The sequence below is a fragment of the Odocoileus virginianus genome, chromosome 15 (genome assembly GCF_023699985.2).
Source record: "Odocoileus virginianus isolate 20LAN1187 ecotype Illinois chromosome 15, Ovbor_1.2, whole genome shotgun sequence".
NCBI lineage: Eukaryota > Metazoa > Chordata > Mammalia > Artiodactyla > Cervidae > Odocoileus > Odocoileus virginianus.
In genome coordinates this window covers 13,052,098-13,196,276 of record NC_069688.1, presented here as the reverse complement: position 1 = coordinate 13,196,276, position 144,179 = coordinate 13,052,098, and the positions used below count along the sequence as shown (strand labels likewise).

Genomic DNA, 144,179 nt, shown 5'->3' with positions numbered 1-144,179 from the left:
AGCTTAAGTTTTCAGTGAGAATGAAGAACTGATCCTTGAATTTGGCAATCTTAGGTTGTTGGTACTTTGATAAGAGCAGGGTTTTTTTGGAGGGGTTGGGGTGGGAGTGGGAACGATGTCTCAAGCTAAAGGAGGCCTGTCGAGAACTTGTTGAAGAGAGACTTGAAGTAAGGAGCAAGTGGCTTACCTCTTGGTGGTGGTTTAGTCACTAAGTCATGTCCAATTCTTGTGATCCTATGGACTGTAGCCTGCCAGGCTTCTCCGCCCATGGGATTCTCCAGGCAAGAATACTGGAGTGGGTTGCCATTTCCTTCTCCAGGGGATCTTGCCAACCCAGGAATTGAACCTGGGTCTCCTGCATTGCAGGCAGATTCTTTATTGACTGAGCTATGAGGGGAATACCTGTGTGTATATTATAATGTAAATCACCTTGTGGTGGCCATGCCTATCTCCCCTTCCAACCAGGCAGCTCACTATGCCTTATTCATCTCTGCCTTTGCAGTGCTTCATGCAACACTCCTGACACACAGTAGTAGCCCGCATGCGTGCCACGTCCCTTCAGTTGTGCCTGACTCTTGGCCACCCTATGGACTGTAGTCCACCAGGCTCCTCTGTCCATGGGATTGTGCAGGGAAGAATACTGGAGTCAGTTGCCATGCTCTCCTCCGGGAGAACTTACTAACCCGAGGATCAAACCCGCGTCTCCTGTGGCTTCTGCATTGCAGGCAGATTCTTTACCGCTGAGCCACTGGGGAAGCCCTGACACATAGTAGATGCTCACTGAATTGCTGAAATAGTGTTTTTAAATAAGATTCTGGGTCCAACTCCCAGACCAGCCAGGTACCACGTATATAGCCTGGGCACGTCATTTGAGCTCTTACGTTTCATCTATTAAATGGGAAAACTGAGAAAACAATATTAGTCCCACAGGGTTATTGTGAAAATGGAATAAAATTGCCACGTGAAAATTTAGAGCTTTGGTAGCTGTGGCTCATCAAACAAACGTGAGTTAGGGTTATTATGAGCAGATGACAGAGAATCCACCAGACTCCAGCTCTCCGAGACACCTGGCACATTGTCCCCTGAAATTTTACTTGCAAAATCAATTCAAATTGGCTTCAATACAGACACTTTCTCATGAACTGAAAGTCAGCCAAAAGACACAGAACAAAGAGCTGCAGTAATTGTTAGCATCTCACACAACAGGGCCGTGTTTACCGGAGATGCTGGTTTTAGGATCAACCTTCTCGGAGGAGGTCTTTCATGCATCGATTAGGGAGTTTCATCCCGCAGAACTTAAATAGCATTTCCCTAGGAAACAAAATTGAAGGGATTTGCCAACATCCATTAGAACCAGGAATTTACAAATGGATTTGAAGGGCTGGACGTCTGTTCATCGAATTTCCCCTCCCAGGACCAGCTATGGGGAGCTTCCCAAGCATTGCGAGGAAGCCCGCTGTCTCCTATATTTACCCTCTGTGTGGGCTTTAGCCTCATGTTCACCATCGCCATTATCAGAGCAGCATTAATTTACTGAATCCAGGTGTTTCCTCTGGGCTTGACGCTTTGCAGACATAATCTTGTTTGCTCTTTACCACTTTACATTGACAGAGGGTCAGTGATGATTCCCACTGTATAAGGAGAGGCTCAGAAAAGTTGTCTCGCTCATGTTTCACAGCCAGGAAGTGGCAGAGAAGGGATTTAAATTCAAGTCTTCCTTACAAATTCAATTTCACTGCTAGTGATCAGTCTCTTCAAATTGCCTGTTTCTTTTTGATTCACTCTTGGCAGGTTATATGTTTCTAGAAATTTGTCCATTTCTTCTAGGTTATCAATTTGTTGCATATAAATGTTGGTAGTATTTGCTTACGATTTTTTGTATCCCTGTAGTATGGTTGTCTTTTCTCCTTTTTCATTTCTTATTTTGTTTATTTTGGTCCTCTCTCTTTTATTCTTGGTGAACCTGGCTAAAGGGTTATCAAGTTTGTTGATTGTATGAGTCTACAATCAACAAAAAGCTCCTCCAACACTATGCTAGTACTTTTAGTGGCTGCATCGGATGGGCAGTGGGTGGGACCCATTGTTTTTGGTCCAGATGAGACCATAACTGATGGCCTCCCAGGAAAAACCAGGAAAGGAATAGTTAGATTGAGTCTATTCCTAACTGAATAGTTAGATTGCGTCACAAAAAGATTGAGACTTGGCCTGAGGTAGAAGGATAAGAGTGGTCTTGCTTAAGGAAGGTCTGTGGGTATGTCTGGAAGATTCCAAATAGGTTAAATGCTGGACCCCCAACAAGAGATTTTAGGCATGCAGTGTGACAGTGTGACATTAGAAGGTGGGCTTGCCAAGAAAATGGTAGGTAATGTACTAGGATCTCATATTACCTCATTTAGTCTTCAAAACAAGAAATTAAAAGATAAGTCATATTCTCCTTATGTTTGTATGTATGTACATATTGAACATGAATTATGTGAGGGGCTTCATGTTTGTGACTTCCAGCATTCACATTTACATGTACAAATGCAAAAAAGACTGGAAAGGAGTACACAAAATTTTAATCATTTAACTTTTATTTTCCTTCCATCTTTTTATTTTCTAAATTCTCTCCATATATTTCTTTTTATGATCAGAAAACTGATATGACTTTTATCTATCTGGTCATTTAGAACCCATTTCACAACCCATTTAGAGGCTGTGAGAACTGAGGTTCAGAGCATGACTTGCTGGGGTTGCAGTGTTAGTAGATGGCAGAGCTAGGAATTCAGACTCAGGTCGGGCCAATTCGCAGCCCCAGGCAGAGTCAGGGCTGGGTGTGAAGCTTCGGTTGGGGCTCGGGGCTTTGTCTGTTTTGGGCACTGGACTCCCTTCCTCTCACCCCCCATGCACACGTGTCTGCAGGCCTCCCCGCCTCTGGTCTCGGACAGAGCGGGCGTCTCACCTTCCTCCCCTCCTCGGTGTGAGGACAGTCAGCTATTTGTCCTGCAGCCAAGGGCAGCCTGTCAAGGGCTCAGACTCGCTTTACTTCCTGAGCAGGGAAGTGGCCTAGCTCTGTGGAAACCATCAGTCCGAGGGGGATGAATTTAGCTGTCCTCCCTAGTTGGCAGCGGGGAGGTGGGCAGGGTCCTGTCAGCCAGAGGAGGCAGGCCCAGCTCCAAAAGGGCTTTTGTCTGAGGCTGGGCCCCGGGCCAGAGTGCCATTCTTCGGTGGAGGCTGCCAGGCCACTGCTGAGAGGGGCACCTGCGGGCCAGGGAGGGAAGGAGAGAGAGGCCCGTCTTTCTTCCAGAGAGAGGAGAGCTTGGGGTGAGGATCGGAGGGCAGAATCTGCTGCTTGAGGGCCTCTGGGGTGCCGAGGTCATGCCAGCAGGTCTTCATGCTTGAAAAGAGAAGCCAAGACCCGGACTCCCACTGCCCAGAGACGTGGACAATTCACATTTCAGCCTCTGTTATGGCTGATTAAAGTCCCAACAAGAGGAAAGAAATCCATTCCCTCCATAACAGGTTTCATTAAAAAAAAAACAAGTGAGTTGAGTTCACCGACCGCTCTAGCAGGAAGAGAGGCCCTGTTTTAGAAGTCTCCTCTGCTACGTCTCCCGTCAGCACACAGTCACCGTTCCCGGTGGATGCCGGCCCTGATCTCCTCCTGAGGAGGGCGCAGCCCTCCCTGTTGCTGTGAGTGCTGGTGGCTCATGCTCACACCTGCCCCCTTCTCTGCAGAATTGCCCTCAGCCGTCAGGGACCGTCTTTCCCTGGAGGTTACCCTCCCCCAGCCCTCCACCCTCCCAGCCGCTTGTAGTCGGTGACTGACACAGGGTCTCAAGGGCCCTGGTCTGCGGATCAGTTTGTGCTCCAGAGCCCCCCGTGGGATCAGGCTGAGGCTGGGCTGACTGAGACCACATCCTTACCCCGCCCTTTCTCTGGCCTCTCCTGCTTCTTTCACCTCTGTTCTTCTAAGGGTTCTTCCTTTACAAATCTCACACACAAGAATCCCTGTATTAAGTTCTAATTCTAGAAAACCTGAGCTCAGACACCCTTTTTTCATTAGTTTATTTCTGTAAACAAGGTACTGAAGATCTACCATGTTATAGATACGTTTGTAGGTGCAGGGAATACAGGTGTGAACCAAAAAAACGTGGCTTTGCCTTTGATGATCTTATATGGTCTAGCGATAGGAGACACATACTAAACAATCACACACAAAAAACACAATTATGACTGTAATTAGTATTATGTATCAACAGTATGAAAGTGAAAGAGGAGAGTGAAAAATCTGGCTTGAAACTCAAAATTAAAAAGACTAAGATTATGACATCTGGTCCCATCACTTCACGGCAAATAGATGGGAAAAAACGTGCAAGATTTTATTTCCTTGGATTCCAAAATCCCTGCAGATGGTGACTATAGCCATGAAATTAAAAGATGCTTGCTCTTTGGAAGCTGTGAAAAATCTAGACAGTGTATTAAAAAGTAGAGACATCACTTTGTTGACAAAGTTCCGTATAGTCAAAGCTATGGTTTTTCCAGTAGTCGTGTGCAGATGTGAGAGTTGGACCATAAAGAAGGCTGAGCACTGAAGAACTGATGCTTTTGAACTGTGGTACTGGGGAAGACTCTTGAGAGTCCCTTGGGCAGCAAGGAGATCAAACAAGTCAATCCTAAAGGAAATCAGCCCTGAATACTCAATGAAAGGACTGATGCTGAAGCTGAACCTCCAACACTATGGCCACCTGATGAGAACAGATGACATATTGGAAAAGACCTTGAAGCTGGGAAAGATTGAAGGCAAAAGGAGAAGAGGGCAGCAGAAGATAAGACAGTTGGATAGCATCGCCGGCTCCGTGGACATGAATTTGAGCAAATTCGGGGAGATAGTGGAGGACAGAGGAAACTGGCATGCTGTAGTCCACGGGATCGCTAGGAGTTGGACACAACTTAGCGGCTGTACAACAGCAAGAGTATACAGTTATGAGTAAATATGACTGGGAAGTTCTAGTAATTTACCTACTGTCTCTCAGCTCCTATGCTTTGCTCTACGATGTTGGGCCTAGTCCTCTGTGAAATACTGATACATTTCCCATGTGCCTTGCTTGCTTTATTTTTGCTAGGTTCAGCTAATAAAAGGCACCAGGAAGAAACTGGAAGGCAGAAGGAATGGAGAAGGGATTCACTTCCTGAGTGCTCTTGTTCTTGCCAATCTTTGCATCTGGGGGGAGTCTCCCTTTCAGAGGACTGAGTTCTGCAGAGCCCGCTCTCCACCGTAGCAGTAGATGCTCCCCAGGACCAGTCTGCAGTGTCTATTCAGATACACTAGCAGTAGCTCCACGCATCTAGGTTCTGGGAAATTCATCTCTTTCCTGTGATCCCTAGTTCTAAGGTTGGCAATTGCTTCCTGCCATTTTTATCCCTGGGCTGCCTCAGTATCCCTTTTTGCTCTTTCAGTCCTGTAACATCTGTATAACCACACCCCCTGTATTAAATTCCTTCTGGTTGAAATACTGGGATGGTTTCTATCTTCCTACCCAGAGTCTGACCTATATATGGAGTACTCAGAAGGAAGCTCAATATGGTTGTCAGGCTGGGAAGAGCAAATATTTCCAAGAGTTGGCTTGAACAGGGACACAAGAAGCAGATTCCCATGTTGTATCATTCATTATCTGTCCTCCTGTGATCACTCCCTAGGGCCACTTCCCTTTTCCACCTCCTCTGGATCCACGTGACACACGAGAAGAAAAACGGATGGCGACTAGGACAGTAAACAGCACTCACTAGCCGCCACCTGGGCTGAGGAACAGGATTTAGCTGTCTACCGTCTTTGAACCTGGATATTCTGTGCCATACAGCCAATTATCCCGTGACTTTCTGTTTGTTCATACATTGATTCGTTCAGCACTTATCTTGTGCCAATCTAGCGCTAAGCACGACACTTGCGTGACGTCAGCTCTCCCAACAACCACACGCCGTGGTAGGTGCTGTTATGATCTCCATGGTTACAGCCCTGTGAACAGGGGTACAGATCACACAAGTACCTTGTCTGTTGCTGCCCAAGCAGAGCCTGGATTCAAAACCACGCGTCTGGCCCCAAAGCTAGTGTTTTTCACTGTGATGCTGTAATGCCCTTGTTACAAAGATTGTCTATTGGATAGTGGGTCTCAACTGTTTGTATCTTCTTTCCCACCAACAATTTTTTTGTGTGTTTGAGGGTGGTGAAGATTAAAAGTGAGGTGGAGGCAGGTATGTGGTAAATAACTTGCTCACTGTCACATAGGTAGAAGAGTCAGGTCTCAGCCCAAACTCTAGCTGTTTGCAAAACCTAAAGTCTGTCCTTTTTCTTCACTGTACCACCCTGTGCTGTGCAACCTCAGATATGCCGATGACACCACCCTTATGGCAGAAAGTGAAGAAGAACTAAAGAGCCTTTTGATGAAAGTGAAAGAGGAGAGTGAAAAAGTTGGCTTAAAGCTCAACATTCAGAAAACTAAGATCATGGCATCCGGTCCCATCACTTCATGGCAAATAGATGAGAAAACAGTGGAAACAGTGACTGACTTTATTTTTCTGGGCTCCAAAATCACTGCAGATTGTGATTGCAGCCATGAAATTAAAAGACGCTTACTCCTTGGAAGGAGAGTTATGACCAACCTAGACAGCATATTAAAAAGCAGAGACATTACTTTGTCAACAAAGGTCCGTCTAGTCAAGGCTATGGTTTTTCCAGTGGTCATGTATGGATGTGAGAGTTGGACTATAAAGAAAGCTGAGCGCCAAAGAATTGATGCCTTTGAACTGTGGGGCTGAAGAAGACTCTTGAGAGTCCCTTGGACTGCAAAGAGATCCAGCCAGTCCATCCTGAAGGAGATCACTCCTGGGTGTTCATTGGAAGGACTGATGTTGAAGCTGAAACTCCAATACTTTGGCCACCTGATGCAAAGAACTGACTCATTTGAGGAGACCCTGATGCTGGGAAAGATTGAGGGCAGGAGGAGAAGGGGATGACAGAGGATAAGATGGTTGGATGGCATCACCAACTCCATGGACATGGGTTTGGGTGGACTCCAGGAGCTTGTGATGGACAGGGAGGCCTGGCATGCTGCGGTTCATGGGGTCGCAAAGAGCGGGACACGACTGACGATTGAACTGAACTGAACTGAACTGTCCTTTTCCTTCAGTGTACCGCCCTGTGCTGTGCAGCCTGTATACTCATTTGATCAACAGATCTTTCACCAAAGTCCATCTCCTTTGCCTGAAGACAGGGCAGATGTTGAAGTGAAATTTTAGGGGTCAGAATTCCCTGGAGGATCAGGTGGGGCTGTTGAGAAAGAGGAAGTTCTGGGTTCTTGAGGAGACAGAGCCTCTGCCCAGGGCTCCATGCAGAGTTGAGCGTGTCATCCACTGCAGGCTCCGGTGTAGACCATCCACTTTGTAGGATGTGTGAACAACACTCGTGTGACTGTGAATGGCAGCCCGGTATTCGCCTCACAGAAAGGAAGAGGCCGGAAGAAGGTTGCAGGTCAGTTATCCATCCACCAGAATGGATGTCCTGGGAGGTTGCCCTAGGCCCTGTGGGCACCTCTTGTCTCTGCTTTCAAAGAGGCTTGAGTTCATTTATTAGGGGAAACCGAGCAAAGGAAAGGTAACACTACAGAAGAAAAGGCTGGAGGGGGCATAAGAGAAAGAGCACTGAACTGTACTGGTCTTACAGGCTGGCTCTGACCCCAACCAGCCTTCTCAGTTTGGGTTCAAGTTTGGTGGTTTCCCTTGCTGCCTGGTCAAGCTTGTCTTCTGCCCTCAGCATGAGCTTCAGCCTGAACTCCACGTGATCTGGTTTTTCAGTCTGAGCCCAGCATCCTTCCCTGGGTAGCGCTTTAGGGTCTGTTTCAAGCCCCTTCTCTGACTCTGGCTTTGTACTGTGAGCACCTAAGAAAAGGGGGGATATTTTGAAATCCTAAGGTCTTACTGATGCCCTGCAATCAAAGCACATTTTCCGGGTTTGGTTGTATGGCCCAGACCCAGCTGGGCGGGCCCACACAGGTCACCTTTCCCTCACGATCTTGTGGGTAAAAGGAAACTATCTTAGGTCAGTTTTTTCCAGAAGCAGACCCTGAGCCAAGGACTCGAGTGTAACCGGTTCATCGGGAGGAGCTCCCAGGAGAAAGGAGAAAGGGAGTGGTGGAAACAGGACCGGAAAGAGGAAGAAGGTAGGAAAGGGTGTGATTTCAGCTGAAGTCCCAGCCTCGCCCACATCCCCCGGGGGGACTTGAGCACAAATTACACCTCAGAGTTTGTCCCAGCTACAGAAAAAGGAGCGTGCCTTTGTGCCCTGATGATGCCTGCCCATTACCTGAGGGCAGTGCTGTGAACAATGTCACAGGTGTGATCAGTTTGCCTACAGGGTGGGGGATGGGTACAGAGAGTCTGTTGGTCCAGGGACCTGGGGCTGCTCTGCGGGGCACCAACAACGTCCATCACAGTTTCCATCTGTTAACTTTCTCTTGAAAGGGCTTTCCTGGTGACTCAGCAGTAAAGAATCCACCTGTCAATGCAGGAGACCTGGGTTCGATCCCTGGGTTGGGAAGATCCCTTGGAGAAGAAAAAATTGGCAACCCACTCCAGTATTCTTGCCTGGGAAATTCCATGGACAGAGGAGGCTGGCGAGCTAGAGTTGATGGGGTCACAAAAAGAGTCAGAGGTAATTTAGAAACAAAACAACAACAATCTCTCATTCCAAAAAGTGATCACCAAGACGTTTCAAAAAGTAGGAGAGCAGGGAATTTAGTTCACTAATGTTTCCTTTGCTGTTGTTATTCAGTTGCTCAGTTATGTCCGGCTCTTTGCCACCCCATGGACTGCAACACACCAGGCTGCCCTATCCTTCACCATCTCCCGGAGCTTGGTCAAATTCATGTCCATCGAGTCAGTGATGCCATCCAACCATCTCATTTTCTGCCATCCCCTTGTCCTCCTGCCTCCAATCTTTCCCCAGGATCAGGGTCTTTTCTAATGAGTCAGCTCTTCACATCAGGAGGCCAAAGTTTGACCAATGTTTCTTTGGCAAAATCCAAATTGCTGACCTTCTGTCTTGCTTCTGAATTTCAGATTCTGACCAGCCCAGATGGTTTCCTCTTTCATTTCAGTGTCGGACTGAACAAAACCCAGCTAGATTGATCTTACAGCAAAAACAAACTAACACAAAAGCACAGCATGCTTCGCTAAGCCAAATAGAAATGATTTTTGCATAATCTGTTTTTTTTTTTTTTCTGGATATTGCCACATCTGCTTCCCTCCAAACCTTGGTAATCAAGCGCTGATTATACAGCAGTCCCATCAGTGGGTCTTTGTTGAATATTTTGAAGGTACACTTCCTCCTCAAAAAGACAGCCTCTCTCTACTTACTGTCAATAGCTGATGCAGGATTCTAAACAAGGCACGGTTCAGGCACAGACAACTTTTAGGTTAAAATTTTTTAAATGCCATGTAAATAGCCCATCAGAATTAAACTTTTCAGTGTGGGAGTGCAATTTACAATTTACTCTTCAAACATAAATTAACCCCCAAAGGGCCAATTTTTTAGACCAGTGGTTTTCCACTCGGGGCAGTTTTGCCCCCAGGGGACACACGGCAACATCTGGAGACAGCTGTGCTTGTCATAACGGTGGGGGAGGGGTGTGCTGCAGGCATGAATGGGCAACGCACAGAACAGCCCCCACGGCAGAGAAGAACCCAGTCCCAAATGTCACCAGTGCTGAGGCCGAGAAACCCTGATTTTTTTTTTAAAGAGACTGAATGTCCCGTTTCATTTATTTGTTTGTTTTTGGCTGCTCTGGGTCTTTGTTGCTGCCTGGGCTTTCTTCAGTTATGGTGCGAAGGCTTCTCGTTGCGATGACTTCTCCTTGTTGAGCAGCATGGGCCAGGAGAGCGGGCTTTAAGAGTTGAGGCCCATGTGGTTAGCTGGCGCAGGCATGTGGAATCTTCCCGGACCAGAGATCAGGCAAGTGTCTCCTGCACTAGCTGGTGGATTCTTATCCACTGGACCACCAGGAAGTCCTGGACTGTTTCATTTCGTGTGAATTTTGCAATGATTCTCTCCATCTAGGCCTGGTGGTTCAGACAGTAAAGAATCTGCCTGCAATGCGGGAGACTTGGGTTCGATCCTTGGTTTGGGAAGATCCCCTGGAGGAGGGCATGGCAACCCACTCCAGTATTCTTGCCTGGAAAATCCACGTGGACAGAGGAGCCTGGCGGGCTAGAGTCCAGGGGGTCGCAAAGAGTCAGACATGCCTGAATGACTAAGCACAGCACAGCGCAGGCCTATTTTCAGTCATTTTGAAGTTCTCCAATCGCAGTGTCTGAATATTTTTGAGCATCAGTTGTGAGTGAAGTGCTCTCCCAAGGGCTCTTGTATTGACTTTTGTATGACTGAGTTAGTAAAACTGATTCACTTAGGGATGTTGAATTCTCTGCATCTGAGTTTTCTGAATCCCAGCATCGGGGCAGGTGACCAGCGCAATCATACAGGGCCCTGCACTCAGTAGGGCGTCCTGTGCTCGGGGCTTAATACTCTGCAGCGGTTGTCTTCAAATTCTTAAGACTTTTGTCTTGGAATCTGTGTTTTGGTAGTGAAGTTTGATGGGACAATGATATGTGCCCCAGGGTGGAGACTCAGCCCACACCGGGTCCTGGTACCTCGCACCTGCCTGGATGCCAGATCTTCTGACTCCACCTAGTGACCACTGCTGCCCTTTGCCCCTGGTAAGGAAAGAGAGCACATGGAGTTGGGTGGGGTGTGTGCCCTGCACGCTCCAAGTCAGGGGCAGGACCCCAGGGGCCTGTGAGGATCTGCGATGCCCCAGAATGTGACACGCCCAAGAGAAAGTGATATTAAAGAGCAAATGAGAACCACCATGTGTTATGGACTGAATATTGGTGTCTTCCCAGAATTCGCATGCTGAAGCTCTAATTCCCCAAGGTGGGGCCTTTGGGAGGTAATGAAGTTTCGATGAGGTCATAAGGGTGGGGTCCCCATGACAGGATTCGTGTCCTTATAAGAAAAGGAAGGGGGACCAGAGCTCACTTTCTCTGCCATGTCAGGAAACAGCAAGAACGTGTGAGAATCAGGAAGGGGGGTTCTCACCAGGATTCAAATCTGCTGGCACCTTGATCTTGGATTTCCCACTTTCCAAATCTTGGAGAAAATACATTTCTGTTATTGAAGGCACCCAGTCTATGATATTTTGCTGTTAATAGGCCTGAGCAGACTAAGACACCATGACAGGTTGAGAGAGAAAGAGACAGCGGGAGAAAGTTAAAAGGTTTTTCTCTTGTTTTTTCAACAAGATGGCCTAGCAATTTCATTTTGCATGGGGTTTCATGAATTACGTAGCTCTTCAGTTTCTTTCTAAGCAAAACCTTCCTAGTGAGTCTGAGATACAGGCAGTCTTCCCTAGTGGTGTGCAACCAAACCTGTTTTTGGAGGAAACTTCATACCAGATTACCGATACATCTATCACTGAATTTCTTAATATGATAGTTATTAAAGACAAATGAGAAAGTTTTAGCATTAGCAATAGTTTGAGTTTTCTTTCACATCATTGGGGATGCAGTAGTAGGCAACTCATTTTGAATCTACTGGACTTCTGGCTTCTCTCCTTTTTTTTTTACCTTTGGCATCTTTGGAGCAAGCCTTGTGTGCCTTGAAGAGAACTTTCTTGCCGAGGCTTGGTGGAATGCCTAAGGATAGGTAGCTTGATCTTCACTGCACTTTCAGAAACAGCAGTATTTTGTGCCTGTCTGCTAATTAAATTTATTTAGAGCAGAATGTCATCTCTTATTGGCTTTCATTGTAACCTGCCTCCTCATGGTGAGTTTGTGTTGGAACCATGTAGAGTACCTACCCTCCCTACCCTAGCAGATTTCTTCCGTGCTTCCTGCTAACTGCTCTAGCTCAGAGTGATGGCTGCCTAATTCTAAACTATCGCTGGGCTCTCCTGTCCTCCATGCTTGGTGGGTATTCCGTCTGGCCTGCATCAGAAGCCTGGTTTTAGCTCCGGGACTCTCCCTGCCATGGGCACCTTGCAACTTGCTGCTTCAGGTGGCACCTGGCTCTGGGGAGATGCAGGCCCTGGCCCAACACAGGCCTTGGCTCTTGCCTGTCTAAGCCCCTGGATCCTGCTAACTCTTCTAGAATTTCATTTCCAAGTCTCCTCTGGCCTGGTCAACCTCCTGGCCACACACTCCATCTCACTGTCCTGTCTCTGTGACTCACTCTCAGAGTGCACTGTGGCCCCGAGTGTGGACGCCCAGGGTACAAGAGCTATGGCAGAGAATGCCACACTGTCTGGGGAGGTCTCTTTCATCTCCCCACCCCCTGACACCCCACTGTCCCAGTACCTTTTCTTTGGTGTCTCTGAGCCAGGCCTGCTGCCCACAGCCTGTGGTTGGGAAAATATGTAATGCTTTGGGTTCTGGTTTATAGATTTTAGGAACTAGTGGGAAAACCTCAGTTCTCATATGTGAATAACTTAGAGTAAATGTTAAGGCTGAAAACGCTTTTTTTTTTTTTTTAAAGCAAGTAAAAGAAGTCAACAGTAAAACGCTGAATGTTAGTCTTTTAAATATGTCATCTGGTGGTACCCACCAATGCCTCAGGGTATTATAACTATAATGATCCTAAGTTATCACAGTAATAACCCACATGGTATTTTACAGGTTACCTATATTATATTTCATTTGAGCCTCATAGAATACCATTGGCTAATAATTACTTTGTGCCAGGTACTATTCTATGAATTTTATGTATGTTAATTCCATACTAACACAGGGAGGTTAATAAACTTGCCCACAGTCAGACAGCTCATGAGTGGCTTAGCTAGGACTGGCATGCAGACTTCCTAGTTTCAAACTCTGTGTTTAATGATAAAGCTATAACTGACTCATATCAACCCAGGAAGGTACATTTTAATTATTTCATATGAGGGATCTGAAGATAAAAGAGGTGAAGTGACTTGTGTGGGAGAATCACTGCTGCCCTTTTTTAAGGTGGTGGCTTGGGATGTATAGGGCACATCATCTGAGTTTTAGCGGTCGTGTTCTTAAGGCCAATGGGGAAATGCCTGAAAGGTTGAAGGGCATCATGAGAGTGGGTCTGGAAATCCTGGTGGTAATTTCCTGAGTCAAGGAAATCCCATTTCTTGTTCATTTGGCTGGCATTCTGATGCTTTTCTGAGCATCTATTGAGAAGCAATTAAGTTTATACTAATTAATACTTTTGAAAGCCAGATATTGAACTAGGCATGGAGGATACTGAAATGAACAAGTTCTGGCCCCTGCCTTCAAGATGCTCATGGTTTAGTGGGGAAGATCAAGATAGAGAAAATCAGGTCATTATTAATGATGGTTTAATGTGTTGAGTGGAAATTATAAGAAGATGCTGTAAGATAACAGATGAGGAGGTGTGAAGAATCAAGAGAGAATGGTGCAGTTGGGGGAACACACTAAGAGGAGATTTTCTAGCAAAGTGGCACTAAGGCTTAAAGTGTGAGTTTGCTGGTTGAAAAGAAGGTGGAAGTATATCTGCTTCCATGCATTTTTTTTATAATGTATCAATTCTCCTTCCAAGAATAACTGGAAATGCTAGATTACAAATCAAGCAATCAAGCAAAAATAGCTATTCAAAAGGACCAGAGAGCAACCAAGATAACCAGGACTTGAGAGAACGAGATTATAGACAGAAGGGAACTGTAGGGAAATGATTGACATTCTATACCACTTTTACCCTTAAGGCGTTTGCAGTTCATCAGGAAAGTCAATTAGAAGATGAGAGCTAGAGATCTAAAAATCTAAGCAAAATTTTTGTCCATCTTAATACTAAGGAAATTCTGCCAAAGGAGTTCTGCCAAAAAGGAAAGGCACTGGTAAACAGACCAGATTTTTAATGAGACCACTGAAGGTCCAAGTCCTAAGACTAAGGGCAATTGGAAATAGATCAAGCCTTACAAAGAAAACTCACACTCAAACCAACTCAATTTCTTATTGGATTGAGGTGATCTATTCTTACCGCATCCAAGAAGGGCAATAAAGCCTCTCTGGAGAAATATAACATCCAGATTATCTACAAATTTCCAAGAGAATGCCCAACTTTTAATAAAAAAGTTACCAGATATTCCAATAAAAGAGAATCAAAAGGTCAAAGCCCAGAGGAAAAAAAATAAGACAATAGACATGGACCCACAGATGATCCAGATATTGAGATTAACAAGCACAGTCTTTAAAATAACTGAAATTATTTCAAGAGAATGATGACAAGGTGAAGAATTAGTTCTACAAGAACAGGCAAATAGAAAATCTAGAACTGAAAAGTTCAATAAATGAAATCAAGAACTTAATAAATGGATTTAATAGCAGATTTGATATGACAGAAGAGAAACTGCAGAGATGATAGTAGGAAGTATCCAGCCTTAAGCACAAAGGAAAACTACGTGAACTACAGAAAAGAAAGAAAGAAGCATATAAGATGTGGTAAAAATATCTAAAATGTAAGCTGCTGAAGTACCATAAGAAGAAGGGAGAGAAAAGGGAAAGAAATATTTGAAGATAAACAGGCTGAATGATTTTATGGGATATTAATTACTTTAAGTCCATTATCTCATTTGATCTTCATGGCAGTTTTGTGAAGCTTGCCAAAGGATATTATTTACTCATTTTACATTTATTATTATATCTCAGAGAGGCTAAGGTTCTTCACTCATTTATTTAAAATGAAGTCTTTCATTTACTCAGTAAACATTTATTAACTGGCATAATTTGTAAGCTTGTTATATAAAGCAACAAACATCTTGAGAAATAATAATGTGTGAGTAAATGTAAATGAATTTTTCTTATTTTTAATTAAAAAAGAATAAGCCATTTAAAACCAAAAATGTAGATTTCTAAAGTACATGTGGAAGCTTCAGTGTGACAACAACAGAAGCACAGAAGACAGAAGGGAGAGAAATGAAAGTATACTCTTATCAGATCCTTACATTGTACATGAAGTTTTATAACACTATTTAAGAGAGAATGTAAGTCAAAGATACCTAATATAAAAGCTAGACCAACCACACAAAATATATTGAATAATCAAAAAAAAAAAAGCAAGAAAGGAGGAAAAAAGAAACAAAGAACAAATGGAATAAATGGAATATGAATAAGTGGTTGACTTAAACCCAACTATATCAATGATTATATTAAGTGTAAATGATCCAAACACTCTAATTCAGAGGCAGACATTATCAGACATAGTTTTAAAAATTCAGCAAAATGGGATAAATTTAAGAAAAAAAAAAACAAAAACAACCTGACAATTCCAAGCATAGGCAAAAATATGGAGTAGCTAGAATTCTCATCTATTGTCAGTGGGAAATGGTACCGCTTTGGAAAACTGCTTGGCAATACCGATTAAAGCTAAATATATATATGCCGTGAAATCCAGCAGTTCTCAGCAGAAATGCATATATATGTTCACCAAAAAATGTTAAAAAAAAAAAAAAAAAGCTTATAGCAGCACTTTTGTAATAGCTGAAACCTGGAGAGTATTAATATTTTCATCAACATTAGACAGAATAAACTGTGGAAAGTTTACACAATGGAATATTATATGACAATAAAAAACCCAAACAGCTGCCATATGCAACAACATGGGTGAATCTCACAAAATAATGTTAAGTGAAAGAAGCCCAGACGGGGCTTCCCTGGTGGCTCAGTGATAAAGAACCTGCCTGCTAATGTGGGAGACGCAGGTTTCATCCCTGATCCAGGAAGATCCCACATGCTCTGGAGCAACAAAGCCCATGAGCCACAACTATTGCGCTTGTGCTCTAGAGCTCGGGAGCCGCAACTGCTGAGCCCATGTGCTCTAGAGCTTGCGCTCTGCAACAAGAGAAGCCACTGCAATGAGAAGTCTGCACACCACAACTAGAGAGTAGCCCCCACTTGCTGCAACTACGCAGAGTAGCCTCTTCTTGCTGCAATTAGAAAAAAGCCCATGCAGCAGCAAAGATCCAGCACAGCCAAAAGTAAATAAATGAAATTATATATATAAAAGAAGAAGAAGCCCAGATAAAGACACATATACTGTATGATTCTGTATAAATAAAATTCAAAACTGGGCAAAATGAATCCATTTGGAATGAAGTCAGAATATTGGCTGCCTTTTAGGGGCTGGGACCTGGGAGAAGGCAGGAGGGAGGCTTCTGGGACTGCTGATGTTATTCTAACCCTTTTTATGTACAGTTGTTTCTTGAGTATGTCAATTCTGTAAAAGCAAATCAAGCTGTAAATTTAGAACTTGTCCACTTTGTTGTATTCATAGCATATGTCAATAAAATGTTATCTGTTAAAAAAAAAATTGTGATGAATAACATTCCAGGCAGGGGAGAGAGTGTAAGCAAAGGTGTAGAGGAATCAACCATGTGGTATGTGGAAAATTACAGGTGGTCGGATGCTGTTGGAGCATAAAATGTGAGGTAGGTTATAGCAGGGTTTGGGGAAGATGTTACCACGGCAGTTTAGTGCCCCATAAGAGTGTGGACTGTCTTCCAAGGTCAATTAAAGGCTGGAAGAGTCTAAGCAAGAAGTGACATATAAGATTTGGAATTTTTAAAAAATCCTAATGTGAATTGGCAAAGAGGGACAAAAATAGGTGCAGAGAGACTAGGTAAGATGCTCTTGCAAAAATCCAGATGAGATATGATGAAGGACTGAATCAGGGCAAGGTGGTGGGGATATAAAGAGAATACGACTTCAGAACTATTTAAGAGATGATATTAGTAAGCCTTTACTGGATGTAGGGGTTGAAGAAAAGTAGACTTGAGGATGATTCCTAAATTTGTAACACACAGGACTGCATGACTGGTGGTTCCACCGAGTGAGGCAGGGAACATCCAGGAGTTCAGGGCAAGGGCAGAAGACTAGTTTAGACAGTGTGGACAGGTTGACTAGATAAGGCGGCTCTCACATTGAAGGGGATTCTTGGGGAGTTATTTTGAGGTCCTCTGTTTCCTGGAATTGATGACCCATTTAAATGCCAAGTCTCTGATGTCCCCTACAATTACCGTTTGGTTTTCTTGCCACTGTCGTGGTGCACATTCAAGACACAAAGCCGGAGTTGTCAGCAGCAGATCCAGTGGCACGGCCGCCCTGGGGTCTGAAAGACTTCATCTCGCTTTCCTCCGCAGCTCCAGACAAAGGCCGTCTTATGCACCATCTATTTCAGTCGTTTTTATGAGTGCCGTGGAATATTTTCAAGCTATCCCTTTTAAGCATTATCTCTTGGCAGTTAAGAAAATAGATCCATTGCAAGCACTGGGGTTTCTGAAAAGGGGTTTAAAAATAGCTCAGGGCACCAGACAGCTGCAGCTATTGGGAAACGGAGCCCTCCGCTTGCACTTTTGCCGGTTTCCATTTCAGCCTTGCAGCTGGAAACCGCGGGCTCTTCCTCTGCTGGGAACAGATGGAGAAGGAGGAAGGAATGGACCAGGACCCTCTCTTGACTCGAGGTCACACTTGGCCTATGTGAATCCTGAGAGGTGCTGGGGTAGTGGAGAGTGGTGGACTAAACTCTTGGGTCTGAAAAAGCCTATTCAGTATTATGATATATCTTTATATTTGGAAATGAAAAAAAATAAGCCTATTGGTTTTGTCATGTAAATGATAGGAAGAAGATGGGATAAAATTCTCTTGGCCAATAGGGATAGACAGAAAAGGTGTTGGCAGATAATGCTTTATGGGCAGTTCTCTCTGGACAAGATGTTGTCACCATTCCCATCTTACAGGTGTGAAAACTGAGGAAAGAGATTTTTGAGGGACCAGTTCCCGGTCACAGAGCAGGGGGTGAGGGAGGCAGGTTTGCAGCACAGACTCCAGAGCCCCCACTCATAGTCATTGCTCTAGACTGCCTTTCACTGGGGATGCATGAGATTTTAACTCCAAAGGGAACATGCTCCAAAGGAAATATGCATGTTTAAGAGAAGAAAAAGCCAAGAATTAACATGAACGAATCTCTGTTCTTAGCATCAGCTCTACCATGATGCCCCTCAATAAGCGTTTGCTCAGTAAATGAATGACTGCATTTTAAATAAATGAACAAAGACCCTTAGCCTTTGAAACTCCAATTCTTCACCTGTAAAATGGATATAATAATATCGTTTGTCTGCCTTCACAGAATTGCTGTGAAAAGATCAAATGAGATAATGGGCTACTGAAAGTAGTTTAATACCCTGGAAAATTGTTCAGCAGTTAATTCAACCAGTGGTTACTGAGCACCTACCATGGAGCAGGCACTATTGTAGGTGCTGAAGTAAGTGCATCAGTGCGTGAAGTAAGTAAAGTCCCTGCTTATTCTCTATCACGGAGAGATGGGAAATAAACAGGAAACCTAGTGAGTAGGTAAAAATTCTAGGGACTTTCCTGTGGCTCAGTGGTTAAGACTCTGAGCTTCCAATACAGGATGCATGGGTGCTGATAAGGGTCCACATGGGGTCTCACCGATAAGATGGCTCATTATGTTGACCTTCCAATGTCCCTTTATGCTACAGCTGGGACGTGGACCTTGAGGGGGTCTTGGCTTTAGACATGAGCAGGTCCGGTGGCCTTCTTTGCTGCATTTGAAACAGGGTCCAGGTGGCTTCCTGTCTTTGTTGGTTGATGGAGGTTTGGAGCCATGTAGGGCAGTAGCTGAAAGGTGGTATTTGGCCTGATCTCGTTGGGCCTTCTCTAGCTTTGCCTGTTCTTCCTGGTTATTGAACATCTGAAAAGCTAAATTTAAAAGGTCTTGTTGAGGGGTTTGAGGGCCTTCTTCTGCCTTTTTTAGTTTCTTTCAGATATCTGGGGACGACTGGGAGATAAAACGGGTGTTAAGGACAATGGTGCCCTCTGCTGAAGTGGGGTCTCCAAAGACAGGAAGCCATCTGGGTCCTGCTTCAAAGGCAGCATAGAAGGCCACTGGACCCGCTCATGCCTAAAGCCAAGTGCCCCCCCCCCACCCCCCGCCAGGTCCATGTCCCAACTGTGGCATAAAGGGACATTGGATGGTTGACATAATGAGCCATCTTATCAGCGAGACCCCATGTGGACCCTATTAGGTTCCAATCAGATACCTGGTTGGAAAACTAAGATCCCACAGACTGTGAGGCACAGCCAGAAAACTGGAAAAAAAAAAAAATTCAAAATAGGCTATCATGGTGTATACATGTAGGTGATAAGAGCTATGGAAAAAAGAAAAAGTAGAGAGGGGTGATTGGGGTGAGGACAAGTTGCAATTTAAAATCAGGTGTTCAGAGTGGACTTCACTGAAAGGTGACACCGTGCTGACATTCAGAGGTGAAGGCGTTGGCTCTGCAGGCCCCTGGGTGCCGCGTGTGACGGGTGGTAAAGTGAAGTTGTGCCTCCCGGGGGGACCAGGGGAAAGAAGTGGGAGAGGAGATTAGGGACTTGACATGGGGTGGGGCGGGGGAGTCTCAGGGTCTTGTCTGCATGTGAATTTTCACTGTGAAAGAAGTGGGCACGCACGGAGGGATTGACTCAGAAGAGTGACACAGCCTGGCGTGGGTTAGAGGGATCACGCTGGCTGCTGGGTTGAGAAGGGATGTAGATGGTAATGGCAGAAGTGGGAATGTGAGACTAGTTAGCAGGCTATTCCAGCAATCCAGAAGTGAGGCTGGGAGTGTCCCCTTCTGGATACTCTTCGAAGAAATGGAATGACCGTGCCACAGAAGCCAGATGGGGAAAGCGGGTCAGAGATGAGATGGTGACCACACACAGCAAATACTGCAGACAGGTCAGTCTGTCCAGCCCTGTGACCACCCATGAGATCTGGCAGTGTGGAGGTCACCGGGGACCTTGACAAGGGCTGTCTTAGCAGAGTGATGGGCCTGAAAGTTGACTGGAGTGGCTTGAAGGAAGAATGGGAGAAGAGAAATGTTTAAAAAATTTTTTTTTTTTACTTTTAACTCTGACAAAATACACAAAACATAAAACTTACCATCTTTCTTTTTCAGTTCGCCACCCAGGGATCCAAGCTGCATTCTCAGCAGTGAAAGCATGGTGTCCTAACCACTGGACCACTGGGGAATTGCCCTAAAACTGACCATTTAAGCCAAGCTTGCGTGTACAACTCAGGAGTGTTAAGGACATTCACACTGCTGTGCAGCTGATCTCTAGAACTCTTTTCATCTGCACACATTAAACAGCAATTTCCCATTCCCCCAGTCTCCCAGACCCTGGCAACTACCATTCTACTTTATGAATTCGACCACTCTACATAATCATACAGTATTTGTCTTTGGAATCATACAGTACTGGCTTCTTTCACTTAGCATAATGTCCTCAGTGTTCAGCCGTGTTGTAGTATGAATCAAATTCTTTCCTTTTCAGGGCTGAATAATATTCCATCAGATGTATATACCATATTTTGTTTATCCTTGCATTCATCAGTGGCCATCTGGGTTGCTTCCACTTTTTGGCTACTGTGAATAATGCTGCTACGAACATGAGTGTGCAAATATCTCTAAGAGACCTTGCTTTCAATTCTTTTGGGTGTATACCCAGAAGTGGAAATGCTGAATAAAGCAGAGAAAAGTTTTGTTTTGTTGCAAAGGGAAGCATAAAAAAAGAAGTGCGGGTGTGTAGCTGGCAGCAGAAGTAGGGTCACAAGAAGAGGGTTTTTTTCTTTTTGGTTTAATATGGGAGAAATAGCAGCATGTTTTCAGTTGATGGGACTGATGCAGTAGAGAAAGAAAAATTGAAATGGAGAACTGCTCGAGTACTGTTCTAGCGGTGGTGAGGGGGACTGGATTTCATATACAAACAGAAAGGCTTGGGGCTACAGGTGGGAAGGCAGAGTCTGTGGAAACAGGTGCAGAAAGGGTAACAGATTGGTGGCTGGAATTTGTGGCCATGCTGTGGTTGCTTCAATGTTCTCAGTAGATTAGAAACAAGACTGCCAACTGAAAGTAATATATAATAATAGCTACCAACTCTGAGTTGGGCTTCCCTTGTGGCTCAGCTGGTAAAGAATCTGCGTGCAATGTGGGTAGACCTAGGTTCGATCCCTGGATTAGGAAGATCTCCTTGACAAGGGAAAGGCTACCCACTCCAGTATTCTGGCCTGGAGAATTCCATGGACTGTGTAGTCCATGGGATCGCAAAGAGTCGGACACGACTGAGCGAGCGACTTTCACTTTCTTTCACCAACTTTGAGAGTTGAACACTATGCTAGGAGCATTACTTCAATATCTGTAAACTTCACCCTTAGCAAAATAACAGCTCAATTCACAGATGGCGAGAATGGAGATTCAGAGAAGTTAAGAAACTTGCCAAAGTCACACGGCGAATCAGACAGGCACCTGTCTTCTCTCCAGGTGTGCTTGACTCTGAGGTTCATACTTTGCTACACAGTCTAACATGTTCTCATTCTCTAACACCTGGCCTGTCAGGAAACTAAAACACTGATCTTCTGAGACCCAGGGCTCCAGGTTCCCTCCTCAAAGCAGTGACATATGTTTAAACTTTTTATTTGATTATCTTTGGCTGTGCTGGGTCTTCTTTGTCGTGCACGGACGGTCTTTGGTTGCAGAGAGTGGGGCCACCCTCGAGTCGTGGTGCGGGGTGTCTCACTGTGGTGGCTTCTCCTGTTGCAGAGCCCGGGCTCCGGAGCGCAGGCTCGGTAGTTGTGGTGGACAGGCTTAGTTGTCCGGTGGCATGTGAGATCTTTCTGGACCAGGGATCGAACCCATGTCCCCTGCACTGGCAGGCAGACTCTTAACCACTGGACCATAAGCGAAGTTTCTTGACATGATATTTCAACTAAATATCCGTATGAGATTGATTTGTTGGAGGTGGGAAGGTAATGAAAAAGAAGCAAAAGAAAAGGGAACAATTCTATTCTCTTCAGTTCGGTTCAGTCGCTCAGTTGTGTCTAACTCTTTGCAACCCCATGGACCGCAGCACGCCAGGCCTCCCTGTTCATCACCAACTCTGGAGTTTACCCAAACTCATGTCCATCGAGTCAGTGATGTCATCCAACCATCTCATCCTCTGTCATCCCTTTCTCATCCTGCCCTCAATCTTTCCCAGCACCAGGGTCTTTTCTAGTAAGTCAGTTCTTCACGTTATATGGTCAAATATTGGAGTTTCAGTTCCGCATCAGTCCTTCCAATGAATATTCAGGACTGATTTCCTTTAGGCTAGACTGGTTGGATCTCCTTGTAGTCCAAGGGACTCTCAAGAGTCTTCTCCAACACCACAGTTCAAAAGCATCAGTTTTTTGGCACTCAGCTTTCTTTATAGTCCAACACTCACATCCATACATGACCACTGGAAAAACCATAGCCTTGACTAGATGACTTTGTTGGCAAAGTAATGTCTCTGCTTTTTAATATGCTATCTAGGCTGGTCATAACTTTCCTTCTAAGGAGTAAGCATCTTTTAATTTCATGGCTGCAGTCACCATCTGCAATGATTTTGGAGCCCCCCAAAATAAAGCCTGTCACTGTTTCCACTGTATCCCCACCTATTTGCCATGAAGTGATGGGACCAGATGCCATGATCCTAGTTTTCTGAATGTTGAGTTTTAAGCCAACTTTTTCACTCTCCTCTTTCACTTTCATCAAGAGGCTCTTTAGTTCTTCTTCACTTTCCGCCATAAGGGTGGTGTCATCTGCATATCTGAGGTTATTGATATTTCTCCCAACAATCTTGATTCCAGCTTGTGCTTCATCCAGCCCAGTGTTTCTCATAATGTAGTCTGCATATAAGTTAAATAAGCAGGGTGACAACATACAGCCTTGACATACTCCTTTTCCTATTTGGAACCAGTCTGTTGTTTCATGTCCAGATCTAACTGTTGCTTCCTGACCTGCATACAGATTTCTCAAGAGGCAGGTCAGATGGTCTGGTATTCCCATTTCTTTCAGAATTTTCCACAGTTTATTGTGATCCACACAGTCAAAGGCTTTGGCGTAGTCAATAAAGCAGAAATAGATATTTTTCTGGAACTCTCTTCGTTTTTCGATGATCCAGCAGATGTTGGAAATTTGACCTCTGGTTCCTTTGCCTTTTCTAAAACCAGCTTGAACATCTGGAAGTTCATGATTCACATACTGTTGAAGCCTGGCTTGGAGAATTTTGAGCATTACTTTACTAGCGTGTGAGATGACTGCAATTGTGTGGTAGTTTGAGCATTCTTTGGCATTGCCTTTCTTTGGGACTGGAATGAACACTGACCTTTTCCAATCCTGTGGCCACTGCTGAGTTTTCCAAGTTTGCTGGCATATTGAGTGCAGCACTTTCACAGCATCATCTTTTAGGATTTGAAATAGCTCAACTGGAATTCCATCACCTCCACTAGCTTTGCTCATAGTGATGCTTCCTAAGGCCCACTTGACTTCACATTCCAGGATGTCTGGCTCTAGGTGAGTGATCACACCATCGTGATTATCTGGGTCATGAAGATCTTTTTTGTACAGTTCTTCTGTGTATTCTTGCCACCTCTTCTTAATATCGTCTGCTTCTGTTAGGTCCATACCATTTCTGTCCTTTATTGAGCCCATTTTTGCATGAAATGTTCCCTTGGTATCTCTAATTTTTTCGAAGAGATCTCTAGTCTTTCCCATTCTGTTGTTTTCCTCTATTTCTTTGCATTGATCACTGAGGAAGGTTTTATTATCTCTCCTTACTCTTCTTTGGAACTCTGCATTCAAATGTGTATATCTTTCCTTTTCTCCTTTGCTTTTTGCTTCTCTTCTTTTCCCAGCTATTTGTAAGGCCTCCTCAGACAGCCATTTTGCTTTTTGACATTTCTTTTTCTTGGAGATGGTCTTGATGCCTGTCTCCTTTACAATGTCACGAACCTCTGTCCATAGTTCATCAGGCACTCTGTCCATCAGATCTAGTCACTTAAATCTATTTCTCACTTCCACTGTATAATCGTTAGGGATTTGATTTAGGTCATACCTGAAGGGTCTAGTGATTTTCCCTACTTTCTTCAATTTAAGTCTGATTTTGTCAATTCTATTCTCTTAGAATGAAGTAATTTTAAGGCATCTCTTTTCATTACCAATCTTGCTCTTTAGAACTGGTTTGGAAACACCAGTTCTCTAAGCCTTAGTGACCAAACTGCTCTCTTATAATGACGCTTTGAATCAACTCATCCTTGTTACACGCACTAGGAGGAAAATGCTAGTATTGTTTCCATCTTACAGATGAGAAACCTGAAACCTGGATTTCCAAGAAAATACATTTGGAAAATCACAGAGATGTCATTTGAATCCAAGTCCCCAGCTTCAGACTTTGTGCCCTTAACCTCTCCACTCTTCTGGTGGTGGGACTCTCCCCCCAGGGCTTCTGGGCTAGCCGCTTCCTCTTGGCCCACTTTTCAGATAGCGGGCTCTGGCCCCTTCACTCCTTCAGTTTCACTGTTTTGGTGACTCAGGCAGGGGCCTTCTCTTGCGGTGGACGGGCCTGCCGTAAGAAGACTGACCCAGGCTGAGGGGACATCCCCCAGCATGGCCACTAAGGCACGATGATAAGAGCTGTGCTCTGGATTTAGTTAAATCCCAGTTGAAATGTCATGCTGTAAAACAAGGACCATACTTTGTTTTCACAGGGTTGCTGCGATGATTCTAGATGCAAACTTACAGCTGTTGTTCCTCAAAGAAGGTTCAGATGGGAAAGCTTCAGACAACATTAAGGTGACTCATTACAACTCAAAATGAGATCTTCTCTAGACAAATGATCTCATACCTTTCACTTCTAGATATGTCTTCTGCAGAAACACTGGCTCATGGCCCAGAGATTTTATTTACAAGGAAGTTCATTGCGGCTGTGACCGCGATAGAAAAAGATGGGAAACAACCTGAATGTCCCCAGACAGACAAATGGCTAAATATTGATACATGTTATGGTACCACCATACAGTGGAATACTGTGGAGCCAGTGACAAAATGCCAAGGTTCTAGAAGGGCCAACAAGAAAAGAGCTCCAAGATACAGGGTTAAATGAACAGAGGAGGTCTCAAACCAGTATGATTTGTCTTATATTTATGAATAGACTGATACATAAGGAATTAACACCCGTTTGCTAACATTGGGTGTCCCTGGGGCAGGGAATGGGATTGGGGGGAGGACAAGAAGGGGCAAAAGAGAACTCTCAGAGACTTTGTAAATACATCGGTCTTTTAAAACTTTTATAGTGATAATGTATTTGTTCATTACTTGTACACCCAAATAAAGCTATCAAATAGTACCAAAAAAATCACCTAAATGTGAAATTTCAGGCACCAGTAAATGAGCTGGCCCATATCCACTGGGACCACATCTCTCTGGGTTCTGTTGGTTCCACTGCTGCCTCGGCCACTAGCTGTGTGACTTTGGACAAACTGCTTTGGTTCCCTGGGCCTTAGTCTCCTCTTGTAATGATGAGGGTGAGCTAGAATACCAATTGTTAAACATTTTTATTGCTAGCTTCCAAGCATCGGACCTCTTTTTGTGAATGCATTCTTGTGTGTAGAAGCCCCAAATATGAATCAGCCCAACCACTTGTGTCCTTTCAGGGCTGACATTCTCTGACTCTGGTTGAATGCAGGGAGCCAAATCCACCTGCCAGACCTGTGCCATCTCTCAAGTGAGTGGAAAATAACTGGGCGATTTGAAGTGACCCACGAACGTGCACATGTAACTCTAGCAAAATATTTCCCTGAGCCTTAAGCCCACATGCTGGAAGCTGCATGATAGCTCAGGAACTGTTCGGGCTCCAAGGAAACCATTACTGTTCCTAGACAGTTCTGTAAGGACCCCTGGGTCTTTGCAAGAACCATCCATGGTTGTTTTTCAGGGGAATCAGGTCCCGGGTTTCGGCGCCCAGACCCCCCTCAGCCCCAGCCCCAGCCCCTGACCCAAAGTTATGGCTTTGAGACAGCAGCAGGAAGACGAGGCCACAGAGGGAAGGGAAGGGGCGAGAGGAGAGGTCAGGTGCAACACACACCACGCTGTGAAATACGAGGAAGGCTCCTCAGTGCCCCTCCCCAGGCCTGAAAGGCGCCATCTCGGCTCTGAGACTTGACTCCAGCCTCCTCTGGCTGGAACTGGTATGATAAGGATCGTCCTGTCTCCTTTGGAAACAGGGCTGGAGCCCTGCAGTTCTCTGCCTCATTAGAGCCCAGGGACGGTCCCGTTCATGTCCTGAGTTATACTGAGTGGCTCATCACTCCGAATAAAGCCTGGGCCTTGTGTTCATGGGATTCTATTCCCAGCTGGCCCAGACTGACCCCCAAATCAGAAGAGGTGGGGACACAGGGACTGGAGTCAGATGTGGAGACAGATGTGCAGGGCCGTTCATTCAGTAGGATTCCTTCCTGGCCCAAGTCTTCTCCATGGACAGAAGCCAGCATCTCATACCTGCCCATCTGTGGGATGGAGAGCTAGGCACCTGGGTGAATGACCATTTAGAGCCCAAGGCCCCACTCCCACCAGGGCACACCAGTCTGGGGGTCAGGAGACCTGGGTTCATGCCCCAGGTGGAGCACTTTCCCTTTCCATGGTTCTCAGTTTCTTTTTCTTTCTTTCTGCTGTTTTTTTTTTTTTTTTTTTTTTTTACAGCATATTGGATTAGCTACTTTTTAAGGTCTCTGACAGGCCTATCAGTGACTCTAGCTCTAGACTGTAAGAACCTCGACAGAGTTCTGCTTACTTAGTAAGAAAAATGGAGTGAGCTATAATGCTGAAGTGTGTGGCCCCTGGGATCAGACTCCCTGAGTTTAAATCCTGTCACTCCTTTCCACAGTGTAACTTTGGAGGTGAGGTTTTCAATCTCTCTGAGCCTCAGTTTCCACATTACCACAAAATGAAGGTAAGAATTGTAATTATGTTACAATGAGGAATGCAAGAGAGAATCCCCATGAAGCTGAGAGCCAGACACTGTGAATGTTCAACAATTCTTCGCTTATTATTTTGTATTTTTCTGGTCTATTATGGTGCCAAGATCATAGCAGGTATTGGCTAAAATTATTTCTAGATAAAAAACATCATATCTTACCTACCAGAGATTCAATTATGTGTGTGTGTGTTCAATTGCTATGTCATGTCCATCTCATTGCAACCCCATGGACTGAAGCCCACCAGGCTCCTGTGTCCATGTGATTTCCCAGGCAAGAATACTGAGGCAGGTTGCTGTTTCCTTCTCTGGGGGATCGTCTTGACCCAGGGATCAACCCTCATTTCCTGCATTGCAGGCAGATTCTTTACCACTGAGCCACCTGGGAAGTCCCGAGATTCAATTATACTACAGGCCAAATCAGGTACCCTGTAAAGTTCATTCATTCATTCAGTACCAATCGATCAATATTCATTGAATGTCTTAGGTATGGCATCCTGGACTGAGGATGCAAAAACATCAAGCTTTTACTCTAGAATTCACTCTGATACAATCTTAACACAGAACACACCTTACTGAGTGAGAAATACCTGTACAGCATTTATGGAATTCAGAGAACTGTCCTGGTGTCACTGGGGATTCAATACGGTGACTCATTTCCCACCCACAGTTTAGAATTTTGAAGGGAAGGAAAAACACATACTTGTGAAGCAATCAGAAGTGAATTTCAGGGCCTCCTCATATGATCCCCAGTGGTGACCAGTTTGTACATTTGTGTTAAGTGCTGAGCCTGTGTGTGTGAGGGTCGGGACCTAAAGCTTTCCATGCAGGATCTCATTCAGCCTTGTGAGGCAGTCACTAGGGCTAGCCTCACTTCACAGGGAAAGGCAGAGAGAGAGACTAAGAGACTTCTCAAGGATCACACGGCTGGCAAGAGGCAGAGGCCTGTCTTTTCTCATCTTACCCATTGGCGTCCATTTGTGTCCATTTGCTGGGGCTGTCTTTATAAAGACTTCCCTGGTGGCTCAGCCTGTAAAGAGTCTGCCTGCAATGCAGTAGACCTGGGTTCGATTCCTGGGTTGGGAAGATGCCCTGGAGAAGGAAATGGAAACCCACTCCAGTATTCCTGCCTGTGAATCCCATGGATGGAGGAGCCTGGCAGGTTACAATCCATGGGGTGGCAAAGAGTCAGACACGACTGAGAGACTTCACTTTTGCCTTTATAAAGTACCACAGACAGGCCACTTAAACAACAGAAATGTGAGGTCTCACAGTTCTGGAGGCTGGAAGCCCATGATCAAAGTGTCAGTGGGGCTGGTTTCTGAGGTGGACTGTGAGGAAGAATCTGCTCCGTGCTGGAGAGGAAAGTCCTGGGGGTGCCAGCCACTCTCCCCATTGGGATGCATGAGCTGTATGGAGACAGCAGGTCACCTTCTGCATATCAAGGTGTAACTGCAACAAGAACGATAAAACTGTGGCTACTGATTGATCAATTATTATACTCCAGGCACTAAGAATTTTGCACGCATAATCTATTTATTCTGCATAGCAACCTTAGGAGACAGGCATTAGTTTATCATCTCTTAGATGAAAAAAACCTAGATTCATAGAGATTAGGTTCTTGTTCAAAGCCACTGACCCCAACACTTAATCAACACGGTGTCTGGCATTTAACAATTATGAAACATTAGTAAATATTATTTTACTACAGGGCCTCCTTTCCCATGGAACTTTTTGGGTTCGAATAATACCCTTTCCCTCTCCCCTCTATCCTGGTTGATTTGGAACCCTGCCTGGGCCTGACTGGTTCATACCCTGGGGCTGAGGATGAATTACAAGGACAGTAGCCATAGGCTATGTGCCTTTGGAACGAAGCTGGGCAGGGCCGTGGAAGAGGAAGCCTGCACACGAGGGCCGGCCCCGTGCAGTTTTCCCCGAAGCTGTGGGACCTTCACACGCTCCGCTCCCTGGGCAGGTCTGCAGTGAGCCCAAGGTTTTATTCTGGAAGTTGCTCCTGATGTTGCTGAAGAAAACACCATTGTTTTAATTGTTCCAGAAAGTGGGCTGGGACAACCTTTCCCAGGGACTGAGTCCTTGGGCAGGGACAGGACAGAGGCCAGAGGGTAGCAGGAGGAGGCCCCAGGCTGGAGGGACCCAGCTGCCTCTGGGGCTCTCCAAACAGTCTTCTGATGAGAAAAGTAATCTCATCAGTTATTAATTTTTAAAACCTATACACGTGTATTGGAGAAGGAGATGGCAACCCACTTCAGTATTCTTGCCTGGAGAATCCCATGGACAGAAGCGCCTGGCAAGCCCCAGTCCTGGGGTCACAGAGAGTGAACATGACTGAGCAAGTAATACACATACAAGTGTATAAGAGAAAAAACAACAGTTCACACAATACTAGTCCTTGTGGTATAAGTTTCCACAATTCTGTCCACAAATAAAAATTACATACACCTTGGCCACCTGATGTGAAGAACTGACTCATTGGAAAAGGCCCTGATGCTGGGAAAGATGGAGGGCGGGAGGAGAAGGGGACGACAGAGGATGAGATGGTTGGACGGCATCACTGACTTGATGGACATGAGTTTGAGCAAGCTCCAGGAGTTGGTGATGGACGGAAGCCTGGTGTGCTGCAATCCGTGGGGTCACAAAGAGTCGTACACGACTGAGCCACTGAACTGAACTGATAGTCAATAAAGGGCTTCCCTGTGGCTCAGATGGTAAAGAATCCACCTGCAATGTGGGAGCCCTGGGTTCGATCCCTGGGTTAGAAATATCCCCTGGAGAAGGGCATGGCAACCCACTCCAGTATTCTTGCCTACAGAATCCCCAAGGACAGAGGAGCCTGGCGGGCTACAGTCCCTGGGGTCGCAAAGAGTTGGACAGGACTGAGCGACTAAGCACAGCACAGCACAAGGTCCAATAAGAAGGATCACATCATTCTTCACCAACTCTGCCATTTAATGGTATGGACACATTATGCTTTGTCTATATAGGATGCAGTTTGGCTTAATGGCTGTACAGTGCTTCATTGTGAGGAAAAGCATAGTATATTTAACTGGAATTTATAGACTTTTATATTGTTACCTATTTGTGATTCTTTCTAATAATACTGAAATAAAAATTCTTGTACATTAAGTCTTTGTCTTCTTGCTCAATTATTCCATTGGGATTAAGTCTAAAAAGTGGAGTTGCTATGTATCCAGAAAAGATGAAAATTCTAATTTAAAAGACACATGCACCCCGATGATCATAAAAGCACTGTTCACAATAGCCAAGACATGGAAGCAACATAAACGTCCACCGACAGATGAATGGATAAAGAAGTTGTGGAATATATATATGTGTGATACACAATGGAATACTACTCAACCATAAAAGGAATAATTTTATTTTCAGCAACATGCATGAACCTAGAGATGATAGTAAGTGAAATAAGTCAGAAAGACAAATATCACATGATATCACTTACATGTGGAATCTTAAAGAATGATACAAATGAATTTATTTACAAATGATACAAATTTATTTGTAGAAAACAAAGTTATAGTCACCAAAAGGAAAAGGAGAGAGGGAGGGAAAAATTAGGAGTTGGGGATAAACAGATACATACCACTGTATATAAAATAGATAAACAACAGAGACCTACTGTATAGCACAGGGAACTACATTCAATATCTTGTAATAACTTGTAATATCTTGCAATAATGCAAAAGAATCTGATAAAGAATACATATATATATATATATATATATCTGAGTCATTTTGCTGTATACCTAAAACTAAGACAATACTATAAATCAACTATACTTCGATTTAAGAAAAAGTGGAGTTGCTGGGTCAAAGGATAAACATACTTAAAACAAAAATTTCAAAGGATAAATATCTACTTCCAGGTTGACCGCTCTAAGTTTTAGATATGGTAATATACCCACAACCCAATTTGAGACAACCTGCTTCTTCTCCTCTGCCCACTAAGCACTGTACATTGCACATCTGTGTGGTATTTTAAATTACATTTTAAAAAATCATGAATGAGGTTGACCATATTTTCTTCCTTCCTTTTTTATTTTTTATTCTTAAAATTTTGGACAGCTGTATTTTCCTGTTGTTGCTGGTGATACTGTTTTTCTACTGGGGTATACTCATGGGACCTTGAGGAAATTATAACCTTAGCTTGTATTATTAAGATGGAGATCTTTGCATTGTAGGCTTTCACCTATCTGGGGAAAAGGGAACAGTGACCATAAGATTCAGAGGTCAGTTGTAATCATTCCTTTATTAATTCAGGGCAATTCATTTATTTACTCTTTCATTCACTTGGAAATTATTTCTGTAGTCATCCATTGCTCTGGTTTGCTCATTAATCATTTTCTCAAGTAGATATTGAGCATCTGCTGCCCTTGAAATGCCAGACCCCCTGGGGGAGCCCAGGGAAACCTGCTGTGGAGACAATTCTTCCTGCCTAATGGGGATGTCAGTCCTGTAAACGGTGCCTTAGGAATTCCACACCAGCAGAGTGGAAAGAACAGTGGGAGAGGCTGTAATCCGGGAGGTCCTCCCAGAGGTGGCATTAGAGGATTAGAACATTGGGTGTGGGAAGATGCAGAAAGGATCCCAGCAGGGAAGCAGAATGAGGGAAGGGAGAATTTCACAGGAGGAGAAAATGAGACAAAGACAGAGGCAGGAACTTAAGACTGGCAAGAAGGGGGCTGGAGCAAGGGTGCTTCTTAAAAGCAGTCAGAGGGAGTAATAAGGGATTGGGACAGTGGTGTGTGCCATAGTGTTGCACGTGGATTCTGTCATGTAACCACCACTTGGGAGCTGGGCTAGGGCACGGCTGTCCTTAGAAGAGGATTCTCACAGCAGTATGGATGGCACGTTGTGGGGAAAGAGATGCGGCAGAAGGCTATGGCAATATCAAAGGTGAGAGATGAGGAGAGCCTGAATTATCCTGCTATCCTGGATGGCACTGGCCCAGGGGTCAGAAGAAGTGGTCTGCACCTCTCACTCTGTCTCCAGCTTGTCTATTAATATCAAGGGAGGGGCTTTCAGAAGGGTCAGAAGACCATCTCTCAGCAGCACTCAACCCAGCTCTGCATCATACCACCAATCCCCAGAGTTTTGTGGAACACCCGCTGGTCTCAAGGTCCTCCTCCATTTCATTCGTGCTCAGTCGTGTCCGACTCTTTATGACCCCATGGACTGTAGTTCGCCATGTAGTCCATGGAGTTCTCCAGCAAGAATCCTCGAGTGGTTTGTCATTTCCTTCTCCAGGAGAGCTTCCCAACCCAGGGGTCGAACCTGTGTCTCCTGCATTGCAGGCAGCTTCTTTACCCATTGAGCCACACCTCCTCTAGGTGTGGGGACAAATAGTGAGGAAGGCAGCAGGGGTAATGGCAAGACGGCCCACAAAGTATTGTCGGAGAAGAAGAAATAAGTTGTTGAAGTATTCTCTTTTTTTTATTGCCTTCATTCTTTTTGACAGCTGCCAAGCAATTCCATCTTAGGATGCCTCCATAATTTGTTTACTTATTTCCTGACGAGTGAACATGTGCAAAGTTTTGTTATAAACACCGTTGCCGTGGAACCTTGTGCTTTGGATCTTGAGTGCCAGGAGCACACTTCTGCTTCAGACTGTGATGGCTTCTACTGAACTGTCCTCCCCGAGGGGTTCTCTTTATTATTCCAAGGACTAAAGTGAGTTGCAGATCCCTTATGCCACAGCTAAGGCCAGGTGCAGCTGAATACATAAAAAAATACTTTTGAAAAATAAAGTGAACTGCAGGGAAGTTATGCCACTTGCTCCTGGGCTATATAAATGACAAGATTTTGTCAGAATTTGAGTCTAGGTGGGTCAGTCTTCAAACCTCTGTTCTCTCCATTAGTCTATGCCATCAATGCCTGAAGCGCTTTCCATTATGATCCCCCAAATTTATTTTTTACTCCCTCACCCCAGAGCAACCAGCAAGAAAAAAAATCTTACAGTGAAAGACACCTGTTTGGGAGACAGAAAAGAAATGGGTTGGGGGTGGAGGTAGGAGGACTGGAGTTCCTCTCTAGGGTTGGCATGGGGAGGGGGACAAGGCACCTCCCAAGACAAAAGCCAGGGTGGTCACGTAAATACCATGAAGAAACCTGAGTCTCTGAGATGTGAGGAAGGCAGCCCAGCCTAAGAGGAAGCCCTGGACAAGTCCACTTGCTGTATTTAAAATGGATAACCAACAAGAACCTACCATATAGCACAGGGAACTCTGCTCAATGTTATGTAACAACCTAAATGGGAAAAGAATTTGAAAAGGAATAGGTACATATATATGTATTAATATAACTGAATCACTCTGCGGTACACCTAAAACTAACACAACATTGTAATCAATATAAAAGAAAAAGTTAAAAAAAAGAGAGCGAGCGAATGAGAACCCTGGCGGCTTACCAGGAGAAATGGAAGGTCCCTGACATTCAGCACCTTCATCCAGGAAAGAGGCGGTCAGCTCCACCTCCTTCCTATCAGCTGTTTTACCTGGGGTCCTTCCAACATCTCTGCCCAGAGCAGTGGTGATGAGTAACCTGAGCGCTGGTGTCAAAAGCATGTGTCCTGAGTCCCGTGGGTTCAGTTACCCTTGCTGGCTCCTCTCCCTTTCTGCTCATTAACCAAGCCCCCCACCCCACCCAGCCTTCCACATGCCATCCTCGTGGAGACGTGCAGTGACGATGCATAACGCTGGGAACGTTCCACAGTGAAGCCGAACCTCTGTACACTGTGTCGTTTGGGATGAGGGGTTGAAGTCAGACAGCCAGGGCTCAAATTCTGCACCTTTGTCTTTGAAATCTAAGGCAAGAGACAGCCTCTCATCGTCCACAAAACAGGGACGACAATAAACCTGGTCACAGGATGGCTGTGTGGGTTAAGTGAAATTGTCACTGTTTTTCATGTTCCAGACTCCCCAGGTTGCTGAGGTGACAGCTTCTGACACTGGGCACAGAGGTAAAAATAATGACAGCACTGGAGGGATGCGGACCACATGCCAGGCAGAGTTCTAAGTCCTCACATGGCTTGTATTAGCTATCTAGTGCCCTGTAACAAATCCTCCCCAAATGCAGCAATAGATATTAGACATTATTTTACTGTATTTCACTCACACAGTTTTTGTGCATTAGGTGTCTGGGTGGCTCTGGCTCAGGGTCTCTCGTGATGTTACAGCTGGGATGTCAGCTGGGGCTGTGTCATCTGAAGGCTTGGCTGGGTCTGGAGGGTCTGTTCCTAAGACAGCTCCCTCCCACCTCTGACTTGCTGGTGCTGGTTGCTGAAGCGTCGGTTGCTTGCCCTGTAGACATCTCCAGAGCTCTGCTCAAGTGTCTTTACCATGTGACATCTGGTTTCCCTAGAGCAAGAGCTCCCAGGAGAGCTGGAAGCTGCCATGTCTTTGATAATCTAGTGTTGGATGTCACACTTTGTCATTTCTGCAGGATCCTACTGGTTACGCAGTAAGCCCATTGAGTGTGGGATGAGGCTAAGGATGCGAATAATAGGAAGCGAGGATCCCTGGGACCATCTTGGAAACTGGCTGCACATCTATTAACTCATCTAACCCTGGAGATGGGTTCAGGGAGGCTTCGTTAGTTAGAAGAGACAGGTGAAGAAGGAGGTGCTGCAGGGAGGAGACCCAACTTTCAGAGGTTCTAGAGGCAGCGCTCCACGCCAGCATCAGCAGGTGAGTGTGGTGACCCTTTGTCCAATAGTAGCAAGGTCTCCAGTGAAGAGGCCCAGTCAGGGGTGGTGCATGAATTGTTCCTGGCTCTGTCACTTCCAAGCCAGTCTTTCTGGCCCTGCTGGAGATTCTGTGAGCTACTAAATACAATACACTCAACTGCTAAACTAGGTGAAGGTTCTAGGACTCGCACTGACTCATAAACAGTTCTGAGTGCAGGGGGCATATCATTCTTGTAGGCTGATTATAGTGAGTATGAGGGGGCAATAGTGAAAGATGATGACCCCAGTACCATATCACCTTAGCATAAACACAGCACCAAGAATAAAGGAAATGAGTGTCTATTTCTATTTTGTAGTGATCAGAAGACAGTAGGAATATTATGTCTAGAGGCTATTTTTTTAAAAGAAGGGCAGTGACAAAATTAAACATGCCCAGAGGAGAGATGTCAAGATGGTGGGGGAACATAAAGCATATTCCCTGAGATAGGGGAGATATTTTCCCTGGAGAGGAGAAGATATTGAGGAGTCACGGAAGCTGTTTCCAATATGTGAAGAGTTCCCTTGTGGTGTCATAGTGCAGAGGGTTGGATGGACTTAGGTTCAAACCCTGGTCACGTCCTCTATGAGACCCTGGACATGGGCCCTAATTTCCCTGAGTCACTTATGATAATACCTGGCACACAGCAAGAGCTCAGTAAGCACAGGGCCCCTGCCTTGGCACCAGTGAAGGTATAAGAAGCAGATCTGCATTAGGTCTGAATATGGATTACAGGCAGTGAGCACCCTGTTCTTGGAGGAATCCAAGCACAGGCTGGATGCCCTCTGGACTGTCTACCCTCACCAAGGCCTTTAGGAAGGCTGTGTTCCAAGCTTAGCGTGTTATATACATTTTCTCACCTATTCCCATTTGTAGTCTTACTTTTACTGATGGGGAAACTGAGGCTCATTGAGGTTAAATAGCTTGGCAAGAGGCAGTGTCAGAATTTGCGCCCAGCTTCCTCTGACTCCACAGTTTGTGGTACCATTCTAAGTCTGCTGAAGGTGGAGGAGGGAAGGGAAAGGGGTGTAAGAATTGGGGAGGGCAAACAGGAGGTATTGGCACAGATGCCCTCTAAGTCTATAATTCCGCTTGCAGACGCTTTGGTTTCCTCCAGGCTGTGAAATAGTTCGCGGCTCAGGCCAGACTCCCAACCCCCTGCAGAACGTCTGGCACACACAGCACCGACTTCTCTTCTGGCTTCTGCACGCCTGGGAGGAGAGAGGCAGTGCAAGGGCCGAATGCTCGCTGAATGCCATGGCCGGCCCTCACAGTGGGGCCCCAGCGGCCAGCATTGTGCAAGCAGGAGAAGCAGGCCCTGGAATCCTTTCTTTTCCGGAGAATTTATGTGCAGGACAAAAGGAGCCATTATCCCCAGGGCTGCCACAGCGGCTGCCCAGGCCTGAGGCCCAGGTGTCACATGCTGTCCCCATCTCTCAGTCTGCCTTCTCCCTTTGTGTGCGGGGACACAGAGGCTTGGCCTCTGCTCCCTTCTCTGACACTGCCCCAGCTCCCTTCAGGCTTTGAACCCTGGCCACTGCTTTTCTACAGTGAACTTGAATCCTCAGGAGACTTGGAGAGACCACAGCCATCTGTGCAGGTGATGAACTGGGCTCAGTCTTGGGATGCTGCTGCCTCTGCTGCCCCACTCTAGCACATGCCCAAATCTGGACCCCAGTCCTTGTGGGGGGATCTGGTGCTCTGCATAGTTTTCACCAGGCTCCTCCGTCTGCACTTCTATGGCACCTGGAGTTGACGCATTTCCACTGTTGCATACCACAGGTGATGTGGTGTGCTGGTTGCAAGAGAGGCCTCTTGGGTCAGCTCCAACCTTGCCACTTACCAGCGGTGTGGCCTTGGGCAAGTCACTGACCCTCCCTGGGCCTCAGCTTACTTGCCTATGAAACAGGGATGATAGGGCTGCTGTCAGGATGGTGTGAGATCTCACCTGTGGTCAGTAACGCCCCTGGCACTGATGAGCACTGAGTAGACATGGCTGTTACCCTCATGCAGCAAAGCATGGATCCCATGCCCTCTGTGTATTGGTATCTAGTCTTGACTGCTGGAGACACAAAGGAGAACAAGAGAGATACGGTTGTGCTGCTCAGGGAAACCTGCAAAACAGGAACCTGGGAGACCTCAGCCCCTGGAACACAGGAGGTGGGAGAATGAAATAACATGGATGAATGAATGAATCCATGTTGCAATTTGTAGCAACATGGATGGACCCCAGAGTTTCATACTGAGTGAAGTTAAGTCAGACTGAGAAAGACAAACACCGTATGATATCACTTAAATGTGAAATCTACAAACATGATACAAATGAACTTCTTTATCAAACAGAAAGACTCACAGCCACAGATAACAAAAGTATGGTTACCAAATGGGAAAGCAGGAGGGAGGGCTAAATTAGGGATTTAGGATTAACAGATATATACTATCATAAACTAGATAAACAACAAAGTCCTATTGCATAGCATAGGGAACTATGTTCAATATCTTGTAATAACCTATAATGGAAAAGAATCTAAAAAAGAACATATATATACATATATATATGTGTGTGTGTGTATATATATATAAAACTGAATCACTCAGCTGTATACCTGAAACACTGTAAATCAACGATACTTCAGTAGCATAATTTGTAAACTAAGAAGAACTAGACAAACAAACCAAGAACAGAAACCTTCTCTTGAGGCCATACCCATCTATACCCCAGTCTCCTCTTCCTTTTCTGGAAAGTTTCCTCCAAAGACTGGCCTATCCCCAGACCCTACCTCTTCTCCTCCCACATTCCCTTCGACCCTCTCCAGATTCCTTTCATCCCCACTAAACTAACATAATCAAGTTCCCCATGATCTCCACTTTGCTCAAACCACTGGAAAGTTTGCATTCTCATTTCACTAAAGCTTGAATTGTGATTTGACCAGCTGATCACATCCTTATTGTACCAGTTTTCTATGACTACCATAGCAAATCACCACAGACTTAGTGGCTGAAAATAAAGCTAATGTATTTATTTGATAGCTCTGCAGGTTAGAAGTTGGAAGTGTGTTAGTCGCTCAATTGTGTCCAACTCTTTGTGACCCCTTTGGACTATAGCCCGCCAGGCTCCTCTGTCCATGGAATTCTCCAGGCAAGAATACTGCAGTGAGTAGACATTCCCTTCTCAGGGGATCTTCCCTACCCAGGGATTGAACCTGGGTCTCCTGCATTGCATATTTACCATATGGTGCGTGGGGCGGGGGAGAGGGGGTCTCATTATGCAACACAGTCCAGGCTGCTGCATACTTGTCTGGAAGCTTTAAGGCAGAATCTACTTCTTTAACTTTTTTCAGATTCTAGAAGCTTCTCTAGGCTCTCACATTCCTTGATTTGTGGCCCCCTTCCTCCATCTCTGAAATCAGCACCACTGAATTTCATCAACCATTCTTCTGAAGCCATATCTCCCTCTGACCTCAGCCAGTAAGGGTTCTCTGCTTTTAAATGCCCACTCGTACAGTAGAGAATAATCTCCCCATCTCAAAGGCCAAACCTGAATCACATCTGTGATGTCTCTCTGCCAGGTTAGGAATTATACTCACAGAATCCAGAGATTTAGGATGTTGATGTTTGTCTGTAGCCATTATCCTACCTACCACACTGATCCTTCTCCTTCTCCTTCTTTTGACCGTACCACACAACATGTGAGATCACAGTTCCCCAACCAGGGATCAAACCCACGCCCCCGTGCAGTGGAAGCACAGTCTTAATCACTGGACTACCAGGGAATTCCTGATTCTTAAAAATTATCTTCACTTAACTTCTAGAACTTCACTTTTTCCTTGTTTCTCCCCATGTTAAAGTGGTTTCAGCCTTCTTTATTGGATCTTCCTTCTCATCTCAACTCTTAAATGCCCAAGGAGCCCAGGCCTCAGTCTTCAGACCTCTGTCAGATTCACTTTCCAGGGATGTCACTCAGGCTACTTGCCCTCCACATGTCCTCAGCCTCTTACCTCCAATTCTAATTTCTCTCTTGAGTTCCAGATTTGGAGACTATTAAGATATGTGCTTGACATCCCTTTCCTGGCTCAAAGGTGCCTCAAACTTAATATATCCCAAGTTCAACCCTAATTTTTTCCCAAATATCTTCTCCCTTCTTAGCTTCCTCATCTTAAGAAAAGACACCACTATTTAGCTCAGGCCAAAAGTCAGGAGCCATTCTTAAGAAACTATACTTTCTTGCACTCTTTCTAGGTTAACATCAAGTCCTATTGACTATTCCTTCAATACAAGGCTGGAGTCCACCCGTCTGTCATCACTGTCACCGTCAGCTTGCTAGACCAAGCCACCTCTTCTCACCTGGGTTACTGCAAAAACCTTCTAACTAAGAGCCCTGCTTCCACCCATGTCACCCATCTCCGGCCATCCCCACCACTGTTTCTCCACACAGCAGCCAGAGTGAAACTTCTAAAATGGAATAAAAGCATCCCTTTCCTTTGCTCAAGTTCTCTGGCTGGTAACAGTTTGCCATCCCTTCAAGTAAAAGGCAACATCTTTAGTATCTCTCATAGTCTGTGTGACATGTGACCCCTACATCAGTCTGATCTCTACTCATATCCATGATCCTCTCATTTTCTGCATCTCAAACTCATCACACATCATCCTGTGTGTTACCAATGCAGTCTTTACATGGCTGCTCCTTTACTTGGAAGGCTCTTTTCTCAGATTTCCATGTGGCTGTTTTATCACTGCATTCAGGCCTCTGCTCAAACACCATCTCCAAAGAGAGGCTTTTCTTGCATTACTTTCTTTGTTATCATATGTCTACTATCTTTCTTCCTCACTAGAATATAATCTCCATGAAGGCAGGTTCTCCAATCTCTTACTCAGGTCTGTACTTGCAGCACCCAAAACAGAACCCAGCATATAGTAGGCACCCAATATGTCTGTCACCTGAGTGAGTGAATGAATGAAAAGAGAGACTTCCCTTGGGGAGAAATAAGTCACTTGCATGGGGAAGACTCCCTGTCCACATGCAGGAGTCAGAGATGGAGGCAAGGCCTCTGAGGGAGGCTGTCTCCATGGCAACAGAAGCAGGCCGGTGGCTGCTCTTGGGGGAAGGCCAGAGGAGGCTGGCGAGCTGATGGAGTCTGGCGGACCCCAGTGGAAGCAGAAAGTTGGTGCCCAGGCTGGCATCCAGCTCAGACAGTGAGACTCCTTCCCCTTCTGCCTCACTGCTCTGGCCTCGGCAGACCCAGCAGATGGGCTCCCAGCAGGGGCCTGCATCTCAGTGCGCCACAGGCTCTGCCTGTGCAGGACAACGGCCCCAGCTTCTGCTCTCCTGTAACACAGGTGCCCAGGACCATGGAATCCTGTCTAGGGAAGCTCGAAGGAACCCCACCATGTAGTCAGGCTGTAGTTGAGGGTACAATAACCATGCAGCCAGGAGTAGAAACAAGAACAGTCAAATCAGAGCCCCCAGCTGGCCCCTCACTGTCTGCCAGGAGAATTACTTAGCTTACCCCACCTCAGGCTCACAAAAGCAACCCAAGGAGGAAGAGACTACTGATCCTCATTTTAAAACTGCGACCTGAAGGCCAGAGAGGTGAAGGCACTTCTCCAGAGTCACCCAGGCCAGACGTGCTGGAACTGGGGCTCAGTGTCCCTTCTCCACCTGTTCTTCTTTTGTGCCCAGCACACAGATCCCTATGGAGTAATCAGGCAGGGGACCCCACCTGCACCCTCTCCTCAGGCTAATAACAGAAATCGTCTTTTCCCAGGCAGCGGGCTCCACCTTGCACCTTGTCCTTTGCATGTTGTTGATTCCAGGCCATTTTGGAATTATATTTTGGTTGTTATTTTGGTAATGAATACACATCATTAATTCTTTTGACAAACGTCCCTGGAACCCCCACTCTGTGCCAGGTGGGCAGCGATGAATAATAAATCCACTGCTTACTGAGAAGCGTTTTCTCATGCCAGGCTCTGTTCTATGTATTCTGCATAGACAGACCCTTTCAGTTCTCACGATGACCCTCTGGGGTAGGAAAGGTCCTTGTCCCCGTTTTTCAGATGAGGGGACTGGGATGCATCAGGTTAGCGAGTGGCAGAGCTGGGACACAAACCCATCCTAAACTCTTCATATACCAAGTGATAAGGCCTGAGAAAGACAGGAATGAACACAGGGCTGGGGGTATACGGAGGAGGGAGTAACACATTTAGCAAAGTCCCCATGATAGGGCTTCCCTGATAGCTCAGTTGGTAAAGAATCCGCCTGCATGGCTGCTATCCAAAAGTCTACACGCAATAAATGCTGGAGAGGGTGTGGAGAAAAGGGAACCCTCTTACACTGTTGGTGGGAATCCAAATTAGTACAGCCACTATGGAAAACAGTGTGGAGATTTCTTAAAAAGCTGGAAATAGAACTGCCATATGACCCAGCAATCCCACTTCTGGGCATACACACCAAGGGAACCAGATCTGAAAGAGACACGTGCACCCCAATGTTCATCGCAGCACTGTTTATAATAGCCAGGACATGGAAGCAACCCAGATGCCCATCAGCAGACGAATGGATGAGGAAGCTGTGGTACATATACACCATGGAATATTACTCAGCCATTAAAAAGAATTCATTTGAATCAGTTCTAATGAGATGGATGAAACTGGAGCCCATTATACCGAGCGAAGTAAGCCAGAAAGATAAAGACCATTACAGTATACTAACACACATATAAGGAATTTAGAAAGATGGAAACGATAACCCTATATGCAAAACAGAAAAAGAGACTCAGATGTATAGAACAGACTTGTGGACTCTGGGAGAAGGCGAGGGTGGGATGTTTCAAGAGAACAGCATTGAAACATGTATATTATCTAGGGTGAAACAGATCACCAGCCCAGGTTGGGTGCATGAGACAAGTGCTCAGGCCTGGTGCACTGGGAAGACCCAGAGGGATTGGGTGGAGAGGGAGGTGAGGGGGGGACCAGGATGGGGAATACATGTAAATCCATGGCTAATTCATTTCAATGTATGACAAAAACTACTGCAATGATGTAAAGTAATTAGCCTCCAACTAATAAAAATAAATGGAAAAAAAAAAAAAAAATCTGCCTGCAATGCAGGAGACCCTGGTTCTTTGATTTCTGGGTCAGGAAGATCCGCTGGAGAAGGAATAGGCTACCCACTCCAGTATTCTTGGGCTTCCCTTGTGGCTCAGCTGGTAGAGAATCTGCCTACAATGCGGGAGACCTGGGTTCTATCCCTGGGTTGGGAAGATCCCCAGCAGAAGGGAAAGGCTACCCACTCCAGTATTCTGGCCTGGAGAATTCCATGGACTGTACATGGGGTCCACGGGGTCTCAGAGAGTCCACTGGGGTCGCAAACAGTCGGACACGACTGAGCGACTTTCACATGAAGGGACGACGAAGGATGTGAGGGACTTCACTAGAAAGACAAGGACATTCAAGAGAAATACAAACGTCCAGACAAATGTACACAGGCCTTAAAGGTACCGAGTACCTTCATACACACGATTGCTTGTAAGCTCCTTGGAGGTAAGATGAAGGTCTTGGTTACCTTTGTTGAATTTTTACAAAATTAAGTTTTCTCTCTGCCTTGGCTCCTAGCTTTTGCGAGAGAAACCGAAGACGTAAAAAAGAACCGTACATTTGTTGAGCACTTGCTCGGGCCACACCCTTCCACGAGTGCACGTCACTTAAGGCTCAGGACACGCATGCGTGGTGAGCAGACGACTGAGGCACAAACAGGAAGTACAGCAGTGTGCCGCCCACTCACTTCCGTCCAGCTTCGGAACCCAGTTTATGGCGTTATCTATGGTACGAACGCCATTGGTGCTTCTTTTATCTCTTGAGGTGGCAACTGTGAAGCCAGTGCAAAGGTGTCCTGTGATGTCATTACTTTTTCCTCCAGAGCAGTTCCGTCCCCTCCCCTCCTTCCCCTTGACCCACCAAGACCCTGATCTTTTGGTAAAGCCACGCGGTTCCTCACGGGACTCAGTGATGCTCTGAGCAGAAGAAACTTAGCCGGAGGCAAAGTAATAGGTAAGAAGTAATTGATTTATTTATATAATTAGGACACTTGTGAAGGAAAGAAGTGGACAGGCAGAGTGCTCTGCCCTGAGAACTGAGTGGGCTATATTTTTGTAATGAAAAGTGGGGAGGGGGAGAAGACCACTTTCTTCCTTTTTCTGAGTAAAGATGTTGCCGGAAAATGGGACACCAGAAGATGGTCATGTCTCAGGTCTCAGACAAGTTCCTGCGTAGGGCCACCAAGTGAGGAAAGAATTTAAGAGCAAGCCATAGTCAAGTGAAAGCAGGTTGATTGAGAGAGATACACATTCCATAGGCAGAATGCAATGCATTTCAGAAGGCAGTCAGCCCCCAGATGTGATTTGGGGTTAGTTTTTATGGGCTGAGTGATTTCATAAGCTAAGGAGTGGTAAGATTATTCCAACCATGGTGGGGAAGGGGAGAGATTTCCAAGAACTGAGACACTGCCTACTTTTATGGTCAACCTTGGAACTGTCATGGCATCTGAGGATGTGTTGTTTAACATACACTAATGTATCATAATGAGCATATAATGAGGTTCAAGGTCTATTGGAAATTGAATCTCCTACCATCTTGGGCCTAATCGGTTCTAACCAGTTTTTGTCATATCCAGTTTTTCTCAATAGCTATGACATTCTTTTGGAGAAGGCATTGGCACCCTACTCCAGTACTCTTGCCTGGGAAATCCCATGGACGGAGGAGCCTGGTGGGCTGCAGTCCATGGGATCTCTAGGAGTCGGACAGGACTGAGCAGCTTCACTTTCACTTTTCACTTTCATGCATTGGAGGAGGAAATGGCAACCCACTCCAGTATTCTTGCCTGGAGAATCCCAGGGATGGGGGAGCCTGGTGGGCTGCCGTCTATGGGGTCACACAGAGTCAGACACGACTGAAACGACTTAGCAGCAGCAGAATCATGACATTCTTTTAGGATTGTGCCTGCCTCATTCCTTCCTGTGTCACTGGGACCTAATAGTCCTCTTCCTTTCAGAGCCATGTGGGTGATAGGACTTTCAAAGGAATAAGCCTTTTTTCCCCAAAAAAGTTTATTTTCCCTTTTTCTATTTCAAAGTGCTGTGTTTCATTGTTGAAAAAATTAGAAGATTCAGAAAAGTCCCCTTTCCATTATGTGACTGGGGGTAAGCCACATTGGTGATGAGCCTCAGTTTCTATAAAGTGTCAAAGGGGAATCAAAAATATGTATCTGGAGTGCACAGAGTTTATATACATACATCTTACTGCAGCACTGTCTGTGTTCTTGAGAAGTCAGAAACTAATTGCATGTTCATTGATAGGGGACCAGTTAAATGTGGTATATTCATACATGGTCCATGAAAAAGTATGATATCAGTGTATATTTGTTGATTTAGAAAATTCTTGGCTTACCATGGAGTGAGTAAAAGCAGCATTATAGTAGATGTAATGGATATTTTCTGCTTGCTTCTTCCATCTCCTCCCCGCTTGTCTCCACCCTGCTCTGTGCCCTGGACTGTTGACCTCTTTGGGCTGCTGCCATTGTGCTTCCATGCCTTCTAGCTCTGGCCTGGTGGACCACTGGGAGGCACTGACACCTGGGGGGTGGTGGGGAGGGAGGTCAGGTATTTATTCCTCTTGCTCCATCTCTGTTGGTTTTCCAGGGCTGACTTGTCTATACTGGCAGGTTGTTGTTGTTCAGTCCATAAGTTGTGTCTGACACTTTGTGGGACACAGCAAAGACCCATGGACTGCAGCACACTAGGCTTCCCTGTCCCTCACTATCTTCTGGAGTTTGCTTAAACTCATGTCTGTTGAGTTGGTAATGCCATCCAGTCATCTCATCCTCTGTCACCCCCTTCTCCTGCTCTCAATCTTTCCCAGCATCAGGGTCTTTTCCAATGAGTTGACTCTTCACATAAGGTGGCCAATGTATTGGAGCTTTAGCTTCAGCATCAGTCCTTCCAATGAATATTCGGGGTTGATTTTCTTTAGGATTGACTGGTTTAATCCTTGCTGTCCAAGGAACTCTCAAGTGTTCGCCAGCACAACAATTTGAAAACATCAATTCTTTGGTGTTCAGCCTTCTTTATGGGCCAATTCTCACGTCTGTACATGACTACTGGAAAAATCATAGCTTTGACTATACAGACCTTTGTTGGCAAAGTGATGTCTCTACTTTTTAATATGCTGTCTATATTTGTCATAGCTTTTCTTCCAAGGAGCAAGCATCTTTTAATTTTGTGGCTGTAGTCACCTGCAGTAATTTTGGAGCCCAAGAAAATAAAATCTGCACCTGTTTCCACTTTTACCACATTTATTTTCTATGAAGTGATGGGACTGGATGCAATGATCTTAGGTTTTTGAATGTTGAGGTTTAAGCCAGCTTTTTCACTACTGATGGGTACATTTCCTAACAGGCAACCCTCTCCACACAGCTTTGGTTTGCAATAACTAGTCCTTCCCTTGGCCTTCAGACCTAGTGGTGATAATAGGTCTTTCCTGTTGCTGGCCCTGATATACTACAGTGTTCCTTGCTAGTATTCTTAACCTCTGTCCCTTTATTAAAAAACTCTCTTCAGTTACTCATGTGGATGGTTCATCTATTTCTACCAAGAGCCTAACTAACACATAATATAATCCCATGTAAGTAAAATTATATCCATTTATATTCCAACATCCCTGGTGGTTCAGATGGTAAAGAATCTGCTTGCAATGCAGGACACCCAGGTTTGATCTCTGGGTTGGGAAGATGCCTTGGAGAAGGGAATGGCTACCCACTCTAGTATTCTTGCCTGGACTTCCATGGACAAAGGAGCCTGGCAGGCTATAGTCCATGGAGTTTGCAAAGAGTCAGACATGATTGAGCAACTAACGCTTTCACTTTAATACTCCAATAAGGGAAGTCTGGAAGGAGATCCTTAAAAACACTGCATCTCAGTGTGGTGGGATTTTTTCCTTCTTTATACTTTACAGAAATTTTTAAGCTTTCCTAGAACAGGCAGGCATTATCTTTGACTCTAGAGAAACAAATGAACAAATGAAACAGTTGTCCTAAAGGTCAGATAAGAGCAGAACCTGAAAGATGCTTTGTATGTTGGGAGCTGCTGCTCAGTCTTCAAGTCCCAATGAGTGTGACCATGTGTTCAAAGATACCTAGGAGATTTGTATTGAGACTTAATTCCCTCCAGAGAGAGACAGATTTCCCTTTAGAAACAGGGACTAAAATAGAGACGGACCAGGCCAACATCCCTGGATCTTTAATTTTGGAGCATCTTGGCAAACAGTTTTAGATCTGCTCTTCTCTGCCTCCTCCTGCTCTCAGGTCAGCGACCCACCAGCCTTTCCCTGGCTCCCACTACATGTAAAGGCAGAGGGAGCCAGATGAAGCCCAGGGCAACGAAATCACATCAAAATTGGCCCTCTGGTCTCCTGGGTCGGTGTGTCTCTGCCTAAATGAAAGAGAGAGCTTCCAAAGAAATGCCTCCTTTTTTCATAGAACTTGGCAATGAATTAGTCATTGTTCATCCGGGCTGTGTGAGCCTTGGTCCCAGTAATGGTGCTAAGACATAAATCACAACTCTTTGCAGATGGGGTTGAAGAGGGGGCCCAGGATAGCTGTGAAGAGCTGTTCTTCCAACCCAGGAAACAAACAAAAAAAAAATCCTTGTTTTCAAGCGGCTGGGAGGGCATTTTGGGCTATTTATAATCTGCTGCCGAGCTAAGGCATTTTTGCAGCTGGGCCCGGGAGATAATCAGCACAGTTTTCTTCTCAAGCCAGGTCTGCAAAACAGACCCGTTTCTCCTCTGGTAGCCCACCCACCCCATCTGCCCTGGGCCTCCCCAGCCCGGCCTCCCTTTCTCGGCTTCAGTTTCCAAGAAAGCAAAGGAGTGCATTTAAAAGCAAAAAGGCCAGAATACCTTGGCTCAGAGATGAAGGCAAGGATTGTGACCTGCTGGCAGATGGATTTGCCTAGAACAAGCCTGCGGAATGTCCATGGAACTTGGCACAAAGGGCCTTTCAAAGCTTTGGGGAAGGGGTACATGCCCCAGACTCTGCTTCCTTCTCCCAGAATTGGCTCCAGATAGAAAAACAGGTTTCTCCAGGGAAAGCAAATTCCAAAGCACTCCCATTGTATGTCTTGGCAGGAGAGTGAGTGTAGAGGCAAAAGCTTGGGAATGGGTCTCAAAAGACCTGCTCCTAGTCCTACTTCCGAGTGACTGCCTAGCGACCCAAGGCAAAGCGCTTCGTGTCTCTGAACCCTGGTTACCTCATCTATAAAATAGGGGGCTAGGCTCCATGTTTTTACACTTTTAAAGAGAGCTCATTTATAAAGCAGTATTGTGTAGAAGTGGAATATGTAAGACAGATACAAGCAGGGTAACTGGTTGAAGTGGTCGGGGGAGGGGAGGTTGAGGTTGGAAGCCCACTCACTTAGCCTCCTAGTCTGAGGTGATGGATGAAGAATGTCAGGAGCTTAGGGTTCCATATGAGTACGACCATTTCTCGCTTGGTGGTCTCTTACATTGTAAGCTTTGAAACTCATTAAAAAAAGAAACTCATTCATTCATTCTCCACAAATACTTACTGAGCTCCTACAACATATCAGGCTGGACTTGGTGTTGGGGATAAAAAGATGAATAAGAAAGCCATGGGACTTCCCTGGTGGTCCAGTGGCTAAGACTCTACACTCCTGATGCAGGTGGCCTGGGTTCCATCCCTGGTCAGGGCAACTAGATCACATATGCTGCAACTCAGAACTTGCATGCTGCAACTAAGAGATGCTGCCTGCTGTAGCTAAGACCCAGCACAGCCAAATAAATAAATGTTTTTTAAAAATTGAAAAAAAAAAGCCATGTTCTTCCTTATGAAGCTTGCAATCTAGTCAGGGAGTTTACATATTGGTTAATAAAATAATTCAGTCAATATTGATAGTGATTATATATGTTTAAGTTATATGCATATACATGTACATGTAATATACAAAATAGATATATATCCCAGTTGAGTGGTGTCCTCTTCCCCAAATTGATATTATTCCCAGAACCTCTGAATGTGATATCATTCAGAAATAGACTCTTCAAAGATAGAATTGGTTAAGAGGAGATTGTACTGAAGTAGTTTGAGCCGTGAATCCAATATGATCAGTGTCCTTACAAAGAGAGGGGAGGACACACAAGGTCATGACCTGTGATGACCGAAGCAGAGATGCAGCTGAAAGCCAAGGATTGTTGGCAATCAGGGAACTCTGAAGAGGTAAGAAGGACTCTTTTCCCTTGAGCCTTGGAGGAGCTGCTGACTCCTTGATTTTGGACCTCTGGCCTCCGGAACTGTAAGAGAGTAAAATTCTGTTGTTTTGAGCCACCTAGCTTGTGGAATTTGTTGTAACAGCCCTAAAGAAACTAATACAAATACAGTTGATTCGTATTCTATGCGGTAGCTATGTTTTATAAAGTCACTATAAGCGCCAAATTGGTGAATCCTGAGCCACTGCTCTTGCAGGTGTTGTAGGGGTAGGCTCCTGTGAGTCTCAGCCAGTCAATACATAACCTTGTTTTATGTGTGCTTCCATTCAAAGGCATCTTCTTTAATAAGTACTGTTGAGTCATTTGGGCTTCCCAGGTGGTGCTAGTGGTAGAGAACTTGCCTTCCAGTTCAGGAGACATAAGAAACATGGCTTCAGTCCCTGAGTCAGGAAGATACTCTGGAGAAGGAAATGGCAACCCACTCCAGTATTCTTGCCTGGAGAATTCCATGGACAGAGGAGCCTGGTGGGCTATCATCCCTGGGGTCACAAAGAGTCGGACACGACTGAAGCGACTAGCTCTCATGCACACACATTGAGTCATTGACATTGAACTCACACCAATAACCATAGAGCTCTTAACTGAATGAATCTTATCTAACAGGCATCTTTTTTTATAAGGCGCTTCACGGCCTTCTGTGCTTGGGACACTAGACAGCACTTTGGTATAGCGCTTGGGGGCCATTTTCAACAGGGAAACCACCAGCTGAAAGCCCTCAAATGCAAAAAAACATGTCACAAAACTGACTGCAGAAAGGACCCACGTTTAGAGCCCGAAACAAGAAGCAGGGTGCCGCCTGGCTGGACTTCAGCTGGGAAGATGGGCATTGGGGGACTCAAATTTTTTGCTGCTCTGTACATGCCTACAAATGATATCAAAAACACTGGGACTATTGATCTGAGGGTTGCAAATATATTTTAGGGAGAAGGCAAATTTAGAAATACAGAATCTGCAAATAGTGAGGATGGACTGTGAACACACACAGGCATACATTTGCGTGTGTGCTCAGTTGTGTCTAACTCTTTGCAAGCCCATGGACTATAGCCCGCCAGGCTCATCTGTCCATGGGATTTCCTAGGCAAGAATATTGGAGTGAGTTGCCATTTCCTCCTCCAAGGGATCTTCCTGACCCAGGGATCAAACCCAAGTCTCCTGCTGCTCCTGCATTGGCAGGTGGATTCTTTACCACTAAGCCACCTGGGAAGCCTGTCCATGGACTATACAGTCCCTGGATTTCTCCAGGCCAGAATACTATAGCGGGGAGCCATTCCCTTCTCCAGTGGATCTTCCCAAACCAGGGATCAAACCCAGGCCTCCTGCATTGTGGGCAGGTTCTTTACCAGCCTAGCCACCAGGGAAGCCCAAGACTACTGGAGTGGGTAGCCTGTCCCTTCTCCAGTGGATCTTCCCAACCCAGGAATCAAACAATAAAACTGGGGTCTCCTGCATTGCAGGCAAATTCTTTACCAGCTGAGCTAACAGGGAAGCTACACACACACACACACACACACACACACACACACACACACACATTCAAATTATAAGAAACACTGGAAAGGAAAAGAATAGAGTGAGAGATTGCACTTAGCTGACGTAGTCAGATAAATGGTGACTTTTTAAGCTGAGACCTGAAGGTTGAGGGGAGCCAGGAGAGGAGGGAAAGATGGACCAGCAGAAGGGGCTGCTGGTAAGAAGTCTTGGGCATGAAAGAGCTCAGTGCGTTTGAGTGAGGTGGATGCATGAATGTTATGGGCCAAGGGTGGTCCTTAAAGTGCAATGGGCTGCTCTGGGAAGTGTTTTGAACCGAAAAACAGAATGTCCAAGGCAGAGCTAAAGTTCTCTCCAGCTACTCCACAGATTCACTGGAACAAAATCTGGTTCCTTCCACTGGCTAATCTGAGAAGTAAATTTGTGATGCTCTCAAATTCTTCTCTGGATTTATGCAGGGATATATAAATGCCAAGCAAAGTGTCACGGTGTGGTCAGACCTCAGTTATTCTACACATAATGGCATTTAATTTTAACATCAGATCTACCAGGAATTTTGTGGTGCCTCAAACCAAGGGAGTAAGACTTTATATGACCATTTCAGCTTGCACCACAGCAAAGGGGAGAGAGGTATTTTTAGCAGGGAGACCTCTCAGTGCCCCTAAAACACGTGGGAGGCACTGTCCTGCCCCGCCCCAGCGTTCAGCGGGCCGGGCCTGTCAGCTTTCTCCCGGGGCAGGGCAGGCCGCGGTCACCCATGCTGCCAGGAATGCCTGGCCAGAAGCTGCTTCGGGTGTGTCCTTGAGCTCCCTCCCCTTCCCGTGACCCCGGGACTGCCGGCTTCCTGGCCCTGTGAGATCCTCTAGAAGCAGGAAGGAGCCTGAGCTCAGCGTGAGGCTGCTTTAGTTTACTTCACGGCTTTGCCACATGCCCTTGAACAGCCTGGGTAACCTCGCCAGGCCTCACTTCAATGTGTCCGCCTAACAGGAGTTACCATCCCCCTCCACCCCCACCAGACCCCACCAGAAGAAACAGGATGACACTTCTGTGGAGACACTTGGAACTCGTTGGCACGTTGCGCTATATGAGTGGGAAGCCCCGTGGCCTCCATTTTCTCTCCTTCCTTGAGGAGACAGTCCCCTGTTAGTCATGGAGATGGTCTTGAGTAAGCATGTGCCTTGGCATCTGATGACTGAGAAAGCCCCTCGTGCTCTCTCATCACATTTTCTTCCTCTTCTGTGGCTTACCAACACTCCCTTCTGTCGGACATGCTGATCAATGATTATGAGTCAAAAGGAAGAATGACAAATCAGTGATTTTTCTGGTCTGGTATTTAGAGAGAAAATTCAACCCCAAAGTGAGCTACTCCAGCCACTGAAAGATGAAAAGAAAGTAGGTAAACTTTAAAAAGAAAAAAAAGGTGAAGAGGCTCTTAGCTGGAAACACTTAGTCTTTTAATATGAAAATTGTCTGCCTGCTGAGGACAAACTGCCTCTGTTCCTCAATTTCCCTCAACCCTCTGCCTCTTCAGTCTGCAAGGGGGTTGTAGGACCCATGCTGGCCAGGAACTGAGCTGTGGTCCCTGACCTGACATCTTCCTGTGAGACCCTGGGCCAGTCACTTACCCACTTGGGGGCCTCCCTGTCTGCGAAGGGTGAGTTCAGACAGCTCAGGCAGCCTGCTGGGCCGTCTCCACTTCTCAGAGCAGGTATTTTATTGCATTCTTTTGTGCTTAAGGACTCTAGAATTAGATCCCCAAGTGCGCCTGAGAAACATTTACTCCACAGGAGCTCACGCCAAGTAATGAAAACCATCAAAAACAACCAGGCAGCTTCTGTCCTGAAGTCACCTCTTGCTGGGAGGTCCAGGAGCATCCCTTCCACTTTCCCTGAACTCTGCTTCCTGCCTTGCCCACAGGGCCATGCCCCCTGCTCCTCAGAGCCCGCGTTAGCACGGGGATTGAGGTCAGACCTTGTGTGAAACTGCATGGGGAGAGGACCCTGCTTAGAATGCAGGACGGAACCCCTGGCCTCGGATGTCAGGAGCAGGTCTCCTGGCTGGAACTCTCCAAAGGGCTGTTGCAAGCCTCCAAAACTCAATTGAGGTCTGAGAAAATGAAGTCACCTCCACGTGCAGGTGCTGAGTGGTGGCAAAAGGAAGACTGAGTTCCTGCCTGAGAGTTCCCACTGGGGGAGGCAGAGGAATCCGCCCCCACAGAAGGCAACAGGACACAATTGGATAAAGACAAAGTGCTAAGAGAAGGCAGGCAAGAGGCTCAGCTAAAAAGTGTGCCCATAACGCCTTTATCGATCATTTCTCAACTCTTTTTTTCTTTTTTGGCAGTTTATGAAGTTTTTTCCCACACATAAGAGCTCATTTGTTCCTCACAAGCATTCAGGGAAGCAGACAGCAACTGCTTTCTCCTCCTGTTATAGGGGGAGGCTAAAGTCTCACCAGGGGTGTTCCTACAGGAGATGCACAGGGTTACTAATAGTCACATGGTAAGCATCTCTTCCATTGATTAAGTACCCCCTCCCACCCCCCATCCCCTCCCACCCCCCACTCCCTACCCCTGATGCCAGGTCTGTGCTGAGCCGTTGACAAACCTGATCTCTTTTAATTCTCACAATTGTGTAAAACAAGTCTTGTTCCTTTCTTTTCTTTTTTTTTTTTTAAATTGCAATAAAATACTCCTATGATAAAATTCACCATTTTAACTGCCTTTAAGTGGCATTAAGTACATTCATATTGTTGTACTACCATCACCACATCTGTCCACAGCACTCTTTTTATCTTGCAAAACCAAACTTTTATGTCCATTCAACAGCTCTCATACCTCTCACCTCCCAGTTTTTATATTTTTGTGACCAGCTTATTTCACTTAGTATAATGTCCTCAAGGTCCATTTATGTTGTAGTGTGTGTCTGAATTACTTTCCTTTTTAAGTGAAAGTGAAAGTCGCTTAGTTGTGTTTAATTCTTTGCGACCGCATGGACTGTAGCCCACCAGGCTCCTCTGTCCATGGGATTCTCCAGGCAAGAATCCTGGAGTGGGTTGCCATGACCTCTGCCAGGGGATCTTCCCGACTCAGGTATCGAACCCGCGTCTCCTGCAACTCCTGCATTGCAGGCGAATTCTTTATCCGCTGAACCACCAGGGCAGTCCAGGAGTCAGGAGAAGGGGTTCCTAACCTAGCACAGCCACTAAACAGACCTCTTCCCCTCTCCTCTGGGCCTTTGTTTCCTCACCTGTAGATCAAGGGTTTTACTTTGATCTACATGGTCAGTGGGTCTTGGAAACATCTAAACTGTGACCTCAGTGTGATGTTGTGAAGGCTTTGGGTTGAGCTGTCAGAATGTCTGGGCTGAAACCCTGAGACTGCTGCCTGCTGGCTGTGTGACCTTGAACCTGGGGCTTGTCACCTCTCCAGACTCTGGTTTTCTCACTACTGAGAATGGTGTATACTAACAGAGCTTGCATCATGGGGCTGCAGTGAGGATTAGGTGAGGTCGAGTACCTGGCATAATTAAATGCTCACTAAATGCTGGCTGTTAGTTTCTTCTTATGATCATGGGAATGAATGCTCGTTCGCTTCTTGACTTCTAGATGAGAGCCCAAGGGTAGTGATGAATGGTATGGTGGAGTCGAAGGTCCCTCAGCTATGAACCTCGGGTTTCCCTCTGAGAGCAGGAACAATGATCACCTACCTTGAAAGGTTGTGACGAGTATTTAATGAGGTCATGACTGTAACGTGCCCAGTACAGTTACTGGCACATGGTGGTTTTGGCTGATTTGGTCACTGAGTTGTGTCCGACTCTTTGTGGCCCCTTGGACTATAGCCCGCCAGGTTTCTTGGTCTATGTGCATAGTGAGGGATTAATCAATGGATACTGGTGATAGAATTATTCCTATTTTAAAGGTTTAGAAACGTGTTTCCTCTCATAGATTGTTGGGAGGCATGTAAATAGATGTAACACCTGTGAAGGACAGTTGAGCAGTAGCTTTCAAAACTACAAGGCTGTCTGCCCCTTGACCCAGCAACACCACTTCTAATTGCATAAAATAGTCAGTAAATTATATATGTCCAAGGTTATCCATTGCAGCACTGGTTATAAATGTCCATCAGTTTAGGGCTGGAAATAAGTTAAAATGTTATGGGTTGGAAATATACAGTCATGAAAATGATAGATGCAGTTCTCGTTTGAATATGAAAAGATCTCTGAGATTGTTAGTTGAGAAACTTAAGGAGCAGAACACTGTGCCTCACCATACAAGGCTTAACACTTGTATGAAAAGGAATGAGGGGAAGTATGTAATCATACAAGCCCATAAGTGCTTATGTTGTTATTGTTGTTCAGTTGCTAAGTCGTGCCTGACTCTGTGACCCCATGAACTTCAGCACGTCAGGCCTCCCTGTCCCTCACCATCTCCATGAGTTTGCTCAAGTTCATGTCCATTGAAATGGTGATGTCATCCAACCATTGCATCCTCTGCTGCCCTCTTCTTTTGCTTTCAATCTTTCCCAGCATCAGGGTCTTTTCCAGTGAGTTGACTCTTCCAATTAGGTGGTCAAAGTATTGGAGCTTCAGCTTCAGCATAAGTCCTTCTGATGAGTAAATGCTTGAATGAATGTTAAAAAAAAAAAAAAATTGTGGAAAGCTTCATTGGAGAAGACCCTGATGCTGGGAGGGATTGGGGGCAGGAGGAGAAGGGGATGATGGAGGATGAGATGGCTGGATAGCATCACCGACTTGATGGGCATGAGTTTGAGTACACTCCAGGAGTTGGTGATGGACAGGGAGGCCTGGCGTGCTACAATTCATGGGGTCTCAAAGAGTCGGACACGACTGAGTGACTGAACTGAACTGAACTGAACACAGCAGGCACTGGATTCCTGAGAGATAAGAAGAGGGTGAATTTTCACCGTGTCTTTTTATAATTTTTGTAACCTTGAGAATGTGTTAGCTATTCAAAAAATTAAGCAGAGTGAAGTTTTATTAAGGAAAGAATACAGGAAGGGAGGGAGGAAAGGAGGGTGGGAGGGAAGGGAGGGGATGAGGGAGAGGGAAGGAGGGAGAGGAAGCTGTCACCCAGATCCTGGGCAGAGTAGAGTCATCAGGTAGGACTGGAGAAGAGCAGGCCCGGCCCAGCCGAGGAGGGGCCCGACGTGCTGCAGATCACAGCTCCCTGGGGCTGGTTGAGCTTGAGTGACAATTACGATAAGGGGACACTGACTAGCCAGGTAGAACCTGGTACTGGGAGAAGTCCCGTGGCCCCACAGGCAGACTGTCTCTCGGCAGCAGTGTGACATCAGGGCTGCGGCTCACCCTTGTTTTCAGCAGCTGCTTCCACTCTCGTGGCCCCACCTGGGGTCCCTACCTGCTCCCGGAGAAGAAAACACAGGCTTAGCCTGCTGGCACTCCTCTCCTGAGAAAAGAGCGCAGGCAGGAAAGGAGGAACCTACTGCCATGTTTTCCCTCTCATTGTCTGATTTCTTAAATTAATTAACATGGCAAATGTAAGAGCCAATGTACAGCGTTTTCCAGAAACCAGAAAGTCTTAAACACAGGAAAGGCAAAGACGGTAATATCCATTCCCCAAATCAGCACCCCTCTGCTCTCTCGGATGAATAGAGATTTGACTGTTGTCTAGGCATTATAATAATTTCTTGTCATTGATGGTATGAATTTGGAGCTGAATACAAAGTTGTATGTATAGATGTATATTTTTTATCATTTTCTCAGCATTTGACTTTGTACACATCTTTATGCCCAGGCTTGGGCATATATTAGTATTGTAATAGTATCATTAATACATATGAGTTTGCAAAAAATTCATGGGTATATCCATAGAAAGTAATAACAGATATAGTAGTAGTAATTTTGTTTGTTTTCACATCCTTTATCTCATTTGATCTTCAAACACCCCATAAGGTAGGTATTTATTCATCACTCACTGAGCACCCATCATGTCCAAGGTGCTGTGCTAAGTCCTGATATTTCAAAGATAAAATGACATGGCCGTGGTCATGTCAAAAGTTCTCCTCTAATCACAGAGACCAACACACAAGCAGGTGTGCAATTAATGAAATATATACAGGATGATGTGAGAGCCCTGAGAAGGGGCACCCAACCAAACCAAATGGTGGGGAAAAGATCAGAAGAGATTTCCAGGCAAAATGTGGTCTGAATTGAGACTAAAAAGGTGAATAGGACATAATCAGGCAAAATCAGGGAGCCAGTTCACCTTGGACAGTTAAAATAAGTCTTTATGCTTTTGGAGGAAGACATGGGGAAAAAGAAAGGGAGCATAGAAGAAAAATGGATTAAAAGGAATATCAAATAATCAAGTTGTATAACAGGAACTAACATACATTGCTGTTGTTTAGTCACCAGATTATGTCTGACTCTTTTGTGAGCCCATGGACTGTAGCCTGCCAGGCTCCTCGGTCCTTGAGATTTCCCAGGTGAGAATACTGGAGTGGGTTGCCATTTCCTTCTTCAGGGGATCTTCCCAACCCAGGGATCTAAACTGCATGTCCTGCATTGGCAGGAGCATTCTTTACTACTGAATCACCAGGGAAGCCCACCTTATATTCTCAATAAAAACTGGAAGGAAAAATTAAAAATAAATAAAATTTAAAAAAGGAAAGAAAGAAAGTCGACTAGTTGGGAAGTCAAACATGGTAGTTGCAAAGAACACTTGGTAATTTAAAAGTCTTGAATCCTGATTCTGTTTGGACCAAGATATGGGACCCACTGAGTCAGCTGTCTTAAAGGGACCACTAGGTTCCTAGCATTTTTCTCCCATGAACTGCTGCCAGATGATGGGAGAAATTTGACTCAGTCTTAGGTGGCCATGCCTGATTTCATGTTATACATTCCTCGGGAAATTGTCAATCCAAGACCTATTCTTTCATGCAGGGCCTTTATTTACTGGTTTGGCTTCCTTCCCCGGGGAGTGGTCTGTCTGGTTCTTTCACCCCAGACACACCAGGGTTGATTCCTCACACATCTGGCTCAGCACCACCCACAAGTCTCAACAGGGCCCTGCAAAGCGCCTCTGACTTCACAGCCCGCTGTCCCACGCCCTGGGAGGTGGGCTCCGTCTGGGCTCGCTCGAGTCTGGGAACTGCGGTCTGGGCGGACAGAGCTTGCTCAGCTCAAACTCTCAGAATTGGGCATGAGCTTTAGCCCGCGGTGCGTGCAGGCAGCGGGAAGGAGGTGAGAAAGGGAAGTTTGTCTTTGCTTCCCAGGGGAGTGTGAGCAGCTCTTAGAAAGTGAGGGTGCTGAGCAAAAACCTGGCCCGGGTTGGTGGTTAAGAGGTATCCTGTGTGAGGGTCTCTGAAGCAAATCTTGAGAAGAGGGTTTCAAGTGCAGGAGACTCATTGAGAAAGTGCTCCCAGGAAAAACCACAATGGAAATGGAAGATGTGGGACAGGGAAGGGCAAGAAGATAAACAAGGAGAGGCGGACCTTGAATCCAAAGGACCTGCATCCTCTGGAAGGATGCAGTGATTCCCTGCCAAGTCCCAGGCTCCTCTTGCTCCCAGAAAGGGAGCCCTGGAGTGTAAGTTATGTCTCCAGAGTCTGTGCCACAGGAGAGCAGGGCCCTCACACACCCACACTTAGGCCTTGGCTAAAGGCTGCCTCTGGATATGAACTCACAAGCACTTCCTGTGGGCAAATAGCCCCAGTAGCCCAAGGGTAGGCCTGGACAAGAGCCTCCGTCCAGACAATCAACAGAAAAGGGGGATGGAAGCTGGGAGACTTCCAGAGGCTGTAACACAGGGTCAAAGGGTCAGGTAGCATCAAACTAAATTATATTCCTGTCCCAGCCCTGTTTCTACGTTTGTGACCAAGGGCAAATTATTTGAGTTTTCTCAACTGTAAAGTGGGGCCACGCATACCTCTTTCACTGGAGTGTTGTGCAGGGTGTACAAGACAATGTGAACACAGTGTTTAGCACAAGACCTGGCCCGTGTTCATAATTACAGTGTCTAAATGCAGCAGGTGCCCTTCTGGGAGGGTTTGACCCTGGAAGTTCTGCCACCAGTCAACCTGAGCTCCAGTGCCTGTGCTGCTTCTCTTGACCTTTTTCTCCCTCACTGGGAACGTCCTCCTTTCCCTTCTAGGAAACCCACCGGCTTCACGGCCTCTCCAAACCCTGGCCAGGTGAAGTCTCAGGACCTGATCCCACCCACCGCCTAGTTGCTGCCTCACCTTGGCTCTGCTCCCCCGAAGTGTCAGAGCCAAGTACTTAAAGAGCCCAAGTTCCGGAGCCAGACAGCCTGGGCTCCAATCCTTAGTATTCTAACACAGAGTGTGCAACCTTGGCAAAGCGCTCAGCCTGTCTGCACCTCCGTTTCCCCATCTGCCTCATGGGGTAACAGTCACCCTCCCTCTTAGCTGGTGTGAGGCGTTGGTGAACTAATGCACGTGAAGTGCTTACAGCACAATGCTGAATGCCTGTCGGCTTGTGTGACCATGGGCATGAGAAAGTCCCGTGGGTCAGATCCTGCCTTTGTTTACTGCCCTGATGATCTTGGGTTTATAATTTCCTGATCAGCCCCTGCTATCTCGCCTTCTGGGTTGGGCACCCACCACCCTCATTGCGGGCACTCCCAAGGCCACTTCCTTTTGGAGCCCCAGATGGTCAGCATGAGAACAGTCACAAGCGTGTGCACAGCACTTTCCCGTTTTCCACGCAGCACATGGCTGATTTGACCTGTGCCTCCTTTTTAAATGAGGAAACCGAGGCCCAGAAAGATTAAGCAACTTGCTGAGTCTGCCCAGCTCCTAGGCAGTGAAGCCCAGACCACCACTTATCGGGAAGAACCAAGTAAAAGAAAGATTAGGGGGTCACACAGCTACCTTTGACATGTAAAGAGCTGTCATGAGGTGGGTAGAGACACTTATGGTGTGGCCCTTGGAGGTGGGACTAGGACTGGTGAGCCATGCTGGGACAGGGCCTCCAGGCCCAGGCAACAAGGTGGGGGGTTGTCTGCAGCGAACTTAACGATAAAAACTCATGAAAAGTCGATATGTTTTTATTAGCATTGCACAAGAGAAATTCTAAGCAATTTTAGTGATAAAATATTCTCTACTGCTTGATTCATGACTGTCAATCAGGAGAAATTATAGAGAGTCGAGTTTCAACTCTTGTAAAGAAAGATCTTTCCAACAGGCAGGAACGGAAATATATTATCTTGGGTTTGATGAATTATCCATCACTGGCAGTATACAAATAGAGGCTGATACCCACTCTTACCATTCAGTAGACCACTGAATTCAAGGAGTGGGGGGTCACCTTAAATGTCTTGAAGACATCATGTGATTCCATGAGTATCTGTCAAGAATGACAGTGGCGTGACAGAAGCAACTCTGCTGAAGTTAGAAAAGGGTCTTTGAGTGAAAAGAGGATATTTGAGGTCTTCCCCACTAGGATGTGAGAAGCAATGAGATAGAAATATTCCAGGGCCATCTGAGCACTGATGCCCTCATGAGCATAGGAAATGAAACCACTTTAAGGGTCTGGAAAGTGGGAGGTTGAGTCTCTGGTTACTAATGGTCAGAATTTGGAAGGTCGTGGAGAAGACCCAAGTACATAGACCCCGACAGGAGCATAATCGTGTTACGTTAACCTTGGACAGATTACTTACCTCTACATAGTTACCATCTTACTGAATTGTAAGTATTAAATAAATTAATAGAGTTACATGTATTCCCCATTCCAATCCCCCCTCCCACCTCCCTCTCCACCCGATTCCTCTGGGTCTTCCCAGTGCACCAGGCCCGAGCACTTGTCTCATGCATCCCACCTGGGCTGGTGATCTGTTTCACTATAGATAATACACATGCTGTATATTACATCAGCCATGTAACTCCATGGCTGATTCATGTGAATGTATGACAAAACCCACTGCAATGTTGTGAAGTAATTAGCCTCCAACTAATAAAAATAAATGGAAAAAAAATTAATATGTATAAAGCCTTTAGTACAGTGCTACGTTAGATACACGCCATTATTACCTTTTCTTAAAAGGCCTACTCTAATGAGCTATAAGCTTCTTTCTGCTCTATGTGTTACTGTGAACTATCTCTTCCAGGAGGTCAGGATGAAGTTACTGATCCCATCCCATCTATTCCATCTCCTTAATAGCTATTAATGCTTTTCTTGGAGCCTGAAAGTTGGTTTTTTTTCCAGTATAATACCTCAGTGTCATTAGAATGTGTTTAATATTACAGATTATTTGCTCATTTATTTTTCATTCTTTAAATACTTACTGGGCATCTAGTTAGCGCTTAGAAATCAATATCTGAGGGATAGAATGGTGAGTAAAAACAGGCCAGATCCTTGTCCTCACAGAGTTCACAATCTGATTGGGATGGGGTGGTGGGAGCAGGTGCAGGACACACATAAGTTATAATAGTCAGAGGGATGCAGGTGAAGCTACAGTTGCAGATGCTTCAAGAAAGGCAGACAGCGCTGCAAGCCTGTGAAATTTGGCAATACCCTGACCTGGGGTGGAGCGTCCCTGAGCAGGTGGTGCCTGAGCCAAGTCTCAAATGCATGTGTGTTAGCTGGAAAGTTAGGAAAGTTCCAAGTGTGTCCTAGCATCCATTAACTGTCACTAACAAAACTCTGCGATGGAACATCCAGAGCACAGCACACACAGCACTGACCTGTGTCAGGCACTCTGATGATGACTTTACGTTGTTATTTCATCTCAATGTCACATCAGCCCTTTGAAATAGAGACTATTGTCCCACCCATTTTACCCATGTGGAAAGTAGGACTCAAAGGGGTCTAGTAACCGATGCAAAGTCACACATCTTATAAGCAGGATTTAAATTCAGTTTTAATTGCAGTGCTTGGGCTTTTAACTTTGAGGGCAGAATTGTCTTTGTATCTAAAGCCTAGAACTTTGCCTGGCATGTAGTAGATGTCAGTAAATGCTGTCATATAAATGCTAAACTGAGTAGCTTTATATTGAGGGGAAAGAAGGGCTCCCATGTAGGGGAGAAGCTTGACTGGACAGTATGCTGGCTGAGGGCTGAGGTTTCAGGAGGAAGGAATTTCAATGGCAGAGCCTGCAGGTGGCGATATGGCTTGAGTGGGGACACCGCCTGAAGGAATTCTCTTCTTTGATAGGTAGTGAGCTCTTTGGTCATTAGGAGTATTCAAGTGCAGACCGGATGAACACTTTGACTACCTCTGAAAATGTAGTAGATCTAGATTATCTTTCATACATATTTCCATTCTCAGGCTGATCTAACATAAGTAGTATTCTCCAAACAAGCACCTCAAATGTACCAGTTCTCAAAGCCTAAGTGAAAACCTAAGTTGAACACGGGTAGGAGGGTGGGTTTGCAGCCACTGAAGGAAACCCGACAGTGTGACAGACGTAAGGAAGGACAACTATCACCTAAATATCAAATGACTTTCAAATCTCAGCCCTAGACAGAAGAGGCGGTTGGGAGTTCCTGGGACAGTGCATTCAGTTGGTGATCGTTTTTTTCTTATTCGGCACTCAGTCTTTTAAAATTGCTTTTTGCCTGATCATTGCTTTTATTTCATAAAGCAGGGCATTTGGTCAAGCTGGTATCTAAGGGGTTGAGGAATAAAAGATTATTTTCCTCTCCTGCCAAGAGATTGTCCTTCGGCTCTGGCAGGGGTGGATCTTGGCAAGTGCTGTGATTTCAGTCCATCTTCCTCATGCAGGTTAAGTGAGCGTTGCCAGAGGCCACGGTCCCAGGCCTTCTGTGGTTGCAGGGTCTGGAGATGTGGTTTCTGGGAAGGGGCATCTGAACCTCACTTTCGCTTTCCTAGGGCTCAGAAGGTTAAAAAAAAAAAAAAAAAGAATATTCAAATCACATTTGCAAATCCCAGATCTTCAAAGCACAGAAACAGAAACTGTGCACTGTGAGCATGATCTGATCCTGTCCTCAGAATATTGCCTGAGGGGTGGCTACAGGTGAGTCAGCTGTGGGTGTGCTGTGCCTCAGGTACAGCTGGGACATGGTAGAGCCTGGAGTTCTGGTCTCCTCAGAAGGAAACTGAACGTAGCAAGTAGGATCTTCATGCTGTTAAGAATGGGAATCAAATTCTAGTTCCATCACTTTTGGATTGTGTGGCTGTCAGCAAGCTTTTAATCTGTCTGTGGCTCTCCTTTTGGAAAAAGTCTTCATTTCAGTTCTTGGGATACTGTGATTCTCGTGGTCTTCCCTCTGGATTTCTCATTGTTCTTTCTGTTCTTTTCTGTTGGCTTCTCCTCTCATACATTGGATGTTGTCAGTCCATTTTCTGTCCTCTTCTCTGTATTCTCTCCGCTTTCACAGTCTCAGTCACTGTGGTATGGGAAAGAGCAAAGAGAGGCTTGCACACTGGCCCTTTAATTTTCCATTTGAACGACACGCTGCTTGTGCTCCTTTTTCAATGGACAGAGCAAAGCCCTGGTCCATATATAACTTCCAGATAGATGTGCCCTAGAATGAGAGGAGCCCCCGGAGAAGAGAGCATCGGGTATCTCTTTTGGAGTCGTGTTATAAATGCATCAGAGTCCTCGACTCTGCTTCTGCCTAGAAGATTTACAAATATATATTTCTTGTCCATTAGAAATCTTACAACTAATTATGCTTCCTGCTTTGCTTTGGCTGCTAGGAAGTTCAAAGCCAAATTTGCTCTTTCCCTCTAGTAATTTTACAGGAACTATGACATAAAAGTTTATGTTAACCTTGTGGCTTTAATTTTAATTTGTGTTCTTGTGTTTTCCTTTGTCTGCTATAGTATTTTTAACAATTTTGTTGTGCAAATGTGCATATGCCGCTCAAATCACTATTTGAATGAATCAGGGTAAAACCAGATGAATGCACACACACCTACTACATATGCATACAGCATACCACACATGCACCATACCACACATCCCACACATCCAGTAGTTCAGCCTTCATCCCTCAGAAGAGACCATAATAATTGATCACTGGGTATCTCCACTGGATGTCCTACAGGTACCTCAAATGCAATATGTTCCAAACAAAATTTATCTTTCCCCTAAATGGTCTCCTTTACAGTACTTAAATTCCTCTTTCCACTAATAGCTTAACCACGTGTGGACGATTGAAAAAACCTAATAACCACTCCACGCTGTATCCTCATCTTATTGGTTTCTGTTTCACAGTTTCTTGACATCCAGTCAAATGAGTCATTGCATGCTCTCCAAATAAGCCATGTGTTTTTCCATTACCGTGTCTTTGCTCATGCTATTTCCTGTTAGAAAGGCCCCCCACCAACTCCCCACCTGTAGGAATGCTTCCATGCTTTAAAACTCACCTCAGCTGTCTTTTATAACATCTGATCCCATCAGCCAACAAAAGGAGAGAATCCTTTCCTCCCAGTCTCACTGACTACATTTGGCTTGATCGGCCTTACATTGTGCATTTCTCATAACTTACTTTAGCTTCCTAATAGTTAGGGAGCTCCTTGGGGGGCAGAGAGCATGTCTTACTTTGTTTTTTTATTTGCAGCCCCAACTCCTTCTGGCTCAGGTTTAAATTATCTTGAGATGGAATTTCATCACAGGTGGACTTGACTACCTGTCAAACAGGGGCAAGTGTTTGCCTGGCTCCTCCCTCTCCTTCACCCTGCACATCTGTGGGCTCTTTAAGCACCTCCCCCAACATATCCCACGTTTGTCCTCTCTTCATCATTTCCGCTCCCTTGGCTCCAACCCCATCATCTCTCACATGGGCAGTTATAGAAACCCCCTAACACTTTTTCCTGTCTTCAGTGCTGATAATTCTGAAATACATATCCCTCCCTAAAACTTATAACTTTTCAGTAACTTCCCAAGGTCAATGAGATAAAGTTCAAGCTTCTTTCACGGCAAAAAGAGTTCTACATAATCTAGCTTCACTCATTTCTCCGGTTTTGATGCTTTTCAGGATCTATACTTTTTCTGGTCATGCATTCCTTCCCAATCCTACTTAGAAAAACAGCACCAGCCATGCTGTGGGCATTTATTGTTCTGTCTGCTCATTCCTCCTTTCCTTCTTTGGGTAACATTTCCTACCTTTCTAAGAACATAGGTGGCTTGTGAGCCACAGGTAGAGGACTTTACTGTCTTCCCCAGGACACAGTCCAGTGAGAGCCTTTCTTGAGGTTTTCAAAGTGGAGTTGGATGCAAGGTTTAGAGCTCAGAGCTGCCAGGTTACACCCTGTGAAAGTAAAGATAACAACTCAAGAGAGACAAGTAGAAACAAGATAGCGGGAGCAAGTCCTTCACACAACCCTGGCCTCTCTGGCTCAGGTTTCCAGGCTGATGCCAGGCTTCCTTGCTTAATTCTCCTTTCTAGTCCATGAGCCTTCATCGTATGTAAGCATGTGGTTAATCTTTCTCTTCTCCACTAAACTGTAGGCTCCCTGAGTGCAGAAACTATATTTATTGTGCTCTTCACTGTCTCTCCAGCACCTAAATTAATATTTATTAATTGAAGGGGAGGTCTGTGGAGGAAGGGTAGAGGGGTATTACAACCTACCAGGTAGGCTCCAAAAGGCCCATTCAAGCTGGACTTTGCATTGACAGGTACATGATTCACTAATAAAAGAAGGACATGCCTCATCTTCTTGTGTATTCTGTGTAAACAAGTGATCAGTTCAAGGTAAGATTTCTCTTTCTGGTAATGGACTGGAATCTTGCACTTCCCTCCATAATGGTCAGTCGGCATCTCAAAAATATAATATTGAGGGAAGGGAATCTCACGTTATTTGTGAGACTTGAGTTTAGTTCCTTAGAATCCTCCTCCAGCTAGGCACCAAGTTCTTAGGGTAGGTGTATGCCCAAGTGAACTGGAAACACATGTCCATGTGAAAACCTGCACACGAGTTCATGTTCACAACACCGTTACTCACATCAGCCCTAAAGTGGAAATGACCCAGTCCTGTCAGCTGAGGAGCGGATAAGCAGAGTACCTATACCATGTAATATTATTCAGCCATGAGAGGAATGAAGTGTTGGCACATGCTACAACATAAATGAACCTTGAAAACACGATGGTTGGTCAAAGAAGCCAGCCGCATGTGTTACATGATTCTATTTTTAGAAGCTGTCCAGAATAGACAAATCCATAGAGACAGAAAGTAGATTAGTGGTTGCCAGGGGCTAAGAGGAGCAGAAATGAGGAGTGACTGTTAGTGAGTATGGGGTTTCTCTTTGGCATGATGAGAAGGTTCTGGAATTAGATAGCAGTGATGCTTACACAACCTTGCAAGTATACTAAAACCCACTTAATCACATGCTTTAAAGGCTGAATTTTATTATATGTGAATTATGCCTCAGTGTTTAAAAGTTCTTAAGTACAAAAAGCCTGACACTTTATATTTTTATATTCTATATAGACTCCCATATCCTTACCTATTTTGACCAAAGCTTGATGCTAGGATTTTGACTTTTGGTCAAGGCTTTCTAATGCAGTCTTGCTGCACTGAGGATATGTTAGGTCTGGAGAAATGTGGGGAGAAAGCTGCAATGAAGGGCTGTTTAGCAGTCCATAAATAAGAAAAATAATGCACCTCTGTTGGAAGGAATGAAAGGGAGATCCAGAGCTCTCATCATCTCCTCCCCAGCAGCATTTGCAGCCTCAGCCCCACGACCTGAAGATCATTAGGACTCACCCATCATGTATCTTGTTCTTAGCCCTACTTATTAGACGCCCTCCACAAAGATCCAAATTCCCAGGTATCACCCACACTCTGCATAGTCCTTGATTTTGCCGCATCTCCCATCTTCCCACTTCTCAGTGCATCTTCTGAAATCCAGCAGAATCATAATCAGCAAAAGATTTTGTATCATCAGACCTTTTCTCTCTTTTTCTTACCCTCTTACTCTAAACATGACCTGGTGATTCCCTGGGAACCGGCAATCTGAAGGTCGTGAAAAGATAATATCATTCACCATCCTCCTGGTTGTAGTCTTCACCAGACCTGAGTGACTTGCCATAATTTCCTGAGTATTCTTAGTCCACTGTCATTCTCTCCATCTCTGCTCCTAACCTAACTTGTGGTGAGTTCAGTGTCCCGGTTGATAAATAATGCTTTCAGTGCCCTAGCCTCTCAGTTTCCTGATGATCTCTCCTCCAGGGACCTTATATCTCAGTTTTCCACTGCCATAGTCATACCCTAGAACTTAATCGTCAGTATTTGCAACTCGACTACAATCTTAATTTTATCCATCCCTCTCCCTAATCACATCTCTGATCTTTCCAGCTCACTCTGTCTGGTATTCAATGTTAGCAGCTTTTCAGCATTGTCAGGATAGAGTTAGTCACTCAGTCATGTCTGACTTTTTGCGACCCCATGGACTGTAGCCTGCCATGCTCCTCTGTCCATGGAAATTTCCAGACCAGAATACTGGAGTGGGTAGCCATTCCCTTCTCCAGAGGATCTTTCTGACCCAGGCATTGAATCTGGGTTTCCTGCATTGCAGGCAGATGCTTTACCATCTGAGCCACCAGGAAAGCCCTGTTTGGATAGGGACTGGTAAAATAAACCATAGTTTGCTGAAAAGAGAGCATTTGCAAAGACTGACTCCAGGGTCAGACAACCTAGGACTTTACCCTACTCCTGCTCACTCTGTGACCTTGGGATAACTAACCTTGCTGAGCATCTGATTCCTGTGAAACAGTGATGACAACAATGACCCAAGACTCATGAGATTGTTTGAAGATTAGATACTGTGAAGTGTCTAGCATAGTGCTAGACCTATATGAAATTCTCAATAAACTAGTATGACTATATAGTAAACATTACGTGTTTTGGTCAGTCTCGCAGTTGTTCTTTTCCCTACAGGAATAGCAACCCAACTTTACTTGAGAATCAGCTGTTTTCTTGGCACTGGAAGTGGCTAATCCCTAATCCAGCTCCACAGGAAGCCATGTGAACACAGTCCTGGCCAGTGGGAGCCTTCCGGCCCCTGACCATAGTGCAAAGTGAATTCAGGAATGGGCACACGACTAAGCTTGGACAGTTAGAGAATCTTCAGGGACTTTTTGTTGGAACAGTTGGGACAGAGAGGCCCTCCACTGGACGTGGGGCTGGGAGGACCTCAGCAAAGCCCACCTGAGAGTGGCCTATTAATAGAGGCACGTGGAAGAGAGGGACTGAGCAGGCTGAGATCTTAGTCCAGCCGTGTTTAGAATCTGCCTCAGGACTTCGTTACATGAAGCAATAAATTCCCTTGATGGTACCTAAGCCAGTTTGAACTGGGCCTCTGTCTCCCTCAGAGTTCTATTAGATTTTATAGTGAAGCACTAGTTTACCATCAAAAATGATGACATTAAGCCACACTGGGACACAGAGAGATGCTTATTAAATACTTTTAATTGAAAAAGCCAACTTAGAGTACAATAAGTTATCAATGAGAGTCAGTGAGATTTCATCTTGTAAATGTTTACATAGCTATATAGAAGTCTGGAAAGCTCTTTGACAATAGGTTAGCAAAAGATTTGTGTTAACAGTTACATATGCTATGTAGCTTAACTATGGATGGTGGGGCTGTAGGTAATTTTTATTTTCTCTTCTTTTTTCCCCCTATATTATATAATGTTTTAACAGTGTACATAGATTATTTGTTCAATTTGTTCAAAGGAAGTTTCCCAAAGGAGGGAAAAAACAGCCCGCCCTTGCCACACCTGTAATCAGAGCATTAAATTCTGCCTGTCCTAGGGGCCTCTCTCAGGATCCTTCAGGGTGTCTGGGACTAGGTGAGCCTGTTCTGTGGGTTTGTCGCTCCTGGGTGTGCCAGGCCTTATAACCTTGAACTGATTAGAGTCACAGAAACACCATTTACAAGTTTAAATGGTTTCAGGGAAGTTGAGAAATTCCGAGTTAATCAACTGTGTCCTCTCGGGAAAGGGGCGAATAGAGGGATATATGTACAGAGCTTTCAAAAGGAATTAATCGTGCTTTGCGGGTTGAGTGTAGTGGTTGGAGGGGCTTTGGGGATATTTACGTGTGGTATTATCCGCAGGCACTCTGCAGCCTCTTCACTGCTAAATCTTGTATGTTATCAATTTCCTAGGAGGGAAAGATGGTTTTGCTCACACTTTGAGGGTGGAGATGCTCAGGATCCAGAAATCTCAAGTGACTCATTGAGGGGTGCACAGCAAGAACTGAATTGTGATTTAGTGTTCTTGGTTCTGTGCCCTGTCTGCATGCCAATCTTTTTCTTTATGGGATGCTTCAGACGTGTGCAGGCTGCCTCAGACAGGACAGATCTCCCTCCTTCGCCTCCTGTGAGCGTATTTTAAAAATTCATGTCAAAATAATTTTCTCTGGGTTTTTCCTTTTAGGAACACTCACATTCTCTCTTAAGAGTCTATTCCTGTCTATGCCCTAACTAAGAAAGCTAGATTCTCATGTGCCTGCCAATGTCTCTGGCTCCAAATTGTGATTACTGCCTGGAGAAGTTGCTACATTGTGCACATGGAGGAGGGTTCACATTTTGGGAGTGTGGCAAGCCTTTCCCTGATGGTTTAGCTCCTCTCCATCCTAGGCATCTCCCCCACCCCCATCTCAACCCACTGCTGTCACTCATCCCCTCCTGTCTGTGCACAGTGCTCCAGCCCTTTGCCATGCAAACTTCCTGATGCCAAGTGGTGATTCCATGCCCAGGACACTGTCCTGGGCTCTTCTCTACCTGGTCATCCTGCACTTTAGCGTCTAACTTACAGAGTGCTCACTTGGTGTCAGGTTGCTGTTCTAAGGCTTGGCAAATGTTGACTCCTCACAGAAACTTAATGATGCTGGTACCATTATTATTATCCCATTTTACAGATGAAGAAACAGAGGCCCAGAAACTTGCTCACGATCCAGAGCCAGCAAGTGCTGGAGACAGAATCTGAATCCAGGCAGCTGGCTCCAGAGTCCACTCTCTTAACCACCCTGCTTTGCTCGTCTCCTACAGATGCTCTCAGCCTCCCCCTGTGAAGTTGCCCTGATCCATGTTCTGGGAATTGCCCTCATCCTGCTCCGTGCTTCCAGAGCACTTTGCTGGTCCCTCAAGGATTCCTTGGTCTTTGGACAGGGTTTTTAGTAGCCTTGGTGCCCTACCAGCAGGGAGCTTTGTAAGGACTGGAATTTGATGCGTCAGCCTTGGTATCCATGGCATTCTTACTTCAAGATCCTTTCCAGCTGTTTTTTAAACATCGGAGATGTGATATTCATGTGAACTAAAGTGAAATGAAATTTAGTGAATTGGAAGGTCCTATAAGGACTAAACCCTTAAAGAAAAGTCTTGGTAAGATGTGTCCATAAAAAGTTTAACTTAAGCACAAAAAAATTGCATAATTCTCATCCATTCAAGAGCTGATTATTTTCTTTTGAGGATTATTCATCATCTTGCTTTTCATTCCATTTCTTCCAGTCTTCTAGACATGTCATGCTATGAGAGAATCACCCATAGGAGACAGAGAGAGATGAAAATACTTTGAGTCATAGCAGCTCCATTCTTGCCAGTTCTGTAACTTTGAAAAAGTCATTTGCGGTTTCTCCCATCCAAGTACTAACCAGGCCTGACCCTTCTTAGCTTCTGAGATCAGATGAGATCGGGCACTTTCAGGGTGGTATGGCCATAGACATCACTTGAGCTTCCTGAATCTTATTTAGGTCATAATTATACCTAGTAACCTGACACTGCGTGTAAAGCAGCTGGCCCAGGGCTTGGTTGATAGTAAAAACTGCATAAATGTTGACTGTTGTCATTAACTCCATGGCTTGGCTAGCAGCACCAGGAAAAAGGAAAAGAAGCAGAAGTCTCTGATATGCTTCTTAATACTCTGGGAAAAGGGTGAAGGAGTATAAAGTGAAGATGGTTGGTCAAAATAGAGTGGCCATAATAAAGACTTTTCTTTCCCCTTGCCGCCTTCAGTTCCTTCTTAAATAAATAGAAATGCGAGAAAAATATCTGCAGCAGTGCAATGTTCCTGGAAGAAACAATTGCATAAATTCAATTAAGACTGTATTTACTCATTTAATGCACAAAGTATCCACTATGTGCCAGGTACTGAGCTAGGTTTGGAGTTTCAGAGCCATCTGAGACATAGACCCTGTCCCCAAGGATCTCCTTCCCGGTCTGGTGTGGGGTCTGATATGTAAGTGAATGACTCAAAATCAGAGCCAATTCCAAGGACTTTCTTTCATAAAATTTCTTTTAGAAAATTTTTAGAGAATTTATGGGAATATATGGAGAAGGAAATGGCAACCCACTCCAGTATTCTTGCCTGGAGAATCCCATGGACAGAGGAGCCTGGTAGGCTACAGTCCACGGGGTCACAAAGAGTCGGACACGACTGAGCGACTTCACTATCACTATGGGAATGCAGAAGAAGGGCTATCTTGAAGAAAAGCTTTATGTGGGAAATTCAGGTTTAAATTGGGCCTTACAGGGAGTCAGAGTTCTTGGTTGCAAGCAACAGAAAGTTTCTCTAGCTGTCTCAAACAAAAAGGAGGAAAGTGTAGGAAGGAGATCAGGAACTCCCAGAAGTGTTAAGAGGCTGACATGACCAGATTTGGAAAATAGTCAGAATCAAAGGAGCTGTGGAGATGAAGAATATGACTCCCAGCAGAGATCACTCAGGAGGAATGGGCTCCTCTGGCTTTGATGCTGCTGAGACGGTCCTTGGTCACTCTCTCAAGATCAAAGGCCCAGGACAGCATGTATGACAGGCCAGCAGAGTCACGCGATCAGCCGCTGGGCAAGCCGAGATGGTGGTAGAGAAGGTTCTAGTACCTTTGACTGAAGCAGGAGTCGGTCATTCCTCTCCATCAAGCCATCCACATGGAGAATTCCCCTGGGGAGATCAGCATTATGATAGTAAGCGAAGCTGGGAACCAGACAGCAGACAAAGACTAAGGTCCTTTATGGGAGGTAGGATTGTTACAGAAAGTGGCAGGGAAGGAGAGGCAGGCCAGGAACAGAACAGAATCTGCAGGGGGAAGGGAGGAGAAGAGTTCAGGGCTGTGGAGGTAATGGGAGGCACGTCAGCGCCATCAGCTTACGTGGGGTGCGATGCCGTTAAGAGTTCAATAGACAGGCAAAGGTAGGTAGCTTGAGCTCAAATCACAGAAAGTCTTATAAAAGCCACAATAAAAAGTTGAACCTTATGCTAAAGCCAAGCTCCGGGGGCAGACGTCTTTTGAGAAAATAGGCAGACATGCCTGGAAGAGAAGATTAGATTGAGGCTGTGTTTCTAATGTGTTTTCTGCCTGTTTGCATGGTGCTGACTGCCCTGTAACAGTAGCAGCAAAAACTGCAGGAGAACTTTGAGGGAAGAAAATGAAGCATCGCAGCCAGTGGAATCCCCCACCCATCAGACTCTAAATTCATGAGTTTTAGTAGTTGGCCCTGCATTCTGGCCTCTGGGAAAGGGGTGGAGGGGCATGAAACCCAGGTTTAGCCAATCAGGGTAGCCTACTCCCATCCCACCATGTGATTGGCTTAGACGCAGACACGACCCAAGTCCACAGTGTCAGCTGCAGTGACTTGGCATGCACTGGAAAAGAGGAAATCTCTTTATGCAGAGTTGCTAAGTGGGTATAAGTTACACTGGAGCTGCTGCTGGCTGCCAGGCCCACCTCCCTGGGACACTCTGCCAAATATTGAAGCCAATACAGAGGAGCGTGGGGCTGGGGTGGAGAGAGGGATTGCTGGAATTCTGGATCCAGACATACCTGACCTAGATTCCCCAGAGATCAGTTTCCAGCTTCTGGAACCAACACATTCTTTCTGGCTCCTTCTCCTTTCTTTCTTTCTCTCATTTCTCTCTCAATGAAGCCACTTGGAGTTTTTGTTGTTGTTACTTGCAACTAAAAAAATCTGAATTCATAAAATTATCTCTCACAAAAAAAGGGGTGGAGTCAGGTGAGTGAAGGAGGGAGGCCTAAAGACTGGCTGAGCCCGGGAGACAGATGTCTGAGGCACCATAGCCGAAAGCAGAATCTGGTTCATTTGGCCCCTCAGTCTTGGGCATTTAGATAGCTTTTTTGGCCACAGAGTTTGTGGGATCTTAGTACCCTGACCAGGGAACCAAGGATCAACCCACACTGCCTGCATTGGAAGGGTGGGGTTGTAACCATGGAACTGCCAGGAAAGTCCCTAGATAGTTTAGAAAACACAGTTTATGTCACCTTCTAAAAGGGGTGCTCGAAGTATCTAGTTGCCTTTTTCATAGTACTGTGATGGATTTTAGCAGGTTATCTTTCTCTGCCATATTCTTTTAATGAACATGGAAAATTCAATGTTAACATGGAGAATAAATTAATAACTGGAAATTCAAGCCACTGGGGGGAGATAGAGAATGAGATCACTCTCCCAGTGCGCCTCAATTCATAGCACTTGGGAAACCCCCCCCTCTCAATTTTCATTCAGGTCAGAAGTTACAAAATGGTGGCCCATGATCCATAGCTGGCCTATAGATGCATTGTTTGGCTTACAAAATACTGCAAAAGAAAAAAAAAAAAAAAAAAAATTCACCAATGTTTAGAAGTCAAGAGACTTTACATTTCTGGATTCTCTTGAAAAAAGTGGAAAGGTCTGTACACACTGGACCCATTTTGCCACTTGCAGCTCTAGGCTGCCTGGGGGAGCAGTTGCCCCATTCAGTCATTGGGAGGACCCCAGTTTGCCACAGGCTCCACCCAGCTGCTGTGTTCACTTAGGTCACCTGCCTGACACCTGTAAGCATATTGATTCATTGGAAATATCTCAAATTCTCCCTGACCCTTAGATTTGGCTGAACACTTGCTTCTGGGTTAATTTCACTGTTGTTGATAAAATAATTCCCTGGGGCTATGAAGAGACAAGTTCAAAATCCTGGAGGGTTCATCCTGTAACACACACACTAATAAACATCTTTGGGTTGGAAGCAAAAGTGAAGGACTTGAGCAGAAGAACTAGGGAAATGATGCCCTGTTTTCCTTCAGCCGTGTAATTCTACACCCAAAGAATAGAATGGAGTCACAGTGTCTGACTTCAAAACCCAGCTTTACCTGTCATTGTCTGTTTGATCTTGGTCAAGTTCATTACCATGGCTGTGCCTCAGTTTCCTCGTTGTACAAAGCACTAAATTCTCTTTGTCTGTGAAATGTAATACATTCTCATTTCAGACTTTATGAGTTACTGTCTGTTGAGTTATTCATGGGTTTTATTTACTTATGAGTTACTCGTGAATGAAGATTAAACGAATTAACACTTTAGAACAGTGCCTCGCACATAGTAAACACCTGATAAATGTTAAAGTATATATATGTGTTATATAGTATTTATATATTTATATGTAAATTACATATTAATGTTAAGGTTTTCCTGGTGGCTCAGATGGTAAAGAATCTTCCTGCAGTGCAGGAGACTTGAGTTTGATCCCTGGGTCAGGAAGATCCCCTGGAGAAGAGAATGGCTACCCGGTGCAGTATTCTGGCCTGGAGAATTCCATGGACAGAGGAGCCTGGCAGGCTATAGTCCATGGGGTCACAAAGAGTTGGACACGACTGAGCAACTAACACTTACTTTTACTTACTTATACTTACTTTTATGTTTATAGAAATATCATTTGTCATGAAAAATTTATATGTTCTACATATATTTGTACAAAGTATATTTCTGTGAATAAATATTTTTTACGATCAACTCCATTACAAAAGAATAAAGTATATGTTTTAAGGGGGAAATGATTTGGTAGAAAACTTTTGCTTAGAAAGCAATAAGACAATGACAAGGGGGGAGGAGCCAAGATGGCGGAGGAATAGGACGGGGAGACCACTTTCTCCCCTACAAATTCATCGAAAGAACATTTGAACACTGAGCAAATTTCACAAAACAACTTCTGATCGCTAGCAGAGGACATCAGGCGCCCAGAAAAGCAGCCCATTGTCTTCGAAGGGAGGTAGGACAAAATATAAAAGATAAAAAGGGAGACAAAAGAGCTACGGACGGAAACCCGTCCCTGGAAGGGAGTCTTAATAGAGGAAGTTTCCAATCACCAGGAAACTCTCACACTGGCGGGACTGGGGGAAGTTTTCGGCAATCTAACTGGGAGGAAAAATTAAATAAGGCCCACAGATTACGTGCCTAAAAGCAACTCCCAGCAGAAAAGTACCCCAGATGCCTGCACCCGCCAGCAACAAGCGGGGGCGGAACGGAGAGGAGCGGGCGGCATTGCTTAGGGTAAGGACTGGCCCGAAGACTCTGAGAGCAATCGGAGGGAGCTTTTTTAAACTGTGGGATAGCAAGGGACAAAATTAATCGGCCAGAACACACTGCCAGCGGTTCCCAAAACAAAGGGACTGAGAAACTCCTGAGAAGAGCAGGCCCACCCCCGCTGGAGGTAGGAGGCAGGGGGGAGGGGAAAAGGGCAAACTCAGCCCCTGAGAAGCCACCCCCTCCCACACTGAAAACAGGCCCCCGCTTCCTATCTAAAGACTTCATGAGACCCGACTGGCGGCGCGCGCTGGGGCTGCGGAGGGAAAAAGCGCGCCGTACCCGGGGAGATTGCGCCCAAGCCTCTGGCTGCCTGGGCCGCTTGATGTGGAGGGAAAAGGTGCGCCGCACCCGAGGAGAGTGCGCCCAAGCCTCTGGCTGCCTGGGCCGCTCGCCGCGGAGGGAAAAGGCGCGCTGCACTCGGGAGAGTACGCCCAAGCCTCTGGCTGCCTGAACCGCTCAGGCCGGGGAAGGCACAAAACGCAGGCGCAACCGAATCCGTGCTTTTGTGGAGTACCTGAAAACGAACCGCACTCAACGCAGGGCCCGCTCCATATAGAGCAGCCGGGAGCCTGAGCAGTGTAGACGGGGAAAGCACAGACACCCGTGAGCGGGGCAAACCCAGTGTGGCCGGAACACGGTGAGTGCTATCCACACGGAGCGGTATCTGTCTAGAGTCCCTCCCTCCCCATAGCAGGACTAAACTGAACTAGCGAACCTAAATAAGAGATCAGCTCCGCCCACCTGTGTCAGGGCGGAAATTAGACGCTGAAGAGACTGCAACCAGAAGCCAAATAAACAAAGGGAACCGCTTCAGAAAGGACCAGTGCAACAGATTAAAATCCCTGAAGGTAACACCGACTACACCAGAAGGGGCCTATAGATATCAAGAAGTGTAAGCTGGAAAGAGGAGCTATCTGAAATTGAACTGAACCTACACTGACCGAAAAAACTCCAGAGAAATTCCTAGGTATATATGTATATATATATTTTAATTAAAAAAATTTTTTTTTCTTTCCTTTTATTTTTTATTTTTTCCTCTTTTATTTTCTTTTAAAATTCCCTATTACTCCCCCATTACTCCTCAACTTTCATTTTCATATATTTTTATGATTTTTTTACTTAGGGAAAAAGAATTGTTTTTTCTTTTTCTTCTTTTTCTTTCCTATTTCCTTTTAAAGTCCTCTAATACTCCTCTATTATTCCTTGATTTTCATTTTCATTTCACTATAACTTGCCAAAAAAAGAGAGAGAGAGAAACCCTATTTTTAAACCAAACTTCATATACATTTCTAAATTTTTTTTGTGTTTTTGTTTTTAAATATTGTATTTCAAAGAGTCTAATCTCTACACTAGATTTTTAATCTGTTTTTCAGTATGTGATATAAATTTTGGACATTTAAGAATCCAATATTCAGTTCCCATTTCTATTCAGGAGTGTGGTGATTACTCTCCCACTTTTGACTCTCTGTTTTCTACCTCAGAACACCTCTATTTCCTCCTTTCCCCTTCTCTTCCCAATCCAATTCTGTGAATCTTTGTGGGTGTCTGGGCTACGGAGAACACTTTGGGAACAGATAACTGCGTAGATCTGTCTCTCTCCTCTTGAGTCCCCTTCTTCTCCTCCTGCTCACCTCTATCTCCTTCCTCCCTCTCCTATTCTTCATGTAACTCTGTGAACCTCTCTGGTTGTCTCTCACAGTGGAGAATCTTTTCACCATTAACCTAGAAGTTTTATTATCAGTGCTGTATAGTTGGAGAAGTCTTGAGACTATTGGAACAATAAAACTGAAATCCAGAGGCAGGAGACTTAAGCCCAAAACCTGAGAAAACCAGAAAACTCCTGACTACACAGAACATTAAGGAATAAGAGACCATCCAAAAGCCTCCATACCTACACCAAAACCAACCACCACCCAAGAGCCAATAAGCTCCAGTACAAGACATACCACGCAAAGTCTTTAGCAACGCAGGAACATAGACCTGAGTGTCAACATACAGACTCTCCAAAGTCACACCTAACACATAGACCCATCGCAAAACTCATTACTGGACACTCCATTGCACTCCAGAGAGAAGAAGTCCAATTCCACACACCAGAACGCTGACACAAGCTTCCCTAACCAGGAAACCTTGACAAACCAATCGTCCAACCCCACCCACTGGGTGAAACCTCCACAATAAAAAGGAACCACAGGCCACAAGAATACAGAAAGCCCACTCCAGACACAGCAATCTAAACATGATTAAAAAGGCAGAGAAATACCCAACAGGTAAAGGAACATGAAAAAAGCCCACCAAGTCAAACAAAAGAGGAGGAAATAGGGAATCTACCTGAAAAAGAATTTAGAATAATGATAATAAAAATGATCCAAAATCTTGAAAACAAAATGGAGTTACAAATAAATAGTCTGGAGACAGAGATTGAGAAGATGCAAGAAATGTTTAACAAGGACCTCGAAGAAATTTTAAAAAGTCAATTAAAAATTAATAATGAAATAAATGAGATCAAAAACACTCTGGAGGGAACCATGAGTAGAATAACAGAGACAGAAGATAGGATAAGTGAGTTAGAAGATAAAATGGTGGAAATAAATGAAGCAGAGAGGAAAAAAGAAAAAAGAATCAAAAGAAATGAGGACAACCTCAGGGACCTCTGGGACAATGTGAAACGCCCCAACATTCGAATCATAGGAGTCCCAGAAGAAGAAGACAAAAAGAAAGGCCATGAGAAGTTACTCGAGGAGATAATAGCTGAAAAATTTCCTAAAATGGAGAAGGAAATAGCCACCCAAGTCCAAGAAACCCAGAGAGTCCCAAACAGGATAAACCCAATGTGAAGCACCCCAAGACACATACTAATCAAATTAACAAAGATCAAACACAAAGAACAAATATTAAAAGCAGCAAGGGAGAAACAACAAATAACACACAAAGGGATTCCCATAAGGATAACAGCTGATCTATCAATAGAAACCCTTCAGGCCAGAAGGGAATGGCAGGACATACTTAAAGTAATGAAAGAGAATAACCTACAACCTAGATTACTCTACCCAGCAAGGACCTCATTCAGATATGAAGGAGAACTCAAAAGCTTTACAGACAAGCAAAAGCTGAGAGAATTCAGCACCACCAAACCAGCTCTTCAACAAATACTAAAGGATCTTCTCTAGACAGGAAACACAGAAAGGTGGTATAAACGTGAACCCCAAACAACAAAATAAATGGCAATGGGACCATACCTATCAATAATTACCTTAAATGTAAATGGGTTGAATGCCCCAGGCAAAAGACAAAGGCTGGCTGAATGGATACAAAAGCAAGACCCCTATATATGCTGTCTACAAGAGACCCACCTCAAAACAAGGGACACATACAGACTAAAAGTGAAGGGCTGGAAAAAAATATTCCACACAAACGGAGACCAAAAGAAAGCAGGAGTCGCAATACTCATATCAGATAAAATAGACTTTCAAATAAAGACTGTGAAAAGAGACAAAGATGGACACTACATAATGATCAAAGGATCAATCCAAGAAGAAGATATAACAATTATAAATATACATGCACCCAACATAGGAGCACTGCAATATGTAAGGCAAACGCTAACGAGTATGAAAGAGGAAATTAATAGTAACACAATAATAGTAGGAGACTTTAATACCCCACTCACAACTATGGATAGATCAACTAAACATAAAATGAACAAGGAAACACAAACTTTAAAGGACACAATGGACCAGCTAGACCTAATTGACATCTATAGGACGTTTCACCCCAAAACAATCAACTTCACCTTTTTCTCAAGTGCACACGGAAACTTCTCCAGAATAGATCACATCCTGGGCCATAAATCTAGTCTTGGTAAATTCAAAAAGATTGAAATCATTCCAGTCATCTTTTCTGACCACAGTGCAGTAAGATTAGATCTCAATTACAGGAAAAAAATTATTAAAAATTCAAACATATGGAGGCTAAACAACACACTTCTGAATAACCAACAAATCATAGAAGAAATCAAAACAGAAATCAAAATATGCATAGAAATGAATGAAAATGAAAACACAACAACCCAAAATCTATGGGACACTGTAAAAGCAGTGCTAAGGGGAAGATTCATAGCATTACAGGCCTACCTCAAGAAACAAGAAAAAAGTCAAATAAATAACCTAACTCTACACCTAAAGCAACTAGAGAAGGAAGAAATGAAGAACCCCAGGGTTAGTAGAAGGAAAGAAATCTTAAAAATTAGGGCAGAAATAAATGCAAAAGAAACTAAAGAGACCATAGCAAAAATCAACAAAGCTAAAAGCTGGTTTTTTGAAAAAATAAACAAAATTGACAAACCATTAGCAAGACTCATTAAGAAACAAAGGGAGAAGAACCAAATTAACAAAATTAGAAACGAAAATGGAGAGATCACAACAGACAACACTGAAATACAAAGGATCATAAGAGACTACTACCAGCAGCTCTATGCCAATAAAATGGACAACTTGGAAGAAATGGACAAGTTCTTAGAGAAGTATAACTTTCCAAAACTGAACCAGGAAGAAATAGAAGATCTTAACAGAGCCATCACAAGCAAGGAAATCGAAACTGTAATCAGAAATCTTCCAGCAAACAAAAGCCCAGGACCAGATGGCTTCACAGCTGAATTCTACCAAAAATTTAGAGAAGAGCTAACACCTATCTTACTCAAACTATTCCAGAAAATTGCAGAAGAAGGTAAACTTACAAACTCATTCTATGAGGCCACCATCACCCTAATTCCAAAACCAGACAAAGATGCCACAAAAAAAGAGAACTGCAGGCCAATATCACTGATCAACATAGATGCAAAAATCCTTAACAAAATTCTAGCAAACAGAATCCAACAACATATTAAAAAAATCACACACCATGACCAAGTGGGCTTTATCCCAGGAATGCAAGGATTCTTTAATATCCGCAAATCAATCAATGTAATACACCACATTAACAAATTGAAAGATAAAAACCATATGATTATCTCAATAGATGCAGAAAAAGCCTTTGACAAAATTCAACATCCATTTATGATTAAAACTCTCCAGAAAGCAGGAATAGAAGGAACATACCTCAACATAATAAAAGCTATATATGACAAACCCACAGCAAGCATCACCCTCAATGGTGAAATACTGAAAGCATTTCCCCTGAAATCAGGAACAAGACAAGGGTGCCCACTCTCACCACTGCTATTCAACATAGTTTTGGAAGTGTTGGCCACAGCAATCAAGGCAGAAAAAGAAGTGAAAGGAATCCAGATAGGAAAAGAAGTGAAACTCTCTCTGTTTGCAGATGACATGATCCTCTACATAGAAAACCCTAAAGACTCTACCAGAAAATTACTAGAGCTAATCAATGAATACAGTAAAGTTGCAGGATATAAAATTAACACAGAGAAATGTCTTGCATTCCTATACACTAACAATGAGAAAACAGAAAGAGAAATTAAGGAAACGATACCATTCACCATTGCAACAAAAAGAATAAAATACTTAGGAGTATATCTACCTAAAGAAACAAAAGACCTATACATAGAAAACTATAAAACACTGATGAAAGAAATCAAAGAGGACACAAACAGATGGAGAAATATACCGTGTTCATGGATTGGAAGAATCAATATTGTCAAAATGGCTATACTACCCAAAGCAATCTATAGATTCAATGCAATCCCTATCAAGCTACCAACGGTATTTTTCACAGAACTAGAACAAATAATTTCACAATTTGTATGGAAATACAAAAAACCTCGAATACCCAGAGTAACCTTGAGAAAGAAGAATGGAACTGGAGGAATCAACCTGCCTGACTTCAGACTCTACTACAAAGCCACAGTCATCAAGACAGTATGGTACTGGCACAAAGACAGAAATATAGATCAATGGAACAGAATAGAAAGCCCAGAGATAAATCCACGAACCTATGGTCACCTTATCTTCAACAAAGGAGGCAAGGATATACAATGGAAAAAAGACAACCTCTTTAACAAGTGGTGCTGGGAAAACTGGTCAACCACCTGTAAAAGAATGAAACTAGAACACTTTCTAACACCATACACAAAAATAAACTCAAAATGGATTAAAGATCTAAATGTAAGACCAGAAACTACAAAACTCCTAGAGGAGAACATAGGCAAAACACTCTCCTACATAAATCACAGCAGGATCCTCTATGACCCACATCCCAGAATTTTAGAAACAAAAGCAAAAATAAACAAATTGGACCTAATGAAACTTGAAAGCTTTTGCACAACAAAGGAAACTATAAGCAAGGTGAAAAGACAGCCCTCAGATTGGGAGAAAATAATAGCAAACAAAGCAACAGACAAAGGATTAATCTCAAAAATATACAAGCAACTCCTGCAGCTCAACTCCAGAAAAATAAATGACCCAATCAAAAAATGGGCCAAAGAGCTAAACAGACATTTCTCCAAGACATACAGATGGCAAAAAAACACATGAAAAGATGCTCAACATCACTCATTATCAGAGAAATGCAAATCAAAACCACAATGAGGCACCATTACACGCCAGTCAGGATGGCTGCTATCCAAGAGTCTACAAGCAATAAATGCTGGAGAGGGTGTGGAGAAAAGGGAACCCTCTTACACTGTTGGTGGGAATGCAAATTAGTACAGCCACTATGGAAAACAGTGTGGAGGTTTTTTAAAAAGCTGGAAATAGAACTGCCATATGACCCAGCAATCCCACTTCTGGGCATACACACCGAGGAAACCAGATCTGAAAGAGACATGTGCACCCCAATGTTCATTGCAGCACTGTTTATAATAGCCAGGACATGGAAGCAACCTGGATGCCCATCAGCAGACTAATGGATGAGGCAGCTGTGGTACATATACACCATGGAATATTACTCAGCCATTAAAAAGAATTCATTTGAATCAGTTCTAATGAGATGGATGAAACTGGAGCCCATTATACAGAGCGAAGTAAGCCAGAAAGATAAAGACCATTACAGTATACTAACACATATATATGGAATTTAGAAAGATGGTAATGATAACCCTATATGCAGAACAGAAAAAGAGACTCAGATGTATAGAACAGACTTGTGGACTCTGTGGGAGAAAGCGAGGGTGGGATGTTTCAAGAGAACAACATCGAAACATGTATATTATCTAGGGTGAAACAGATCACCAGCCCAGGTTGGATGCATGAGACAAGTGCTCGGGCCTGGTGCACTGGGAAGACCCAGAGGTATCGGGTGGAGAGGGAGGTGGGAGGGGGGACTGGGATGGGGAATACATGTAAATCCATGGCTAATTCATTTCAATGTATGACAAAAACCACTGCAATGTTGTAATTAGCCTCCAACTAATAGAAATAAATGGAAAAAAAAAAAAAAGACAATGACAAATCTCATGAGTCCCTGGGCATTGCTGTTATCTGCATCAATTTCTTGTCCTTCACTAATTACAATCCCTATAAACACATACTTCTGGTAAGAGTGTAAATCACTACAAGCTGTTTTTTAAATGCAATAAAACATCTTCTTTAAATGTAATAAAACACTGAGGTTACTGAGGGGGATAATATAAAAGCCCATCATGGTTTTCATGTCTCTATCAAGGCAGAGTTTGAGTAGTTGAGCCAGATTCATACAAATAGCTTTTTTTTAAAACACAGAATTGATGTGTTCCAGTAAACAAGAATGCATAGTAATTTCTGTAATGAATTCCTTTTCTTTTCCCATTAGTAGCATCTAATAAAAATGAGGTATGTGTTCCTAGGGTATAAATAACTCATTAGTTTTGCTCGAAATTAGTGCAATGCTTTGTGTCCAGGTGTCCTGGCGTTTACCTGTGTGGAGACAGGAGAGACTCTTGGAGCCCTTAGAGTCAGAAATCAATGTCTTGGGTTCACCATCTCCACCATTGATTGATTGATTGTGTGATCTTGGACAAATGGCTAAGCCTCAGTTTTCTCATCTGCAAAGTGACAGTGATTGTCTTCCCACTTCCAAGGATGATTGCAAAGACTAAATGAGATGATTTGGAAAAGGGGAATTGGTTGTTTTCCATGTGAAGCCTATGTTGCTGTAATTTTCCTTTGAAGCACGTTTATGATTTTAGGATCCTATCAATCATGCATTGCTTTCCCTTATTTCATGGGTAACAGGAATATCTCCCTTGCCTGGTAACAGACTGGCAATGACATAACTTGAAGCACTCATCCCACCCCTACATTTTCTTTGTTCTTTAAGTGCCAATAATGGTGTGATGTATTAAGGCTTCTCTTTCATATGTGATGTTTGGGGATTGAAAAAGCTGAAGTTTCGGATATTTTTTAAATGTATCTTTTATTATAAAAAATTAGATGAGTGAGGCTGTGTTGGAGGTTATGTTCCATGGGAAGTGGGGTCCGAGATGGACATTTGCTTGCATGTGGGGTGTTTTGGGGATCGGTGCCTGTGGGGAAGTGAAAGGAGCAGAAGTGGGTGAAGGGAGAAGTGGGGCTGTGGTCCATGACACGACCTCAGCCCAGCCAGAGGGGCCGGACAGTGATAGCTCTGTGTTAAGCAGTCGAGGTGTGCAGGCTGCTCAGGGAAGGAGCTGTGAGCTGCGCAGGTGAGGAACCCTCCCCGCCTAAGGACCAGTGCAGCAGCGGGGGTGGGGAGTGGGGAGCCCAGACGAGCTCTTATCAACTGGTACACCTCGAGGGCCCCAAAGTCCACCCTGTGCCACTGAGAGTCTGCTTAATATAAAGGAGCAGTGAATGGGGTCAATTTCAGCCCCTGCCACTGTCACCTGTCCCAAGATAGCACCTAATCCTCACGCCCCTGGCCATCCCTCCTCTAGTCCCTTTCCTCCATCCCAGACCACCCTCACCCTCCACTAACAACCCTGCTGATCTGATTGGCTTACCTGGGGGAGAGACAGACCCTCATGCAAATGGCCTGAGCCCCTGGACACCCCGCCCTTCTCAGGCTGTGACTTGTATCTGTCCACATGCCTTCCAAACTGGGAAGCCTTCACTGATGGGATAGGCCCCTTCATCGTCACAGAACTTGCTTCCTGCCTTTTTGAGCACCTGTGACTTACCAGCATCTCCCACATTTTTGGCCACTTCTTCCTCATCTGGTTTGATTTACATAATGTGGTCAATACTGTGAACCAGGGTGACACTCTGAAACGTCTGGACAGCCCAGGTCACTTTGGCATATGTTAGCTCCGTCCTCATGCTTGTTTGGCATGGAGTTTCACTCCTTCCTGTGAGACCAGATTGTAAATGGAGACTGGTGTCCATTTCAAATGAATGCAAACTACTTTTCATTCTCCTTTCTAGCAAGGATCAAAAAGAATGAGTTCGCTAGATCAGTGGCAACATACTGTGTGCCTGAGAGCATGTAGTCTAATCTAATTAAGCTCCTGCTTCTGATGTGGCGGTTGCAGTTGAGGTTACTATTTTGCAGGAGGCCACTGGTGTCCTCCGGGACATATCTGGCTTTGGAAGTGTCACGGTGAGAGTCAACTGCCTCTCAGCCTTTGGGTCTTTAAGGAGGCGGTAATCTCTGCTCTCCTCCCAAGGACACAATGTTATTTTGGATTAACCATGTTGGCTGTGGGGGAGGGCCAATTTCAAAAGCTTCCACTGGATCTTTCCCACTATAATAGCTCTTACTCCATAAACCAAGGAATCACTGCGGATGCTCAGTGAACTGCCAAGTATAGCAGTTTTTTTCATTACTTATTTTTAAAATTTATTTTTATTTTTTATTTTTGGCTGCTCTGGGTCTTCTTTGCTGCGTGTGGGGTTTCTCTAGTTTTGGCGCGTGGGGGTTCCTCTCTAGTTGCAGTGCATTGGCTTCTCATTGCAGTGGCTCCTCTTGTTGCTGAGCATGGGCTCTAGGGCACTCAGGCTCAGTAATTGTGGTTCATGGGTTTAGTTGCCCCATGGCATGTAGGGTGTTCTCGGAACAGGAATCAAACTGGTGTCCCCTGAATTGGCAGGCAGATTCTTAACAACTGGACCACCAGGGAGGTTCCCAAGTATAACTGTTAAAATTACATATCTGGGAACTGACCACTAGGTTTGCCTATGGATCCGTTGGACCCACAGTTAGCTGACTCAGTTTATTACCTGGTCCCCGTAAGCCCCAGATCTCATGAGGGACCAGCTGCTAATTCAGGTCTCAGATACCATTAACTTAGACCCTGTGTCCAGCAGTCCTTGAAATATTTGGATGTTTGCCTTTCTTCAGGGTAGGATTACTTGAGTAAATGACCATAGGTGTCCATAGCTCTGTATGGGTCACCCTTAGCGTGGTCAGCCATCCTGGTTTTCCCAGGGCTGTCTCTGTTTAAACACTGAACACCCTGCATTCCTGGACATCCCTTAGTCCTTGGGCAAAACAGTCACCCTAGACTCCCCCAACCCCCTAGGAGGCACTGCCACTTTACCACTGATTATAATAATTGCATCCATTTTTTGTTGGCTAAGCATTACCTGGCCTTTATTATTTTAGAATCTCTCATCCCCTGGAAGCCTGGTTCTGTTACAGCATCTCCTGTGGTCAGCTTGGGTCTTCAGATGAGGGTCACCACTGAGCTTCTCAGAAATGCCAGTGATCCTTACACCAGAGCATTTCCTATCACTTTGCTGGAGCGTCCTATATGCAGCAAGTCTTCAGACCTTAAAAGTGGATCCCTTCTAGCATGATCACTTTTCTGAGATTTTGATTCTTTCTTCCATATCTGCCATGGCAGTCTGGCATTTCTGTGTGACTCGTGTTGGCTGTTGCTTTTCCCAAGCTTCCAAGGGCCATTCTAGTAGTATGCTGGTACCATCTTTTGTAGTTTGATGGATTATTAAATCATATATCATGATAGGGTGTGCTCACATTGATAAACTCCACTTACCCAACCTGATATTCTGACCCCCTGTATCCAGCAGCATCAGAATCCAGTCCTCACTGTCTTGCATCATGCAGCCAGTTCACTGAGTGGATAATTCCATTTCTCCCTTAGTTGATGCAGGATGCCCCTGTCTGGTTTATATTGTGACCTTACCGTAAGAGCTGCTGGTCTAGGGCTAGGAGGGAGGCGGAGGTAGACTCAGAGGAGGGCATGTTACACGACGGGGAGGCCTCTGAGTCATCTTCTGGGTTGAGGGGTTTGCCTTGAATAGGGAGGAGTGGGCAACTTCTGAACAGGCCAGAGGGCTCCGGGTTATCTGAGGATTCCATATTTTCAAATACATCAACATCAATGTTCCTATCTCGTCTCTGGGTCCCATTCTTTCATATCAGAGCCTGACTTTGCCATAGTAGATCTACCTTATTTGGGAGTTTAACCTTCTTGGGAGCTTGACTTCTTTTATGATTAAGCCCTGGTCCTTATCCTCAGCTCCATCTTCCTCTTGGCTGCGAGAGATGAGAGTTTCTTATTTGCTGGCAAGAGGCCCTCTGGCTTTCACATTTAGCCTTTAATTGCTAATAAATAACCATTCATATTTTATCTTTTTTTTTCTAAAGCATTCATTTTCTCTATCAACATCCATATAGTTCTACTTTATTGTGTTTATATTAATTACTATTTCCACATATTTCTCAACCTGATATGGTGTCCCCATGTGGTGAACCATCCCATTTCGCAGCTGGGACCGTGTTAACAATTGCATTGGTGCACATGTGCCAGGGGGTCATGGCTCCACCTTCCCCCAGGATGGGGCTCTTAGAGGCTCTTTCCTAAGACCATTCTTCAGACTGTCCTGGCACAGGTTGTCCCAGTTGGATTCTTTGGGAAACAGACTCTCAAGTGGAAACAAGTTGAAGAGCGCTCTGGGGGTCAAGAGCTTCCAAAAGGAAGAGAAACAAGTAGTATCAGGCTAAGGGAGATGGTGGTCTGTGTACATGCAGTCGCCACACAAGCCTCAGTGAATCCGCACGGGACTCTCAGGACCTGAAAGGGTCTCGGCACTGGGATAAGAGTAACAGGCATGATTCACCTCTGCGAATTGACCAGTCACAGGATGCAAACTGCCACCAGAGTGGCAACCCTTTTTATGCAGGAGGGGCTCTCAGCACTCACCGTATCTCTGGGAGTGAGGGTCTCAGTCCATAACGGAGATCGGGATGGAGCCTCGTGGCCTCCTGTTTACCAAATATGCTGAGGATTGGGCGGCATGTTGAGGAAATCTGTGAAATGTGGAAGTGGATAGGTTCTCAACTGGATGGGGCTTCCAGGTTCATCTACTTGCACTAACGTGCAAGTCACCGTGGTTGTAAAAGTGAAAAAACTACATCCTCATCGCCCCTGCCCAGCATTGTCTCCGTTAACTTGCTTGGAAATTGTTTAAGGTCAGTCTCATTTGCAAATGTAGATGTGGAAAATAAAGCCGAATGGGGAAGATTACATATTGCAATTGAAGAAAATGCAGTTACTGGTTGAAATTTTCTATTTGGGTTCTCAGCATTGACTCCATTTGGATTTCCCAGGGCAGGGGTTTCCCTGGTCCACCTTGATTGGCCATCTTGGAGAGGTGAGATCACTGAACCGTGGGGGCATGAGACTTAGGTTCTCTGGGCAACAACAGCTTTGGAGAATATCCTGGATTGAGGTAATGGGGTCAGAAAAACACCTATAGGCAAACTCCCTGTTGTGTGTGTGCTGGCAGCATCTGGAATCATCCAGGTGGTAGGGTGGAGTGCCGGGGTCCAGCCTCGGCAGGATCCAGGGGATACCCTCAGGATGAACGGCGTCGGCGAGGGAGAGAGAGAGAGAGAATGACCAGACGGGGGTGTTTGCAGGGTCTGGCAGAGTCTGGCAATGCCTTACTTTTTACTGTGGCTTTTATACCCTAAATTAGTACATTTCTAAGGGGAAGATAGTTTAACATTGCATCAGCTTGTTCTTCACGAAACCAGGGTGTTTTCTGCATACTTCTTTGTTTATGAGGGTCTTATACATTATCTTCTGGCCTTGGGGCCTATTAACATTTTATGCAAGTCAGGTGAATGAAAACCTATTTTCTGTTTCTATGGTGACCTTAACTGAAATGTAGCAGTCTCATAGGGCAACAGTACAGAGTAGAAGTAAACCTTGTTAACATAAAAATTAATCCTTCTGTAGAAGTTGTCAGTTGCATTTATCTAAGAAGTTTACCCCAGACTGACTCTGCGACTTTGGTGAGGCAGCCTCTACCTAGCACTCCTGGCTGACAATTAGCAACCATCTCATTGTTACTACACTAGGGCTAAGCTCTTATTTTTCTAGATCTATAACTATATTAACAATGGTTTCTATAACACAACCTTAGCATATTAAGAGTAAAAACACAGCAAGCAAATGTTAACCCAATAACCACCTTTAGAATAATTTTTCTTATGTTTTCTAATAGGACTCCTTCACCCCTCAAAAATGCTCTGTGTCTATTAGGGCTTTTATATAATCAGGCTCTTTATGCTATTTTTTGATTAGGATATTATAAGCAATCATGCATATTAGTACCAAGGGCATAAATGCATTTGGCTAACAAACTACCAGCAAAGGAGTTTAAATTAAAACACTCCTTTCACCCTGGATAATCTCATAAAATACCACCACCTGGGAAACTGATTGATTAAAGTTCTAAATTGATTCTTATTTGGCAAGAGATCGGGGAAGGCCTTCTGCCTGTGTCACAGAAATTAGGGAGTAGTCTATTGAGGCAGGCATCAGAAAGACAGGTATCATCTTTAAGGTGAGCGCTGGGGGCAGCTTTTCGAAATCCCTGAAAACCTGATCTGCCTTGCCTGTCAGGCTTTCTCCTTGTGACCTTGTCATGGGTAGGGTCTCATGTGTTGGCTCCCAGCAGTGGCGCTTGGAGAGCCTTAGCTAGTGCAGCAGGTCAGCGCCTGCACATGACATGTGGGTCCCATCAGCCTGCTCTTGAGGTGGGCTTTGGGGTAAATCATCTCAGTGACTGAAACAAACAAGTAAAAGCCTAGTTCACTCGCCAGTTGCTCCATCTTTATCATTTTGCCGGTGTGGACAGAACTTTGCTTCTCGCCCAAGAGATTCAGCTCCTTCCGCAATCAATCCCATCAGCTACTGTCCCTTTTCTCAAGCTGTTAATTTCTTCATCTGTGTCCTTCCTTCACCCTCACGGATCCCTGCCCTTCTCCACAGGTCTCAGCGACATAGAGTGACAAGACTCTTAAGAGGAAATGCTTCCCCATGTTAGGCTTCATTTTCTGCTGATAATTTTTCTGTGTCCCCACATTTATATAGAATATATGTTACACACATTTGCTATGTATTTGTATACTGTCTTATAGTAAACATATTTATATAGTATTAGGTAGCAATTTTAAATTTACACCACATGCCAATGCAGGAGATGCAAGTTTGATCCCTGGGTGGGGAAGATCCCCTGGAGTAGGAAATGACAACCCACTCTGGTATTCTTGTCTGGGAAATCCCATGGGCAGAGAAGCCTGGCAGGCTACACAGTCCATGGGGTCTCAAAAGAATCAGACACAGCTTAGCGACTAAACAACAGATATACATTGTTATAAATAAATGATGTTATATATTATTATAAATAACATGTTATAAATATCTATACATCCTATATCATATTTATTTTTGACCCCATGACTGCATGCAGCTGAACTCATGCATTAAATCTCACCCAAAGTGTCACTTCCTCCTCTATGAAGTTGTCCCCAGTGTCCCCAGGTTGAGGTATCCTCTCCTCTCTATGCTCAATGCACTATGTGTGCACCTTCCTGAACACTTATCACAGTCTTTGAATCATTTCCTTGTTTTTCCATCTTTTTATCACTGGACCAAACTCTTTCCAATTACAGTTGTATCATTTCAATCAGATTACTCAGTACTAGCTGAGTCCTAAGTCCTCAGAACTCTAATGACACTCAGTAGAGTTTTGGGGAAAACATGAAGTTAGTACACTGCTTGGCTCGTTAAAAAGGTTAAGCAAACACGTTGAATGAATGAAGAAGGAACACGTTAATAAATGAACATGGTCTGGGCTGAAAGCAGAGCCGCCCCTCAGGAACACTTGCAGGGCCCGGGCAGGAGGACGAGTTGAGGCCCACTTACCATATGTCTAAATAATTCAAGTCACAAAACAAGCTAGCTAACAGACTGTTAAGTAAAATGCTGTCTCTTCTTCCCTTGGCACATACATCTTTACGATGAAAAGTTGAAATATACATGAAAAGTTATGCATTTTGTGTGACTAAAAGAAGGCAAATACCAAAGATGTCTAAATATAATTAATATTGAAAATGTTCAGGTATTAATTTGAGGGGCTGATGGTGTTGAGATAATAAAGGCATATACATAATTCATAAATTCTTACACAGCTGGTCTATACCATTTATTTTTCTTGCCTTCATTTCTGCAAAAGCCCTGGGGTTAAAAAGCAAAAGCACTGGGGTTTTTTGTTTGTTATAATTAAGTCTCACATAATGTATGTTCTAGTGACAGTAAGGGCAGATTGCATTTTTAAAAATCCTCCTATATAGAATTAATTTTTATACAGAAATTAATTTCACCTTAGACAGGCACAAAGTTTTATGTATAAGAATATTCTGTGCAGCAATAGTATATTGCAGTTAGTGTTTTACAGTGACAAAAATAGAAACAAATGGGCCCATTACTATGGGAATGGTTGAATAGATTTTGGCATAGTTAAACACGTAATATAGCCACTTAAAGAAATAAATGGAAAAAAAAGAAAAAAAAAGAAATGAGTCATACTAGTTGACTTGGAGGGATTTCCATGAGATAGTTCCAGGGAAAGCCATATGTAAAGAGATGTGTATAATTCATCTCATTTCTATAAAATAGTCAATGACAAAAAGCTATGCATGTATGTATATTTTTACATATTTATATATGGTTTAGTTGAAATGGAGAAAAATATAGAAGGAATCACATTAATAGTTAACCTGGATTTTTTATACATGTGTGGGAGGGGGTGGTGATGCAGGTGTGAAATGGATGCAGATATGGGCTTTCCTGATAGCTCAGTTGGTAAAGAATATGTCTGAAATGTGGGAGACCTGGGTTTGATTCCTGGATTGAGAAGATCCCCTGGAGAAGGGAAAGGCTACCCACTCCAGTATCTGGAGAATTCCATGGACCGCATAGTCCATGGGGTCACAAAGTCGGATATGACTGAGCGGCTTTCAGCTTCACTTTCACTTTCATGAAAAGAAAAAGTAAAATCTGGTTGAGAAAATGCTCCATGCTTTATTTGATCTCCATTTTTCAATATTCTGTATGTGTTTGTATGAAGATAGGACATCAGGGGGAATTTTATGTCTATATTTACTGATATGTAAGTATAATAGACATGTAATTATCCAGAAAATTCTGTGATATCCTTCTATTTCATTCATAGCAAATAAAGTAAAAACCCTGTCTACATGTGTCTATGCTTTTAGATGGATGAACAAAGAGATGTGGAAAGACATGTGCCAGGCCATGTACTTGTACCAGGGACTAGACTACAGGACAGAACAGGAAAAAAAAGTTTTTTCTTTACCAGCACAGCTGGTGAAGAATCCACCTGCAATACAGGAGACCCTGGGTTCAGAAAGATCCCCCGGAGAAGGGATAGGTTACCCACTCCAGTATTTTTGAACTTTGTGGCTCAGAAGGTAAAAAATCCGCCTGCAATGCGGGAGACCTGGGTTTGATCCCTGGGTTGGGAAGATGCCCTGGAGAAGGGAAAGGCTACTCACTCCAGTAATCTGGCCTGGAGAATTCCGTGGACTCTATAGTCCATGGGGTTGCAAAGAGTCAGACACGACTGAGCGACTCTCACTTCACTTTTTATTTGTTTATTGTAGTTGCTGTATGTTACAGATGTAAAATATAGTGACTCACAATTTTTAAAGCTTATACTCCACTTGTAGTTATTATAAAGTATTGGTTATATCCCCCACCTTTTCCAGTATAGCTCATTTTATACCTAATACTTTGAACCTCTTAATCCTTTATCTTGCCCCTTCACTCTTCCTACTGGTAACCACTAGTTTGTTCCCTATATCTGGGAGTCAGCTTTTTTGTTATATTCACTGGTTTGTTGTATTTTTTCAGATTCCGTAGATAAATGATATCATACAGTATTTGTCTTTCTCTTATTTAATTTAGCATAATGCCCTCCAAGTCCATCCATGTTGCTGCAAATGGCAGTTTCATTCTTTTTTATTACTGAGTAGTATTCTATTCTATATATTTATGTATATATAACTACTGAAGCTGCTTCTTTATCCATTCATCTGTTGATGGACACTTAGGTTGCTTTCATATCTTGTGAATTATAAGTAATGGTGCTATGAACATTAAGGTACATGTGTCTTTTTGAATTAGCGTTTTTTTTTTTTCCAGATATATACCCCAGAGTGGAATTGCTGGGTCATATGGTAGTTCTATTTTTAGTTTTTTGTGACAACACCAAATGTTTTCTACAGTGACAGAACCAATTTTTTAATACATTCCCACTGACAGTGTACACGGGTTCCCTTTTCTCTGTATTCTTGCCAACATTGCCAACATTTGTTATTTGATCAATGGAAGAGGATAGAGCGCCCAGAAATAAACCCACGCACTTCTGGTCAATTAATCTATGACAAAGGAGGCAAGGACACACAATAGAGAAAATACAGTCTCTTCAATAAATGGTGCTGGGAAAACTGGACAGCTACATGGCAAAGAATAAAATTAGAGCGTTCTCTAACACCATATACCAAAATAAACTCAAAATGGGACTTCTCTGGTGGTCCAGTGGTTAAGACCCCATGCTTTCACTGCGGTGGGGCTCAGGTTAGATCCCTGGCTGGGGAACTAATATCCTGTATGCCACAGGGTATGGCCAAAACAAAGCCAAAAAAAAACCTCAAAATGGATTAAACATCTAAATGTAAGACTGAATACTCCAAAACTCCTAGAGGAAAACATAGGCAGAACACTCTTTGGTATAAATAGCAGCAGTATTTTGGGGGATCTGTCTCTTAAAGCAAAGGAAATAAAAGCAAAAATAAACACTTGGGACTCAGTTAAACTTAAAAGCTTTTGCATAGCCAAGGAAGCCCTCCTCAAAACAAAAAGACAACCTGTTGAATGGAAAATTTGCAAATAATATGACCCATAAGGAATTAATACCAACATATATGAATAGCTCACATAACTCAAAATTTTAAAACACTGATTAAAAAATGGACAGAAGACCTGAGAAAACAGTTCTCCAAAGAGTAAATGCAGATGGTTAGCAGGCGCGTTAAAAGATGCTCAGCATTGCGAGTTTTCAGGGAAATGCAAAGCAAAACCACAGTGAGGTGTCACCTCACACCTGTCAGAACGCCAACATCTGTTTCGTTTTACTGATTACAAGAAGTATACAAACTTTAACATATTGCTTTTATAACTTGAGAAATAGCACATCGGATCTTTTCTAAGAAATATGGAAGTCCTTGGAGACCTGGGCCTCATCCTGATACTGCCATTTACTATCTCCAATTCCTCAATGTTGTTCTCTGTCAAATAGGGACAGTAACAGTATCCAGCAAATAAATAGGAAGATAAAATAGGTTAATCCAAGGAAAAGTTTAGCACAGTAGCTAGCAAACAGGAAGCACTTCCTTAAGGTTTTGCTATTATTATTACCATTACTCTCATCATCACTCTTCCCCTTTCCCTCCTACAAGAAGAGTGTTTGAACCAGATGTAGGGGGCTGGCAGCTGGAGAACATAACAGAAGCACTGATGTGTGAGTTGCTAAAGAGGCTTTTTATAAGGCATCAGTGTGGCATATAACCACACTGCTGGGTGGAAGGAAGCTGTTAAAAGCACCAGTGTGGGGTCACATGAAACTAAGTATAAAATAAATGAAAAATAAGTTTTACACATTTGACTTTGGGACCTTGTAAACATTTTATCTTATTAGGAAATTAAATTTTGATACTTCATTTGATATAAAACTAAATTTAAAAAGCAATTCATAAATGTCAAAAGTGCAGTGAAATAGGTGAACCTAACTGTGCATCTAGTTGGTGGTATAATTAGACAGGAACTAGTTCTTTAAAACTCACTGATTTGACTATACATCGTGTGTGAAATATACTCTAAGGACAAAAATAACTACAAAAACTGTTTTAGCTGCTTCTTGGGACCATATTTTTGGTGGTAGCATTTGAATTGATATTCTGAGTCTCCTAAGGTAAACAGGAACTCACACTCAGACACACCTTCTCTCCCACCCACCCCAATCCTGTTGCATATTCACTAGCTGTGTGAGTTGGATAGCATGGCCACTTAGTCCATCTACTTCTTTTCACCAGATCATTTGACAGGTGTTACCCCTAGAAAATTCAGAATAAGTCTATGTGCAACCCATAAACATGGTCCCTAGAAATTCATGGCATAAGCTTATAGTGACCATGATTTCAAAATTAGGTTATTTTAGTTATGGTTTTTTTCCTTGACTGAGTGATGACAGGGTAAATGATTGAAATATGATGAGTGTTCTCATTGGTTTTCTCACCCTCTGCTCATTAGAGAGGATTCTTCTAACTTGGAGTTCAGTTCAGTTCAGTCGCTCAGTTGTGTCCGACTCTTTGCGACCCCATGAATCGCAGCACACCAGGCCTCCCTGTCTATCACAAACTCCCGGAGTTTACTCTAACTCAAGCCCATCGAGTCAGTGATGCCATCCAGCCATCTCATCCTCTGTCGTCCCCTTCTCCTCCTGCCCCCAATCCCTCCCAGCATCAGGGTCTTTTCCAACAAGTCAACTCTTCGCATGAGGTGGCCAAAGTATTGGAGTTTCAGCGTCAGCATCAGTCCTTCCAATGAACACCCAGGACTGATCTCCTTTAGGATGGACTGGTTGGATCTCCTTGCAGTCCAAGGGACTCTCAAGAGTCTTCTCCAACGCCATAGTTCAAAAGCATCAATTTTTTGGCACTCAGCTTTCTTCACAGTCTAACTCTCACATCCATACATGACCACTGGAAAAACCATAGCCTTGACCAGACGGACCTTTGTTGGCAAAGTAATGTCTCTGCTTTTTAATATGCTGTCTAGGTTGGTCATAACTTTCCTTCCAAGGAGTAAGTACCTAGGCCCTGATCCTCCTCCATCCTTCAAGGATGACCTTGTCTTGCTAGACCAGTTCTTGGGCTTTTGTAATGGGTAATTTTAAGATGATGGAAAAGACAGGAAGATAGTAAGATGCACATGGGAAGAAGAGCTAGGAGTCATTCATGGGGGATTGTTGAGAACAGGTGCAACTGTGGTGTGTGGAGACAGTGGGCTTTAAGGAGAGAAGGTAGCTGTGTCTGATAAATATAGGTTATTGTGACATTCACTGTTTGAATGAACACTGTTTCTCTAACTGGACTTCTAAACTGGACAACACAGATCATGACTATATAAATGATACAGTTGCAATGAACAGAGACTTATACCAGTTTCTCAGTAAAGCTGGGAGAGGATTTTAAGGACACCGAAGGGTTGTAATTGGAATGGGGCATGTCTGAAACAGAAACAGCTCCAGGGACAATCTTCTGACGGGCTCCACGGTCTTATTCATAGGGGCTCCTCTGCTTCCTGCATTGTTCTATTTTCCTCACGCCATTGGATGGCCTCCTCTCATTGCACCTGGCGTGTGCTCCCACATAGCCTCTGTTTGTCCATGGCTCATATGACGGTCCTGCTCTAATACTGAATTTATGCCTTACACGGGGGAGTCTGATGAGCCCAGCTCATCTTTGTGAGTTGGCCCATTCCATATGTGGTAACTGAGTCTATGACTTGGCGGCCTTGGGTATATAGTTCTAATCAGGTTCTTTCAGAAGTGACAGCCTTGGGCTTCCCTGGTGGCTTAGTGGTAAAGAATCCGCCTGCCAGTGCGGGAGACAGCAGGTTTGAGCCCTCTGTGGTCTGGGAAGATCCCACATGCCGTGGAGCAACTAAGGCCGTGTGCCGCAACTATTAAGTCTGCCCCAGAGCCTGGGAGCCATAACTGCTGAAGCCTGTGCATCCTGAAGCCCAGGCTCTGCAACAGGAGAAACAACCACAATGAAAAGCCCAGACAGGCACCACAACCACAGAGGAGCCCCCGCTCGCCACAACTAGAGAAAACCTGTGCACGGCGACAAAGACCCAGAACAGCCAAAACTAAACTGTAAAAAATAAATTTAAAAAATAAAAGTGACAGCCTCACTTGGAAGAAAATACAGTCTCGGTGGCTCTCCCCTGAGCAAGGCTGTTGGTGGCACAGTTTTTCCTTGAAGGGCTGTTATATGTTGGCAAAATGAGAAGTGATGGTCTGGTCCTGGTTTAATGGAAAGTGCAAGTGTAGATTCTGGTCCAGGCTCTTTCTGGTGTTATCACTTTGAATTTCATGAACTTCTCTGTACCTCAGTTTTCTCATCAAGATACCTCCCCTCTCAATCATCACAGAGTTTTTCGGAAAACTACGTCAATCATATGTGATTAGGATTGGAAAATTTTTTGGTGCCTCGCAAATATAATAATACTGATATGTTTCTTTAATACATTACAAGGTATACTTTTTTTTCCATTTTACTACTTTTTTGCTTTTTATTTTTATTTTTTAAAATTTATTTTAATTGGAGGCTAATTACTTTATAATATTGTAGTGGTTTTTGCCATTTTACTACTTTTAAATCAGACTATCTTTCCATTTACGCCTCAGAATTGATGCCAACATTTAATGCTATAGTTTTTGTTGTTACCCCAGATGTTATGAAGCCATTGGCATGTCTTAGAATCAATGGGTGTTTTACAGTAGATACAATCTGTTAGTTTTCTATCACTGTGGACCACAATATAGCAGTTTAAAACAATGCCCATTTATCCCATCACAGTTCCTGTCAACTCACCTGGGTTTCTCAATTCAATATCTCACAAAACAAATCCAAGTGTTGGCAGCCAGGGGTTCCTCAGAGAATTAAGCCCAAATGCCCCAAGGCACTGGTTGTAATGTATTCACTTCTCTTTTATGCATCTAGGGTGGGACGGGTTGTGTACCATGCTTACTAGAATAATGAGAATCCTCATCAGAATCAGAGAAAATTGGTTCTGATGGGCAGCTGTGGTGGAGATCAGGTGGCCTGATCGGTTGCTGGTGGTTGCCATGGGTGCTGGTGAGGGGAGTAATAGTGTGGGTGCCCTGAATTTGCCATCACTGCTTTCCTGCCTGCAAGATTTGGTGCATCACCATTGCAGGTCAGCCCTCTCCTTCAGTATCTCCCAGGTGGTTGATTCTGAGACCTTCACTGCAGTGTGTTAGAGAGAGTGTCCTTCTAATAACTGATGACCTAAGAAGTATCTTCTCCCCGCTGCCCCCCCCCCCAACACGCACACACCTTGCACTCACTTTCTAACTTTCAGTACAGTTCAGTCACTCAGTCGTGTCCGACTCTCTGTGACCCCATGGACCGCAACACACCAGGCCTCCCTGTCCATCACCAACTCCCAGAGTTTACCCAAACTCATGTCCATTGAGTCAGTGATGCCATCCAACCATCTCATCCTCTGTTGTCCCCTTCTCCTCCTGCCCTCAATCTTTCTCAGAATTAGGGTCTTTTCAAATGTCAGCTCTTTGCATCAGGTGGCCAAAGTATTGGAGTTTCAGCTTCAACATCAGTCCTTCCAATGAACAGCCAGGACTGATATCCTTTAGGATGGACTGGTTGGATCTCCTTGCAGTCCAAGAGTCTCAAGAGTCTTCAAGAGTCTCAAGAGTCTTCTCCAACAACACAGTTCAGAAGCATCAATTCTTTTGTGCTCAGCTTTCTTTATAGTCCAACTCTCACACCCATACATAACCACTGGAAAAACCATAGCCTTGATAGATGGACCTTTGTTGACCAAGTAATGTCTCTGTTTTTTAATATGCTATCTAGGTTGGTCATAACTTTCCTTCCAAGGAGTAGACGTCTTCTAATTTCATGACTGCAATCACCATCTGCAGTGATTTTGGAGCCCCCCGCCCAAAAAGTCAGCCATTGTTTCCCCATCTATTTGCCATGAAGTGATGGGACTGGATGCCATGATCTTAGTTTTCTGAATGTTGAGCTTTAAGCCAGCTTTTTCACTCTCTTCTTTCACTTTCATCAAGAGGCTCTTTAGTTCTTCGCTTTCTGCCATAAGTGTTGTGTCATCTGCGTATCTGATGTTATTGATATTTCTCCTGGCAATCTTGATTCCAGCTTGTGCTTCACCCACACCAGCATTTCTCATATACTCTGCCTATAAGTTAAATAAGTAGGGTGACAACATACAGCCTTGATGTACTCCTTTTCCTATTTGGAACCAGTCTGTTGTTCCATCTCCAGTTCTAACTGTTGCTTCTTGACCTGCATACAGATTTCTCAGGCAGCAGATCAGGTGGTCTGGTATTCCCGTCTCTTGAATTTTCCACAGTTTGTTGTGATCCACACAGTCAGAAGGCTCTGGCGTAGTCAATAAAGCAAAAATAGATTTTTTCTTCTGGAACTCTCTTGCTTTTTCGATGATCCAGTGGGTATTGGCCATTTGATCTCTGGTTCCTCTGCCTTTTCTAAATCCAGCTTGAAAATCTGGGAGTTCATGTACTGTTGAAGCCTGGCTTGGAGAATTTTGAGCATTACTTTACTAATGTGTGAGATGAGTACAATTGTGTGGTAGTTTGAGCAGTCTTTGGCATTGCCTTTCTTTGGGATTGGAATGAAAATTTACTTTTTCCAGTCCTGTGGTCACTGCTGAGTTTTCCAGATTTGCTGGCATATTAAGTGTAGCACTTTCACAGCATCATCTTTTAGGATTTGAAATAACTCAACTGGATTTCCATTACTTCCACTAGCTTTGTTCATAGTGATGCTTCCTAAGACCCACTTGACTTCACATTCCAGGATGTCTGGCTCTAGGTGAGTGATCACACCATCATGATTATCTGGGTCATGAAGATCTTTTTTGTACAGTTCTGTGTATTCTTGCCACCTCTACTTAATGTCTTCTGCTTCTGTTAGGTTCATACAATTTCTGTCCTTTATTGTGTTCATCTTTGCATGAAATGTTCCCTTGGTATCTCTGATTTTCTTGCAGAGATTGCTAGTCTTTCCCATTCTATTATCTCCTCTTATTTCTTTGCATTGATCACTAAGGAAGGCTTTCTTATCTCTCCTTGCCGTTCTTTGGCACTCTGCACTCAAATGGGTATATATTTCCTTTTCTCCTTTGCCTCCAGCTTCTCTTTTCTCAGCTATTTGTAAGGCCTTGTCAGACAACCATTTTGCCTTTTTGCATTTTGGGGGGGGGGTGGGTCCTTGATCACTGCCTCCTGTGCAACATCATAAACCTCCATCCATAGCTCTTTAGGCACTCTGTCAGATCTAATCTTTTGAATCTATTTGTCACTTCCACTGTATAATCAAGATTTAGGTCATACCTGAATGGTCTAGTGGTTTTCCCTACTTTCTTCAATTTAAGTCCGAATTTGGCAATAAGGAGTTCACAACCTGAGTCGCAGTCAGCTCCTGGTCTTGTTTTTGCTGACTGTAGAGAGCTTCTCCATCTTTGGCTGCAAAGAATACAATCAGCCTGATTTTTGTATTGACCATCTGGTGATGTCATAACACAGAGTTCTCTTGTGTTGTTGGAAGAAGATGTTTGCTATGACCAATGCGTTCTCTTGGCAAAACTCTGTTAGCCTTTGACCTGCTTCATTTTGTACTCTAAGGCCAAATTTGCCTGTTACGCCAGGTAGCTCTCGACTTCCTAATTTTGCATTCTAGCCCCTATAATGAAGAGAACATCTTTTTGGGGTGTTAGTTCTAGTGTTAGTAGAAGGAATCAAACAAAGATCACACCCCTAGTGCTAAAACTGAAGGCTCTGGTGATCTTTGGGCAAATCATGACTGTATATCAAAGTGTTGCCTTGCCTTTAGTGGGCACTTAATACATCACTGTCAGTAGTGAGAATGTCTTGACAACTTCAATCAGATCAACATATATCAGCCCTCTTCTTTAACTAAAACCAGCACTAACAGTCAAACTTATTCACACCACCCTCTTTCATAAATACCTGGAGTATTTGTTTTTGTATGTTCCACTAGTGTGTGAGTTACTTCAGGAAAAGTGACTATGGATTGTTTTCCATTTCATTCCTATTACCTGGCATAATAGTCACCTCTGAGTAAGTTCTTAATGGGATGAACATATGAATGAATGAATTTACTAAGTACCTTCCAGGTACTCAGGACCAAATAGCTTTGTTTTTGTTTGTTTAATAGAATCCAAAGGTGTGATCCCTATTCTCCCTTCATCATCATAAGATAGTTTGGTGGCAAGGAGAGAGGAAAAAAAAAAAATGTGGGAAGAAGGTAAGTGAGTTACACCAGGATATGAGAGGAAGCAGATAATGCTAGTGATTGTTCTTGTCAACTTAGAACAGGCAGGATATAAATACATGTTATAGAAGAGGAAATTCAAGAGAGACACAGGGAAACAGGTTCGAGATTTTGAAAAATAGCACGGTCAGGACCTGCTTACTCAGAGGCAATTAGACTATGACCCAGGGCAAATCATGCTTCACTTTACTGTTATTGTTCAAGTGAGATGAAATTTCATAAGCCCAGAAGCCCCAGCCCTTCCTGCCTATTTCGTTGGAGCACGAACTAGTAGTTTTCAAGGGGTGAGTCTTGGGTTAAGGCTGAATGCTCCCTCGTCATAAGCCCAAATTAACAGAGGCGAGTTCTGTCTTTCTTCTCAGTGACTCCAGTCCCCCATCCCATCTTTTTTTTTGCTAAACTTTAATTTTAAAGGCATTTATGGTACATAAAACCTTCAATTATAGCTTTTCAGTAGACATACCATGGACAACTTAAAATTTATTTACTTATATTTATTTTTAAAGTAATTGCTTTCATCTAGAAAAAAGTAATTGCTTTCATCTAGTAATTGTGTTCATTTAGTCAACACAGAGCTATATTGAGTTCAGGAAAATTACTCCCCTTGCTCATGGACTCTTGCAACCAGAAGAACTCAGAGTTCTTCAGCTGTTGTGTGAGCTAGGTGGTTGCTACCCCTGGATCACAAGATGGGGTCTGCAGATTGTGCCTCCAAACACTGCTGGGGTTCAGAGGCCAAAGCTTTGCAAAGGAAACTGTGGGCCTGATGGTGGTATCTAGTTGAACTTCAGGACCAACAGATCAGGGTTACAATGGGAAACCCAAGTGCTTGGCCACCAGGGACCTAGCAAGCTTGGCAAAGTGCAAGAAGAAGACTCAGAGAGGAATTCTCCACCCACTTTCTTGAACCTTCTATCTCAGCACATCCCAGTTGCCCGCCTTCTGCATTCTAGCTCTGGAAAATGTAATTGCCTCCTGTTCTGAAGAACTCCAGGAAAAACTCACCCTTTTGGTCATTCTTGTTTGCAGGGTGCACGTCATGGCTAGCAAACAGCGTGCTTGCCTAGACATGTTACCCTCTTGGATAGGAGGAAGGTCTGTGCATTTTGGGTGGCACTAAACTTACTAATCTAGTAGTTTAGACCGGTACTCAGGCTCCAGTCCCAGAGTGACTGGAGAAGGGCTCAGGAAAGCTTGCTCAACTGGCTTCTGGTGCTAAAGAAAGGTTTTCCTAGAAGGGATGCCACAGTAACTCCTCTGACTTCGGGACCAGGCAGCCAATGCACAAGAGGATAAGTGAGGGAGATTATGACAAATGCAGTCCGTTCTCTGTCCACAGACTTTGTTTTCGGTATTTGTTTATTTTTTAATACTTATTTACTTGACTATGTTAGTTCTTAGTTGTAGCACACGGGATCTTTCGTTGTACATAGGTTGCACATGGATTCTTAGTTCCTTGATCAGAGATCAAACCCGTGTCCCTTGTATTGCAAGGCAGATTCTTAACCACTCAACCACCAGGCAAGTTCCTTGAGTTGTTTGTTTAAATCATGGCCCAGAGAAATCCAACGCAGCTGCAGCCCATCTTTGGTTACTAGGCCAAGAGTTTGCAACACTCTACCCATTGCAGATTGGTTCCCCTGCATGGCCTTGGGTTGGGGTGGGGCTGGGGAGGGAGGTCAGACCCCCACCCCAGGGCCCACACCCCAGTCAGTGACTTTGGACAATTCCCTTGTCTCTGAACCTCAGTCTCTTCATTTGTAAAATGGAGGCAAGGCCTACCTCATAAGTTCAGTGTGTGAGGATGAGGTGAGACTCTATACTAAGAGTATTTGCCTTTGTGTCTGGCACACACTTAGAAGTGGCAGTGAGCCCACGAGCTAGGTCCATACATCGATACAAACCAGCCTCATGTCTAGCCAGACTATGTCTGAGGTCAGCCTCAGAGCCTCAGTTTGCACGCCTGTCTCCTCACCTCCTGACCCAGTCCTGGGTCTCTGCCTGCGAGCCCCCAGCTTCCTTTCCCTCCTGTGCTCACACTTGCTCCTGGGCCCCAGCTGCAGGTTCAGCTTCTTGGCTGGACTTGGGGCTCCCTCCCTGGAAGAAGGTTTGTATTTGCCCTCCAGATCTCCCCAGAGGCACCTCAGCCATCCTTTCAAGAGTTATCTGGGCTGGAATCAGCTGTGCTACCTCCTGAGTTCTGAGGTGCCCAGGCACATCTCCCCACGGGTGGGGACAGGACTGTGAGATGGGGAAACGGACTGAAGGGTCAGCATCGAGGGGCTCTGCTCACGTGGCTGATTCTCTGTGGCTCCCAATCTTCACAGATGCTCTCTCCTTTCTCTTCTTCCATGAGCACACCCTACCCAGGCCACTGGTCTCAGCAAAATCCATTTCCCAGAGCAGCTGCTATGAGTGAATATTTGTGTCCCCCACTCCCCAAATTCATATCTTGAAGCCCTAACCCACAAGGTAGTGCTATTTGCGGGTGGAGCCTTTGGGATGTAATTAAGTTTAGACAGTGTCATGAGGGGGTCTTCCCAGGTGACGCTTGTGGTGAAGAGCCTGCCTGGCAATGCAGGAGACTTCAGAGACGCAGGTTTGATCCCTGGGTCAGGGAAGATCCCCTGAAGGAGGGCAAGGCAACCCACTCCAGTATTCTTGCCTGGAGAATCCCATGGATCGAGGAGCCAGGCGGGCTGTGGTCCACAGGGTCACAAAGAGTCAGACACAGCTGAAGCGACTTAGCACACACGCACGAGGTCAAAAGGGCCCTCATCAGACAACGAATCTGCCGCACCTTGATTGTGAACTTCCCAGACTCTGGAACTGTGAGAAAGCAATGCTGGTTGGTTAAGCCACCCGGTCTCTTAGTGTTTTGTTACAGTAGCCTGAACTAAGACAACAGCTTTCCTTGAGTCACAATTATGAGCCTCCCCTTCAATTATATTCTCTCAGGAAATATACCATATGTGTTTTTTTCACTGCACTTATTATAATATGTATTTATACATATTTATTATGTTTTGGTCAAGGTTTTCTTCCCCTATATTTGTTAGGCTATAATACATTAGTATATAGAGATATATTATAGGTGAGAGACCCCACAAGACATAGCAGAAGTTTATTTTTCTCTCAGGTAAAACCTGCAGTTGGCATAGTGGCTCTGCTCCACAGAGTCACCTGTTTTGCTATCCCTAGGGTGTCCCCTCATTTATGTGGCCCCAAATAGCTCATGGTAGTATCCTCTTTCCTGCCAGTGGAGGGGATGGGAGGGGAAGGGGCAGTGACACCCTTTCCCTTTAAGGGCTGGAGCACAGTGCCTGACGTATATTGAGCGCCCTGTAAATCACTCGTGGTCCTGATACTGCCCTGTCATGCCTTCCCCATCCTAGAACCCATCGCAGAGAGTGTCAGTCACCATATGTAAGTGGATACCTACAGAAACAGGGCAATACATATGCTCCAATGAAGTCGCGCAGCATTTTCCAAAGAACTGGTGTCTGCTCATTCTCCTTCCGACTTCTGGTTCCTACTCTGTGGGCCCCTCTTTCCCAGAAAACAGTCTCTTCTTCCTGGAGAGGACAGGCTAAGGCCTGTGAGGGTACTGGTGGCTGATTTTCAGAAGTGAAGCACCCACACCCAGTTCAAATGTCACCTCTTCTGCAGCCTTCCCTGACCCTCTTCCTCCCACTCGCTTCCTGCCCAGGAAGACCTGGAAGAATGAATCACTTCCTCTGTACTCTGGCTGTTCCCTGCCCATTTCTGTTTCAGCTTTTATCCCACTGGAAACAGGGGGAGAGCTTGGGCTGGTTCCATCTGGTGTCACCCAGGCATCAGCCTCTGAGGCTTGTCCTTGTACCCTCAACTGCTGGGAGCCTTCCACCATTAGAGGGGGTCGGCTCTGGGACTTCCCGGCAATCCAGGGGTTGACAATCTGCCTGCCAGCGCAGGGGGCATGGGCTCGATCCCTGGGCTGGGAGGATCCCACATGCCGCAGGGCAGCTAAGCCTGTGAGCCACAACAGCTGAGCCTGCGGCCCTAGAGTTCATGCTCCACAACACGAGAAGCCGCCACAACTAGAGGGTAGCCCCTGCTCACACGTGCAGGAAGACCCAGCGCAGCCAAAAATAAATTTTAAAGAGGGCTGTCTTCATAAGATTAGTCAGATTGCAGTTGAGTAAAGTCTTGAGGGCACACACGGGTGCCATTTTTGCTGATTAACAGAATATGCTGTTTGCTAATAAGTTCAGAGGCCAAGGAGAAAGACAAAGAGTATTGGTGCCCAGCACTGGCCATCCACAGTGCTCAGAGGAACAGAGGCGGAACAGGCTGAAGAGACTGCTCAACTTTCCAGGAGCCCCCTGGTTCTGATGCTGGATACTGTGTGCTGGGACAAGACAGCTGGTTCTAGAACTCCGGCTCCTCCACATGGTCCCTCTCGGATGAGAGCTTTCACTTTGGGCTCCACGGCTCCACTGACGTCCCCCCCTTCAGCGTACCCCAGAGACTCACTTCCAGGCTCCGAGGAGGAAGAAGCCTTACCCTGTCTCACTCTGGATTTCTAAGCCTCTAGTCTCCTCAAGCACAGGCTTTTGGCCAAACACTCAGAACCTTTCTCGCTAGGCCTGTGTCATCCCTGTGTTGAGGCAGAGATGGAGCCGTGTTCATTTGCCTGAAGGAGAAGGGGTCACAAGGCAGCAAGCAGCAGGAGCGGGTGCCTGGGGGCAAATCCAGGCTAAGACGTCAGCGGTCGTGTACCTCCTCCAGCTGTCTCGCTGTTGTTTGTGCTCCTCTTCCTCGCTAGACTGGAAGATGCAGGATGCAGGCCGGAACTGTGCATTATTGTTTTCACATTCAAGGCCTGTGTTAGGGCACCTTTTTGGTAAATATTCAGTGAATAGTCTTAAATCTATATGACAATTCTTTGTTGGAAAGTGGTCATCACTTATATTTGTAAACACTCTCCAGATGTCTTCATTACTTTGTCTTATCCTCAAAGACAATCTTAGTAAAGAAAAGTGGGCACTATTATTCCTTACCTTATGGAGACCAGGGAATTAAGAGACTTGGCCTAGGGTCCCCTTATTAGGTAAAAGCAGGGCTGAGACTGAGACCAAGTTCTGCTTGCTTCAAGGCCCATTTTCTCTCCGTAGGTTAAAGGCAGGAAAAGGGAGACAGAAAGGGTGTGGGCTGTTATTGGACCCCTGGGACTCCTGTTAGCCTGCTCAGCTGTCCTTTGAAATAAAGTCCCTTACCTTAGGGTCAGGTTGAAGCCTGGGGTCAGAGAATAATCTAGAAAAGGATGCTCAGGCTGAATAACACACCCCTTGGTCAGAGTGGTAATGGACAATTGAATCCCAATCAGCCTTGGCCCCTTGTTTGGTCCCCTTATTCAACATTCTTAAAAATTGTTGAATACCTGAAAGAGCTTTTGTTTATTTGGGTTGTACCCATCAATATTTTCAGCAATTGAAGAATTGAAGCTGAGTACTTTTAAAAATATTGAAGATTAAAATTTAGCATAAAGTTCATTTTACATTTTTACATCCATCTTTAATGTAAAAGAGGTTGTTGTTATTGTTGTTTGTTTTTTCATTTGTCTCCAACAAACTTCATCTTCCCATCCCTGATGAGTGAGTCACAAATGAAAGGGGGCTCGGAACCCACTTTGGGAATTGTAGGTAGAGATTTGGGAAGTCCTCAAGCTCAGACTTCCCCACTGGGTGTGAGATATATTAGAGGGTAGGTAGGTCTGCTTGTCCACAGGACCATGGAAGCAGGAGAGAGTGTGGGGGCCCTGGGACCTCTATCCCAAAACAGAAGTTTGGAGACATCCCCTGGGAGCCAGCAGAGATTAAAGAAGGCTAATCCTCATCCCTGGGAAACATTAAAGGTTTGCTGAGGTCAGCAGGGTTGAACCCCCCCAGCCTGGAGAGGGAGTGGTTAAGAGATTGAGGAGACTGAGACCCGCAGACAAGAGCTGCAGGTGAGGGCCCAAGGCTGGTTGGGATTCAATTGTCCATTACACTATCTGGCTTAATGGAAGACTGCTGGACAGCCTCAGCATTTAGTCTTTTCCAAATTTTTTTTTTTTAGTTGCAGTACATATGGATGTGCAACCTCTCGCAGCTAGGTGGTAGGAAAAGGAAGGAGTGTTTTAACAGCCTTTTCAAATAACTTTGGATGTTCCTCTTCCATACCTACAAAACTTGACAAGAGGAAGTTTCCTAAAGATTAGTTGCAATGTGGAGTCTGAAATTGTATCAATGAAATGTTCATACTCTGTTGTATTAAAACTCATTGATCTTTGACCAGTGCTGATCTGTACCATTGTGCACTGGTCTCTGGGAAGCTATTAGTGTATTGATTTGTACCGCTCCTCTTACATGAAGGCACATTTCTTTATGAAATATCGAAAAATCACATCTATTAATATTACCTGGAGAAAGAAAATGGCAACCCACTCCAGTACTCCTGCCTGCAAAATCCCATGGGCAGGGGAGCTTGGCAGGCTACAGTTCATGGGGTCACTGCTGATATCAGAAAAGTCTAAGTATTGGAAAACTCTCATGCCACTCATATGGCAAGTGAATTTTTCCCCCCCAATTCTAATTTTCACTCAAAAGCTCAAGTTTTATCAGCAACAAAAATTGTCAGTTGCTTTCCTTTGTGTGACAGGGTTACTTTGTTTATTTGTTAAGAAAATGTCTGCCAAATACCTACATCTGAATAACTATACCTTAATAGGCATTCTCTCAAGTACAAAATTGCATTCCATGGGGGGAGAAAAGAGAACAGTTTATCTTACAACTCAGATATCTGTGGAGGATTGTCTCTTGCATGAGATAACCATCTTGCTTTGGTACACAGCAGAAATGCTTTCTGTGTAGTTCCCATTCAATCCCGCATGAGTGTGAAACTGGCTGTTTCTCCCTCTGTGAGTGCATGGGGACGAAGGACACAACGACAACCGGTATGGTAGGTGCCACTGCTCTGATTCGTGCTAAGGTACCAGCAGTTTTGCGCCCCTTTGCTTTTGTACCATTAGCTCAAATGTCAACACAGCAAAATGGCAATTAACATTGTGGTTTTCTTAAGGAAATAGCTTTGACCTTGAAGACCCTCTGAAAAATGTCTTCGGGGTCCTGGGAGCCCATGAAACATCCTTTGATGGTTGAGAACCACTGCCCTCAAGCAACAATTAGCTGTAGAAATCCAGAGTCAGCTGGTAGAGAGAAATAATCATTCCTCTTGATCCCAGGAGATTCGTGTCTAGTCCCAGCCCTTCTCTGGGTCTCAGGTGTCTCTTCTGTAAAAGGGGATAATAATGTCTTCCTTATAGAGTTGTTGTGAGAAGTCAATCATGATGATGCAGTGAAAGTGCATTTTTGTGGATAAAGTTCTGGGAAAAGAAAAAGAACTAGGTTCTTTCGGAGTCTCTAAGCATCCTTAGGGGAAGGGAGAGGCCAGGCCTAAAGTCATGTTGCCAAGATGGCCTCTACTATGCCCACATCAGTCAAGCTAGAAGGGGAAGGAGCTTCTCCCCATAGTGCACCCTCCAGGGAGTGGAAAGGACCTTGAAACCTCTCCCCTCTCCTACTCCTCGGCCCTCACTACCCTTGACTCTCAAGTGGGCCCTCAGGTCTACCCAGCAACCCTACATTTATTTCATCGGTTTGCTCTTCCACAGTCCAAGACAACCACAGGACAAAAATTACGGGCTCCAGAGCTAAGCAAAGAATTCTTGGACTTGACACTAAAAAGCACAGTCCTTAAGAGGAAAAACTGATCAATCAGACCTCATCGAAGTTAAAAGAGTTTGCTCTGTGAAAGACCCTATTCGGATGAAAAGACAAGCTGCACCCTGGGAGAAAATACTTGCAAGTCATTTATCTGACAAAAAGCTTGTATTGAAAATATATAAAGAACTTTCAAAAATGAACAGCAAAAATAGTTAGAAAATAGAACAGAAAATGAGCAAAAATCACTAAACATTTCACGGAAGAGGGTATATAGATGACAAGCAGGAATATGAAAAGATGTTCCTCATCACTCCCAGGTGGAGCTAGTGGTAAAGAATCCTCCTGCCAGTGCAGATGTAAGAACGCGGGTTCCATCCCCGGGTCGGGAAGATCCCCTGGAGGAGGAAATGGCAACCCAGTCCAGTATTCTTGCCTGAAGAATCCTATGGACAGAGGAACCTGGCGGGCTGCTGCTGGGCCACAGTCCACAGCTTTGCAAAGAGTCGGGCACGACTGAAGCGACTTAGTACACATCATTGCCAGTAGGAAAACACAAGGTAAGACCACAATGAAATATCTTGGTTGTGACGTTTTATAGTTTGGCCAAGATGTTACAATTGAGGGAAAGTGGGTAAACAGGACCTCTCTCTATTGTTTTCTTGCAGCTGCGTGTAAATCCACAAGTATCTTGAAATATTGGGGTGGGATGGGGAGGGAGATGGAAGGGAGGTTCAAGAGGGAGGGGGTATTTGTATACCTATGGCTGACTCATGTTGAGGTTTGGCAGAAAACAGCAAACTTCAGCAAAAGCAATTATCCTTCAGTTAAAAAATAAAAAAAAAGAATAATGTGATCCAGGAATGGAAAAAGCAAATTATTTACTTAAAAAAAATGGATAGATGATGTCACAGCCCAGCTCAAAGAGTTTCCTGTCATACCTAGAATAAATCCAGACTATTAATCATGTCTAACAAGCCCTACAGGGCTTGGCCCCTGCCTCCAATTTTACTTCCTACCTTACTCTTTTCCTTACTCTTTCCTTGGGACACAGCATATGATCCTTTGAGTGTCCAAGCTTCTTCCTGCCTCAGGGCCTTTACACTTGACGTTTCCTCTGCTGGGAGCCCACTTTCCCCACATTTGCATGATTTCCCCTCATCACTCAGATCTTGATCAGGTCTGATCAAATACCATGCCTTAGAAAATCCTTTCTCAACTACTCTACCCAAAATAGCACCCATAGTCTCTTTCTCATTTTTCCCTTGACAGTTTATTACATATGGATTTACTTATTTGCATGCTTCCTGTCTCCCCAACTAGACTGCAGGCTCGATGTGGTAGGATAGGGTAGGGTTCTTGCCTATATTTCCCACTGCAACCCCACAGGCACGGCACATGGGAGCTGCTCAGTAAATCCGTCAAGTGAATGAATGAATATAAAATGGCAAATTGATGTAGGTAAATGTCTGCTTTGCCACACATTACTCTGTACTGAGCTCTCCTTACATTCCTTCAAAGCAAATCTGCTGAGGCCTGGGAGACTAATTTTTCCATAAATAGAGCTAGGTTTGAGTCTCACTCTGACATGAGGGTGGCCATGTGGATCTGAGCAAATCGCATCAGCCTTTTGTGTCTCCTTACTGAATCTGAAATGAGGATGGTCCTAAGGAGCCTGGGGATAAGAAGATGTCAGTATCTCTTTCCTAAACCCGCACCTCCTCCTGGTTCCTGTCTCAGCACATGATACCACCGTCCACCCACTCGCCCAAACCAGGAACCTGGATGACTCAGTCTCCGTGCCTTCCTTTTTCACTGCCCCCACACGCAAGCAGTTGCCAGGTCTTAACTAGTCTTCTCGTAAACCTCTCCCACCATTCTTCCACTGCTGTCTTTTCTCTAGTCATCATCTCTTGCCCAAACTATTGCAGTATCCTCCCTAATTGGTCTTCCCCTTATCATCCATACCACTGATGAAACAGCATTTCTATTTTGCAAATCTGATTATATCAGTACCTTATGTAAAACCCTTAAATCATGCTCCATCACTTTCCGGATAGAGAGCAGGTCCTTTACCTTAGCACTGATCTAGCACTGCTCATCTCTTAATCCCATTGCCCTTCCCTCCCTAACACTTCCTGGAAGCTCCAATCACACGCTGAAACAAGCCCTTGTCAGTCCCCTCTCCCTGACTTTGCTCATGTTGTTTCTTCTCTCTGCACTTCCAAGACTGTCAGGGCTCAGCTTGGCATCACCTAGTGGCAGCCCTGACTTGCCAATCTGCTCAGCATCCCTCTCTACTTCCATGATAACCCACACCTGACTCGATCACAGCACAGGGCCTAACACACAGTAGGCCCTTAATAAGTGTTTATCAAATGAGTCATTAGTTAATAAGAATTATAAAGAATATTACATGGAATTAATATTAAATGCAAAAAATCACCCATTTTCAGAGCTCTTCCAATCCAGTGGGTGTTGTTGACCTAACAATGAAGTCTGGATTCAAAGAGACGTGGGATTGAATCCCAACCTACTAGTCGAATGACTTTGAGCCTTAACCTCAACGAGGAAAATAATGGGACTTCTGCAAGGTGTTGCCATGAGCATTAAATGAAATCAAGCAGGCAAATCACAGAGAATACGAAGCTTGGCACACAGTAAGCACCCAATATAGTGTATGAGTACAGCTCCCTCTAGTGGTCTTGGCACAAGAAAAGGAGGGGAAAAAAAAAGAGGATCAAGAGGCACCAGGGGAGTGAGGATCAATGAGAGTGGACAGAGTGAGGTCTTCGTCTGAAGAGCAGAAAGGGAAAGGGGCAGGAAGCAGCTTGAGGGAGTGGATGCCACCTTTTGCAAACCACTAGAGCGGCTGAGGCTGAGGGGACTGGATGGACAGTCCCAGCCTGCCGGTGGAGCTGAGAGCACCGCGGTATCTTCCAGAGTTAGAAAAAGTGGAGGAAGGGTTAGGCTCATCTCCAACTTATGGCCATCCTGTCTGAAAGCTGTTTCCTTCCACCCTGTGCTGAAGGGTGAGTGCTAAAAGGAAAGTCCACAGAGGTCAGTCTGGGGCCTATAAAGAGCCCTGGATTCAGCCTGGGTTACACTCTGGGTGAACCCATTATCAGCTGTGTTAACATCAGCCTCCTCATTCAACTTTTCTGATCTTCAGTTTGCTCATCTGTAAAATGGGGATAAACTAAATACTTTCAAAGATTTAAGGGGTGAGATAAAGATGGGAAATGTTTAGTGCAAAATAGTCTAAATCGTAATTCCCTCCCTCTCATCCAGCTTGCTCAGTTTTCATTTAGTCTTAGCACACTGACCTAGTATTTTTTGTAGAACTTACTTGTTTATTCTCATTTCTGTCTACAAGAGAACATCAACTTCAGGAAAGCAGGGACTTTGTTCAGCGTCTTGTTTGCCACTGTAATCCCAGCACCCCAGCAATGTCTGGATTGGATAAATGAACAAATGAATTCTATTCACTTAATCTCTTCCACTAGAATGTAAGGGGGCTTCCCAGGTGACTCAGTGATGAAGATCCCACCTGCCAATGCAGGAGACACAGCTTCAACCCCTGGGTCGGGGTTGTCAAGCCACAGCCCCCAGATCGATAATCTCCATAGAGCACATTCTGTCCCTGTGCTCACCCCTGGTGACAAACAGGACCTGGCGTCAGCAAAGCACGAGGAGGAGGTCAGTTCTCCGAGGAGTGGGGGCGAGATCACTCTGGAAAGGCTTCATGGCGGAGGTGTCTTTAAGTTGAACCTTGGGAGATGTGTCTGCCAGACAGACCGGATGGGGAAGGGTCTTGGGGAAGGAAAAAAGCTTGAACAAAGAGCAGCAAGACCCACTGGTACCTTTGAGTAGCTGTGGGAGCCTCTGGGGTGGGTCCGGGTAGAGCACGGGTAGTGCTAAACGCAGAGGGAGGCAGAGCCTGAGTCACAGAGGACCCCGTGGCCGGTATGAAAGTGTGCACTCTGCCCGAAAGGTCAAGATTTGGGGAGTTATTTTAGGGTTCTGAACCAGAAAGTAACATTGGAGCAGGCTTTCCCTTTCAATGACATGTGACTCCAGATAAGATACTTAACCTCTTCGTGCCTCAGTTTCCTCTCTGTGCCTCAGTTTCCACAACTGTGAAATACAGATAATGTATCTTTTTTTGTTGTTATTTTTTAGCTTTTGGAGTTAAAAAACAAAACCCCTGTCTGGGCCCTTCCCTGGAGCTATCAGCGTTCCTGGGGAGACATGCTGTGAGAGGATGGAGCGCCACCAGTGGACCTCACCTAACTCTCCTGGTCACTGATCGCTGGGGCGACAACCCCACAGAGGTTGGTGGAGAAGGGCAACTCCGTCTCCGGCCCCACGGCGGGCCCTCAGTGGCCGGCTGTAGCTCCGTTTGTCTCCGCATGTTTTCTAGACCACTGCTGTCTGAAATTGCATGGAAAAGGGCTATGAGCTCAAGTCTCAGCTCCTCCTTATCCCAGCTCATATCCTGCTATGATGGAAACCTCTCAGGATTATTCCTTCTGACTATAGTTTCCCTCTGGTGGTCTTTGTCGAATGAGCCTCTAGCACTTCCTTCTACCTTGCTGGCAGTTTTCCTGCTCTCCCCTTGTCACTATTGACATTTTGGGCCGGATCTTTCTTTGCTGTTGGGACTGTGCATTACAGGCTATTTAGCAGCATTTCTGCCTCTACCCAGTAGTTGCCAGTGGTTCCACCCCCTCCAGTTGTGACAACCAGAAATAACTCTTGCCGTTGCCTAATGTCCCCTGGGCAGTCTCCACTGCTTGTGAGTCTTTGAGGGCAGGGTTCATATCTACTTTGGCTTCTTATGTCTTCCAGTGCCTTGCACAGCGCCTGGCACCTGCTCAGTGTTTACTCGGTGACTGTGAGATGAGCTTACTGTGTGATGGTTCCCGTTTGTAGATTCAGGGGACGGAGAGCTTCGTGAGATGGGGATGTAGAATGTCTCCCTCTGTTTTTCTTCCTCCAACTCAAGTGTGTAGCAGGCCCTGGGTTTCTCTGTCGCTGCAAAGACTTGTGCCCAAACTCTCGTTTCCAAAAGTGCATGAAGGTGAACAGGGTTTGAGAATAAAATGATTTTCCTCTGGATTTCCTTTTTTTAGTTATTTGACTGCAGCGGGTCTTAGCCATGGCAGGTGGGATCTTGGGTGCCTCCTGTGGGCCCTGTTCACCGGGGCGCATGGACTTTCTAGCTGTGGGACACAGGTAGTTAGAGCCTGTGGGCTTAGTTGCTCCCCGGCCTGTGAGATCTCAGTTCCCCCATCAGAGGCGGAACCCACATCCCTGGCATGGCAAGGCAGAGCCTTACGCATGGACCAACCACTGGGGAGGTCCCTTTCCTCTGGATTTAGAAGAGATTTCCAGAGGCTTGGACAGGAGGTAGGAGAAAAGTCTGTGAGTCCCAAGGCTGTGGCTGGAAATTGTGAACCAAGACATGTGATCCTAGGCAGAGACCCATGGGCTCGGCCACGACTTTGGGTTCCAGATGTGGGCACGGAAGTGGCAGAGCCCACCTGGCCTGAGATAAGGGACATCTGAGGGGGAGCTGGGGGTCCTGGTGATGGGTGGGATCCTCTGGAAACCTGAGCGTTGTGTAAGGTCTCAGATCCCTGGCATGAACTCTGGCGGACTCAGGAAACAGAAACTTTGAGAATGACTGAGGCAGTGTGAAACTGGAGATGAAATCAAGTTGATTATTGAAAACAAAAAGATGTCACTGTTTCTGACACACCTGACCTTCTGGCTTGGTTTTTGTACTAAGTGTGAAAGGACAAAATAATAATAGCTAGTATTTATTGAGTGCTTAATATGTACCAGATACGGTTCTTTCAGATTTTGGTAAATTGTCTCTTTTTAGTTTTCGGGGCATCCCAGATGGTTCTAGTAGTAAAGAACCTGCCTGCCAATGCAGGAGACAGAAATGCAGGTTTGATCCCTGAGTCTGAAAGATCCCCGGAGGACGGCATGGCAACCCACTCCAGTATTCTAGCTTGGAGAATTACATGGACAGAGGAGCCTGGCGGGCTACAGTGCATAGAGTCCCAAAGAGTCAGACATGACTGCATGCATGCATGCATGCGTCCTCTTAATTTTCACAGTATTCGTATCCGTAGGCTCCACTGTAATCACCAATTGAGGGATGAGGCATTGGTGATATAGTCTAGCTGGACAATTTGCTGCAAGGTTTAGCCCTACGTGGTGGAGGCAGAATATGTAATAACAATAGCAAACACACGTAACACTTATTGTGTCAGGCACCATATCATGAGCTTTACATGAGATGATTTACTTAATCTTTACTGCAACCTAGTGAGGTAGGTATCACCACTCCCATTTTATAGAGAAACAAATTGAGATATAAAGATTAATTTGCCCACATCTCCCAGCTCATATTTGGCAGACTTCGAATTTGAACTCGGAAAGTCTGAGTACAAAGTTGTGTGTCCAACCCTAATGTGTTTCTGAAACTCCCAGAAGAATGCAAGCCCTTAACTGTACTCTGCTGTGTGGGCACCTGGATATTCACAAATGATCAAGTGGTTAAACAGGCTTTTTGGGAGGAACCAGAGGGTGGTTAGAACCAATATGTCTCATGTTCCAGCAAAAAGAATCAGGCGAAGCTTTGAGTTGTTGGCTGAGCTCTGGAATTTTCAAATAATACTGAACTGGAGATCATGGCACCCAACCATCAAGTCAGTAGCTTTCTTTATCTCTATATTAGGGAGAGAATGGCCATGATATTCTTTAGACTCTGGAGAAAATTGGTTAAAATGAAATTTTTTTTTTTTCCTTTGAAACTGCAAGACCAGTTCTTTTTACATATGCAATTAAAAAACAGCTAGCTTGTTAAAATGGGCTTTCCTGGTAGCTCAGATGGTAAAGAATCTGCCTGCAATGCGGGAGATTTGGGTTTGATCCCTGGGTCAAGAAGATCCCTTGGAGAGGGAAATGGCAATCCATTCCAGTATTCTTGCCTGGAGAATCCCATGGACAGAGGAGCCTGTTAAAAATGACTGCCGAGGAAAAAACTTGAAGGTAACCTTTGTCAGGGCTTCTCTGGTGGCTCAGACAGTGAAGAACCTACCTGCAATGTGGGGGACGCGGTTTGATCCCTGGGTTGGGAAGATCCCTTGAAGGATTCTATGGACAGAGGAGCCTGGCAGGATACAGTCCATGGGGTCACAGAGTCGGAGACAAAGCGGTTTAACACATGATAGGGACATCAGTGCTGATCTGAGGCTTGGTAACTGAGCTTAGCAACTCCTTGTAATATGTCTACCAAAGAAATTAGCCATCTGTAGCATACTAAGAGGAGACTCCAAGTCACAGAGGAACAATGGAAGGAACTGAGAATGTTCAACTTTGAGAAATCTGAAGGGAACACGGATGTTTTCAACACCCCTGAGGACCTGGGGTCAGACCAACTAGGAGTCAGGCTCTCCTGATACTTGCCGGTTTGTTCTCAGCCACCCAGAGCGCTTTGGGTCATGCTTGATCAGTTCGTGTCTCATAGCAGGCTCCCCAGATACAATGGGCAGACTTTGTTTAGTCCCTGATTTTGAACTAACAGTAAACACTGTTAGTTGGGATCTTTTTTCTGGGATTTACATTGGGATCTTTTTTCTGTTTGTTTTTGTTTTAGATAACCAGAAAAATATAAACATAGGAATGATATTGGGTAATAACAAATTCATCTTATTGTTTAATAGGTGTGATACTAATATTGCAATTATGTGAGAAAATGCTCTGTCCAACCCCACCTACTTTTTTTAAGGTGTACTTTTTAAAAAAACAGTGAGATAACTTACTATGTCGAGTTTGCTTTAAAATACTTCTGAAAAAATAGATTGGCTGGATGAAACAAGTGTGGCAAAGGGTTGATGGTTGTTGAAACTGGGTGATGACTCATAGTATCCTGTAGTCTATATGTCTTCGTTTGGAAGCTTTTTATAATAAAAAGGAACAACTGTATTCATGTGTAATTTTTACCCATAGATATTTTGACAGTTAAGGAAGATGGGTTAAGTGACCAAATTTGATGCTGAGATTTCTTAATGCTTCATTTAATAGACTCCAGTAGCCAACAAATAGAGAAGGCATTGGCACCCCACTCCAGTACTCTTGCCTGGAAAATCCCGTGGACAGATGAGCCTGGTGGGCTGTAGTCCATGGGGTCACAAAGAGTCAGACACGACTGAGCGCCTTCACTTTCACTTTTCACTTTCATGTATTGGAGAAGGAAATGGCAACCCACTCCAGTGTTTTTTGCCTGGAGAATCCCAGGGACGGGAGCCTGGTGGGCTGCCATTTATGGGGTCGCACAGAGTTGGACACGACTGAAGCGACTTAGCAGCAGCAGCAGCCAACAAAGGTAAAAAGCAGAGGTTTGGGTCTAGGTCACTCTTACACTCATTTCTACACTTGCTTAAAGCTCACTTTAGGCGTTTTATGAACACATCCCAGGCAGGTCAGGGAGCATTCTCTAAAGGAACTTTGTCTCAAGCAAACTGCCCCACCCATTATTTCCTTATCAAGTACATCTTCATTCATGGTGACATAAAGGTTTCTTGGCAGATACATTATCCCCTGAGATAATGCCTCTATCAGAAGCCAAATTTAGGATGGCCCTCAGTCCCACAGGATAAGTCAGCCATAGGACTGGAGGCCTTGAAAACCTGGCACTGAGTCACATCTTGCAGTGGTCTTCATTGAGGGCAGACATTCTTAGTGCCTTTGACAGAACTTTGCATGTAATAGTCACTCAGACACTCCAGTTACTGCAGATGGAAGTCCTTGATTTTAGATATACACAACAGTGTTTATAGTATGGCAGCTTTGGTATAATAAAGGGGGCAATAAATATTAGTAAATATACATATAAACATGTATAAACACAAATGTATTTTCAAAAAGAATGAAAGGATAACCCCCAAACTAATGAAAATGGTTATTGCAGAGGGAGGGAGGGAACAGGATAGAGGGATGAAATTGAAACTTCTTTGGCAGTACCAGCTGTTCAGTATGTTTTAATACATGATTAAGAAACAAAATTAAACCGGAGTTTGCTCAAACTCATGTCCTTTGAGTCGGTGATGCTATCTAACCCTCTCATCCTCTCCCACCCTCTTCTCCTTTTATCTTCTGTCTTTCCCAGCATCAGGATCTTTTCCAATTTACACAAGTCTCAAAATTATTAGACAAGTAAAAAGCAGTCTCTAAAACCTGAAAACCACTGAAATAAATAATCCTGTCTATATACCAAGTTGGTGACATAGCCACACAGAGAAAAGAATAACTTGAAAAGACATTAAACTCAGTGTTTTTAACTGTATATCCCATGTACAGCAGTCTTTAGCCTGGGGTAATTCCCCCCTTCCCCAGTGGCTATTTGGCTACATCTGAGCGGCACTTTTTGTTGTCAGAACTGGAAGGTTGCTACTGGCCTCTTGAGTGGGTAGAAGGTAGAAGCTACAATGCACAGGGATATTCCTAAATAAAGAATATATCATAAAGGCAAGAAGAACCAGAAGTTACCTTTTCAAGATCACACTATCATTGTTCTACTGACAATATAAGGCATTGAAATGATCATAGGTACCTTCTAAAGGTACCTATAAAGCACATAACTGATTATGTCATTTGTCATTAGGATTCAAGATTTTGAGCATAAAAGAGATACAAGTACAAAATCAAAGATATTAAGTTAAAACCCTGTAGTCTTAAAAAATATATATTTACTTTTGAGTGTTACTTGTGGCACACAGAATACAGCATGTGGGATCTAGTTCTATGACCAGGGAAGGATCCCAGACTTCCTGCATTGGGAGCAGGGTAGTCTTATCCACTGAACTACCAGGGGAGCCCCCAAATTCTGTAATCTTCCATGTTCCTATGTCTGGTGATTCAGTGGTCCTTGGCCTCTCTCTCTCCACTGGGATCCTCCAAAATGGGTTTTGGACTGCTCACAGCAGAATGGTCTCAGGGTGTAGATGAGCTTCTTACAAAGTGGCTGGCATCCAAGAGGCAGAAAGCAAGGCTCCCAGGCCAGTTTAAGGACTGTGTCTGAGCATGGCACAGCGTTGCTTCCACTGTGTTGTGTAGTCAAAGCAGTCCCAAAGCCTCCTGGCTTCAAAGGGGTGGGTGGTGAAACAGGTCCCATCTCTTGTTGGGGGGGAGGACGGTGGCATGATGGTGGCACAGAAGAATGTGCAGGATGGGAGATGCTGCGTGGCCAACTTTGAAAACCACGATCCGTCACAGTAAGTTGGTAGATGATGACCCGCAAGGCTCAGACTCCCCGCACTGGTGGCTACAAACAGGGCTTCTGGGTCCAGGCACCTCAAGGAACGGCAGGTTCCCAACCCCCCTGACCAGTTCCCTCACCTCAAGCTGCCAGGACTCTGTGATGGTAGGAATGCTGGCGAAACTTGCCCGGGTTAGAATAAGCCCAGAGGACTGCAGAGCCGACTGATGGAGAGAGAGTGGGGGAGAGGGGTTTGACAACAACATGTAGGCGTCCCTAGTGGGGGCCCTAAGGAGCTTTAGCAAACACTCAGATTTTGTCCCAAGCCTGGCTCGGGCGCCACTGTTCAGAGTTCTCGGCCAGAACTAAGGATGTTGTCTTTCCACTTCAGCCTGTTTATCTGGCTGGGCTGCAGACAGCCGCACTGAGGTTTGAGACACAAGGGTTAGGTGGAGCATTGTTGGGGGGCGGTCCGTAAGTAAAGTTTGTAGGCTAAACCTATGCCAGACCAGATTGTGGCTATAGTTCTTTGCACATGAAATGAATTGGAAGGAAATAGACAAAAGCCTAGTTATGGTTTCCTGGGGAATTTTATTGCCTGGAAAACTACCATTCTGCCCTTTTAAAGCCCTTGACCCCGAAGGGGTCCTTGACCCTGCAGGTCTAGGCTGGAGCCTGGACCTGCAGGAGGGAACTGTGTCTCCAAGGGGGATATGACCTTGAAAGCTATTTGAGATGAACCAAGCAGAACCTTTCAAAGGGAAAAGTCAGATGCCACAGAATGTGTCAGCCAAGGGTGCTTCCCCTGGAGGGCAGAGCCAGGGTGGCCAGAGCGACCCACCAAGCAGTTTACTGGCAGAGTTGAGAAGTCTTTCCTGTCCTGGCCTGGTACGATCTGACCATTGCTGCAGCCCAGCGACATGTGTGTTTTCTTTTCACCCCGCTTCTGAATGGGACTTATCACTGCAGTTTTCCTGGTCCTATGCAGCCACTGTATATTGGGTGCAGAAGAGCTGGGGGGAGACCACTTGTCTCTTTAAGTGGTAGTACTACCATGAGCTACACCTGGCTCTCACTGTTTGTTGGCGCAGAAGCTCCTGGTCTTTGAGCTGAATCAAAGCACTTGAGATTTGGGGCTTGTCTTTCTTGTACCACGGGGGAGATGTGTCTCTGTGTGAGAAGTGCCTGCAAACACTTGGTGGCCAAAAGCGTGGATGGTGGCAGACATCCTTGGAGTAGGTCTAGATCCTGGACTAAGACCTAGACCGGTGCTAGGTCTCCCCTTTATGTAGACTGTAAGGCCCTTGATTTTTGTCCGGACACCTGGCCAGCATGTTTCCAGCCTCTCTCGCTGCTAGGTACGGGCAAGGTCCTGAATGAAAATGAGCAGAGCAACCTCGAGGTCATGCCCTTCAAAGGAAGGGGCTTATCTCCCCTCCCCTCCCCTCTCCTCTCCTCCCCCCACCCCGCTACTGGCACTCAGAAGTGTCTGGGAACCATCTTGGACCAGGCACTCTAAGGGTGATCCTAGGAGGGGCCAATCTATGTGTCAAAACTTCAGAACCTATCAAAACTGAGCAGACCAGAAGTCATATTCTTTTCATTTTTGAAGCTTTTATAGATGCAGTAACTCTGGCAAAGTACAGAAATTGTATCCTATAAAAATTACTGTGGGGGTAATGGATACATGTGGGGGAGAATGGGTACATGTATATGTATGGCTGAGTCCCTTCTCTATTCACCTGAAACTATCACAGCATTGTTGATCGGCTGTATCCCAATACACAATTTTTTCAGTGTTAGAGGAAATTAAGTTTTTTAAAAATTACTGTAATACTGGAAAGGTATAAAAGTGTTAACCTTGGGAAGTTATTAAAAGATGAGAATGAAGAAAGTAAAGAAACAAACTTAAATTCCTAATATTAGCTCTTCTACCGATGATTTTAATAATGCAAGTGTATTAGTTTTTCAGGTGGGCTACGCTGATAGGTGACCAGTGAAAGTGACTAAGTTGCTCAGTCATGCCTGACTCTTTGCGACCCCATGGACTATACAGTGCATGGAATTCTCCAGGCCAGAATACTGGAGTAGGCAGCCTTTCCATTCTCCAGGGGATCTTCCCAACCTAGGGGTCGAACCCAGGTCTCCCACATTGCAGGCAGAGTCTTTACCAGGTGAGCCACCAGGGAAGCCTAGGAGACCTTTCTTGTTCTCACTTTTGCTGCCCATTTCTAAAGTTCCTCATAGAGTTAGCCAAAGATGCAGCATGTTATCAGGGGTCATCAAGAGTTGGATACGTATCTAAACACATCTGTAGTGCAGCGCTTACCCCCACGACCCCCACACCCCCCCCCCCCCGAAAACGTGTGTCCCTCTGGAAATAGTGTGTTCAGGGTAGGAGACTAACAGAGTTGAGGAGGTTATTTCCATAGTCTCTGCTGTGGGAATATCTTGCTATGGGATTGTATCATTATTTCAGGAAGACTCTATGCCAACCAGCTATGCACTCAGTTGAAAATATGCTCATGCATGCATGTGTGCTAAGTGGCCTCAGGCTTGTTCAACTCTTTACAGCCCTATAACTGTGGCCCACCAGGCTCCTCTGTCCGTGGGATTCTCCAGGCAAGAATACTGCAGGGGGTTGCTGTGCCCTCCTCCAGGGGATCTTCCCAACCCAGGGATTGAACTCGGGTCTCTTACGTCCTCCTGAATGGGCAGGCAGGTTCTTTACCACTGCTGCCTGTACTAGTACGTGCGTGCTAAGTCTTGTTCAACACTTTGCAACCCCATGGACTGTAGCCCACCAGACCCCTCTGTCCATGGGATTGTCCAGACAATAACACTAGAGTGGGTTGCCATTTCCTTCTCCAGGGGTTATGCCCGACCCAGAGGATGGAACCTGAGTCTCCTGTGTTGCAGGTAGATACTTTACCGTTAGTGCCACCTGGGAAGTCACAGATATGTTCAGAGACCTCCTAAGTTTTTGAGCTGCACATCACCAGCACATCCTCTCCTCACACAGAGGAGGGGAAAGCAGAGTAGTTTCCCTCACATCTATGAGCAGTATCTGCCCCTGGGCTTCCCGGTATCTCAGGAAACATTTCCCTGGAGTATAATCATTTCTGTAATCAAAGCGACATGCTGTGCGTGTGTTGTTTCCTACGTAAGGTGTTTAGAGCATGTGAAAGAATCTCATTTATTAGATTTGCAGTCTTAATCATCTGTTTATATAACAGCTTGATTACAAATTTGTAGTCAGTGTTTAAAAGTCCGGGGAAGTGTAATGTTAAATTTTTAGGTTTTGGTTGATTATGTGTAAATAGTGAGTAAATATTTAGAAATGTGAATGCTGAATATTAGAAGAAATGTTGTTTTAGAGGTTAATGAGTTAGTATATGCACTGAATAAAAGACAGGTGAAATTTTCTGTTAATAGTCATTTAAGACGTTAATGCTATGCCTAGTCAAAAATAAGGGATATAAAAGCTAGTTTATTAACTTTTATGAGTTTCAGTTTCCTTATCTATACAGACAAGGGGTTGGACCTCCCATCATTGCTAAGGTTTTCTCCATCTCTAAGATGCCGGGTTATTAAAATTCAGAAAGTCTTTTGCTCATGTTTATGCCAGATTTTTTTGTTGCCATCTCAGAACAATCAACAACACGGGTGAATGGAAGTTAGATCCTCCACAACAGCTTATAATGCCAGCATGCTTTCAATTCTTTTATATCACAGCTGCCTCTGTGTAAATAGACTAAATAGACTGTCAGCATTTCATCAAGGCACACGTCTCATTGATAGGTTTGCCAGGCACACTCACACTCAAAACCCAGCCCGTCTCACAGGTAATTACCAGCTTCACACATCTTGGCTGGTTTCAGTCAGTTTTCTTATGCTGTGCACCAGCTCCCCACAGCAGTGGAGGAGAACAAACAGCACTGCCCACTTATGACATTTTCCATCAGAGTTTTGCAAAGGTCAAACATTTGAATAGTGCTTTGCTGTTTACAGAGCAACTTCCGTTTCTCACAGTTACCCTCGTTTTATAGACTTAGAACTAAAACTTGGAGGAAGTTAAGTGACTCCTCAAAATCACATGGCTAGTAAGTAGCAGGGCAGGGCTCACACCCAGTCTGACTTTAGGCACATTGGCTTTTCCATAAAACTAGTGAGAGCAACAAGTGAGAGCAACATCTGTGTCCCACATAGGGTGGTCATGAAAGTTGTTTTCCCACTTGGGAAAATAGAAACACCGAGTAACACTGATTCCAGTACCTCCTCTCCACTATATTTGCTCTTAGCCAAGGTTGACTTTAAAGGCTGGATAGAAGGGAAAAAATGCCCATGGTTTCCATTAAAATGTATCAATCATTAAAGAGAACTAAGAGGAGCTCCAAAAAATGTTGATGCCTTTCTTCCTTCTGTCTGTGTCTGGTGCTTGACTCTGGTATAACACCACTGAGGAGTGTGTTTTTCCCTCCCAACTGTTAACTGCCAGCTATTAACTGATAACTGACCATGGTTGCCTTGCTGATGTCACGCCTGGTCATGTGACTTGCTTTGGCCAATGAAATGTGAGCAGAAGTGACATGTACCTGGAACCAGCAGAAGCTTTAAAGAGCTAGCTACTCTCTTATTTCCACTCTCTCTTTTTTCCCCCGTGTCATGAGATCAGCATCTTCTAGTAGGACAGGCTAGTCCTACTAACTTGGTTCCCTAATGAAGATGTGGAACAGAGTTTCAGGGAACCTGTAAAGATCAAGTAATGTGATAAACCCTCATCGTTGTCAACTACTGGAATTTTGGGCACCATTTGTTATTGCAGCATAATTTACACCGAGTCAACAGGTTCAAGCATTTATGCCATTGTGTTGCAAATAACTGTCACCTCCAAGGGACACTAGGCTCCTCCAGCAGTTAACCATCTTTCAATCTCAGAGCCCAGCAGAGTGCCTGATGTATGATAGGTGATAAATGAATCTTTGATGATAGATGAATGGGTGGAAGGAGGGATGGATGACCAGCAGGATCTCAGTATGATCCTAAGAGTTTAAAATGGAGCACAGATTCCTCAGGCCAGAACTACGCACTAATAAAACTCACATGGATACTGACGTGAGCTCTGATTTCATCAATTCCACTGCTATCCAAAATAATCATGTAGGACATAGCTGATTACCTTGAATTGTAATATTCTAGCTCTTACCATCCAAATCTGCATTTCCTAAAACTTCATCTCTATTTCCTGCTGTCTGTGACTCCATGATTTAGCAACTTCTGTTGACTAAGCAGTAAAACTCAGTAGGAAACCTGACAAAGTAGCTATCTGCTCTGACCTCCCACCCCCCATGCCACTCTGAGGCAGGTTCAGGTAGCAGCTCTGGGCCCAGGTACTCGCCAAGCAGACAGTGATGGTTCCTGTTTCTTTCACTCCCTGCTGTTTTCTGCATGACCCCATGCTAACAGTAGAGCACAGTAGTTCATAGAATAGTCTTGACAGAATCAGAAGGGCCTTGATTAAACCTTAATTACACTATTCACATGGCACTGATGCCATTCGGAATTCTGGAACTATAATGACCCTTCAGGGTTGTCCCGCGTTCAACCAGCAGGCTGTCACGAGCAGGCTAGTGTAGAGAGATCCTTTTCTTGAACTCTTTCTTTCTCCTCCAAACCTATTGTCACATTTACAGCCATTCAGCCTGTTTGCCGTGACTTGGAGCTCAGAAATGTGGCTGCACCATAGCCTGGGAGCCTAAATATGCAAGCTGGAAGAATTTTTTAGGAGACTTCTCTTCTTGTTCCTCCTCTAGTTCTGACAGTAGACCAAGGCATTTCTTCAGAATCTGCTGTGAAAAACCTGACCTGAAGCTGTCAGGATATGTCAGCTGTCACCTGCTGTATTGTCCTTTAGAGTCCTGTCAAAGTCCTTTAGAGTCATCAGGAACTTTTCTTCCCTGACACCTGCCTCCTAAATTACAACCCAGACAGCTCTGCTGTTCCCAGGGGAAGGAGAAGCAACTATTCATCCAGTTCTTTTCCTTCCCACCCCCAAATGATCAGTTTCCAGCATGTTTTTCTCCTCTGGAGCGTTGTTCCAGGTCACGGCCAGCACCTGTGCACTCATCCACCCCCTTGCTCTGAGGAATCTTGTTGACAGAATGTATACAAGACGATGCACCCTAATGCAGTGACTAGGTGTTCCTCATGGTTGACACCTTGACCTAACTAAAGTTGGCATTAAGTTCTTCAGACTTTGCCTTTTTTCTTTGATGGTTCCACAGAGTTGTATGAGGAAGCTGTTCATGCAGAGTCCCTCAGAGGTTGCCCCCTACTGGAGCTGGTGTCTCTCTGGACCCCTCTCACCTGCTACATCCACTGCAGGCAGACATGCTAGCAGCTGGATGAGGGAGAGGCTCAAGCCTCACCGGGGACCATCACCCTCCCTGGAAGCCACGAGGAATCATGCCACATGTTAGCAAGTGGCAGAGGGGATAGGCTGGTGAAAAGTAGGAAAGCATAGAAGGTAATGACTACTGGCCTAAAACAAGTCTGTTTTTAAAAAAAAAATTTATATACTTATATTTATTTTAGCTGCATCGGCTCTTGGGCTTCCCAGGCGGCTCTAGTGGTAAAGAACCTGCCTGCCAATGCAGGAGATGTAAGAGATGTGGGTTCGATCCCTGGAAAGATTCCCTGGTGGAGAAAATGGCAGCCCACTCAAGTATTCTTGCCTGGAGAATCCTATGGGCAGAGAAGCCTGGTGGGCTACAGGAGCCTAGTGGACAAAGAGTCAGAAACGACTGAGCGACTAAGCAACTAAGCGCAGCATACACAGCATTGAGTCTTGGTTGCAGCACATGGGCTATTTCATTGCAGCAAACAGGCTTCTTTCTTTAGTTGAGGTATGTGGGCTTAGTCGCCCTGTGACCTGTGAGATCTCGGTTTCCTGACCAGGGATTGAACCTGCATCCCCTGCGTTGGAAGACGAAGTCTTAACCACTGGACCACCAGGGAAATCCCCACAAGACTGTTCTTCTAAAGCTTATTCAACTTAAATGTTCAGGAACTTCATTGGAAATTCTGATGATGACAATGTTTTTCTAAGAAACAGAAACACAAATCCAAGAGGCAATTGTCAGGATGGGAATTCCATGACTTGTTTCTTCAGGTGGTTTCATTCTTAGAAACATGGGGAAGGCCCGACATGGATGCTAAAGTGGGTGCAGGAGGGAGAAACCTAATACATTTACTATGTGCCAGACCATTCTCAGAACTTTCCCCATATTAATTCCTTTAAATCTCCTTCATCTCCACTTTCAGTGTTGGGAAATGATGGACATCAGGACTCAGCAAGAGACAGCAGTGCACTCTTGTGTGACTGAGAGGGGACAAACCTTTCCTAGCCCATGGAGTGTCTTTTGTTTGTTTGTTTTTTTAAAGAAGTGCAACAGGAATGTGTTCTGATAGATGCCTTTGGTTCCCTTTGCAAACACAGCTATAGAGAGTGGGCCCAAAATGGTGACGGGGTTGTTGCTTTCACTGCACTGGTGATGGAGAGTCAGTTAGGGTGCCCCACACGCTGCCACGGCCAGTTACCCCGTCACGTCGTGGCTTCAGGATGCCTCTGAGCTTTTTGAGGGCAGGCAAGCTTGCTTCAAGGTTCCAAATAGCTAAGCATCCCCAGAGTATGTTACTTTGGGAAACAGGAGGGAGTTGTTACCGAACCAGGCTCCTTTGCCCACCTCACAGCAAGCCAAACCCTGAGGTTTCTAGCTGAAAAAGAGTTTATTCACAAGGTAGCTAAGCAAGGAGACAGGAGAACAAGTCACAGATCCACCTCCTGAAAGGTGAGGATCTTGGGATTTTATGGGCTAAAGAAGCAGGCTGGTCTTTGACATAGGGAGAGTGGGTCGGAGGAAGGGAAAGTGGAGGTAATTGGTGTTCTGAGGAGAAATACCTAGTTACAGCTTTCTTTCTGGGATGCATGTTCAAAAATAGAGACACTTAACATGATCTGAGGATGGAGTTTTAAGCCCTCTGACGTCAAAAGTTCACACATTGGATGACTACATAGGTCCAGTTGTGGGGTTCGTGGTCCCAACGAATCTTAGCTGGCTTGAGCTGGGGCAGAAGGTGACTCCAGTTTCCTGGAAAACAACTTAAGCCTTCTCCTGGCCCCATTATTACAGTGAACCACTTGTCAAGAGGCATTGTCTATAAGGGTGGTCAAGAAGTCTGGTGGTATACTACCTGGGCTACATGAAGCTTGGAGGGTGTGCAGTTTAAGAAAGGAAAAACAAAGCAGGCTTGATTAAAGACAGGTTACAAGCAGAGGGGCTTTAACATGCTGTTCCATTATCTGCTATTCTGTAAGACACACACAAGGACTTCTATTAAGGCACCAGCTTCTGTTAACCCTATGGGATATGGTTTCAGAGTCTGCACTTGTATGCTAAAACTATAGGCTCAGAGGACGGAAGATACTGTTCTTAGATGAACCCAAAGAATTCTGACCAGGGTCATGCTGTTGAAACTGATAGGCTGGGTAACAGTGGAAGATAAACTTAGCCAAGCCGTGCTTAATTTTCTTCTCTGTCATATCTGGCCAACCTATTTTGTAGGGTGTCTGTGAGAATCAAATGAAATAGTAATGACAATGATAAAAGAAAATACTTACATAGTATTTATTAGGTGCTGGACATTGTTTTCAGCACTTTTACATGTATGAACTTAAAATAGTAGTAAAAATAAATAAAATAGTAGTAAAAAATGTAAAAATTATAAATGCATTCAGCAAAGGCTATGTGTTGGTATTAGAAATATAATTACTAATCACTGTTATCATTTACTCTAAAAAACATTTATTTGGCTGCCCCGGGTCTTAGCTGTAATAGGCAGGGTCTTTAGTTGCCGCACACAAGCTCTTAGTTGTGGCATGTGGGATCTAGTTCCCCAACCAGGGGTCAAGCTCGGGCCGCTTGCATGGGGAGTGCAGAGTCTTAGCCACTGGACCCCCAGTGAAGTCCTTGTCATACACTTTGGTATAAGTGACTATATCCAGAAGCAAGCTCTTTCCATAACAGATATTGCAGTGACCACTGAGATGTTGATGGTGACCAGGAAACAAATGACCTAGCCAGCCAGATGGGGCAATCTGTGCTCACTCTAGGAAGCCCCATGGTCTTATCCACATGGTAGAACCTGCCTTTCCCAGTCGAAGAACATGGACACTGATAATACGCAAGCTGCTCGCTGCCCAGCTCTCAGACTATATGTTATTCACATTGTCCTCTCCTTTTTCGTCAGCCTCTTACTCTCTGTCCTGCAGAAGCCATGTTATCTCTTTTTTTTCTTCCTTCTCCATTGCATCTTCCTAGTACTGATCACCTTTCTCGAGCTTTGGGGTCGAAACTGATTAGACACAGTGGCCCAAAACAAAGAGAGAACTGGTTCCTCATTACTTGACCCAATCAGGGCTGTTTTTTTCTCTTTTTTTTGAACTGTGTTGCTCATAACTGAAAAGGCACTTGCATTCAAAAAAAGAGACAAAGATTTATGTCTCCTGCCGAAGAAAGAAGATGAGCAGGGCAGCGTCCAGAGTACAGTGCCCAGGAAGAGGGGTCTGCCTCTCCCTATGGTTAAGGCCACCATTCACCCAAGTATTCCTGAGACTGTCCTGCTGTCCAGTTATTGGCTCAGAATAATCCTTCATAGAGCTGCTTTCACTTTCTAAAGTGTGTGCGTTTGGGTGATAAATCATATGGTTACTTTACTTATGCTGCTTCCTGAAGCAGTGCAGGACACATGAGAAGTGGGGACTGGAAGACCAGGGCTCTAGACCCACCTACACCCCTGGGCCATGGGCCCGGGCAACTTCCCTTACCCTCTCAGAACCTCAGTTTTCCTCTCTGCAAAATAGACATGGTTCCTGCTCCGTTCTCTTCGTAAACTTGAAATGAGGAATAAATGACATACTGCTTTAAGAGCACTTGATCAGCTTTGCACTGCACGCAGTTCTTTTTATGATGACAGTATAGATCAGTTCAGTCGCTCAGTCGTGTCTGACTCTTTGCGACCCCGCAGACTGCAGCATGCCAGTCCTCCCTGTCCATCACCAACTCCCTGAGTTTATTCAAACTCATGTCCATGGAGGCGCTGATGCCATCCAACCATCTCATCCTCTTTCGTTCCCTTCTCCTCCTGCCTTCCATCTTTCCTGGTATCAGGATCTTTTCCAGTGAGTTCTTCACATCAGGTGGCCAAGGTATTTGAGTTTCAGCTTTAGCATCAGTCCTTCCAATGAATATTCAGGACTGATTTCCTTTAGGATGGACTGGTTGGATCTCCTTGCTGTCCAAGAGACTCTCAAGAGTCTTCTCCAACACTACAGTTCAAAAGCATCAATTCTTTGGCACTCAGCTTTCTTTATAGTCCAACTCTCACGTCCATACATGACTGCTGGAAAAACCATAGCTTTGATTAGACAGACAAAGTAATATTTCTGCTTTTTTTTGGCAAAGCAATGTCTCTCCTTTTTAATAAGCTGTCTAGGTTGGTCATAACTTTTTTCCCAAGGAGCAAGTGTCTTATAATTTCATGGCTGTAGTCACCATCTGCAGTGATTTTGGAGCCCCAAAAAATAAAGTCTGTCACTGTTTCCCCATCTATTTGCCATGAAGTGATGGGACCAGATACCATGATCTTAGTTTTCTGAATATTGAATTTTAAGCCAACTTTTTCACTTCCTCTTTCACTTTCATCAAGAAGCTCTTCAGTTCTTCTTCACTTTCTGCATAAGGGTAGTGTCATCTGCATATCTGAGGTTATTGATATTTTTCCTGCCAATCTTGATTCCAGCTTGTGCTTCATCCAGCCCAGCATTTCTCATGATGTACTCTGCATATAAGTTAAACAAGCAGGGTGACAATATACAGCCTTGACGTACTCCTTTCCCTATTTGGAACCAGTCTGTTGTTCCATGTCCAATTCTAACTGTTGCTTCTTGACCTGCATACAGATTTCTCAGGAGGCAGGTCAGGTGGTCTGGTATTCCCATCTCTTGAAGAATTTTCCACAATTTGTTGTGATCGACACAGTCAGAGGCTTTGGCGTAGTCAATAAAGCAGAAGTAGATGCTTTACTGGGATTCTCTTGCTTTTTCAATGATCCAGCGGATGTTGGCAATTTGATCTCTGGTTTCTCTGACTTTTCTCAATCCAGCTTGAACATTTGGAAGCTCACAGTTCACGTACTGTTGAAGCCTGGCTTGGAGAATTTTGAGCGTTACTTTGCTAGTGTGTGAGATGAGTGCAATTGTGCAGTAGTTTGAGCATTCTTTGGCATTGCCTTTCTTTGGGATTGGAATGAAAACTGACCTTTTCCAATTTGGTGGCCACTGCGGAGCCAGTATTGATCAGGAGCAATTATTTCATTCTACTTTCCAGTACCTCGCTAGGAAGTCTCTCCTTTATGCAGGTGAAGAGAATCCATTTTAGAACAAGGACTGTCTTAGGTAACAAATGACTTGTTCTGCACACGAAATTGATATTATGCAGATGGCATATGGTAAGGGGCCACAGCCTTTGTGGATCTCCCCTACTTTCTTCCCTCCCCAACCCTGATAAATAATCTCCATTGAATTCATCGCAAAGAAACATGATTGATTTTTCTGGCTACTAATAACCAAAGAATCTTATGGTCCACATCCTTTGTCTGAATCCACATTCTTGATCATTTGGCCTGATGTTTCCTAAAACATTTATTCTTTTGTGGCAAAGAAAAAGCCCCAACACTCATTGCCCGAAGTTGGCAATCTGAACACAGGACTTCCGGATAAAATTGCTTTCTAGTTCAGAACCCTGCCTTCACCTTTTTACCCGTACGTGCTCCCCACAGAGATGACGGCCAAGGGGCTGTGAGGCCTGTCAGGGGCATGGCACGCTTCCCTGGGCAGCTCCACTAGGGCTGGGACTCACGAGGCTCCACTGCTAAGAAAGGAGACCTTTCACCATGCGTGGACAATATCCCCAGCTTTGCGTGCCAGAAACAGGCAGGCACCCAGGGCATCAGCTTTTATTTTATCTGTGCTTTCTGAACAGTTAGTGGCCCAGAGCCATTAGAGACGGAGAAGGCAATGGCACCCCACTCCAGTACTCTTGCCTGGAAAATCCCATGGGCAGAGGAGCCTGGTGGGCTGCAGTCCATGGGGTCACGAAGAGTCGGACACGACTGAGTGACTTCACTTTCACTTTTCACTTTCATGCACTGGAGAAGGAAATGGCAACCCACTCCAGTACTCTTGCCTGGAGAATCCCAGGGACCGCTCCGCCGTGGGCTGCCGTCTATGGGGTCACGCAGAGTCGGACACGGCTGAAGCGACTTAGCAGCAGCAGCAGCAGCAGCCATTAGAGATGTCATTTGTCACAGTATAAACTTTGCAAAGGAACACAAAGAAGCAGAATGAAGAGAGGAACAAAGAGCTGTTAAGAGATGCTTCTTCTTTAGATCTTTCAGTATGCAGTTTTATGAAGTTCTTAGGATTTCCTCAGCAAGTAGAGCAATTCAGTGAATGAATTCAAAAGCTTTAAAAAATATCTTTTCAGATTATTTCTTCTTCTCTTTCTTTGGATGTGAAAGGGAGATGAAGAGAAAAGAAGACACATTCATTCCATTCAGTAAATATTTATTGAGCTGCCAGTTACGTTTCTGATGCTGGAGATATAGCAGTAGTTAAATAGACAAAGAACTGCCTCTTGCAGTTGACATTCTAATCGCAGAGAAAAATGATAAGCAAAGAAACAAGTACAGAACAGAATGATCGTAAGTGACTGGGGTGCAATTTTTAGGTGGGAGGTTGGGCCAGGAAAGGACAGAGTGGGTAATAGCTCCCTGCTTCTAGTGTGACTCTTTTCAAACTAAAGTACTTGGCCTTCAGCCAATGAGCTTCATATTCTTTCTGGAACTTCCGAGGAAGAACTCCTTTGCCTGAGTCCCAAACCAGGCCCTTGATACACTAAAGGACTTTAAAAAATCCTCTCTCAAGACAAGAGCTTAGCAAGGAACACAATTGTTGTCTTGCAGCAAAATCTTATTTTTGAATGTCAAAAGCTAAATGTTATCCCAGTCTATCTTTTTAGTCTCTCAATAATAAGTTGTATATCACCTCAAGCAGAAGAATGGCTCAGGTGAACTGGAATAAGGAGAGGTAAAACACATAAGCACACAAATAATTTGAAAGATATCACACTCTCATGATTACTAAGCTCCTACGAGTGCCAGACACTGTGCCAACACCTGACGGAACAATGTAAATAAAACAAGGTGCTTTGCCTCAAAAGTCTAATGGAGTCATCTGTAAGATGAACAGTTGGGACCAGATTGGTGTTTCTCAGTGTTATTTGCATCTGAGACAGGACAATATTTTAGTATGTCAGTTCAGTCACTCACTCGTATCTGACTCTTTTTGACCCCATGGGCTGTAGCATGCCAGGCTTCCCTGTCCATCACCAACTCCCAGAGCTTACTCAAAACTCATGTCCATCGAGTTGGTGATACCATCCAACCATCTCATCCTCTGTCATCCCCTTCTCCTCCCGCCTTCAATCTCTCCCAGCATCAGGGTCTTTTCCAGTGAGTCAGTTCTTCACATCAGGTGACCAAAATATTGGAGTTTCAGCGTCAGCATCCATCTTTCCAATGAGTATTCAGGACTGATGTCCTTTAGGATTGACTGGTTGGATCTCCTTGCTGTCCAAGGGACTCTCAAGAGTGTTCTCCAACTCCACAGTTCAAAAACCTCAATTCTTTGGTGCTCAGCTTTCTTTATAGTCCAACTCTCACATCCATACATGACTGCTGGAAAAACCATAGCTTTGACTAGATGGACCTTTGTTGGCAAAGTAATGTCTCTGCTTTTTAATATGCTGTCTAGGTAATACCAAGCCATCCTGCACTTGGTAGGGAATTTAGCATTCCTGTTCCTTGCTGTCTTAGTTTGCAAAGGCCTCCATAACAAAAAATATCTCAGGCTGGATGGCTTAAACATCAAAAATGTAATTCTCAGCGTTCTAGAGTCTAGAAGTCCAACACCAAGGTGTCTACTGTTTGATTTATCCTGAGGCCCTTCTCCTTACCTTACGGATGGTCATCTTCTTGCTGGGTCCTCCCATGGCCTTTTCTTTGGATGCTCACATCCCTGCTGTTTGTCCCTTATTGTAAGGACATCAGTCCGGTTGAATCAGGACCCCACCTTTATGAGCTCATTTAATCCAAATTACCTACTTAAAGGTCTGTATTCAAATATAGTCACACCGGGGGGTTAAGATTTCAACATATGAACTTCGAGGGGAGACAATTCAGTTCATAACACTTGCTCAAATAACTACCGGTAGTGCCAATCAAAGATAACCAAAGATATTCCGATCTATTCACAAATGGATCCTAAGAGGATGGTCTACAATATTGAGTATTTTCATAGCTACTTTACTTGATTATAAATGCCTGTTTACCTACCAGTTTCGGCTATCATCTGATGACAGGTGAGATGAGTCTTTGCAAAAAGCGCTTTTTATTTTTTGGCCATGCTGCATGACTTCTGCCATCTTAGTTCCCCAAGCAGGGATCAAACCCAGGCTCTTGACGATGAAAACCCTGAGTCCTAACCACTGGACCACCAGGGAAATCCCAAAAAGTACTTTCTGAACCAACTCCAAGAGAAATCCAGTGCAGTACTTCTTTCATGAGGTAAAGCTGATATCACCTCTCTTTCAGAGTTTGCTTATCCTAACTTAATACACTGTGAAGCACGGGCAGAGAGACTTAAAGAGTTATCTATATAGTCCTCCCTAGATTGAATAGACTTTTTTTGACAAATGAATATCATAAAAGTCAATAGCACCTGTTCTAAGATCTAAAATGAAAAGGATTTAGTGAGGAATGTAGAGGGAAGACGTCTCAGGGGGATTAAAAAGTGATTTCTAGATAGAAGAAGGCAAAGCATGACCCTCTAACTGAGCTGCAGTTAAGATATTAGACATGGTAACCAGGAAGTCTTTTGCATGTGATTTCCATATTACTACCATGTATTGGAGTAGGAGATGGCAACCCACTCCAGCATTCTAGCCTGGAGAATTCCATGGACAGAGGCACCTGTCAGGCTGCAATCCCTGGGGCCGCAGAGTCCTGAGTGACTGAATACACACCCACATACACGCACACTCTGAGTAGTTATAGTGCCAAGTATGGGAATATGAGCATTCCACATATGCTATTATTTGATTTACTATTGTTAAAAATCAACTAAAATAGGGTATTTCTACAGCTCCTCAACTCTTCCTCAACCTCCTCCCCCCTTCGCCTTCCATACACACACCTCTTGAGCCAACTGGGAGACAGAGATACCGAGAATAAGAAATGAGGATGCCCTGGCCTCTGGAAGTGATGGAGGGAGAGCTGAGGCCTGGACACATTTGAGAGCTGTTCAGGAGGTAGGATCAGCAGAATTTGGTGACTTTGGGTTGGTTATGATCTGAGGAGTGAATAGTCAAAGTTGGTGCTTGGAGCAGCTTTCTGCCTGGGGATGGCATTCACTGCAGAAGAATATCCAGGAGAAAGAAGGCATGGGTTCATGACTTTGAAAGAGATCTACAGGGCTGCCATTTCGCAGGACAGACTTTGTTGAGGGCCTCTACTCCCTCTGCTCCCTTTTATCTTAAACTCTTTGTGTCAGTTTCCTCAAAATGCAAAAAGCTGGACAACTCACCCCTTCACCATGCAGGATGGCTGTGAGGATGAGATGAGAGAACAGATATGCCAGTGTCTGGGCCACAGAAAGCATCGCACAGATATTCTTCTCTGCCTTCCTTCCTCCTGCCAACTCTGGGTCTGTGATTCTACAGATGCTACTCATCCTGACCCGTGAGTACATCAACACTTCTAGGGATGGGCTGAGAGACAAAGGGTAAAATGAAGAGGCTGGAGGAGGTAACATCTCGTAGGTGGTGGTTGTTTATTCGATAAATCGTGTCTAACTCTTTGCAATCCCATGGACAGTAGCCTACCAGGCTCCTCTGTTTCCCAGGCAAGAATGCTAGAGTGGGTTGCCATTTCCTTCTCCAGGGGATCTTCCTGACCCAGGGACCAAACCCGTGTCTCCTGCATTGGCAGGCGGATTCTTTACCATCTGAGCCACCGAGGAAGCCCCAATATCTAGGAGGGGTGATATTGGTAGATTGATCTGAAGTTAAGAGGGCAGGTGCACAGTTGGAGATAGGAGACTGGTATCTGAGAGAGCAAGTGGAAAGGCGTCTAGAAGAAATTCCCCTGCTTTCATAGTTCTGACTGGTAACTACTCTGCCTTCCAGCATTTGGTGTATTTAGAAATGAATCAAGTGCCCTTTGCCATAGTCCAGGCTTCATAATGTGTACTCACACCTCAGATTTCCAGATGGTGTCCTTCTGGGTTCCTGAAAATTTTGAGGCCGGTTTTGCAACTTTCTACATTATTCAGCTCTGTGGCTATAAAAGAGAACTGGCCCTAAGAACTGGCATTCTCATCTGCAGCCAGATTGAGGCCTGCTTCATCTTGATCCTCTGTCTGCTGGAGGGTGACTGGCTTGCAGTAGGGTAGGCGCCAGAATGGGAATCTTGGGGACAACTAACCGTAGAGAAAATCTGGCCAAAGAGGAGAAGGAGACTGGTGTTTGGCACCCAGCAAAATTCTCTCTCTCTGTCTTGTATTTAATTCCATATGGTTCCTATTAGAGAATATCCATGTTTATAATCCTTTATTACATTCAGATTTTACTTTTGTTAAATCACATTGCTACAAATATCACGTTTGTTTGCATCAAGATGCAAGATTATACTGGGATGTGTTAATCTGCAGCATTATTTAAATTTTGTGGCAGTCTCACCAAACAGCTGCCTCTGGAGCCACCTGCTGACACAGTTTAGAATTCTGAGCATTTAACATGACTAAGGAAAGAGCATTCCAGGCTAGTATGAGAAAGGGACAATCTAGACTCTGAGCTGTTGATCCCCTTTACTTGCTCTACCAGAATAAAATCCATACAGACATTTCTTTTCCTTCACAGCCCAAACACCCATCCCTCCCACCCACTTTGAAAAAAGATGTTGCAGTTTCTTTGGCATCTGTTTCAATAAAATGGTCCTCTGCCTTGGAAATTTATGGTTTTTGGCTTCTGATATCTTTGGCGCTCTGTGCCAGCTCATACATATTTCTTAAACTGAGTCTCTATTTCATTAGATTCCACCCTGGAGGTACTGAGTCATGGACACTTGGAGCAGGGATTATTTCAGTAGATATTCTTGGCACATATTCTCAGGCCAAATAATGCAGGGATGAGTGGGAGGAGAGATTATGAAAAAAAAAGGAGCCAAAGATCTGCTGAGAGCACTGGAAAGCTCACCACTAAAAATAAGTAATCCTCAGACCTGGGAAGATGTGTTCATCATACCCAAGTCACTGTGGTTGAGGTTTGATCTCTTAGTTAAGAGTCAAAAATCTTGTATGTGAGGCAAAGAACTCACTGATTAGCACATCATGCTGCTTGTTATGACATGGCCTTGCCCCATCTGCCAATTAGAGATTCCGTCTTTTAAACCACCTTCTAGTTTAAATATCCCTGCAAAGGATAAAACCTGACAATGGACACTTTAGTATGAGCTGCTCTGCTCATATAATCAGATCAACAAAATACCATATATCCTGGGTGGCTTAAACAACTTTCAACAATGTTGAAAGTCTGAGATCAGGGTGCCAACATGTGGCTGCCTTCTGTGCCCTCACATGGTATGGCGTGAGAGGATGTGTGATGAGGGGCAAGAGGAATATCAGTCTTTGGTGTCTTTTCTTAAAAAGGCATTAATCCCATCATGAGGGTCCCATTCTCATGACCTCATCTAGACCTAATTACTTCCCAAAGGCCCCACCTCCTAATACCACCACATTGGGTGTTTAGGTTTTCAACATATGAATTGGTGGGGAGGGGCACAGTTCACGCCATAGCAAGTATGAAGTTTATCTCTCAGACACATGAGTATTCCTGGGCTGTGGCAAAGAGCAGAGAGGAGTTTCTTCCTCTGGTGGTTGTGGTGGTGGTGATGGGGATAGTGGCAGAGAATCAGCAGTGGTGGGGCACTTTTCACCATCTGAGGTGATCGGAAGGATGCAGGGAAGAAGGATTGGATTGGTTCCTGTTGTATAACAAGAATTTGGCTGGTCTTTGTCCCTGGGTCCTGGAAGTGAGGAGCTTCCCAGGTGGCTCAGTGGTGAAGAATCCGTCTACCAATGAAAGAGACTCAGGAGACATGGGTTCAATTCCGGGGTTGGGAAGGTACCCTGGAGGAGGAAATGGCAACCCACTCCAGTATTCTTGCCTGGGAAATCCCATGGAGAGAGGAGCCTGGCGGGCTACAGTCCATGGGGATGCAGAGTCAGACATGACCGAACACAGGCACACACACAGGCTTGCAAAAGACAGCACTGACTAGAGCTGTTGGAGGACAGTGAGGAGAGTGCAGTGTCCCCTCAAAGGAATGTTTCTAGAAGGAAGCAGTGTCAGAACTCCTGAAAGAGGACTTGGGAACCAAAACATACCGATGTGCTAAGAAGGCAGAGGTCATTGATGATCTTAGTGATTCATTGTTTTTTTACTACAGGAGAAATGAGTTAAAAGATGAGTGGGAAATGATAAAATGGAAACAGCAGGCGTTTAAAAAAGAAAAACTGAAGGACTGTTTGGGGATGGTGGTGGGAGAGTCAGGAGTTTAGTTGATAGTGGAAGGATCCCATGAAGGTAGGGAGGAAGGTGACCGGCAGTGGAGGGCTCCTTTAAAATGCCAAGACCAATCCTCTGTTGTAATTGGAGGGAAGGAAGAGACGCTTGCACTGCAGACTTAGATTGATGCGGGGAGATGAAGGGATTGATTTCTAGTTTCTCCGTAATGAAGGAGGAAAGCTTGTTTCACCAAATATTATTCACAGCGTTGCCTCGTAAACTAGTTGTTTTATATGTGGATGGATGCCTTCGCTCCCTGTTTCACAGATGGCTAAATATACCTCCCAGTTCACAGCGGTGGGAACAGAGTCGGCGCTTAACAAATACTCGATACTCGCTTCTTTTTAATTCCAATGATGATGAGAAATCTGATGATGCCCCGATGGCAAGGAAAAGTATCAGCTCCAACTGGTCCCCTATTATAAGGTACCTGATAAATGTGAGGTATGAGAATCAGAGTCGGCAAACTTGTCCACAAGGAAGAGGAATACCACCGGTACACTCCTTCTTGTCCGGGACCCTAAGGGTTAAGATCAACGAGCGCCAGCCATCACTGTTTTCTAGAGAGGCTCCGTCAAGCCCACTGTGGGAGAAGGGGGGACTTCCTGTTTCTGACTTCCGGGTTTGAGAGGTTAGGACCCTAGGTTGGTGGCGTTAGAAGTAAAGTGGGCTCCTAGTCCCGGGCCTGCGGGGGGTGTGGGACGCCTTGTTGTAGCCCCCAGAACAGTGAGTTCCTTCTCGGGGAGGGGGACGGAGCCGAGGGTTTCGGGCCGGAGGAGCGGAAGCTGCGTCGCCCAGGCTGCAGTGTTCATCCTGCAGAGGACGGCCGCTGCTGTGAAGGGCGAAGGCCCAGCAGCTCCAGCAGCTCCGGCCACTGCGCCTCCCTCCCCTGCAGCGTCCCTGGAAGCACCGTGTCGACTGGAGACGATCTGTTTCCCTGGAACTCTTCCGCAGTGTACCCGACCTGTGCTCCCTGCCGGCGCTTTTTAAAGCTAAACTTCAGGCAGTGCATTTTCTTTGGGAGTCTTTAAGCCGAAGCACTGCCCCGTTCCTAATCACCTTTTTGCTCTAGGCAGTAAAAACAGCCTTTCTCTGTGGCGTAGCATCTTAAGGACAGCCTTTTAATAGAAACTGTGGCCCTAAGTTTGCTACTGTTTTTCTGAGCCAGTGTTCCTGAGGGCTCCTCTGTTACCAAAATTAATAAGTTTCTTAGCCGGTAAAATGGTAGCACGGGTATCTTATGTAGACTTCTGCTTCTTTTGTAAGGACTGTGAGAGAAGTATGTAACTCGGGTGGTAAAACATTCCATTTGAACAACTTTTTTTTTTTTTTTTTTTTGAGTTCAGGTGTATGTTTTTTCCCCTACACAAACATTGGACATACTTGTAATTTAGAGAAGTTTCATATATATTGAAGGTGCTTAGAGAATGCCGCTTCTTTTGATATAAGGTCTAGGGATATAAATTGGTTTTCTAAAAATGCAGTTAATATAGGAATTCCCTGGCAGGCCAGTGATTAGGGCTTGGTACTCTCATTCCAGGGCCTGGGGTTCAATCCCTGTTGGGGGAACTAAGATCCCACAAAGGCTTGTGGTGCAGGCAGTAGGGGAGGTGCTGGTGATGGAAGTCAATATATTGCAAAATAAAAGTCCTGATCATTTGCTGGTTGGAATTATGCCCAGTTTCTGCTTTCTTCTCTAGTTGTTTACTGTAATAGACAAGAGTATTAAATTCAGTGTCCAACAGATTTGGGACTGAATCCTGCTCTACCATGTTGCGGTTGTGTGACTTTGGGAAAGTTTCTTAATGTCTGTTTTGTTCACCTATAACATGCTGATACCTGTTTATACAAGGCCAAGACCATATATAGTTGCCTTCCAGTCCCTAAAGTAGGTCAGGGGTTGTAATTGGGTCCAGAAGATAAAGCTTAGGCTGAAAGGGATATTGTGATTATGATAGAGAGTAAGAGACAAGGAAGAGGTCCCTTGTTAGCCTCCCTTTTATAATTAGAGATTATTGGCTGTAATTATTTTAGCTCTACTTCATCTTAATTTATTGTTACTAGTCAAGTAAATCCTAACTTAATGTTTGGAATTCAAAGGTTTCATCATTCTGTCAAGGACCCACTTATTCTTTGTAAACTAAACAGTTTCTCTTTAGCTGCTTCTTATTCCTGCATATTCCTAAATTCTTACTATTGGTGCCTTTTCCAAAAAACGACTTCAGTCTTTCAACCAAAAGTGTTTCTGAGTTCCAAGTGGACAGTGTTAATATTTATTCTATTTTTAAACCTTGATCCTCAGACTTTATTGCAAAGGTTTAATTTTTAAATTATTTCCCTGGGAAAGGTAAATCAGGTTAATGCTTGCTCGTGAATAACTTGAATCTGAGGTTAGATTTTCTGAAAGGATTTCCAAAGCCCATGTTTCTTATGTTCAGTATGGTCCGCAGATCATTAAGTGCTTAACAGTTGTTGTGTTGCAATGGGCGGAAAGAAGAAAGGAAGGAGAAATGTTACAAATGCTTTTGAACATAACTTGTTTCCTTCTACAGGATTTCTGATCCCTAATCTGACTGATCATTGTGATGGAACAAGAGCAAAAACTACTGGTCTCAGATTCTAGTGGCTTCACAAAGAAGGAGAGTTTGAACAGCACTTTTACAGGTGAGAGATCAAGAAGATGTGCATCCTTTGGGAATTTTTTTTAAGACATGCTGTAGAATGTATAGAAAGATCAGGGCATTAGAATGAGACAGACTTTAATTTGATTCCCTTGATCTGTCATAAGCTATGAAAACTCTTACAGCCTCAGTTTTCTCATCTTTAAGAAAAGTGAATGATAATATGTGTCTTGCATATTTTTTTAAGATACTGATATACTATATACAAAATTACCGTTCTTAATAAGTAGTGGGTATCATTGCTATTTCTTTGTTTGCTCAGATTTTAACTAATATTTTTATCTAGTTTTCACCTCAGATAGTGTTCTATTCACTTTGTCTCTTACTTTTTAAAGTCTTCTAGAATAAAATTCAGTTAATGTATTTTTATTAATATTTTGATATCCACCATGGCAATTGGTGAGAACTGACCAGACACTTCATTACTGTTTTTATAAATACAAAAAATTCACCTGCTTCTGATGAACACATTGAGTAAAAGAAATAAAACTAGCTGTAAACACTTTTTTTCCCCCAACTAATAATTGTTTAATATTCTTCTGGAAACACTTTTTAAATCTAAAACATTTTACAAGGTTGAGTTTGTTATTCCCTCTCTTCCACTATAATTCAGAATTTCTTCCCCCTGGCAGAGACTAGGGAATGTTTAGAGTATTTGTTTATTCCTGCAGGAGATGAAAGTAAGAATAATTTTAAAACTGTTGAATGCAGTAACTCCAAGGCAGATAAAGAGAGAGCCTCAAAATGGTCTAGAAGTGATGACCCAGAAAATTATAAGGATGAAGACACAAAAGAAATACTATTGACAGGGTCCCAAGGAGGTAAAACTGAATGTGATGATTCCTGTGAGAAAGATAGCAACTTGGAGAATCAGGGAAATTGTACAGAAAAAGAGGAGGAACAATGCAATCACTGGGGATGGAACCCAGGAGAACATACTGGGTCTGCTGGCCAGCAGAGCCCATCATTTGGGGACAAACCCCACAAATGTTCTGAATGTTGGAAAAGCTTCAGTAATAGTTCTCATCTTCGAACTCACCAGAGGACCCACTCAGGAGAAAAACCTTACAGATGTTCTGAGTGTGGGAAGTGCTTTAGTAACAGCTCTCACTTGATTCAGCACCTGAGAACCCACACAGGCGAGAAGCCCTACCAATGTGGTGAATGTGGGAAAAGCTTCAGCAACACCTCCCATCTTATTATCCATGAACGAACTCACACGGGAGAGAAACCCTATAAATGTCCCGAGTGTGCAAAGAGTTTCAGCAGTAGCTCTCACCTTATTCAGCATCACCGATCACATACAGGTGAAAAACCATATGAATGTCCAGTTTGTGGGAAATGCTTCAGCCATAGTTATGTGCTTGTAGAACATCAGAGGACCCACACTGGAGAAAAACCTTATAAGTGCCCTGACTGTGGGAAGAGTTTTAGTCAGAGCTCTAGTCTGATTCGCCACCAGCGGACACACACTGGTGAGAAGCCCTACAAATGTCCTGAGTGTGGAAAAAGCTTTGGTTGTAATTCTACTCTAATCAAGCATCAGAGAATACATACAGGAGAAAAACCCTATCAGTGTATAGAATGTGGGAAGAATTTCAGTCGAAGTTCAAACCTGGTTACACATCAGAAAATGCACACAGATGACAAAACCTATCAAAGTTCTGAATATGAAGAAAGTTTGAGTCAGAACTATAGGCTGATAGAAGAATGCAGAATTCAGCCAGGAGAGAAGCCATATAAATGTTGTCAGTGTGGAAAGAGTTTTGGCCTCAGCTCTCATCTCATAAGACATCAAAGAACACATACAGGAGAAAAACCTTACAGATGTTCTGAGTGTTGGAAAACTTTTAGTCAGAGTTCCACCCTGGTGATTCACCAAAGGACACACACGGGAGAGAAACCTTATAAATGTCCTGACTGTGGTGAGTGCTTCAGTCAGAGCTTTAACCTTATCAGGCACCGGAGGACCCACATGGGAGAAAAACCTTACAAATGCAGTGACTGTGAGAAATGCTTCAGCCGAAGTGCCTACCTCAGTCAGCATCGGAAAATTCATGTAGGAAAATCTTTCGAGTCTCCTGAAGGGGAAGATTTTCCTCATGGATGGACTTGGAGAAACTATTCTGGGGAAATAGCACTCATCCCTTCATTTTCAATACCAAGTTCACCTCCTTCCTGAGTCCTAAAGTCTGTTTCTTTTTCTTTTCTTATCAAAAATTATAATTAAGATGTTCTCAGATCACACTGTTGCAAAATTTGTTTGGTTTGTTTGGCAAAACATGTGGGGAAAGTCAAGTTCCCAGCTTAAAGTTTGGGAAGACCCAGATTATCAGGTCACCAGATTTGCCCAGTGAGAGATACTGCCAGTGATGGAGAGAAAGAAGAATATTTTTTATTTAGGGTAAGGCAGTAATAGTTTCAAAGGAAAACATGGAGAGAAATCCTGGGAGACTAAAGATGAGATGGTCATTGAATCTTATATCCTGTTGCCTGACTGGGTGGTGACAGATTATTGCTGTCCTATGGGTTTGCCCAGAGAGAGATTTTTTTGAACAGATAATGTGATTTCCTGGCTGTTTTGTTGAGTCTTAAGGAAGAGAAGACTAATTTTTTTCAAATATGTTATTTGCTGAAAGTTAACTTTTAGAACTGCATTGTTCAGTACAACAGCCACTAGCCACACATGGATAGTTAAGTTTAAATTGATTAAGATGAAATTTAACATTGAGTTCTTTAGTCATGTAAACCCCTTGCTGAATGCTCGGTAGCCACTGGGGGCTGCTGTTTTAAATATCACAAAAAATTCTTTCGAGATCATCATTCTTGACAGTTCTTGTAAGACTGTAGGAAATGTGCTTTGGGGATTCTGTTCTCCAAGAAGAATTACAATATAGTCTAGGAGTAGATAGAGTTTTGAAGGCACTAGGTCTAAAGTTTCACCATTTTGATGATTGTATGTTTTAGATTCAACCATCTCAGTTATCTAGAGATATGATCCCATTGTCTTGGCCAAAGTCAGATTAGTAGGTAGGATTCATAATTCTGTTTTGAATTTTTCTGTCAAGTGGTCCTTTTCCCTCAGTTTTCCTATTATATAATTCTTCATCAGATCAAAGACATTGGGTTCTTTTTCTCTTAATTAACTCACTGAGTCTGAGCCAGTGTCCAGGGACAGTTTGCCACTGGAGCCCCAGATTCCTAAGTTCCAGTCTTGGCAGTTTGCTTCTGCCTCTTGATGTACATGGTGTATGGATCTGGTGACCAAGACACTGTCCTCCCTGTTCGTTTGTCCAGTGGGAATGGTGTGCTGTAAAGGATTAAGATATCTCCTCTGTCCCCGCCTCCATTTTTTCCTGCCACTGTAAAAAGGTAGATGTGTAGGAAGGTCAGGACTTGCCCAGGATTTCATCTTTTTTTTTTTTTTTTGGAGTCAAAAATATGTTTTTTGAAGCATAAGTAGAGATGTATACTAGGAATGTGGAGCCAGAAGCAGCCAATTGCGGCGGGGCGGAGGGCTCTCTGGCTGGTGGGCAGCTGAAGTCCATGGGGGTTTTCTTTCGTGACTGTGGTGCACCTGGTACTGGCAAGGCGATGGTGTCTTTGTATATTGTTTTGGGATTTAAAAATGAGTCAAAGCTGATAATTAGTGGTATTCAAGAAGTCTTTGGGGGTGATTTTCTGCTTTCAGAAAGGGGGAAAACCTTATGGGCATCTTTGGCTTTAGTGTGACTCTTACTCAAGCATCCTGTTACCTTTGTATGTTAGGCAGTGTTACCCCAGTTGTCTTAAACTGTGGTATCTGAGGATAAGTGTTTACAGTATTCTTTTTTTAAAATTTATTTATTTTTTAATTGAAGGATAATTGCTTTACAGAATTTTGTTATTTTCTGTCTAACCTCAACATGAATCAGGCATAGTACACATACAGTATTCTTTGTTGTAGACAACTGAGAGTTTGATGTTTGATGAGAGTCTGATTAATGATCAATTGCAAAGAAGTAGCTGTTGGGTTGGTTCACAGTCGTGGAGCCCATTATGTGTGGCAAGTAACCATTCTGAACTTGGTTCCTCATCTGTAAAATAGAGATAATGTCTACATTGCATGGTTTTGGTAAGGGTTAAATGAATGTTTGCAAAGCAGCTAGCACAGTGCTTAAAATATGGGTCTAAATAAATGGTAATTATTATTAATTGAAACAAATTGAAAAATATCCTCCATACATTTTCAGAAGCAGCAGTCCAGCCCCAAACTTTCCTGCTTGTGGATTCTTTATGATCAGCCTCAGGAACCCCAAGGAATAAGGTATTATAAAAGCACAAGACTAGTGTGTTTTAAGTCTGCAGACTGTCGAAAGCACTTTATTTGATTTGGCTAATTGAATTTTGTTGTTCACGAAACAAAGGACTCAGTTTAAGTCAAGAAAGAACAAAACAGCAAATTCAATTTTAGTTAATTTGCATCTGAAGAGATTAACAACTGTATAACTTGTGTCCTATTACTGTCCCTACACTGTTTTATGACTGCCCACAATTATATAAAACCTACTTCACAAACCTTGATAACTGTAGAAGCATATATGTTCACATTTTAGATGGATTTAGATGGGCTTCATTAGTAAAATAATTCGGCAAGAATCTCCTTGAGTTGAAAATTTAGAAAACTGAAGAGAGATTTGTTACTTAACAATGGAGCATTTAATGTAGTCAGATGTAATCCTGTTTGATGCCTTTGCCTCACTTTAATGAGTCAGCAAATAGGTTCTTTGTTTAGCTCTCCGAAAAGTAAATATTCTCTGTATTCTCTGTTTTTCTTGCCAGCACAAAGGATTCAGCACCTGAATAAATAAAGCATTCTTATTAACAAGTGATGTTTCATAGTTTCTTTTCAATTAAAGAGAAGACTCCTTCCTGTATTCATTTTTTCCTACTCAGAGTAGGGGCTTAGATATTTTAGCCCTACAGTGGAATGGGGAGATTAATGTTAATGCTTATATTCACAGATGTGGCAGGGAGCTCACTCCCCAGTTGCTTTATAGCCCACCAGAAGTATGCAGGCGTAAATCTCTGTTGTAGTACCCGAGATAAAAGTGTGCTTCCCCTCTTCTGGGCTTCCCTAGTGGCTCAGAAGGCTAAGCGTCTGCCTACAATGCAGGCGACCCAGGTTCAATCCCTGGGTGGGGAGGGTCCCCTGGAGAAGGAAATGGCAGCCCACTCCAGTATTCTTGCCTGGAAAATCGCATGGACCACAGACCCTGGTAGGCTACCGTCCATGGGGTTGCAAAGAGTCGGACATGACTGAGCGACTTCACTTTCACTTTTTCTTTTTTCCATTGTTCTAAGCCATTCAAGTTTAATCTACCAGATGGTCTTCTCCTTGGTGCTGTAGAAGTTTCCTTACTGATGAGAAAGAGAGGATTATAGTCTATGTGACAATTGCTCCTATACATTAGTCCCCACCTTTGCCAGTAACCATTGTAATGACAAACTCATTGCTTTTTATTCTCTATTTGAGTTTGTGT

The 144,179-nt window shown here is 44.4% G+C and overlaps 1 protein-coding gene across 19 annotated transcripts; it reads left to right on the top strand.

The window, feature by feature from the left end:
* The first annotated feature begins 42,428 nt into the window (after nucleotides 1–42,428).
* Nucleotides 42,429–143,524, top strand: ZNF572 (zinc finger protein 572). Of its 19 annotated transcripts, none has more exons than XM_020897030.2 (6): nucleotides 121,770–121,935; nucleotides 132,496–132,661; nucleotides 132,952–133,091; nucleotides 136,244–136,402; nucleotides 138,529–138,640; nucleotides 139,329–140,904. In XM_020897030.2, exons 5-6 carry the CDS (start codon nucleotides 138,562–138,564, stop codon nucleotides 140,837–140,839), a joined length of 1,590 nt encoding a protein of 529 aa, XP_020752689.2. In that variant the 5' UTR covers nucleotides 121,770–121,935; nucleotides 132,496–132,661; nucleotides 132,952–133,091; nucleotides 136,244–136,402; nucleotides 138,529–138,561; the 3' UTR covers nucleotides 140,840–140,904. The 19 variants fall into 19 exon arrangements, 18 of the variants coding, with proteins under 18 accessions (XP_020752718.2, XP_020752689.2, XP_020752699.2 ...); XM_020897025.2 differs by lacking the exons at nucleotides 121,770–121,935; nucleotides 132,496–132,661 and adding exons at nucleotides 121,942–122,021; nucleotides 129,813–129,995; XM_020897021.2 differs by lacking the exon at nucleotides 121,770–121,935 and adding an exon at nucleotides 121,963–122,021.
* Nucleotides 143,525–144,179: the final 655 nt, after the last annotated feature.

Excerpts from the sequence above, each read along its gene's own strand:
- ZNF572 (XM_020897059.2), top strand. The coding sequence starts at position 138,562 with ATGGAACAAGAGCAAAAACTACTGGTCTCAGATTCTAGTGGCTTCACA. Across the intron at positions 138,641-139,328 it reads TTTGAACAGCACTTTTACAG|GAGATGAAAGTAAGAATAAT; the intron begins GTGAGAGATCAA and ends TTATTCCTGCAG.